At 39.7% G+C, this 144,179-nt stretch overlaps 5 protein-coding genes across 8 annotated transcripts in view; all 5 read left to right on the forward strand.

The window, feature by feature from the left end:
* Positions 1 to 2,265: 2,265 nt before the first annotated feature.
* LOC136708421 (A disintegrin and metalloproteinase with thrombospondin motifs 16) lies at positions 2,266 to 69,899 on the forward strand. 2 transcript variants are annotated; one of them, XM_066682965.1, is made up of 23 exons: positions 2,266 to 2,625; positions 2,755 to 2,848; positions 5,700 to 6,034; positions 18,803 to 19,139; positions 19,826 to 20,028; positions 22,049 to 22,132; positions 22,752 to 22,911; positions 26,238 to 26,343; positions 26,926 to 27,063; positions 30,312 to 30,465; positions 33,337 to 33,432; positions 34,907 to 35,055; positions 36,361 to 36,533; positions 37,463 to 37,593; positions 39,921 to 40,044; positions 40,257 to 40,501; positions 42,066 to 42,204; positions 43,167 to 43,293; positions 64,418 to 64,622; positions 66,009 to 66,197; positions 66,407 to 66,616; positions 67,662 to 67,809; positions 68,295 to 69,899. In XM_066682965.1, the coding sequence occupies exons 1-23, from the start codon at positions 2,536 to 2,538 to the stop codon at positions 68,408 to 68,410; spliced, it is 3,753 nt and encodes a 1,250-aa protein (XP_066539062.1). In that variant the 5' UTR covers positions 2,266 to 2,535; the 3' UTR covers positions 68,411 to 69,899. The 2 variants fall into 2 exon arrangements, with proteins under 2 accessions (XP_066539062.1, XP_066539063.1); XM_066682966.1 differs by lacking the exons at positions 2,266 to 2,625; positions 2,755 to 2,848 and having other exon boundaries at positions 5,880 to 6,034; positions 18,807 to 19,139.
* Positions 51,561 to 60,680, forward strand: LOC136708422 (sterile alpha motif domain-containing protein 3-like). The gene is made up of 9 exons (XM_066682967.1): positions 51,561 to 51,656; positions 53,508 to 53,694; positions 53,951 to 54,103; positions 54,210 to 54,297; positions 54,398 to 54,553; positions 55,178 to 55,384; positions 55,507 to 55,675; positions 55,774 to 55,853; positions 56,413 to 60,680. The coding sequence occupies exons 1-9, from the start codon at positions 51,563 to 51,565 to the stop codon at positions 56,710 to 56,712; spliced, it is 1,434 nt and encodes a 477-aa protein (XP_066539064.1). The 5' UTR covers positions 51,561 to 51,562; the 3' UTR covers positions 56,713 to 60,680.
* Positions 69,900 to 75,643: 5,744 nt separating the features above from the next.
* Positions 75,644 to 95,825, forward strand: rprd2b (regulation of nuclear pre-mRNA domain containing 2b). 2 transcript variants are annotated; one of them, XM_066682399.1, is made up of 10 exons: positions 75,644 to 75,898; positions 87,619 to 87,748; positions 89,601 to 89,731; positions 90,131 to 90,177; positions 90,273 to 90,399; positions 91,700 to 91,875; positions 92,331 to 92,610; positions 92,778 to 93,059; positions 93,273 to 93,476; positions 93,849 to 95,825. In XM_066682399.1, exons 1-10 carry the CDS (start codon positions 75,655 to 75,657, stop codon positions 95,810 to 95,812), a joined length of 3,585 nt encoding a protein of 1,194 aa, XP_066538496.1. In that variant the 5' UTR covers positions 75,644 to 75,654; the 3' UTR covers positions 95,813 to 95,825. The 2 variants fall into 2 exon arrangements, with proteins under 2 accessions (XP_066538496.1, XP_066538497.1); XM_066682400.1 differs by having other exon boundaries at positions 93,303 to 93,476.
* Positions 95,826 to 95,973: 148 nt separating this feature from the next.
* Positions 95,974 to 110,463, forward strand: tars2 (threonyl-tRNA synthetase 2, mitochondrial). 2 transcript variants are annotated; one of them, XM_066682402.1, is made up of 18 exons: positions 95,974 to 96,109; positions 102,279 to 102,457; positions 103,932 to 104,046; positions 104,141 to 104,262; positions 104,499 to 104,607; positions 105,249 to 105,310; positions 105,390 to 105,468; positions 105,570 to 105,716; positions 105,806 to 105,904; positions 106,037 to 106,203; positions 106,316 to 106,478; positions 107,410 to 107,547; positions 107,836 to 107,913; positions 108,585 to 108,685; positions 108,799 to 108,900; positions 109,125 to 109,197; positions 109,340 to 109,454; positions 109,652 to 110,463. In XM_066682402.1, the coding sequence occupies exons 1-18, from the start codon at positions 96,092 to 96,094 to the stop codon at positions 109,792 to 109,794; spliced, it is 2,010 nt and encodes a 669-aa protein (XP_066538499.1). In that variant the 5' UTR covers positions 95,974 to 96,091; the 3' UTR covers positions 109,795 to 110,463. The 2 variants fall into 2 exon arrangements, with proteins under 2 accessions (XP_066538499.1, XP_066538498.1); XM_066682401.1 differs by lacking the exon at positions 95,974 to 96,109 and adding an exon at positions 100,056 to 100,248 and having other exon boundaries at positions 109,652 to 110,462.
* Positions 110,464 to 130,395: 19,932 nt separating this feature from the next.
* The window catches only part of adamtsl4 (ADAMTS-like 4), a 43,379-nt gene continuing 29,595 nt past the window's right edge, over positions 130,396 to 144,179 (forward strand). Inside the window, exons 1-4 of the mRNA XM_066683486.1 lie at positions 130,396 to 130,618; positions 133,568 to 133,637; positions 138,961 to 139,577; positions 139,867 to 140,371. Of these exons, the coding sequence (XP_066539583.1) occupies positions 130,596 to 130,618; positions 133,568 to 133,637; positions 138,961 to 139,577; positions 139,867 to 140,371 (1,215 nt within the window). The 5' untranslated portion in view covers positions 130,396 to 130,595. The remainder of the gene's footprint in view (positions 130,619 to 133,567; positions 133,638 to 138,960; positions 139,578 to 139,866; positions 140,372 to 144,179) is intronic.

Raw genomic sequence — 144,179 nt, forward strand, 5'->3', positions numbered from 1 at the left:
TTACACTAACAGTGTTGATTTAACACTGGTCAATTTATTGTGTATCTTTACAGGAGAAGAATAAAGCCTTCTTATATATATATATATATATATATATATATATATATATATATATATATATATATATATATATATATATATATATATATATATATATGTGTGTGTGTGTTTATATTTGATACGTCTTATTTACAAGTAAATAATTGGATGGTTCTTGAAATATCAAATAAATCGACACATTGTGTTTATATTTCAATTATATCAGTCAAAAAAGAAACATTTTGTCCCGACTTTGTGTCAGTCAAGAGTGTCACTAAATGACCTGATTATGATTACGATGTCATTTGCCAAGTGTATGCTACAGAGGTGCTTTCCTACATTTCCACTAACCGTTGCATGTGATGGATTTGGTCTCAGTCTCACTATATTACAGGGCAGGATTAGACTAGAGGAGGCATTAATGCACTGCTTCCTCTCCAACAGTAAAAGTGTGAGTTTACGATGAAGCACTAAAACCTTCTGACTTCCGTAGAGATTGCATATCAGCCCAAAACCTGTCTCCTCACATTTGCCATGGCCAATGTGGAAAACCCCTTACAACACTGATGGAGATTTTTACAGTCCACAGAGTCAAACAGGGGCGGATTCACCACTGGCTACTTGTAGAAAGTCATATCTCATATGGAGTATAAACAGATTGTCATATGAAGTGACATAGGTCAGGGGGGAAGGTAAAACATTATTTACTCTGTGAAGTAATGAAGTTCCATATTGATTGCTATGTATTTGATTTAAATGGAAAGACTTCTGCTTCGGTTTATTAAGTTTATTTGTGATGAAGGGAATCAGGTTTTCCTTAGTACATTTTAGGCCACATGTTTATAGGTTAATAGGTTTCATCACATATTAGTTTTAATAGCATATATGCTTTGGTTTTGCTCACAACTCTCACTTTTGAGCTTGATTTTTTTTAATCAAACGGAGCCAAACAGAGAGTCTGTGTAATTATTGCTACAATAATATAACATGTATGGTTCAGCTACTGCACCATGTCCTTGTTTCTCATTATGAGTATAGTGGTGCTACACAGTGAATTTCCACACCAAATGTATTTTAATATGACAGCCAAAGCATCACGACCCTCAGCTACAAATTCACACATAGCACAATATTTCTTAATGCTGATAAAACCAAAAGAGAGGATCATTGACTTACAGTGGTAAATCCAGCACAGGACCATCAACATCAACTTCCATGGCAAAGTTTTCTTGTGGACACCTAACAATCTGATATTTCTTCTAAAATTAAAGACATTAAAAAGTATGTGTTTCCTTTGTGGTAACAGCTTCTATTCTTCTAGGAAGACACTCTGCTATTTTACAAATCTTGCGGCTCTGATGATATTTAAACACGAGAACATCCGGGTGACTGTCTGTGAGGAGTTGGTGTGTTCTCCCTGTGTCCGAGTGGGTTTCCTCCGGGTGCTCGGGTTTCTTCCCACAGTCCAAAAATGCACGTTGGGAGGTGGATTGGCGACTCAAAAGTAGGCGTGGCGTGAGTGTTTGTGTTGCCCTGTGAAGGACTGGCGCCCCCTCCAGGGTGTATTCCTGCCTTGAGCCCAATGATTCCAGGTAGGCTCTGGACCCACCGTGACCCTGAATTGGATAAGTGCTTACAGATAATGGATGGATGGACTGCAAACAACCTTAAAGTATCTGAATTCATAAATGATCAGGAATACTTACAAACTTTTGGACATATCTGTATTAGCACTTTCCTAAATGATGCAAACTCGCATGTGCTTTGAGGACTATGAATCTGTTATGTGTCTCTTTTCTCATTTTGCTTATGAAATTGGTGCTCACCATGACCTTCGTGCACCTCTGCAGCGACCTTTGGTGAGGGCTGTTACTTATGCAGACACCTATCCATGTCTATATTTCTGTCACCGAGCTATTGCCAATTAACCTAACACTTTACTAGTCTTTTAGTGTATTTTAGTTAAATGTAAGGTATACATATTTGCATATTGTTGCGTTCTCGTTTAATTTACATTTTGCAAAGCATCTCAGTTTTGGATAGTATATTTACATAAAATAATAGAGTATAGTGTAGTACAGTTTAGTATATTATACTGTTTTATATTTGCTTCACAGGTGTAGCTCGTGATTGGCTGAATGATGTGGAAGTGGGCGTGGCTGAAAAGCCGGGGACCAAAACTAGGCTTGAGCGCACGCGAACATGGCATTAGTGCGTGTAGGGCGGGAAGCGCGAGGCTGTGGAAACATGCGCTGGGAGTTCCAGCTGACTTTATCCACCTCCGCTGAACTGAAGACCCGTTGTCTGTGAGTTGGGGGATGGACTCAGGAGCGTGGAGCGAGGGGAACTCTGGACGCAGCGATGCGGGATTAAAAATGCCCTGAGAGCTCTTGCAGTTACGAAAATTCCACTCTTTGGCAAAAGAGCGTCTCGAGAGGACAACTTAAAAATCACCGTGCAGCCTGGACACGGTTTACTCGGGGCTCTGCTGGGGACATGGCTGACATGCACTTTGAGCCAAGCAGGAGGACGTCTACACCAGCCTTTCTACTACTGGCTTTTCTTTTTAGCCTGGGATGCCACAAGGTGAGAGACAGAAAGCTTTAGCTGAGCATTTACGACAGTATGCATTAATATTAGGACACACTGTGGTAAGCCTGAGCATTTACCACAGTCCGGTCCTTTAAATCTGCATCTTTTGTCTCACACTCATAGAGTATACAGTCCAGCTCTCCAGACCCCAAAACTCTTGGAGGTGACAGAGGTGCATCCCCATTGCTGGACTCCCTTAAATTACCTTATGACACAGGTAAGAGCACAACAAACCCCTCCACACCAGCTCCAGTTCTCCGGTCAGTACTTACAGAGCGTTACAGGCTGTCCAGCCAATATAATTCTATAGAAATGGGCCAATAGTCCTTCCTCATGTTTCAAAGCCATGTTTTGGATTGCTGTATACCTACCTGATGAGGATGAGAGCTCAGAGAATAGTGCATTGAGGGCGAGGCAGCAGGGGGCGCTATTAACACGGCTGAACTCCACAGTAAAAGCGTGAGAAAATGCTGACAAGACTGATACAGTATTTCCAGAGCTACACAGAGCAGCCTGAGCCCATCCTCCAGTTAAAATCCAACTGAAAAGAGTCGATCGAGTCATTGGGAATTTCAAAAGAGGCAAGACAATGCGTCCAAGATTTACAATGATACAAACAATAATAAAAATGTATGTAGCAAAACTTATTTACATTTATATTATAAACCATCTGCTTCAGTTCCCCGGTATGACAGTTTATAATATCTCATTTATTTTCACCTAATTATTGCTCCATTGAGAAGACACGTTTAAATTCAATATCCATGCTTGCTATAACGAAGAAATGGTAGTAGTAATAGAGCACGGTAGTAGCTTAGTCAGCAACATGATATTACACAACTAAGAGTACTTGGGCAAGACTCCTAAAGGTATCGTCTGCCATGATTTAAATGTGAATGTAAGGTCCAAAACCCCTTCAATCACTGAATTACTTAGAGCTGCAGAGGAACCCATTAGAATCAGTTAGTCCAAGAGCTAAAGTTTGGTGATAATCTGGTTTTGGGCTTCTTTTTGTGGTCTGTTAAATATTAAGGCTTCAAAATGAGAGTTTCATTATCATGATTTTACTGGAGCTGGGCACTGCTCATCTCTGACTGCTTTTTGTGATAAATTTAAATGAAACCACGGTCTCTTACTCCTAAAAGCACTCTTTATATTTAACTGAATACCATTAACGTGCTATCAGTGGTCAGAAAGGTCTTTAATCTGTCAAAAGGATATCCCTCTTGCCTTCTCTTTTTCTCACACATACAGAGAGAGAGAGAGAGAGAGAGAGAGAGAGAGAGAGAGAGCTTGTAGATTGGCATGCACTCAACTGCGTACAAAGGCAGACACTTCAAGAAGCTCTCCATCAAAGGCTCTAAATGGCTGTGTACTTACTGCTGACAGTATTGAGCTCGGGGGGGATGTATGGAACATGTATGCGGTTAGAACAGACAGAGACAGAGTCCTCAGGAATGATGGAAAACCTGAACATTTTTGATGTTCTGGGGACATGTGGCAGCTTTTCATAAGGAAAATAAATGTTTTCCCACAAAAGCTGATGTGTTTTTGAAGTTGTAATGTTTATGTTAGGGTTGGGTTGGTGCTGAACACAGCATTTACATATTCTCAGACAGAAAAACACAAACACCCAAAACGACAGGGATACAGACTGTTAGACTGAGTTGTAGCATAGAAATTAGAGATGAGAGTTTGCTGTTTCCAGAGAAGCTACCTTTTCTTATTTTCTTACATGCGTGGGTTGGGGGTAACATCGTGAAACATTGTGTTATTATCGGGTGAAGCTACACACTTGAAAATGCTGGTTCTACAAGGGTAAATGGTTCTATATAGAACTCTGAACAATTAAGGAACCTTCTGCATTAAAGGGTTCTTCAGATTGTTGGAGATGGTTCTATATTGCACCTTTTAGAAAAGGGTTCTATATAGCACCAAACCAACAGTTCCTCGGTTGCAAGCTTGAAACCTTAACAATAGAGGAGACAGTTTGGGTGCCAAAAAGGTGCGTTATAGAGCCATCTACAGCATATTCTCCATCAATCAAAAGAATCCTTTCATTACACAATAAACCCTTTAATCATGCTAACATTCTTCAAGTGTTTAGGGATCTATATAGAACAATGTAGCCATTTTTGATGTCTGAGGTGGGTAATTGTTTTTGTAGGTTGTGTTAAGTAGACATATTCTACCCCTTCCTCACAAGTAAACACAGTTCTGTCTTAACGAAACATGGTTTACATGCTTTGGTGAAAATACCCCAAGGACAAAACGACACCGCAGTGTTCACCCCCCCCCCCCCCATCTCTAAATAGCCCTGTTCAAAAGGACCAGTTTCAGCGCTTGTTGCTTTAAATGATTAGCCACACACCTCTCTCCCCAAAGCATGCAGCAGCATCAAGCAAACCCCCCAAGGACTCATATTTTAAGCTGATTTCCTTGGTTCTCCTCCTCCTTCGCCCTTGTTTTCACTATTTTAACTCTCTGCTCTTTGATCACTGTCATTTTGGCAGTTTAAGCTTGATTTTTTTTCCCCCTTCATTTCATGGCTCTTATTTTTGCTAGAGTCTTTGATTGCTCTGCTCTAGTTGTTTCTTTTACATGGTGTAACCCTGCCTTTGTGATCTCACATGAACAAGACAATGTTGTGATTGGAGATGCTCAGATTAGGGAAAGATACTATTGTAATATCTCTGCATTTTACATCAGAAGTAGAGCAAAATATCCCATTTCGTCATTTGTGGGTTGGTAGATCATTCAAGAGACTCACATTAATGTGCAACTGCACTGAAAAGGTGCATTTTACATATTACAAGGTTGTAAGGATGTAAATTTTAAAGATGAACTGGTGACTGACATCTGCTGATTCAGAAGTCTGAATTTAAGTGAGTTTCCAAACAAATGCCTTAAGCTTGTTGCACTTAAGGCATTTCTCTGCAGTAGTCAAGCTTGGTTTAGCAAATAATATTTATGCTTACTACCATCCAAATATGGTAAGGTATGGATTATCACTGCTAGCAATCGCTGAATGTATTGATGGTAAATGATCTACATTCACTTTTTTTTAGAGTATGAGATTGTGGCCCCATACGAGGTTGACCATAAGGGCCAGTATGTTTCCCATGCTGTTGCCCATCACCATCGAAAAAGACGCTCCGTGGAGGATCAGGGGATTGCCCTCACCGCTACGGCCCACTTTCTTCTTCACGGTATGGGGCAAGAGTTCCACCTGGAGCTGCATCCCTCCAGCAAGCTGATCGCACCTAGTTTTACCGTCCAAACTCTGGACAGGAACGGCACCAAGAGTCTGCAGCCATTCACACAGGATGATTTTTGCTTCTACCAAGGGTCACTGAGGTCAGTGGTGAACTCCTCTGTGGCCTTGTCAACATGTGCAGGGATGGTGAGTAAATTGTTTTTATAATTTCACAATGGTTCAAGGATCTGTCACTCATTGAGAAACTTGGTACTGTCCCAGTGACAGATTTGGCATGGTGTGGTAGTGGTATGGTATTGTGTGTGATTCTAGTATTATTGTGTATTGGGCACAGTTTTACACATGTCAATATCCAACATCAAAAAATATCCAGTCAGGAACAACTTTGTGATCAGAAACTGACCATCAATTAACGGCAAGAGGAAGAGTATAACATGGTTTGAATCAACAAAGGGGCTACATTCTACAGCAATGTCAACCTATAATATGAAATAGGCCATTAATGGATGAGTAAAAAATATACGTTGAATGGTTTTGCCAAAGTGAATGAGTAAATAGGATTGTAGTGGTGACTTTTCATGAACTCAAAGGCACCATCTTCAAGAATCAGCCATTAAAATTTAGGGCAGTGTCAAAGCTATAACCCTGCAGTCTTGTTTATTTTTAATAAATCAGCAGTTGCTGTTTAAAGGAAGCAAACATTTAGGCTTAGTCACAGCTCACATCTCTGCCAAGTAGGCGAACTGGGTTGTGATTATTAGAGAACACACAAAGCAAATCATGTTGTTTATTTAAGTGCAATCATTTCCTTGCTGAAATTAATTCCGTTCAGTGTCAGTCTGAGACAAAACAAGTCATTTAATTTGATAATTAAAATAGCTGTGGTTGTTTTATAATTCATTAAAATGCTTATTCAGCAGCCATTTTAAACTCGTCTGTGAGATCATGTGATCGTTATAGTGGTACATTGTGCTCTGATTCAGTGCTCTGCCAAATTTTCCATGCAGCTTTCATTCCTCATTCTCAGAGACTGTCCCATGCTGGATGCCCACTTAGACCCCTGGCAGGGTCTTCTTCCATTCAGAACCAAAATCTCCAGGGGATTTCCTCCTTTCTTGGGAGAGTGGGAATTCTCAGGCCAGGAAAGAAATGCTTGTCTACAGATCAGGGGGAAAAAATAAAACAAAACAAAAACTCTATTTACTGAAATCGCTGGGGGTGGCTGTGATGTGTGTGGGCACATATTAAAGAAAAACATTTAAAAAATCAAATTCACACAATTCTGCACTTAGGACAAATGTAATTCATCAGATATTTGGTGTCTGATGTTCACAGCACTAAAGATTCATTGTGGAGCTTCAAGGATAAGGTAGAAGGTGATTAGCTTATACCCAGCTAATTAGCATCATGAACACTGCTGGTGTAAGTAACCACACCAAACACATGTTGTATACACAAGAACAAAAATAAAAGCCATCGTGAAGCCAAACCCGTGTCTGTACTTTTATCCATCTTGGCTGTAATAAAATATTGTCAGTGTATCGTATGTCACAATATATCATCTAAATATGGGCTGTAACATCTCAGTATGAAATCATGTTGTTGGCACTGGCATCGTATTAAGTCAAATTCCAATAAGGCAGAGGCTGACTACACTGGGAATTAAAAGACTAAAATTCAAGAGAATGGGAGCAAAATGAATAACAAAAAATGAGAGCATGTTTCCAGAAAAACTTTCCCATTCCCTCTGTTCGGTGGCGGTCTGGTCCACTGGGTCCCGAGGTTCATAAGCCTCTCTACAGATGGTTCCCAGTCAGGGGCTGAGAGAGTGCAAGGACAAGAGCTTCAGTTCTCATGAATTTGCCCCACCAATGCTGATCTTTATTCTCCCCTGTAGATCAGAGGGGTCTGTTTGACTGCACAGAAAAATCCCTTTAAACCAGTGACTCACTAACCCACATAAATTCGGGTCAGGAAGGCCAGGGAATTTACAGGAAAACAGAGACTCCTCTTATGGTCTAAAAGACACTTCCATGTATCCTTCTTAGTCCTTGGGAAAAATGTTTATCATGTCTGCATAATTAACAGTTCATTAAATGATTTTGACAAAGATTGTGGCAGGGAAGGATGATTGAAAAAACGGCACGTGCTGGTTTAAATACTCATAGGATCACGTATAATTCACCTGTAATATATAATAACATGATCTTTCCTTCATGCTTCTGAAAAAAACAAATATGTCTATGCTTTTGTCCAAAGACCATGTTTTAATTACTGAATTTATTTAATCATAACATCACAAATCAGACCAAGTGCAGTTGAGTTATAGGTAGCTTTAACCTACGTCTCTTGGATCTTTGGAATAAGCACACCCTGGACATGGATCAGTTGGTTAGAGTTTATGGAATAATTTCAAATAGCTTTTTGTTGGCTTTTACTTGTATATTATTCGGAGAAGTCGCATGTATTGTGAGAATGAAAATACACCGTAATTGGTTATGAATTATATTCCACTCAGTGAATTTTAGCTTTGGGAATTCCTCTTGAAGAAACAAAGACTACATTTCAGTTTTCAGATGTGAAGAACCTTATTTTTAGGCCTCTAGCTCACTCATGCATGTTCCAAAAGCTGTATTCTTGTTTTCTTGTAAAGCCAGACATACACTGTGCAAATATTAAGGTTATGATTGGGCCACATTCCATGTCTATTGGCCATCATTTGACTTTGCCTTTGAGGGGAAGTTGTTTTCTTGATGTTTGTGCAGTCTCATTAACCTGTTTTGTTCTCGTGGCATATAAACCACATTCTCAGTCATAACGGCTGATCAGTTTGGACAAAATACAGTATCTCATATCTTTTTATGATGAATATTATGTCTTTAATATTGTGTTTAATCAAAAAATAAGTTTAATCAAAAGTTATTTGAGAAAATAAGATCCAAGACTTATGAAAAGAAAATGATAATTAAATCATTCTATGTGGGGTTTACAGGTGAAAGGGGTTTCTCTAACAAGAAGAGTTTCATCAGGAATTGTGGGGGTTTGTGAAAACTTTTATCAGAATTAAGCTTGAATGAAAACCTAGTGAAGTGGCTAAGCACAAATTCACTGTAGCCCATGAAGTTTTTTTCCCCCCTTCCCTGATATGGATCCTTCCTTAAAGTCATATGGCAGACAAATTAAGAGTGTTGATGGATATCACGCACAATTCCTCCAAGTCATCATCACTAGCTCTTCTTGTGTGTCTGACTAGGATGATTACTGGGTGCTGATTTTCAGTCAGAAATAAAAAGCTTTGGGATACAGATGAGCAGTGAGTAAGTGTCATGAATGACTGTCACTGTGTTGCTGGCTGTGTGATGGGTCTGGGATTAACTGAAATCTGGCAGCTACACGTTGTCACCATCCTCAGCTGGATTTGATTAGTAGCTCAGCTGCACACATTGGTTGATTAACTCTGTCTCTTCCAGGGCCAAGAGTCGAGTCGCACTGTGCCATGTTTTAAAGTCTGTGCATAAATTCTGAATGACTGGAGTGGCGCTTGGCAGGGTCTTGCTGAAGCTGGCGTGGGCTTGATGACAGTAGGGAGTATGCTGTAAAAAATAGTATCAAGCTGGAATCTGCAGAACAAAGAGTAGATGACTGACTTCACAAGTGGGTTACAAAAGGCTGCTTGTGGCTTCATTTGAGCCAGTAACATTGTGTATGCAACTGTGTCTGTATCCTTTTGAGGACACCGTTGTGGTCACATGCTTAATTTGTTAGTCCCCAACACAGTTGGGGAAAAGGGTGGCTTACATTTTATTCACCCGTGCTAAAAACAGAACAAGTGTATCTTAGAATGTAGCGTTGATTTAAAAAAAAGTGTGTGTGTGTATTAGAAGGTACAGTGCCCAAGTTTAGAGGTGGCTCATTGTGAATGTCAATTGGGAACATCATTGCAAATGCCAGTCTGAGCTCAAAAGGGCTCCATGGCATGAAAACACTAAAAACAAAATCCCCTCTGAAGTGTCTGCATAAGGCTTCATCCTCACTAACAATAGGCTAATTGTGAGTGATGTCACTTGTGAACTTTAGTGAAGGCTGGAAAATCCACCAATGAACCCCAATGAAAGGGAACTGAATCCCATTCTTCCCTGCACCATAATGGGAAATGAGAGAAAAGGATAAAGCAGTTAAAAATGTTATAGCCAATAAGTTAGTCTGGACAAGGTAGAGTTCTGAAGCAGTTTTAACATCATTAGTACATGAATGGCGTCCTGGACGTGACTGGAGAAAACTCTTGAGGGTTGTGAGGGAAATGCTTCATGACGGGAGAAAGACCAAGGCGCTGCTGCAGAGCACCGTTTTGTGGTTATAACAAGGACATGGCAAATCATGGCTGGCAAACTGCAGGAAGTGTTCAGTTATGATGTAATCTTATGTCGCATCCACTCAGGTTTCAGGCTGTGACTGTACTGGAGCCAATGAAGCACAGTGAGAAGCTTATATGCTTCAGACAGAACCTTGTTTAAAAGTGCTCTAGATTCAACACGGTGGGACTGGGAACTACAGTTATATTTATCAGTATTGTGATGACATTTTGTGATTAAATTTTAGCATCATATGTCACAGTAAGCTGTAAAATATCTAATTAACAAAGTCTAGTGCAAATGCAATACGCACTGTGAATCTTAATAGGGAAAAGCCACTGTTGTTAGCTACTTTAGCATTGTAGCTTCAGTGCAAAACAAATGCAGCAGACACCAAACATGAGCATAAGGAGATAATTATGAAAAGCTTGTTTTTCTTTAAAATATATTTATAGTGAATCCACTGCTTAAGGAAGCAATAACTCTTTCATTTTTATTTATTTTTTAAATGTGAGAAACGCTCGCTCTCACCATCAATATCTGAAGTCAATGGAGCAGTCTGGCTTCACCCCTTACTGGGTATTGCTCAGGACACGTTATATTGCATGATTTATTTATGTGACCGGGCTTTGAGAAACACACACATGGTCCCAACAGGTCTTTACACAACAAGAAGAAACAAGGCCTGTGTCCAAAAAACATACATTAATATCATTCACACAACAAAATGCAAGTTTTACCTTAAATCCCTGCTTATGACTGTAACAGGTCGACTGAGTTATGAGCTAACATCTATTTATGATAAACACAGGGGCCCAGCCCAGACTGATTTACGAAAGCAAAGCTGAAAGATCAGCCAGGTGATGACTAACTGCTGGCTGCAAGGCAACAAACTTTAAAGAATGTCACTGTAAAACAACTTAAACACAGCTTTTCACACTGGCAGCTAAGCATGAAGTGAGCACAATGTAGCGTGAATGTAGCATGAACGGACTAATAGTATCAGGAATCGGTGATAGATTGCATTTATCACTAAGGCTATCAAGATGGATGTAAAAATAAATGAGCTGTGGCCGTTAGACATCAGTGGACAAACCGAAAACTGGACAAACTGATATGGAAGCATGGCTCTGTTGTAGGAGTCAAGCTAGACTCTGGATGCTGTGGCAGAAAGACGGGTTATCAGAAAGTTGCTTGCCTTTATGGACAGTATATCATATCAGTGGAGATACAGAGAAGCACGTTCAGCAAATGACTGATACATCTGCGCTGTGCTAAAGAGAGCTGTGTGAGATCTTTCCTCTTCAGTAAGACTCTGCAGTGAGTCTCCTTACTGCATGGGTACTGCTGATCTCCCGATATCTGAAATGTGCTGTAGTGTTATGTTTAAAATGTACTTTGGTTACAACCACCTCTAATTTATTTAAGTTTGCAATGTATGCCATATGTTTACGATTGTGCCACTGCAATTTCAAGATCAATAAACCCCTCTTACAAAAGGAAAAATAATCTCCTAAACTATATTTTAAGGTATTTTGTAATGCATGTCAGCATGGACTAGATGAACTGTGCTTTGGATAAGTAGGACTGGCTTCTTTGGATTGATCAAGTCCTGTGGATTTGACTAATACAATGTACAGTACATAGTGACACGAAACAGCCTTTAGCCAGGACCAAGGTGAAAGAGCTCCAACCAACATCTGCCTCCTATAGGTGGCACCCCTAGAATATATCGATGGGTGGAAGCTAGGACCATGATTGGTCAATGCAGATTGCACACTACCTCACAAGCCCAGTAGAGTGGCAAAGGATCACCATATTTTTTTTAGAAATATTAATCCCTTAAGTCTGACCAACTTTACGGCTTGATGACATTCTCACTATATTTGTTTAATTATAAAAACAAAGCAGGCATTTGTGACTTAAGTGATGTAATGATATTAATAAAGTAACACCATCATCTCTCTCAAATAACCCATCTATTTTTATGACCTGACATTTTAGAAAAGTAAAAATAAAATATTTTCTGTTTTCATCTCCAGCTGAACTTAAACAACACTCTAACTCTAGTGATAGCAGTGTCTCAGAATGGTCGCCAGATTCAGTAGCGCTTGCATCTAACTGGCTTCATGACCCTTTTACTGTTTCATCATAGCAAGTGAAGTAGGTGTTGGCAGCTCAAGTGATGTAATGCTATTAAAAAAGTAACACTGTCATCTCTCTCAAATAGCTCAGCAAGCATATTATCTTTTTTATAGCCCGGATTGAATTACTCTGTTCTTGGCTGTACTTCAGTCCTGTAGATATTCGAGTTTACTTTAATTTGCATCATAACTCCACTATCTGGTGTGGTCCAAAGCAGATGGGTTTCACTCCTATAGTTTCTCTCACTGTTTCTTCCTCATGCTCTTGAGCTGTAATTCCCTCAGTCTGAGCATTAAGCATCTTGGCCTGCTTTCCTGGAAAGCTGCTTTGGTGAGATATCTGTTAATATTGCTAATGACTAAACATACATGACTTTATCTCTTCAGTTACCATTAGACCTACCATTAGAAGTTTTGTATAGTGGTCGTAAATTAGCATTAAACAGTGCTGCCTGCACTTGGGGCATCTTTTAAATGTCCCTGATATCAGTTTGACTCTTTTAACTGTGCTCAGTCGTGTCTGGATCTGCCCCATGCAGCTGGAGGGCAGCTAGGTTGATCGTTGCAGGTTTTTACGACTGCTCTTTACACCTTGTAGCTCTTGGCATGTAATTTGATGACGGGTATCTACAGACGCTGTTCAGACATTTGTATTTTGGCTGAAGCCGCTGTGGAACTGTAGAGAGGAAATGCTGATTTGTGGAGGGTAATTGCCAGTGGTGGAAAGAGTGCTGAAAAGCTGGGCTTTTGTAGAAGAACTCTTGCCTCAGAGGCAGTCTACTTGAGAAGTAAAAGCTTCCCTCAAAGAAACTGCTCTAGAGAATTTTTTGTGGAAATTTTGATGGTCTAGGCTCAGTGAGAACAAGCTTGTTTTAATTGACTGGTCATCTCTGAGTCCAGGGCATTCTGTAATTTTGAATCAAAGAAAGTATTGCCAGTCTGTGAATAACCTATATTACAAATACACTTTAATGTTTAGCTTGTTTATGTTGTGGGCAGCAGTGGCCAAAAACACATGTGGCCAGTTGGATTGGCAATGTGAAATTGTCCATAGAATCACACAATCACCCTGAAAAAAAAAAAAAAAAAAAGCATTTCACCACGAATGGATAACCAGTGGTGCTCTCAATACATCATGAAATTTTATCTACTGACAGCTGGTGTAAGAGGGCTAATGAAGCTATCACAACATTCACATACACAAAGACAGATGTATTGTGTGAATCTTTGTTTGTTTTACATGAGACAACATTAATTCTACTGATATGACTCTTAAACCCCTGAAGATTTTTAACAGCTTTCTATTCAAGAGAAATAGAACACCCAACCCCTGGAAAGGCCAGAAGATCAATGGCAGGGAATTCAAACATGTCTTTCGTAATTTGGGGTTTCCTTGTAAAAGAGTGCAAAGCTAGCACTGTATGGTAAACATCAGGTCTGTGTTTGGGAAAGCCATGTAAACTTGCTTACAGAAAAAAACATAGCACTTTTAGGTCATCACACATTCAGTCTCTTTCAAAAAAAAACTTGAAAAAGTGTCTTCAGAGTCCATCACCAGGTTAGAAGTCCTCATCTGGCTGATAGGACAACTACCACACAGAGGGCAAGTAAAAGCACTTTATTTTTCACATGTTTATGTGACTAAAGATGTAGTACAAAGTGTGTATGAAATTTAATTTAACAATTAGTTCAAACATTTGAAGCGTGTTGATCTCAAAAAGATATAACATTGTTCAAGTCTCCAGACAATGTGTAGTGAACATGTGGGCAATTATACATTCAGTCTTAAAGGATTAATGAGTGTGTATTTGTGTATCAGTGAAATCTGCAACCAAAGTACATGGGAAGAAATTCATGCCAGGTCACTTGGATAAAGACTTTGGATAAAGAGTCAAAGGCCAATTGGATGGAGTTCATGGACTTCGAGTCATTTTTGCTGGTTAATTTCATCCTGACCTTCCACTGACCTGCTGTATTATACTCTACATTACTTTATGCTGATGTGTGAATATAGAGTGTTTTTCATACTCTTGCAAAACTTTCAGAATGATTCCTTGAGCTCAGAATCCAATAGTGCTGACCTATGCATTGTCCCACACCCCAACATTGTCCCTGCCTGTTTTCTCACTGTCTGCCTACATTACACTCGTAGGTATTTCCCTACGCAAAGGTCTCGGTTGCAAGTCCATGGGTTGTTATTGACAAAACCTTGGACCAGATGTAATGCCTCTGATTGCTTGATACACAGAGAGGCATGCAATGGCTGTCACATAAAAGAAAAGCAGCGAGAAACTTGCTTTGAGAGGATTAGGTTTGACAGCAGCTCAGGGACCCACCCAAACTCAAGTCCAGGCCCCAGTCATGTGGAGCAGCCAGTGTTAGAGACGCAGCCTGCTTGAACAGCAGCCCAAAAGGCCCGGCACTCATCAGCACTGCTTCTGTAGAGTAGCCTGTGTAATCTGCCTAAGGAACGGAGCACGGTTCAAGGGCTTTGGCTTTTTGGGCCTGAGCAGTCAGGTAATTGGACGTCTTTGAAGTCCTGTCTATGCTGCATGTGATCAAACGTGTAGCTGCTTGACCCTCTCTCTTAAAAAAATATAATAATAATAATAAAATCTGTGTGTTAAGTGCACTCTGTGTGGCACTCTTCATTAATTTGCTTAAACATGTTAACCATATCAGAATTATCATGTGGCTAATCCACTGTGCTCCTGTCAGCCAGTGGCTCTTAATATTTGATTTTTTAATATTTAATATTTGAGTTATTTGCGGCTGCCTCCATAAATTTTAAAACTAATGTGGGTTCCTTTTTTCAGCACAATAAAATCGTCAAGTTCAGGTTTGAGTGACAAGAATTGTGCTTCCAAGGACTTATATGTGAGAATAATTGGTGTGATCTAATGTGGCATGCAATGGATTAATGATTTACACATGCCGACTGAGCCACCCATGCATGTCTATTTAAGCAGAGTGACTGGAATCATTTTTCAAACAGCAATATCCCTGCATGAAAAAATAACTTAATTAATGCCCAAAAAATTACTTAATAAACATAAAAAATGAACTGTTTCTTTGCATAGACATCTGCTTTATTTCAGATCGTACTAGACAGGCTTCGTTTAGGTAGGTGCCATTGTAATGATGTTGAAAATGTCCTGATTCTATGCTGCAGTCAGTGCCCTTTTGAGCAGTCTGTTTTACTTCATCTCCATGCACAACCAAGCTGGTGTCATTCCATCATCAGAGAAAAGTCCGCTTGTTTTATGTACTCATCTGTCATTTTATTTGTATGAATTCTATGACGGCATGGGTGCGACCCAGAAATGTCCAACAGTGAGGTGTGGTTTCGTCACTTTTTCCTCAAGTTAGAGTTTGGCTAAAGACTGCAGCCAATCAATTTTTCTCTGATCTGTCCCATAGTGAAATTGTGGTAAATAATTTTCAGTGCCTACAGAAGCTGGCCTGAGGGCTGAATGGCACTGGCAGTGGACATAAAAACAAATGGTTGTGACATTAAAATTACACTCAATACATGTTGTGCGGCTCGTTACATAAATCAGTGTCACGGCTAGTTTATATATATGTGAAGATGAAAATGTACTTCTGCATAAAAACCTATTTAGTGCAGATGCCATAGAAGGTTTATGGGTAATCATAACTACTAGAGAAGCTGACACACACTCTTTCAACATCTCAACAGTGTGTACAGGAAATCTACTGTACTGCAAATCATAAAATATTTGTTGATTGGTTAAGCAAGGGGCGGCACGGTGGCGTAGCAGGTAGTGTCGCAGTCACACAGCTCCAGGGACTTGGAGATTGTGGGTTCAAGTCCTGCTCTTGGTGTCTGTGACTGTTTTGGACTGTCCCACGGTCCAAAAACACATGTTGGCAGGTGGATTGGCTTCTCATGTGTGGACGTGTGTCAACCTGTGAAGGATTGGCGCCCCCTCCAAGGTGTGTTCCTGCCTTGTGCCCAGTGATTCAGGGTAGGCTCTGGACCCACCATGACCCTGATTTGGATAAGCGTTTGAATGAATGGAATGAATGGTTAAGCAAAGAAGTGTTGGTTTTGTGACCAAATGTGGAACCAGTATTTCCAAGTGGAGAGGCTTATATTTTAAGAAGCATGATCAGATCAGAATTAACAGTTTTTTTTATTCCAAATATGAAATTAATTTGACATTTAAGGGTGCTAAATGTATTTTGTCTTCACTTAGCTACAGTTACATCTTTTGCTTTTCAGGAATGGCTTAAGTCCAGATTGACATCAACTCGTGTTCAGTCTGGTGAAGATTTGGTGGCATTCTGCCACCTAAATATTAGTGAGCTCCCTATACTGATGTCAGACAATTAGTTATGGATCACAAAAGCTATTGAAACTCACCCATGCATTGGATGGTGCTCCATTCCTCCACAGAACACATTCTCCCACTTCATAGTCCAGCGTTGGGAGCTTTATATGCCTCAGGCTGTCCTTTGGCATTGGTACAGTTAAGGTAATGTGCTGCAGTCCCTGAATCTTCTGTAGCAATTCATGCTTTTCTGTGGAGATTACACAAGCGGTGTGGCATGTGGTTTTTGTCATGCTTACCAAACAAGTTAATCCCCACATGTTGGCTAGTAACCAATTACGTTCTTCCTCCGGGGCAGCGCTGCCTTCAGAACCATTTTGAGTAGTAATTTTGCACACTCACACCTATGGACACTTTTGCACAGCCAATCCACCTACCAACAGGTGTTTTTGGACTGTGGGAGGAAACCAGAGCACCCAGAGCAAACCCACACAGACAAAGGAAGAACACACCAAGCTCCTCACAAGATGGTGAGCTGAGCCGGGGATCAACCTGACAACCCCAGGGCCCTGGAGCAGTGTGGCAGTGACACTACCTGTACGTTCAGATATACTGTTAAAAGTGACAGGGCACCACTTTTATGTATTATGATGTGAATAATACATAATAAAACAATAATAATGTACTGTAATAGTAAATGCTCCCATTGTATATTTTGCCTGTGTAGACCCTTGTTTATTTTTGAACGCCTTGTGATTTTTTTTTTTTTTTTGATTAAATAAAACTGGCTGTTATTTCAGCTTCATTTTTTCCCATCTGCCTTAAGGAATTTAAAATTACAATGGGGAAATTTTAAGGACCATAAAAGATTATATGTAATATACAAATTACAGCTTTGGTGCAATGGAACTGTGGCCACAGTGATGGAAACCGCACCGACTGACTAAATCACTGCTCAGCCACAACGAGTGACAATAACTTTTAACCCACATGTACACAGAAATATGCACGCATACTGGACATAAACAACCGCATACACCATCTTCCTCTGTTGTGGCTAGAACGTAGACCTCACACACACACTGACGGCTTTGTGCCGCTTACGTGGCCTTGCTGGTTTTTCCAAACACACGCAGACACACACACATTTGTACAGTGCTCTCTGATCACCAGCTGCTGTAAAAGATTTTCTTAATCATCATGTGAATAAAGAGTGCTTAACACTGGCCTGATGTGACCCAGTCTTGGGTTTTGCTTCAACCCTGAAGGGAAACATGTTTTATAGCCCATTGTGCGTGTGATTGCCTTGTGGTAACTTGCAATTATGTTGCTGATATAAAATGATGATCAGACCCACATTAGACTGGTAAGAGGGAAAAAAACACTATCATGAGTCCAGTTTGTATTGACTACTGTGCAGAAAGAGAAGGCTAAGTAGAGGTATTCCTCTGACCTGGCCTGACCCTCAGTTGGTGGTGTGCAGAGATCTTGGGAACTGAAAGCCAACATTGAGCCAAATAGGACAGTTTCATCTTATTGTTTATACAGTTTATAAACAATGCAAAACATAAACAAACCGTTCCGAGCTTTTAAACTTGGCTCTTTATCCATTACTGCTGCTTTTTTGTGTTTGACCATTCGAGCTTTGACTATATGGAAGTTTTTCTCCAAATGTTATATTTATTTGTGTAATTGACACACACACGCACACACACACAGTGGTACATCCAGCATGTCTTATGATTTCAGAGTATTAATTTCCCTTGTGCAGCATAAGATTTCTTCTTTGAAGAATGCTTTGTTACGTGATGAAACATTTCTATATGAATTAGTTTAATTAATTAATCAGAATTGACATTCAGGAAGTTTCATCAGTGATGTAATCTTGCCTGTATCAATTAAATTCCTTTTTCTTATTTTTAATTGTTTATGGTAATGGTTTACACTGGTGAAACTATAAACGAGACTAATGTGTGTTAGTAAGTAAATAAATAAATAACCCTGGCACTCTGTGAGGTTTTCTCACCTTTGCCAAGCACACTGCTATACCACTATCATGACAGTATCCCTACTGTGCTAACAATGGTCTACATATACCCAAAGCAGGTGAACTTGGTGTTGCGTGTGGGGCAAGGCCTCTGACCAGTGTGTGTTTTCCTGTAGTCAGGTTTGATCCGGACGCAGGAGGCTGATTACTTTCTGAGGCCACTGCTTCAGCACCACTTGGTCATGGAGAACTACACAGCACCAGAGCACCACCAGCCTCACATCCTCTACAAGAGACACACAACACATAACACAACTGGAGGAACAGCAGATTCAGCAGAGCCTCAGAAAAACAGAGACGGGGACATTGCTGTACACAGTGGAGACAACAAAAGACCCAGACGATCAACACACAGGCGGATAGATCCAGAAAATCATAGACATCACCATCACCACAACGACTACCAACACAGCGCTCACCAGAGACAGCACTACTGTGGAAGACGGAAGAAATGTATGTAAGGGCATTCTATATTACACTGTGTTAAAACATTGTCCCTAATGATATATTTAAGTCTTAGGAACCCAAGACTTTTTAAATTCGGTGCAGGTCCTGGAAACCCACTTTAAGCATCAGATTAGAGCCTAATTACGTGTATTCTGCACTGCTTTGAGAAAAGAGCTTCTCTGCTCTGCTGTAATTGTAGTCGGGGTAAAGCTTAATCCTTGTCCAGGCATTTGACCCTAAATGTTTAAAGTGTTGGTTTTTCTGCAACACACTGCTGACATAGGGTCATTCACACGTATTAAATGTTGCCCTAATGTCATTAATGAAGAGTTTGATGAAGTCACAGCTGTTCAGTGCTACAACCCTGTCCTGATGACATCATCATCTCACACCTGTGCTGTGTTTTGTCAATGTCCTGTTGCTCTCACCTGCTCTGAGTTTGCTTTATGTCAACACACTGTATTTGAAATCTGAGCTTTCGTTCTGTGCCGACTGTCCACTCAGCTGTATTAAGGTCACATTCATCACATCAGTGCTTATTAAGGCTTAATTTCATGATGGAGGATGACCATGTGGGATTTATGACCTGTATGATATTATAGGAGAGTGTGCAAGGTCACATGGCTTATTTAGGATTTGCATGTACCTGTACCTTGTGTTTTGTTTACTACTTTTCTCATGTCTCCTCACAGATATGCCTAAGCCACCTGAAGACGACCTCTACATCTTTCCTGATGAGTACAAGATCCTGCCCAGAGGCAAGCGGGCTGTAATGTTCCAGACCCAACCAAAGCAGAAGCTGAACGTGGAGACGCTGGTGGTGGTGGACACGAAGATGATGGAGAATCATGGCCATGAGAACATAACCACTTACGTCCTGACTGTTCTAAACATGGTACAGCATAGTGTCAAGTATTTGGAAACACCTAATGTTTGCTGTTTTATAAGTAAATTAATATATCAAAACTATCAAAAAAACACAGTTATGCAGTGGCAGCAATATTAAATAAAAATATTTTTGGAAGCAGTACATGCATAGGCATCAAGTTCTCTGCCTATATTTGAAGCAAATTACAAGAATTAAAGTTTGTGTTCAGTCTAAATTCATACTCATTGAACTACACTGTATTTGTATTTTTTGAATAGTATACTACATCTGTCCCTCTGCAAACCCATCCATCCTGCCATTCATTCACCTGTACTCAATGTGTATACATTCCTCAGCATAATGCAACACACATTTGACTTGATTTAGGAGATATACTTGGTGTCAAGGTGAGGTCACCCAATGTGTTTCCACTTGTTTGAGTCTGAGTTCTACTTAATAGCCTGTGGGACCCAGGACCAGTTCTTTGTGTGGTAAATACGGTGAGAAAAATGCACTGGCACTGCTCAAAACCCCTGTCTCATGGGCCCCTGGAGGCTTAAGGCAAAGCTGAAAATATTATTGGATTTCACATAGTGTATGTAATCAATATTGTCAGGTTTTAGGTGTCTAGAGCACCCCGCATGGAGCTGTCACTGAAGAGACAAAACAAGCAAAGTGAAAAATCCTGTGCTCAGGTCCATTGACCAAGTTTATGATACCTGAGCTTCTTAACCTTCTTAAACCTAAGCCCCAAAAGTGGCCACCTGAGCATATCGTCTTTTTTCACTACCACGTCCACTAGTTTAAAGTGCACCATTTCTGATACAGGTATTCAACAGTTTGTACTGTCATCAGCAAGTTGGGTATGAATTCCACAGTACTGAGCAGTGGAACTCTTTTGCCTCAAGTGACAAAGCACTATCCAACAGCACTGGATCTTATACCATTCATTAATCATTTAACATATATACCTTACTAATGTTTTAGCAGATGAATGCTAGCTAAAATGTAATAAGAAACTCCCTAATGATGTCCTCCTTTTCAGATGTCTACAATATTTTGTTCCTATATCCTCTGATTCAGTACAAATTCTGTGTTTAGTTGAGTCAGAGCTGATGAACCCAAATATCCACTAGGAGTTATTACTGGTCGAACAGTTCAGAGTCTCTGCAGGTGGTGGACAGTATGTGCCAGGGTTTACACTGGGAATTCCACACAGTTTATCTTATGTGGTCAGAAAGAGTGGTTTCTCAGGTTTAACATGGTATTCGAAGTATGTATCAGCTGTGACATGCATTCTCTCAGACAGTTAAGAGGTCTTTAAAAGTCCTTTGAGTTCTAAGCTATGTGTAGGTGTATGAAAAGATGAGAAATCATTGGGGAAAGACCCGAACAGGAGATTCTCATTTTGATCAAAGTGAGCAGGCAATTGAACTCCAACCCCTCATGGGCTCCTCCTTGCCTATATTCCTTGCATTGCTTTAAGCTTTCTAACTCATAGGACACTGAAACCAACAGAATGTCTGTCCAAATACAGATTCTAAAACGAATAATAAATTTAGTTTTTGTGTAAGCAGGTAGAAGTGGAAAATATCTGATGATCTGAGTTATATTTATATAAAGATATTTCACAGTGATTAGTAAAGAATAGTAGATAACACCACTATCTACCACACAACAGACTGGGGTTCAGTTCCATGAGTGGGCAACACTCCAGTTAGAGTCCTTGGGCAAGATTCTTAATGTTATCTTTGCCCTATGCTTTAACATGATTAAACTGAAAGTTACCCTAGATAAAACTGCTTGATCAATGTTGTAGTTAAAAAAACAACCTTAAGACCCGTTTTAAAATCATTTAATATTTTAATAAGTGCAAAAAAACGATTGATAAAAATTGCAAACTGATTACAATGACTGTAGACTCAGCCCATGATCTAGTTTCTCCATTTCTGTTTTAAAGTTAAATCAGTTCAGTTCAGTTCATTCTTAAATACTTTTACAGTGGCAACAAACCCTTTTTGCAAGGACTGTGTCTCTCTCTGTGCAGGTCTCCACCCTTTTCAAGGATGGAACAATAGGAGGGGACATCAACATAGTGATTGTTGGCCTGATACTGCTGCATGAAGACCAGGTGAGGGGAGGACTTGTAGCTGCCCTGGGAAAGTAAACCAGTGCCTTCTTGGATTCTATTGTCTGTTTTTGTGTTTTAAACTCTCCTTAAGAGACTTGTCTTCTTGGCCTGTGTAGCTGGACAGATCTCATTTTACAATGACAGTTTAATTGGACAGGCAGCATACCTCAGCCAGATGAGCTTGGTGTCTGGGCCAGCAATCCCCTGTTACTGATACACCTGCAGTAATACAGACCAAGTAGAAGAATGCAGAAAATTACCATCATCTCCACTTTTGGCTGCAGAGTTAGAGCCAGTTGCCCTGAATGCCTCTGGCTCCTCCAGCAAGTTTAATTGTCTGTAGACTCATTAACTAAAGGAGGGATTAAAAGGGCAGCAGGTAACACAGTCCCTGAATAGTCCTTAAACTTTCTTCTCCTCTTTGTTTCTCTTCACCTCAGTTTTCTTTTTTCTTCCCTTCATTTCTCATTCCACTACTATCCACCTTCAAGAAGCGTTTAAAATACCGTGCCTTTCAGACTAGGAAAAGCAATCTTTAACTGCCATTGCCTCATTGCTTTGTTGTTTAATCCTATTTGTATTTTGCCCTGACATTTTCTTACTGTAATTCCTCTATCAGGATGGGCTGGTTATTAGCCACCATGCTGATCACACTCTGAACAGTTTCTGTCAGTGGCAGTCGGGTTTGGCCGGACGTGAAGGTCGTCGTCATGACCACGCCATCCTCCTCACAGGACTGGACATCTGCTCATGGAAGAATGAGCCGTGTGACACTCTGGGTAAGACCCAAACCTTAGAGAGGCCTGCTGATTTACTGAATCATGCAGCCACATTTACTGCAAGTGTGACTATCATGCATATCGGTTTTACTGGTCTATTACCTCTGTGAGCACATTCTGGCTATTAGACTCCCCGCTGGTGCACTTTGTAAGTGAAGAGTTAAGAGATTATTCTCTGTGTTTAACAGTGACAATAATGAGTTGTTCATAAGAGCAGCCGCAGTAGGTATACACTGTAAACTGGACACTTAGTGAATCTAGGGCTTGACAATAATTAAATAACAATATATATCACAATATTAAATGTTTCAATAATAATGATTTTATTTTTAAACACATTTTCAGTATTTCATAATACATTATTTACAGCATCTGTCACTGATGTTCATTACAGGCCACATCCCAGTTCACTGCCCTGAGTTTTAGTTAGTTTAAAAATATTAATATTGACAAAGCCAAGAGGTTTATGTTTGATGGTGATGTCATGTGGAATTATATCATATTGACTGAAAATTAGACATATATTGTGATATAAATTTTTTTGCCATGTCATCCAGCTCTAAGTGAATCTAACAATTTATTTAAGGTTGTGATGAGCAAGACTATGTGCAAGAACATCCTCCATTATACTGACTGACCAATAGTGATATTTCAACTAATGGGCATTTATGTTTGTCTCCATGTCTTTCCCTATGTAATGTTTATGTACAGGTTAAATCCATTGAGATTAACCTTTATCAGCAAATAAGAAGAATTTATTTAATTTATATTCCTGTGAGAACCATGGTCATCCACCCAGTTCTACTTCTTCCACATCAAAGCCCATGGTCTTTGCTAACCGCTAAGCTCCATTAGCCCAGTCGCCATGCCCTTTAACCACCAGGCCACAGTTCAAAGTTGCTGGGAACCTGGTGGTTGGGGCTGGAGCTGTGATTAACTCCTCCCCAAAGCATGTAGCTAGCAGCCCAAATCCTCAGAAGTGCAGGGGAGGAAGAACTAATGAGGATCTCACGCTATTCCGAGGTCAGAGGAAGATTAAAGACTAGCCTGATGGTTCTCTTAGTTCTCTTTATACAAAGCTGGGATACTAAATGTTGGAATACTCCAATATAAGTTTGTACAAGACAGAAAGGGTGTAGTACTGCTTTCCAAAATCGGGAACACTATAAAATTGGAGTACACAGCTTGAACTTTTGAATTTTTCCAAAGTACTTTATTGTTTTTCAATTTTTACAGCACTAGCATTCAGCCAGCCACAGTGTTTCTGTCTCAAAACCCACTACTTTCCATAACTATGAATAAATGTGTTGACCTATCAAATAGATGTGGTGGTGGATGGGGGTGGGGGAGTGAGGGGTAAACTGGAGTTTGAAATTTGGGGATATTTCCACCGTAAGCTATGCCTCTGTAAGGAAGAAATATGTTTGTACACTAGAAACATTTCATCACATATAGGAAATGCATTATTTTCCTAGTGTTAGCATGTTATAAACAGTGATAGAATTCATTCCAAGCTCTTTTATTGTTGCTTCCCATATTTTTTTCTGTGTGGACAGTATTTACTTGTTGGTTCAACTTGATTAATGAGCTCAATATTATTATCTCTCACACATGTTGTAAGACTTGAGAATTTCATAACTCTAATGAAAAGGAAAGAATGGAAAATGTGAAACAGTCTCTGCTTCCTCACACACCTGCCAGAGGCCTGCTGACCAGACTGTTGGGCAAGGTGTTCTTCATATTATCTGATGAATCAGTGGCTTTTGTAACATAGCTTTTTAGGATCTGGTTGGATGTTCTGCAGTCAATGGCCTGGAAAAGGGGATGTTTATCATTTGGTTGTTTTATAAAAATATTTTTTATCTAAGCATTCACCTCCGGCGGATGTAATATTACACTGATCCCAGTCTTTGCTGACATCTGATAGCCATATGATTTGGTGTTATTTCTCTGTAATTTAACACTGTTTATGACTTCAAATTTAGAAGGAAGTTCTGTGGGAAGGGCACTATACAGTCATCTGTAGTGATATCAGATACACCAGTTTGTTCATTCTTTCAGTAGTACATCAAGACTTTCTGATTCTGAATTACTTTGTGTTGCCATGGTCATGTGATCATTGGTGATACAATCTCAGTTAATGCATTACATCACCCAGTAGCACTTGGTCCATAAACAACAAAGAAACACTTTGTACTATAATGGGAAATACTGGTCTAATTAAATACACTTTCAATGAAGGCTTTTTAACAATTACATCATATTAGTTTATAGTTTCCCATAACAAGTCTCAAAATAGTCCATAGTTCCCAAAAACAAACCTGTACTTCCAGAATATGAGAATACAAGCGTATAAACACCTACAATTAGCACTTCTGAACATCAAATCAAATCACATTAATTGTCATTGTACAACGAACCACGAAATGTGTCTTCCGCGTTTAACCCATATGTAGCAGTGAACACACACACACACACACACACACTAGTGCACCAGGGACTGTGGACACACCCAGTTTGGTGGGCAGTCATCCCTGACACCCGGGGAGCAGTTGTGGGTTTGGTGCCTTGCTCAGGAGGACGGTGCTGTTCTTTCACTCTTATCATCTCATTTTGGGGATCGAACCAATGACCTTTCAGTCCTAAGCCCTCTTCTTTAATCATTAGAGCTGGCTTGAAAAATAGGAGATATTAGTTCATTATCCATCTACCCCATCCAAAATAGTCCAAACTGTCGAAAGTTGGAAAGGTCTCTGTATTTCTGCAAATTTACACAGTTGTTTGATAAAAGTGGAGAGGTCCTTGACCCTGCTATCATGAGATCACTGGTTTGATCACTGGTGATGCCTCAGCAGTCTGACTCCTGGACTCCAAAAGAGAATATTTTGTCTTGCTCTCTGAGTATGTAGGACAGCCCTCCTTCTCCAACCTTGAATCAGTGACATGCTAGCCAGTGTAAGAATCTGTTAGCTGACATAACAGTTGGCACTCTACTCCATGAACAGTTTGGCTGTCCAATGGTTTTGTTTGGCAGCATTTTGAAAAGAAGCTTCACATTGTCTCAGAGGAAGCATGTGCTTGTCTTATGCTCTAAGCTAGGTAGTGTGGTGTGATTAGAGGCAATGACTACATTTTGGAGGAGATTGGGTAAATAAAGGAGCAAAGTTCCACAATGAAACGCTGGGGCTGACTGTTAACCCTATATCTCTATTTCCACAGGACAATACAATCTAATAGGACTATTATAGATAGTGTTAGAGGGTTATTGTATATTTAAAATTATATAACAAACATTGTTGTGCATGCTTTGCCTTTTCTTCCCCCAGGCTTTGCTCCCATTAGTGGCATGTGCAGCAAGTACCGAAGCTGCACCATCAATGAAGACACAGGTCTGGGTCTGGCCTTCACCATCGCTCATGAGTCAGGACACAAGTAACCACTGTTTTTTTTTTTTCATCTTGAGCACAGCAAAGTCATTTGTGTTGCTGATTGGCTGAACTAATGTTGTGTTTCTTAGACCAAGCCTAGTAATTTGTTTCCCATTTACAGGATTAGGGTTTAATACAAACACTAGACATTTGCTGAATTTTATTAAATAAGTATGGAATTGAGGGCAGCACAGTGGTGCAACAGGTCGCTGTCGCACAGCTCCAGGGTCCTGAGGTTGTGGGTTTGAGTCCTGCTTCGGGTGACTATCTGTGAGGTGTTTGGGTTACCACATTGGTTAAACACACGTTGGTAGGTGGATTGGCTACTCAAAAGTGTCCATAGGTTTGGATGTGTGTCGTCCTGTGAAGGAATGGAGCGTTCCCTCCTTGTGCCCAGTGATTCCAGGTGGGATCCAGAACTGGATAAGCACTTACAGAAAATGAATGAATGATTTGTGCAATTCGTTTTTTAGTATAGTGCAAGATTATAAGTTTAAGTGTGATATTTGCTGCATATCTTACAGACTTATAGATAATTCAGTGCAGTAGGATCACATGACTGTGTTGTGTTTATTTTTGCTTCTAGTTTTGGCATGGTTCATGACGGCGAGGGGAATGTGTGTAAGAAGTCTGTTGGCAACATCATGTCCCCAACACTAGCTGGCCATAACGGTCTTTTCTCTTGGTCATCCTGCAGCCGCCAGTATCTCAGTCGCTTTCTCAGGTTGGTACACATTCAGTCTCTAACATACCCTGCTTAAACACCATTATTAATATTCAAACCCTTTTTATGTTTGCCCATTTGTCCATGAAACTCTTATTGCCTAGTCTTATAACCTGCATGAAAAGTTCACTTTCCACAAATGCCTACACACAAAAAAGCCCCTATGGCTGGCAGTTTTGCAATATGTGATCATCCAGCTATAGATCTAGCCAGACTCCTTTTCTCTCTAGTACAGTGAATAATCTTCAGATTAACAGAAAAGTAGACACCCTTTAGAAAAGCTACCCACTTGTCACATGTTATTGCTATTAGCAGCCCACAGCAGGAACAAACAAACTTGCACTCAAAAGACCCGACCGCCCCAAATTAACAACCCTGCCCTTTACAGAAAATCCTCTCAACCATCCATCATCCATTTGGACTCACACTCCAGGCTGCAGACTGCAAGCTGCGTCTAGACATAGTCCCATCCTTCACAAGCACTATTTGCAGAAATGTTGTGCAGAAATAGAGCCGAAATGGCCACTGCTCTGACAGGCAGCAGGCCAGTCTCGAGTTTCGCCCCACTGTCAGAGCGAGTTGTCTGTGTTGGTGTAACTCAACCAAGTCTGCCAGCCCTAAATTTACCTGCTGGTGAAATGAAATGCAAACTATCCACTCCCTCACAGATGGTACAGATTTAGTGAGGCTTTCATTACTTAATACAGACAACATGACCTCAGCCTTGTTAGAGCATGTCAGAAGTTGGGCCCATGAGCTGGGGTCAGTGGTGTCGGGACAAGCCAGCTGAGCTGAGGGTCACATGCTGGAAATGTTTGTCTGCTCTTCTACTGCCTGCAATGTTGAGGTGCATCAGTGGAAGTGGATTGGCGCTGACTGTCAGACACTTCTGAAATTAATTGTATTCTCTGTTCACTGTGTGTCAATTTTGAAAGGCACCTTGTCTGAGTGATTACTATCTATTTTAGGATGCATGCATTGCTGACACATGTTTAGTCACTGTAATGCAGGATAGAATAGAATATGAAGATTTGTGCATAGGCTAGAGGGATATTAACAGTCCCCAGCATTAGGCTGTGGAGCACTGTATCTATACTGTCTGGAGTGCTAGAGTGCCATCCAATTGGGGTGGCATTTGTGAACCATACCTAAACATCCAGTTCAGATAGTTTATGTGGCAAAATATAATCAGTTCCTCACAGCAGTGTTCCAGTATCTCATGAAAACTGCAAAGGATGAATCAAATGCTATTCATTTCAAATGAAATATTGGATAAGTATTTGTCCACAAACTTTGACCGTATGGTGTAGTTGCACACAGACTGATGTCATAAACGATTTCTCAGGCGTCCTTTTCCTCAGTGACCCAGCTTCCAGTGGGTTTTACCTCCAACCCAAATGAAACCTCGTTAGCTAATCAGGGATTTCAGAAACACAGGTCATTCTTGCATTACACGGGTCAGATGAGGTCAATTAGTGTTTGAGTTTAAGTCTGAGGAAAGGTATATTTCCAAGATGGTGACCCAGTTGGTGATTGATCCCATTGATTAGTGACAAGTTTCTGACCATAAAATGACTGATATATATATATATATATATATCTCATGCCAAGAGCAGCGCTATGGATAGTAACTGACCATTGATGAAGGGTTAAAGGTTGACTAACAATATTAAACAATACAAATGAGCCGCAGATTTAAAACATGAGGTAGGGGTCTGTGATGAAGTATGCAGTATCCTGGAGACAGCACAGAGAGTGTAAGAGCTTTTCATGCACTGCCCACCCAGCCAGGGGGGAAATGAAAAAGAAGGGAAGGAGAAACTCTTAGCACAGCTAACACAGAGCAGAGCACACAGAGTATGGTGGCATGTTCCGTCTCTGTAACTCTTCTCCTCGATGCAGTGCTCTGACTCTTTTCTCTCAGCTGCTTTCCCCTTTCATCTCTCCTTCCTTAAAGGAAAACAGAAATCCTAGAAGGAGAAGAGTGTCTCGGTTCGCTGTGGCCTGCGCTCCCGCTGTGTGATGCGCCAGCACTTTAGCGTGTCTTTTAATGTGGGAAGCAGCTGGATGGAGGTGACAGAGCAGAGCGAGGATGCTCAGTTCTGTCAGATCCAGCTCCAGATGTGGTTGAGCCTGAGGAGTTGAGGCTAATTGGAAGCAGAGAGGGAGTTATGCAGAGAAAAATGGATTCATAAATCATACAATACTTCCGCACAATGGAAGTGGAGTAGCCAGACCTGTATGTGTGTGTGTGTGTGTGTGTGTATGCAAGCAGAGTTTTCTCAGCCTCAGAACATGTACAGTATAGTGCTGTGTCCTTTTGTTGCCCAGATTGATATCAGGGGCTCTTGAGTGGCTCAATTGTTCCAGGAGATGACAGGGAGATTGTAAGTTCAGTCCCCATCCACCCCCCCCCCCCCCCCCCGTTAATTAAGCCATTGCCAGCATAATATAATAAGCAGTTATATAGTCATCCTCCTACAAGTTTGGTGAGCTTTCCAGTGGCATTATGGCAGTAGATGGCTTCAAATGTCTACAAGGGGAAGCAAGTGCTAGCTCCAGGCTTTGTATGATCCTAGCTGGACTGTGCATGGTGCAATGACTAAATTAGAAAGAAATGTAAATATAAGATTCATTTCTCAGTTACATTTTAATAATCTTCCATGTTCCATTCAAGCAGGACTGTACTGTGACGTATGTGGCCAAGAACCATGACCTTTGAAGGTCAGAGCCCAGTGAATGAGACACAGACTTTGTGTGTGGTTTATTTTTTTCCGCTGTGACTGTGGCTCCTTTTTTACACATTCACAGATACAGGCATGCACTGTAGCTGATTTTCCTACACTGTCCGGATATTTCTCTTTTGAAACAAGCTCAGGCTCACACTCATACCGTGGACATAAAGCCAACTTAACTCTGTTAAACTCATCAGACCTCCTACAGCACAATCCAGTATTTCTGATAATGCAATGCACACCATATTAAAAGCTGTGAAACATTTCATCATAATCCCTTGCTATCATGTGACACACGGGGCCTAACGGCCAGTCTCTCCCTGCAGCGTTTGGTGACATACATCATAATAAAGTGTCAGAAAAGGTTTTGGAGGAAAAGTGCTAACCCCATTGTGAAATACTGGCCAAAATGTTTTGTCTCCATGGCAACCACCCCCTGCTGTAGTGTGGGAAATGTAGTTGTTTTTATGATGTGACTGAGCCATGAGTTGTGTTTGTCCTTCCTCCGTCCAGCACGGCGCAGGCCACCTGCCTGTCGGACGAACCCAAAGCAGTGGAGGAGTACAAATACCCAGAGAAACTTCCAGGGGAGCTGTATGATACGGACACTCAGTGCAAGTGGCAGTTCGGAGAAAAGGCCAAACTTTGCACTCTGGACTTCAAGAAGGCAAGGACCACCTCTTTTTTTCTCTATACTCACTTTATGCTCGCTTTGTATTTGGGCTATCACGATTAATCTCATTTGTGTGAAAAAATGATCTATTGCCATGATTAATTTACTTACTATACAATAAAATTATATCCACCTCTGATTAACTACAGAGGAAGGGTCTCATTCAAACACATTACACTTGATTTTTTGCATGATTATATATTGGTGGGAGCGGGCTTTAAACATGCAAGAAAAGTTAATGCTTTATTATGATTAATACCACCATTATTCGTCCATTCGCTGTTATTCATTTTATATAATTCATAGAATTATAGCCAAAATTGGTATAAATATGTATATATGTTGCACTTCAAGAAGACATTCCTCAATTTCAACAAATGTACTGTTCTAAACCAAACAGTATTACAAGACCTTTCCAGAAAGGCAGGTTCGGACTGTTCATGGTCAAACTTAGTCATACAAGTGCAAGATTCAAAATAAGAATACTTCTCTTCCTTTGAACTGCGTCCGATAGTGGAGTTAGGGTACAAGCACTGAACTTATACAGAGGGAGGTCTGCCAGACAAAGCAGGGATCGCTGTTAGAAATCTGCCAAACCCTGTTTTTAAAAAAAAAAAAAAAAATAGTTAAACATATGCACATTTTACAGTCAAGATTCAGTGAGTCAGGCCCAGATCCTGAGCTGTAATCACCTGCGCTCTTGGTTGAGTTCAGACGTTGCTCAAGCCAAAGCACTTGGCCAAGTAATGCATGAGTTGTAAACCTACTGAGCTCAGCAAAAGGTTTGCCCCAAATCATCAACCTCTGTCAGTCTAAAATAAGAGCAGGCCATTTGAGAGATTTGATAAAGTGCAGTCAGTGTAGATTCATCTCACGGGTGGCCAGGCAGACGGATTCAGAACCAGCAGTGCAGAGGGGGAGCTAAATATATACTGAACTGGTGCCAATGAGAACTTCTGTTTTCTGCACTCTCATTGTTCTGAAATGCATAATAACTGTCACAAGCACTTTATTAATGCTCTTTCCTTGTATTTCAACTCACACTGTCCACATTGAAGTCCACCTACCTTCTAGGGCCACACTATAGTTGTTAATCTACAGATAGTATGCGTATATAAAGTGTATTGCTGCAGATTCACATGTAGATGAAAAAACACTTATGCATCTATCCCATTTAATTACTAAATGTAGGTTTGTCTAATCTGGAGCCACACTTGGTCCCAAAACAGTTTCTGTTTAGTGCAGCAGAGGAAAGGTTCAGATGGTGACATCAGATTAATTCAGCGAGAGCATCATAGGCGGATTGCACATCTGTTTTTCCTAGATTTTGTGGCTGTTGGACAGCAACCCAGACAATGTTTTGGCTCACCACTAGACAAATAGTTGTTTGTGTAATCTAAAATATTTCCATTGTCCAGATTGCGCACTCATTTTTAATACTATTTTGGATCTAACTTTGTCAGCCTCATACAGTAAGTGAACGACTTTTGCACTAGTGCAGTAGGAAGGACTTGTTAGGTGGCATCTGCCTGAAATGCATCAAAGTTTTTTGGGTCACCCCTTAAATTCAGAGGGGAGGGGGGAGAGCAAGGATCTCTGTCATTTTTTATTTTATTTATGTGATTTGACTGCTTTTATTTATTGTTTTTACCTGTAAATATCATTAACGATTCTTTTTTTTTTTTTTTGCACACTGTGCCATTTTGTTTTGCAAGGAATCATGAATAACAAAATACTTCACTGCTCAGTCACTTTATACTGTTACACTGTTTTAACTAAAGCAATATGTGCTTACTGATGCAAATTCTGTTCTGCATGTGTGCACAATTGCCCAGGAATCGTTGTGTATCCAACAGTAAAGGCAGTAGGGTGCTTCTTTTTTACCATGACAGAAAGCATGATGGCACAAATAAAGCTCTAATTCTTCATGCAGACATGCAGATAACATTTCAACAGGCCAAAGTATATAGAGAGGGGGAGAGATATTACTTTTTTCTCTTTGTGTTCTCTACCGGGGATGAAGCAAACCGGAGTTGCCTTTGCAACGGGTAAATAACATTTTGGAATCTCCCTTTTCTTTACTTTTCACTCTCTCTCTCTGACACACACTTTCTTTCTCTCTGCCTGGAGTTATATTAGTTGTTACTTTAACAGACAGCTGTGTAAACTCACTGTGGGATTTGGGCCATGATCAGTTTGGCACGCTGCTGCTATGCTCCTCATCTGCGCTCTGAATGTTGTAAAAATAGTGTCCAATAATACAGATATGACCAACGCAGGTGTCTAAAATGCCAGAGCCTAGTTCTCTATTGCTTCGCATAATGTGATTTTCTATTTTGGTTTATAGATTCTGATGTCTTAATTACTCATTATCACCCCACTATTAGTGTGAAAGTATATGATAAAATGTATAATAGGTCACATTATCAGTAGCTTTGGCTTTATGTCTTGAAATCTGTAGATTTCATTTGGGTTTTCATTTCATTGTCAAAAAAATGACAGAAACTTGACAAAATTAAATCAAATAATGAAAGTAAACCTCTTATACTCAAACACATGATAATCCTCAGATTTCCACTGCTTGTTTCTGTGAGAAATAATGAATACATAAATACATTGAGCCTTGGTTTGTGTAATTTTGTGTTTTTGGAGCAAACTGAAATGCGGAATTGAGAATGTTATCCATTATTCAATACGTGTAATAAATTGTGCAGTGACATATTAATAAATATTATTGCTTTTCTCCACTTAGCTTGCAACAAGTAGAGTTTATAAAGTCCTGTGTTTAAAAACGAAGTCTCTCTCTCTCTCTCTCTCTCTCTCTCTCTCTCTCTCTCTCTCTCTCTCTCTCTCTCTCTCGCTCAGGACATCTGTAAAGCCCTCTGGTGCCACCGGGTCGGCCGGAAATGCGAGACCAAGTTTATGCCAGCTGCCGAGGGCTCTGTTTGCGGGCCAGAGATGGTGAGGCACAGTCACAAGACCAATCATCTTCTCCTAAAAATACAGCCAAACACATCTTCTTTATTTCTTTATTTTTCTCTATATTCATTGCCTAAGCATCCAGATGCTTCATGTAGATTTTCTTTCATTACCATGCACGTCTTTGCATTTTTGCCTTCTATTTGCAACTACATTCTTGATTCAGCCACGTTCTGATTGGAGGCAGGATAGTGGCAGTGTGTTTTTAGAGAGCCAGTTCTGTTTCTTTCCTTGGTGAGCTAATGTGAGGGAGCTAACGCTATGTTCTACTGTGCTGCAGCCAGTCAGAATCTGAGTTTGAGTCTAGTCTCATCTGCAGAGATATGTTTCTACAGCTAAGTTCAATCTTAGAAGGTCTGCTTCTTACAGTCCAACAGTTTCCAAACACATGCATTAATGCTGATATCAGGACCTTTTTTGTCTATTTAATTTTCTCAGTAATGTCTTGTTGGCCGCTACACATCCGTTCAGAATCGTAGTGTTGTGGTGCCTTCTTACATTAGAAGGATAGACAGAAGCAACATCTCAAAGGATACTTTTTATCTGACTGTGGAATTTTTTTTTAATGTATTTTACTTTAACATTGTCTTTGCAACTTTGTTCATTAAATATTTTAAGTTAAGAAATTTAATCTGATTCTCTGAATGCCTTTCTTGTGACACACTAAATTGTGTGTGTGTGGGACCTCATGATAATGGGAAGTCATTTTTTAAAATATGTCAGTGACAGAGATATATTTAAGGATGTAAAGGTAATTAGTGTCCCATTCAAGAATGGATTTCTCCATTTCATCCATATTTTCTACCACCAGCTAAACAGGCTACAGTATATATTTTTTCAATATACAGTTAAACAGTGTGTGTGTGTGTGTGTGTGTCCATGTGTTCAAGCTTTTTGACAGCCCTTAGCTGAGGTTTTTTGAATATATTGGACATGAAGTTTTAATCTAGTCCACTCCCGGCGAGAGCAAATTACACAGCTCCAGGAATCCCTGCCGTCTTTGCAGTCTTAGGAAATTCCAGCTACAGAGCAACTTCTCTGATGGATACTTCCCAAAAGAGCTGTTATCCAGATTGAATATTATTACATATCTCGTGCTGCATGGGAATAGCCACTAACCATGTTAGAGACCATGTTCCTATGCTGTATCGTAAAAACATCTCTGTTACAGTGAAAGGTAGAGATTTAATTCAGCTCCCAGTTTTGCACTCAAAATGACTAAAGAGAGGAAACAGAAACATGCTACTCATGTCAATTTTACATACAGTATTCCTGAGATGTAAATGGATTTGATGTTAAAAGTATATTTTTAGGACATATATTTAAGCTTAATATATATATATATATAGTTTCCTACAGCACTTGTTTCTTGTTGCACATCAGGTATCATCATATGTTATGTGTTAGTGTTCAGAATACGTATATCCCATAAACATTTGTGTGCATGCTCCTTCAGTGGTGTCGTCGTGGGCAGTGTGTGAAGCAAGGTGAAGAAGGTCCACGGCCAGTGCATGGACTATGGTCCTCCTGGTCTAACTGGTCCAGTTGCTCCAGGTCATGTGAGAGTGGAGTGACCTATAGAGAGAGACATTGTAACAATCCCAGGTGTGTACTGATCCCAGACAAGAAATACACACTCACAGAAAAATTGTTGCTATTAATAAAATCTTGAAAAACTGAAAACTAGCACTAGTAGTAATAATATATATAATCATTAACTGTAATAAAAATAAATTATTTCATACCCAGAGTCAAGACTATAAAACCCCCTACTTGATTTCTGATTACTATATAAAAATCAGAAAAAAGAAAAAGTAGAGGAGGCAGGGGTGTTATGATTGTGTTGGGAACATAGCAAAGCTAATCATAACGATAAATGGCTGTGAGATAGACACTTCAACTTCAACCCCAATTCCAAGGAAGTTGGGATGTTGTGTAAAACATAAATAAAAATAGAATACGATGATTTGCAATTCCTTTTAACGTATATTCAATTGAATACACTACAAAGACAAAATATTTAATGTTTAAATGAATAAACTTGGAACATGCAACACGTTCCAAATTGGGACAGGGGCATGTTTACCACTGTGTTACATCACCTTTCCTATTAACAACACTAAAAGTTCGGGAACTGAGGACACTAATTGTTGAAGCATTGTAGGTTGAAATTCTTTCCCATTCTTGCTTGATGTACAACTTCAGTTGCTCAACAGTTCGGGGCCTCCATTGTTGTATTTTGCGCTTCATAATGCACCAAACATTTTCAATGTGAGACAGGTCTGGACTGCAGGCAGGCCAGTCTAGTACCCGTACTCTTTTACTACAAAGCCTTGCTGTTGTAACATGTGCAGAATGTGGCTCGGCATTGTCTTGTTGAAATAAGCAGGGACGTCCCTGAAAAAGATGTTGCTTGGATGGCAGCATATGTTTCCAGTTAACCTGTGGAATGTTCCGAACAGGTGTTTTTTGAGCATTCCTCAACTTTCCCATTCTTTGGTTGCCCCTGTCCTAACTCTTTTGGATTTTGCAGGCGTCAAATTCAAAATGAGTGAATATTTGCAAAAAAACAATAACGTTTATCCGTTTTATGAACATAAAATATTTTGTCTCTGTAGCGTATTGATTTGAATATAGGTTGAAAAGGATTTGCATGTTTTTATTTATGTTTTGCACAACATCCCAACTTCATTGGAATTGGGGTTGTACAATTTAAACTCTGAATACTCTGGTATTAATGCCTGGGGCCGTTCTGCTAACAGATACACATTGTTACATAATCTTCTCAATTACAGTCATCTTACATATACACACACACACACACACACACACACACACACACACATCTCTTTCTCTCTTTTCCTTTTTTGATTTCTTTCTTTTTTTGATTTATTTCTCTTACCCATCCAGGCCAGCGTATGGGGGCAGATTCTGTGAGGGTTCATCCCGCTATTATAAGCTGTGTAACACAGAGAACTGTCCACAGGGTAGTGTGGACTTCAGAGCTGCTCAGTGTGCTGAGTTTAACAGCAAACCCTTCCGTGGTTGGTACTACAACTGGAAACCCTACACACGAGTAGATGGTAGGTGGCTTTGGGTACTGCACACACACACACACACACACACACTAATATATACATACAGGGACCTGGAGGTTGTGGGTTCAAGTCCCGCTCTCTGGATGACTGTGAGGAGTTTGGTGTGTTCTCTTCGTGTCCATGTGGGTTTCCTCCCACGGTCCAAAAACACACGTTGGTAGGTGGATTGGCGACTCAGAAGTGTCCATATGTGTGAGTGACCGTGACCCTGAACTGGATAATGGCTACAGACAATGAATGAAAGAATCACAGGGCCAATCCTTCACAGGGCAACACACACACATTCACTAACACACTCACACCTACGAACACTTTTGAGTCACCAATTCATCTACCAACATACAACCAACCTACCATTTAAATATATTGCAAGACCTGGCCTACCATGAAGAGTGTCGAACCAGTAACTTTGAGGGGCAGGGCAAAATGAAGCCTTACTCTTGTTTCAGGTCTGTCAAAATCGTGTCCACTAACTGTACCCTCAATTTGACACACGTACCTCGTTAGTCCACCTTCATCAGTGGTCAATGGAAGCTGCCCACAGGACGCAGTTGGCTCGATAGTATGGTTGGGGGGCTATTCTCAGTCCAGACCCAGCAGGGTTTAAAAATGTCGGCAGCAGTGATGAGAATGATCCACTACCCAAATCATACTCGCTGTGGTGGTCCTTTGGGGTCCTGACCATTGAAGAAAGGGGGCGAACAAGTATGCAGTGCAACAGACTCTTGTCTGTTATTGTAGAACTACAAACTGCTCCTGTATGGTCAGATGTGTGTGTGTGTGTGTGTGTGTGTGTGTGTGTGTGTGTGTGTGTAACTAAGTAATTATGAATAACAGTTAGTGTTTGTATACATGTTCCTTTCCCAGGTCACGGCGTCTATAATTGTGTGTATATGTGTGTGCTCATTTCTCAGACCAGGATGTGTGTAAGCTTTACTGCATTGCTGAAGGCTATGATTTCTTCTTTGCACTCTCGAACAAAGTCCGAGATGGGACACCCTGTACACAGGACAGCTCCAATGTGTGTATCGATGGCATGTGTCAGGTATTGCTTCCATTTTTTTCATACAATAAGGGAGTTACATGTTATGGTGTTGATAATAAATTGGACAGTAATAAACAATGTTGTAATCAAACATTTTTCTTGTGTTCAGGTTTTATCTTCTGTGTATTTGGTGTCTATGTTTTTCTCTGTGTGTCAAGTGTTCTTCCCTGGAGTAGGTTTCTTGTCCAATATATGTAATGTGTACTATAAATCATGTGGGTCAAGCTATGCATTACATGTCCAGTGGAGTATTAGATGTCCTATAATGTGTTTTGTGATGAAGGACCCATTTGTTCTTTGGTGTGTTTGTGTCTGGTGATGTGTTCTAAACTTTTGTGTCCTTCACTTTGTTGTCTGATATCTAGTGTGTTATGGGTCCCGTGAACTGGCAACATGTGGTACTGTGAGGATGTTCTGGATGTGTTTTATTGCCATGTACCATTATTTTGTGGATTTAGTCTCTGGTTCTCTGGGATTTATATTTAAGTCATGTAGTGAATTTTAGTTGGGTTGTAAGTTTTGAGTTACATATGGTGTGTGTCATGTGCTGCAGTGTATTTTCTCTCTCTTGGGGTATGTGTTATGGGTGAGGTGGTGTGTATTATGTATTCTTAGTGTCTTCTGTACTTGGTGTTTATTAAATATCATATGTTATAAGATTTTGTGACTGTGGTGTAAATTATGGGTTGTCCGGCATTGTAGGTCATGCAGTGGGTGATAGATATAGTTTGGGTTGTGCGTCTTGTGCTTTGGGTTAGGTATGGGCTGTGTTACATGTCCTGTGGTGTATGTTATGGATGCTGTAGTATGTGTAATATGTGACCTATGATGTGTGTGTTATGAGTTCTATAATGCACTCTGTAGTGTGTTATGGGTCATGTAGTGTGTGTTATTCGCCCTGTAGGTCATAATTTATATGTGCTGGTTTGCACAGTGTGTCTTTTAGTGTGTTCTGTGTTAAAGGTGTTCTATTGTGTCACGTGTTCCCTAGGTTTCTTCCAGCTATGTTCAGTGTGTCTGAGTGTCTCAGAACAGCAGTGTACATGCTATAAAACGTTGTGTGTCTGTGCTGTACATTGTGACGCTGTGTCCTGTTGTTATTATGGAAAATCCCAAATGCTGGGACTTTGAAAAAGAGTAGAAAGCAAATATCTTTCATCTAAGCATTCAGTGACTGTGCCTCTGTATGCAACGCAATATGCCCCAGAGCTTTGGCCAATCACTAATCTGTCCTGAATCCAGAAACAAAAGCCCCCTTTGGAGGACTCTGGATGCAAATCAATTTCATGCCTCGTATGTTTGCCCAGAGACAGCCAGCTTCAGTTCCATCTAATTGAATTTTACTGTGAATGGTGTATTTCAGCAGAGAACTGTTTGACTTGACAGAATTACATGGCCTGTTTTTCTATAATAAAAAGAAAAAAAAATAGTTTGACATAAATTGACTGCGTATTGCAGTGAAAAGGAAAAATTTTGTTTTAGCTGATGTGATTTACACAAACGGCTGTTAAGGCTAACGGAAGCGTCTCGTCAGTACTGTACTGTGAATCCCAAAAAGCTGTTAGGAGATCATATGGGATTTGAACTGCTTTGATAATAATACCAAGATATTTTTCAGGTTAGGTAGGATGTCATCCCATCAGAGCCTGGAGTTGTATTACTCAGGAGGGAATATCTAACTCAAGTGTTTTTTCTTTGTATGTTTTATGATTGCCGATGTTTAAGTTCTCTGCTTACTCTGTTGGGTCAGGTCTGCAGAAAGGTCTTACTTTTCATTTCTGATGTGTCCACAGTCGCTCACTTTCCACTTCATTATAAACTCCTGACCTGTAGCTCCATCTTGCTGGGGTACAGTTAGAGACTGTTAGTAACAACCAGATGATTATAATGTGATCATTTACCATTTACTTGATTTTTCCCTCTGTGTTTTGTTAAATGATGGTTCATATTGAACTAAAAATAGAAAACAATTGATTTGCTGCATATCATGGGAGGTGAAATGCTTTTACGTGGCATGATGTCACCAATCCTTTATCCTTCCATTTCTGACTGCAGGTCTGTTTGCAAGGATATATTTGGCCAAATTTATTTGCTAAATTTAACGTAATGAAAAAAAAAGAATAAAAAAAACATTTGTTAGGAACATTTTATATTTCAACTATTTTTCCTGTATTATTTCTTTAGCATTACATCAACAAATCATTAAAACCTGTCATTTTACCAGGGATACTCATGCTTTTGCATACATCTATATATGTTTATTATATTAAATATGACTATTTTATGAGTATGTATGTGGGTAAGAAGTTGTGTGTTGTCCCTTTCAGAGAGTAGGCTGTGACCGGGTGCTGGGCTCTTCAGCGGTATTGGACCTGTGTGGAGTCTGCAATGGCAGCAATTCAACCTGCAAAATCTATAAAGGCCAATACACAAAACAGCATTACACCAACCGTAAGCACTTAATTTACCCTCTCAAACTAACCAGGGCAATGTGTTGGAAATGGCTCAAAGTCATGTGGTTTTTTCTTCCTAGTTTCGAAATGAGGATCAGTCCAGATTAGAAAATCATTTTCTATACATCATATCTGTTTCATTTCTGCTCCAAGAGTAAGCTTAAACTCAAACTGAACATTTTCTCTCTCCTTTTCATTCGTCTGTGTCAGAGTACTATGGAGTGGTCACTATCCCACCAGGGGCCCGCAGCATTCGTGTGGTAGAGTTGAACACGTCCAGCTCCTACTTGGCTCTGCGAAACAGCCACAGGAAATACTACTTAAATGGCCGATGGACTGTGGACTGGCCGGGCAGGCACTCCATTGCCGGCGCAGTGTTCGACTACAAGAGACCCTACAATCGTCCAGAGAGCCTGACCTCCACTGGGCCCACCAATGAGACCCTGGTGGTAGAGGTGAGAGCTATAGAAACTCTGATGGTCTCCACACTTCCCTCCTACAGCTGCTTTGTGTGTTTGCTTTAGAATAATGAAGTAGACTAGGAAGTCCTTTGATAATTCATACCAAAGTTTATGATGTAAAACTCCAGACCTCAAAATGTTTCAAAATTTTCCTCATTTTCATAATTTTTTAGGAAACCTAGGGTCTAATTCCAGTTTGTTTTAGTGTAGGTGGGCAACGTTTGGAGAGGCAAACACATGAGAATACATATGAATTTCTCCATGTGGGTGTTGTCTTTCTCCAACTGGCTCATAGCCTCTGCTGACCTAACAGCACAGCTGCATCTGTCTTGATACAAAATGATGTTCACATATTAAATTGAATAATAGCAATTAGCCACAATGTGTTGTCTTGGTTGCTTAGCTACAAAACTGAAAATTGAGTTCACTTCGGCTTGGTAAATCATACATATTTGGATCTACACACGTTATTTCAATGTGAAGAAAGAGAACATAGCATAGTTCAAATAAGGAATGCCTTGTTTCTCACACACAGAATGTTGGCATTTTCACACAGTAATGTTACATTAGCTTTTGCCTGACAGCCGTTGTTGTGCAAAACTGAGAACCACGCTGTTCAAGCTCTTAGAAGGATAAATGTCATGTACCTGTAAGGCATATAAAGCCAAAGCTGTGAGCCTGTCAGCAAAACCACACACATTTCTGCTGTCCTGTGAAAGCTATTTCTGTCTTATCTGAAGAGTTTATAAACTCTATATCCTTTGTGCTTACTGTAACTGATGGAGTAAATCCTAGAACAGGAGTTTGGGGTGTTGAAAGGAGTCCATGTAAAATATTATGCAGATCAGTTAGGTTTGCTGCTTCCCAAAATCAGGAATAGAAATAGAAATCAAATTACAGTCCAGACAAAGCCAAGATCAAACCCAAGCTGATTGACTGTGGGGATGAGAATTGTTCTGTGTACATTTGCATTAGTTGCTCTGTTCACTGTCAATGGCTTTCTGAGTTGAGATGCAGACTCCAGTACAAATACTGCCTTTTTTTTTTTGGCTCAAGCCTTTTCAAGCTGAAGAAAGCCAATGATAACTGACTTGCCTGTTAGCATGTGTGCTAAATCATATGTTCTATCTAAAATTATTGGGAAACTATTCAGCTTGCTATTAGTAATCCACTCTATTTTATTTTTGGTCAGTTTGGATGTTAATCACACAGTGCAGAATTTTGGTGGTGAACTAATTTTAATGATAGTGATACATACATTCATTTACCAGTGTTTACTGTACCCAGCTGTAAATGTACACCAGCAAGTTGGAGATGCTTTATTAATACGCTATAGCTATATTTTGTAGTCACCCCTCATAATTATAGTGGCATGTGCAGAAAAGGGATTCTAAAGAAGTGGAGAACACGTATCTGTCTTTTTTGATTCTCCCGTCCTCTCTTTTCACAGGAAGCGTATAAGCAATATGTAGATTTATATCCCAAAACAGTCTGGCAGAAATAGAGCCATTCTTTTGTGCTTGTGGGTTTAGTGCATTGTGTTACCTCCTGTGTGCAGATTTTGCTGCAGGGTGTTAACCCAGGTGTACGCTGGGAGTACACACTCGCCAAGGCCAACATGGAGAGGGAAACCGTGCCCAAACACAGCTACACCTGGGCTGTCGTCCGATCTCAGTGCTCTGCTACATGTGCTAGAGGTACAGCATTATGGACTTCAGCCTCCCTTTCAAAATCTGGGGATGAACTTGCTTAATGATTGATTTATTGTGGTAGTTCAGTTAATTTAAAAAATGGCAAGGGACTTTAGGTACGTTTTCATATTAAATTTCATATTTCATAATTTCACATTAAACATTTTTATGGGGCAAAGAGCAGATTTTTTTTAAAAGCATTAAACACTAAATTTAAATCTTATCTTCACCTTAAAATTAAATGACTTACATTTTGGGGATCAGCTTGTGACACACATACTCACACAGTCTTGTTAACCCAAATATGCTGCCTACTCTTATCACTGATTACACTGTCTCATACTAAAGTTTGAACTGAATGTGCCTCTATAGCCCCAAATAAAACTGAGACCTGCAGGAAACACTGTTATTACATCCACAATTTGAAGTCAAACTTTTAAAACAGAGAAAATCTTAAAAAGAACCAAAGTCTTTATGAATGAATACACTTTTATCAGCAGGTATCTGACCTGCACACTGCTCCACAGCTTGCTTTGTTCCCATCCTGTTTGGGGAAATGAGTGGGGTGGGGCATACTCCCCTCTTGCCTGACCCTGTAATTACTGCCCATAATGACCTGCAGTTAAATAGAAGAGGATGAGAGCTCAGATAGCTGACCCAAAACAAGGGTCAAATGGCCTTTGCCTGACCTCAAAAGACAAATTAGCTGGGCTAATAAAATACATTTAAAAAACAAAAAGAGGTTTTAGTGATAAAGGTTAGTGTTTTATTGGGGCCATTAGGAAGTGGTATTACTGTGAGTAGTAGACTGCAATAAAGTGTACATTTTTGTGTTGAAATGTACAGTGAAATGTACATTTATTTTTATAAATTCATTGTTACTGAAATGTTTGAGTTGGATCATTTAATTGTTAGAGAGTTAGACGCCGCTTTATGATGCTTGAATTGCTGTTCTGATTGTGATCCAGGTGAGATGAATGTGAAGGCTGCATGTTATAAGGATCTGAGGATGCAAGTGAACACATCCTATTGTAACCCTCGCACACGACCCAACACCGGAATGATACCCTGCAACACTCAGCCCTGCCCCCCAAGGTAAATCCACACCTTTAACCCCTTTGTTCACTATAGAGTGAAAATAGTTTAAATATAAATCGTATGTTCTGAAGAAGGCGCATATAAAGCTAGGGTTAAAGCTCATTGCCAAGCATCAGCTATAGATGTATAAACCCATACGGCAGTGGGCTGTGGAGTAGTGAAGCTGTGTTCTCTGGACTGATGGAGCCCTATCCAATACCTCAGGGATGAGTTTGAGTGGTGTTTGTTATCTAGCACTAATCCTCAAACATCAGTACCTGACTTCATTAATGATCCTCACAGAAGTGTAAAGCTTTCTCAGAAGATTAGAGGCTGTTGTGTTCACAGATAAGCAGATGTTTGCTAACCGTTAGACATGTAGTGTATATGTCTGTAATTGTGAATCAAACTGTATAATGTCCTGTGATTACAAACCTAACTTTCTGTTTATGCCAGTTATGCCACAAATATTCACTATATCAAGAGATGAACCTACTCTCTAACAAACAAAAACAAAAATCGCGACTGGCACTGTTGAAACGGGTATTAATCCAGAGGTCTCCAAAGATATTGTGGGATTTTTATGACCCGATCTTGTTCTTGTATTCTTGAAAGAGATGATATATATGTCTTCTCAAATTCATATGGTTTGCTGAAACAGTAAACAGAATGGTGTGTAAAGATATATTTGTAGCTGTATGAGGATTAGCAGTATTACATTTTTGGTCACAGTTGCACTGTGTCTCCATCTTAAGCAGCTTGGATCCCTTCTGCATTCTCTGCTTCCCTGTATCTCATAATAATATTTTACACAAGTCCTATTGGAACTTCCTCAGACAGCAGTGTTTTTTACTATTCGTTTCACATATCAGGCCTTGCTGAAGTTCACAGAAATATAATTCACTTTAAAGTCAGGAAGTGTAGAACATTTCAAGACATAGGTCTTCATGACACAGGAGATTGTGGCCAGAAAGTTTGTTCTGCCAGGTTTACCCTAAGATTATAACCTGTGGTCATTTCATACCAATTGTTCTCGCACATAGCATTAATGAGACTGCATTTTAACCTCCAGCAAGGACCCCTTGTAAAAGAGAGCTAATGACTCATCAGACTGGGGCATTTCTTTAAGCTAACTACAACAGCCATTAAAATACTTGTACCTTCCATAAAACCTTGCTGATAGGGTCACCACTGGATGGGGGCTTTTGTGTCTGGCTGTTGCTATATCCCTGTATCCTTCTAAAAGCTGCTTTGGTGGATTACAGGGCTGTAGCGTGTCTCTGTCTGTGCTGGATCTCTTTGGTTTGGTTTCCTCACAACCATTTAAAATGTCTTGAAACAGCTGTCTGTTAGCCAAGCACTTGTTGCTAATACACATACACTCACCATCAATTGGATGAGAACTTCGAACTTGTAGCCCCACCTTGGTGTTGGCATGCACAGTTTGTGTCAGTCATCATCTAACCCCTCATTGATGGTCAGATCCTGGCCACAGAGCTGGTCTTGGCGAGAAGTGGATAATGATAAATGAAAAAGTATTGTATGAAAACAGATGGGCTTCAGCCGCAGATACCAAAGTGAGTCATGGTAACTCATACCCTAGACATTTCTGTGCTTTATGTACATTGTAAAAAATGATGTACCTTACAGCAGGAACCATACAGTAATCTCTTGTATTCCTTAAATTTTTGTACAGATTGTTACCTTTCTCTTGCCTTTGTGCTCTCTCTCTCTCTCTCTCTCTCTCTCTCTCTCTCTCTCTCTCTCTCTCCCTCTCTCCCTCTCTCTTCTAGCAAATTCACCCCACCACTCCCTTTCTGTATTAAGCTTGTAGTAAAGTCAGTAGATTCCACTCTCTTTTATATATATCTGTTTAAGACAATAAATTACAAAGAAATTAAAATACACTACACTGCCAAAAATATTCACTTGTCTGCCTTCACACTCATATGAACTTGAGTGACATCCCATTCTAATCCATAGGGTTTAATATGATGTTGGCCCACTTTTTGCAGATATAACAGCTTCAACTCTTCTTGGAAGGCTTTTCACAAGGTTTAGGGAGTGTGTTTATGGGAATTTTTGACCATTTTCCAGAAGCACATTTGTGAGGTCAGACGTCGATTTTGGACCAGAAGGCTTGGCATTGCAGTCTCCGCTCTAATTCATCCCAAAAGTTGTTCTATAAGGTCAGGACTCTGTGCAGGCCAGTCAAGTTCTTCCACACCAAACTCACTCATCCATGTCTTTGTGGACCTGTCATGTTGGAACAGGATGGGGCCATCCTCAAACTGTTCCCAGAATGTTGGGAGCATGAAATTGTCCAAAATCTCTGGGTATGCTGAAGCATTAAGGGTTCCTTTCACTGGAACTAAGGGGCCAAGCCCAAATCCTGAAAAACAACTCCACACTATAATCCCCACTCCGCCAAACTTTACACTTGGCACAATGCAGTCAGACAAATACTGTTCTCCTGGCAACCGCCAAACCCAGACTTGTCCGTCAAATTGCCAGCAGGAGAAGCGTGATTTGTCACTCCAGAGAACGTCTCCAATGCTCTAGAGTCCAGTGGCAGCGTGCTTTACACCACTTTGCATTGCACTTGCACGTGATGTAAGGCTTGAAGCTCTCTACACACTGTTCTTGAGCTAATCTGAAGGCCACAAGAAGTTTGGAGGTCTGTAGCGACTGACTCTGTAGAATACTGTTGACCTCCTGCACTATGCCCCTCTGCGTGGCCTACCACATCATTGCTGAGTTGCTGTCGTTCCCAGACGCTTCCATTTTGGTATAATACCACTAACAGTTTACAGTAGAATATTTAGCAGTAAGGAAATTTCATAACTGCACAGATGGCATCCTATCACAGTACCATGATGGAATTCACTGAGATTCCAAGAGTGACGCATTCTTTCACAAATGTTTGTAAAAGCAGTCTGCATGCCTAGGTGCTTGTTTTTATAAACCTGTGGCTATGGAAATGATTGCAACCCCTAAATTCAATTATTTGGATGGATGAATGAAAAAAGTGAAGAGGGACAGTGAATATATACAGACCCAGGGTGGCAGGCATTGACATCTTTGCCCAGGGATCTGTGGGGGTTATGTGCATTGCTTGACGCCAGTTCAGCCATGTATATGATAGAGGAGGAAGCACAGTTCCTTTAACCCCACCCCAACCGAATTTCTCCTACTTGTACTGGAGAGTAAACATAAGACCTTTCAGTCCTAATCTCAATTCTCTTAGCTTGTGTTTGTACAGCTATATAGTAGCGGTATGTGAACAGGTTGCCTAATCTCACTACCTCTCTCAATACATATGACTTGAAAATGTGTAGCACACGCAGATTAGCTCTGAAGCCTTTCCAGACTCAGCTGCAGCTGTTACAGTCTTGTTATGTCCAAAGCAAAGTGTGAGAATATGCTTGGTCCTCTCTTCTCAAGCTTGATTCTCTGAAGGCGTAATTTATTCAAAAGTTTTTAATGATTTCATCATATATTGAAGTCTTGATTACATTTCCAGTTATTGCAGTCTTGGTGATGGGAGAGGTTAGTGCCCACTTGAACTGAAGTGCCCTGTCACTCTGGGCACTGCATATGCAGGGTGTGTTTGAGGGTTTTTACCCATGAGGCAACAAGTTCACTTTACTTGCAGATCTGGGAGTAATCCCCTCCATGACTCAGTCACTGGCACCATGAAAGCATCACCCATCATCTTTTCCTGGGTCAGTAACAGTGCTGAACTCATAGCAAAGATCCTCAGCAAAGATAAGATATGACAGCTGCAAGCAGATCCATCTGGACAGTCAGTGAGAGGCATGCAGGAATGGTGCAAATTTCAGTTTTCAGGTCGTATTTGCATTGTGTTTCCTACAACAGACCTTGTCCCAAAGAAGCTTTCCAGAAATACAGTTCTCTAATGGATTAAGTGAGGCTGTGTCTACATTGTTAAGACGCAGAGATAATACAGATGTAACAAGTCTAACCTCTCTAGCTGGCATTAGCTAGAACCAACAACAGAGGAAATATGTTGGCAATCACATGTTGGCACATGCACCACATTTCCACCAGTTAATTCCAGTTTTCAGGTATATTTATATATTGAGAGTAACAATGACAGTATGTTAGAATCCCCTAAGCTTTTTTTTCATCCTTAGTATTTAATCAGTTATCCAGTCGTTTAAGGAACACTAGGTGAAATTTGTTATTTTTGCTCCCAGACTCCTCCTACAATTGCAGAGCGTAATTGATTTTTACATCGCTGTACTGAAATCAGGGGGTGGTTTCCTAACCTCCTCCAAAAGTTACAGATAATCCCCTGAATATTTTGTTAATCAACCATGGGTTTGTGAAAGGCGCTAAACAGTATAGGTGTAACATTATTATTATTATTATTATTATTATTATTACATAGAGCAGTTTCTGCAGTGCTGACCCCAGAGTAGCAATGACAGAGGCTCTGTTCTTCCTGTTATGAGTTAGTTCTGTTTAATTTGTCTTCTCTTACTGTGGATTGCATTAGCAAATGTTGATGTGTGTCTGCACTCTGTAATAAGACAAATGTGTGATGTAGGAGGTGACCTAAGCGCAAGAACAGAATCATTACAAAACAGAGGTGTATTTCTTTGCTTGGGTAAGTCGTGCTATAAGGTAAATGGACTGATTTATTATGTAAGAGGATATTGAACAGAACGTGAGCTCATTGAGAGAGAGCTCATTGAGAGAGAGGAAGAGAATGATAAAATGAATGAGTCAGGTTAGTGTGAACATTAGCTCATGCAGAATCAGTGAATTGCTGACAGGTTGGATGCTTTGGAACGATGAGGGTATTGAGCAAGGAAAGGGTCAACAACTTGGCGGCTGAAGGCCTGGAGCATCTGCCATAAAGAAGTGGGAGCCAGACAAAGATGGAGAGGGGAGGACAGTAAGTTGATGACCAGAGAAGCAGGGATACCTACTTGATCCAGATGAGTGGATGTTCTGGACCCCCGCACTCTTTTCTCTCTCTCTTTCCATCGGCTATTCCTGAGCCTGGGTGGTATCCACATTTTTCATACTGTCACACCGGCTCAAAATATTAACACAGTATACGAAATTATCAGGTGTTGGTGGGGTGCACAATGTCAAGTGCAGGGTTTTTGCGCTGTGCAGTTCAGCACAGCACAGCACTACAGTGCACACAGAAACACGTATTAACGATACAAAACCGTTTCTGAGAGAACAAGTTTTAGCGACTATTGCTGGAGGAACAGAATCATTTTTAACCCAAACTCGGCACTAAACTTACAGCTGCGGTGGACCAATTGGCTTGTGATTTTCCCACCTGTTTTCAGACTGTGACATCACCAGTCTGTGAGCTCCCAGAGCACTCCCTCCATGTGGCTGTCTTAAATGCACATGAATGAACACTGGCCTTGTACTTAATTACAGAGAACAGAAATTTAACACACCACACATGCTTCATAATTTTGAAATACCACCCTCATTTTGAGACTCAGACCACATTTTTAAATATTGAGTTATACAGTATTAACGTTACACTGCCCAACCCTAATATTTATTTATTTTTATTTATTTATTTATTATTTATTTATTTATTTTGGTAGCCTTGCAAAAATGCCATGCCAAAGCTTTGTGATGAATAAAGTGGTTAGCCAGCTATAAGACCATAAACACAAAAGTGAATGTAATTACATCAGATAATTCTGTACATTACAGTGAATAGAGCTGCACAGTAATTTGTAACTAAATGTATTTAGATAATTGCTGTGGTTTGTGGACCTCGGATGATTTGTGTTGTACTGCAGTTAGATAAAGAGCTGGCAAAGCAGTTAGCATGCACCTAGAACACCTTGCTTAAATATAAACTGTATTTTGTTTTAATTATTTACACACCACAATTTTGCACACTAATCTGTAGCAAAATAGTATAACTGGTGTAGCTTCTGTTGTAGCATATTTATGGTAGCCAATGAGCTACTGATTTGAAGAAAAAGAGTTTTCCATGTGGAGAGCAGCCAAAAGATCATGGTTTCCATCAACCTTGGGACATCTAGTCATCAGAAGCATCAAACAAAACAGACACAATCGTGTTCATGACTTTAAAGTTAATACCCATTCCCTGCCAAATGCAGCTGAGATTTGTAGGTCGGGTGAGAGCTGCCGTCTGCTCTCCTAGACCTCTCGGAACATGACTCTGTTGGGACTGCCATAGTTATTTTTGTCTAAAGTAGCCTAAGGAGCCCCGAGGAGTTCTCATTGTGTCTGCTCAATGATGACTTGTCTTTTAAAGTGAATGAATTACAGCATGGGGTCGTCTAGAACCTGAGAGTTGAAATGACCATTGCTTTCCACCAGACATTGTGAGTCTGACTTAGTAAAGTTTGGTTTTGTTTTCCGGTTACTATGAGGAGATCTCAGTCACATTTAATTTAATACCCCAGTTTAATGACATTACCTGAATCTGATGTGTCATGTATTTGGCTGTGTGGTGTGTAATATAGTTGCCGGGGGCTTTTCTCTGTGTGCAGTCTGAGTACAGTATGTAAGTATAGTCATGTGCACTAATAGGCCCTCTCTGAGTGTGTCAGATAAGGGCCTGTTACATTACAAGTAGGCTATGTGTGAAATTGGGGTGTACTAGTTTAAGTGTGCCCTCCTAATCTAGGAGTGTAGTGCACTGTAGTCTGGGAGTGTAGTATGGTGTAGTCTTTGAGCGTGTAAGTATGTGGAAATGAATCTGAGTTTGTACAGGAAAAGAAATCTAAAAACTAAATAGAAAGTATAAAGAAAGGTGCTATGTAAGGGCAAGAGCAGGAGAAGAAATCTGAGTTGTGTCTTCATGTGCTCCTAGTTTAAGACTCCTCACTGTAAGCTGATCCAGGAGAGCACGTCTGAACCTGTCAGCTCTTTGTTCCCCCAGCAAAAGGGATGCTGCACAACCGCTGGACACACGTGTCCAGAAACTTCCAAATGGACGCTCAAATGACACTGAGAAACTCTGACTCAAAGAGGAAGGAAGGTTGCATGAAAAGACTGTTTCTAAACAGAAGGCTCTGAGACGTCAAATCAAAACGTCCATCAAGCTTCTCCAAACAACTTTATGGAAAATCAGTAGCACAGTTAATCGAAGAAGTGTGTGCTTCTGACTTTGTTTTACAAAACAACTCCCATATTAAATTTTTGCAGATACACACTTCAGCCGCTCAGAGCTCTCTCACTCTGAAAGTACATTGGGACTGAATTTAAGGACAGGAGATTTTGTAGATCTGAAGCTGGCCGACACTTGGCATTGGGCATGGTCACCTAAGCTCATAGATAGCTGCTCCTAAGCATTGCATTCCATTTTCAGTGCTTTTCTATGGAGATTATAACTTTATCTGCACAATTCAACAGCTGAGTCAGCTATGTTTTCTCCATACAAAATTGAATCAGTATTATTTTGACATATACACTCTCAGAAAAAAAGGTACTGTTCAGGTCCCTTTTTGTTCCTTAAGGTACAAACAATGTAACTGTACCCTCCCAAGTACAATGGTGGTCTTTAAGGTCTAATTGTGTATCTTTGAAAAATAAGAAAGGTACATTTATAAAAATTTCAAGTGCTAGTGCATAATTGTACCTTTCTATTGCAAATTTTCATCTTTAAACAAATAACTGCAATACATATTTTAAAATATTCATATACATAAAACTTTGAATATCACTCCAATATTATATTATTTAATATATTTTATTTATTTAATGAAGTTTGTTATTATTTATGTGCTTTTACATTACATTCAATATACATTCAGAGATAAATGTGAATACATACATATATATATACGTGTGTGTGTGTGTGTGTGTGTGTGTGTGTGTGTGTTGGCATTCATAACATCACAAAAACATTTAATTCAACAAGAATTGTTTTTCTGCTTAATTTTTCATTTATGGAGAGTATGTGAACAGTAGAGATGCTTACTTAGATTATGTTTCTATACTACATTCATCTTTAAGGTGTGAGGAAAATTCCCTTTATATGGGCACTTAATTCACATCATTTGAATTAGTTATTAATAAATAAATTAACATATGGTGAAATAGAAAAATCTCATTTTAAAAATATTCTAAACAAAAATCTATTAGCTAATCATTGACACAAATAACAGAATGGACCTATATAAAAATCAGCAGTTTTGGCGGATAGACATTCTAACCTATTCACTCCCGCTTTGCGGAGGGATATGAAATGTAATAGTGATTCGCCATATAGCACTGCGAGATCACTTTTTGGAATATTCTGGAAATGGAGCTCAGGACGCTGACAACTGGAGATCTTATTAAGGAGCTAATTCAGTTTGGCATCGATGTTACTGAAGAGGAGGCAAATAAATTCAAAGGTGAGTGTATTTTGTGCAATGTTCATGGTGCTAATGTAACCATATTATATTTTTAATATTACTTCAAAGTGTTCTAGAATTTGAGAATTAAGGTAGTAATAGTTAATTTAATTGGCGAATGAGCCAAACTTAGCGGTAAAAATGTGGGTAGCTTGTTTGGTTTTTGCCACGCGGTCTTTGGTTGGTTCTCTTACATTATCCACCCGAAGTGGAGCCATTCTATCACTAGCTAAGGTAGCGATAGATAGCGATAGCAAGTTAGCTTAGTGATAACAGATACCGTTCCCGTTCTATGTTAGCACACAACATTTCAGTTGATATAAGATTAAATAACAGTCAGTTTTATCAAAAATAAAGCTTTGTACTTTAAAATTATATTTAAAAATAACTTTGCTGTTTTCAGTGTTTAACTGAGCTTTGAAATATTTTTGGCGGCAACAAACGTTACTGAGGGGAGAGCGTTCAGGGGCGGGGGAGGGGGAGCTACATTTATTTAGACCAGTAAACTGAGGTACAAGAAGCAGCAAGAGGTTATACGCCAGATAACCTAGAAAATGTTATTGTAATTAAGGAATTAATAACTGAAAAGTTCTCACGAGTAAATGACGTCTACTCAAGATGTTTCTTGAGTTTTTATTAAAATGTTTTTCTTTTACAATATGTAACGGGCTACACATACGCCGTCTGCAAGGGAAGGTGGCGAAAGGGAGAAGGACTGGGGTTCCACCGCGGTGTTCAACCGACAGAGGGAATTCCATCTCCCAGTCTTTTGTGAAATCAATGTAATGAAAGCCTAGTTTCAGCTGCTTACTGGACGTAAGCAGTGGCTAGAGATAGACGCGAGCAATTTGGCTTTATTACAAAACGTGCAAAGCGGAAACGCGATAAAACAAGCCGAGACCAACCCCAAGAAATATAAATCGAGAAGCTTAAAGAGAGAAACAGCGAGAATTCCGGACACGGGAAGACGAAATGGAAGGAAAACATCATGGCCGTTCCTCACATCAGTAAAGTTATTAAAAAATACAGTTTAACACTGCGCTTTCCTGAAAGAAAACGCCGAGAGCTGCTGTAAGCACCTGCCCCCAGCGCTGCGCCTTTTCAAATACAGCCTATTAAAGCACACACCTAATATTGAACTGAGCATTTGACTCGCTTTTATTTTTTTAAAAACGTACTAGTAAAAAGATAATTGCAGATATCTCTAATTGGAGTTTTTACTAGTAAGAATGTAATTACGGATATGAGGGTGAAATTCAATGTAAGTGAATGGAGAATTATGACTAGACAGAATTACATTAAAGATATGTCCTCCTGTTAAGGTGACTAGTCAGAATTTAATTATGGATACATAGGTCGGTATTCTTACTAGTAAAAAATGTTGTAATTGATATCTGAAATGGGAGTTGTTACTAGTAAACTACATTAGAGGGATCTTGAACTAGAGTTCTTACTAGTAAAAATGGAGTTAGGACTTGTATCGCAGATGTCATTTTAGGCTAAATTGGCTTGCCATAGGTCTGTCAATAGCAAATAGGATAGCTAACTTAAATATACGATTGTGGCTAACCAAGGGCTAATTTACATAGAACTATGATTATATTAATTATTTACTCACTTAATAAATTGCACAATAGGCTTTGTTCTGTAGCTTGCTTAAGCTGCATTTTAGCCTAAACGCTATGTGTCAGTCAAATTTTGATTTTAGTTCTATAGATGTTAGCAGATACCCAGAAATATCATTTTGATCCGTCTGTTTGTGTTGTTTACCCATGGTGTCATAAATATCGTTTATGTTTAAACGTTTGAGGATTTCTGTTTGTTTAAGTTTTTTTTCTTTCCCCATGATAGACAATGACGTAGATGGAGAAGCAGTTGACTGTGGTCTCACGGAGTCGATGATTTCATATCTCTTCGAGGGCTCTTTCAAAAAACAAGCTAAATTTCACCGTTTTGTAAAAGAGTCAAAGGAAATTGTGACTTTAACCATTGAACCAGTGTCATTAGAGAGTCATTTGCAGTCCTCAGTTGGACCAAGGCATGTGTTTGTAAATCTATTTGTATTTATGAACCACAAATATTGGTTGATGGGGTGGGAAAAATGGTAAAAATACAACATCTATCAGCAAAATGTGGAAACAACAAAGTAGTGTTACTTAAAAAAAAAAAAAATGAATACACAAATTTCACATATCACAGCTTGCAGTTGGGATTTGTTTTTAAAGACTGACATACCTATTGTGTGTTTCCATGTACAGAGTGTGATTTATCTGTTATTTTCTTGTTTATTACAGGCCATCAGCCACTTTTCCTGCCATTTTTGTTGTTCCAACATTCCCTAGATTTGTTCAGACAAAACTGGACAAAAAAGAGGCTTGGAATATTGTGTCTTCGGATCGCCACAAAATTATAAGAACTCTGTATGAGAGCATGGCTCAATACAGCATGTAGGTATTTTAGCATACACTAAGTAGTCTAAGGTCTTATTGTTATTAGTTCACTACAGTTTATAAACTTGAATTCCTTTGTTTAGTTTTAAATTATGCTTCACAGGTATCCATCTACAAATGAGTATGTGCAAGTATGTAAAGCTCTGATTTTGAAGTACCCTTTTCTGAAGGACAAAGAGGGGAATGGATATGTGAGTTAAGTCTAGTAGTGGATTTAATCTTGTACTTGTATTTTTTTTATACTTGTTTTTGAGTAATTCAGTTTGGAAGCACATTTTTCTTTTCTTACAGCACACGTGGCACATGTCTCTGAAACGGAAGTTCAAATTTGAGCGGGTTCCACTGGTAGATGATGAAGAAGTTAAAAGAATTAAACAGAGGTTTGGCCATTCAAAGAAACCCCACCAACCTGAAGCAAGCAATTGCAAACGAACTGAGAGGCCCATGGTGAGAGACACATGTTCTCTAATTTCTTGAACAGAGACAATTAATTGTAGCGAAAGGTGGAGACAAGTAAAGTCAGTGTCTTGGATATGGGCTTTGTGTGGACTAATTTACAACTTGTCTATAAATGACTTGGATGATTGTCAAAAAATGAAATACTGCAAGCAGTAATAAGTGCTTGATGAAAAAATGAAAAACATCTTCAGGTTGTCAGATCTAGCTTTAGTTTTAGTATTTTATGGAACACACTTCTTTTGCAATTTATGTACGGTTTAATTGGGTTAGCTATTTTGATGTGCAACTGGCTTATGACCTTGATAAACTACCAACTAACCAACCATTACAAGTTGGTGTGTTCTGTTTCGTTTAAAACGCTGCTTTTACTTCATGCAGGGATACAGACTTAAGGGTATTTTATGGCTGGTTACCTACTAAAGACTCAAGGCTCCTCTCAGGCTTGCTCCCTAGTGACTCAAGTTTCAACTCAGACTCAGATGAACCAGTTGTTGAACTTGTTATTGATCTCAATGCAAGAGATGAAAATATGAAACTGAAAGGGCTTAGAAAATAGGTCAGTGACATTGCATTTTGTTGTCAGTTCACTTATTTCTGTCTGTGTAATACCAGGATATTAATGCTATTGGGGAGGATGAAACCTCAATAGACAGACATGTGAAAGTCCTGCAGGACCAATACAGAAGGACACAGCCAGATGCTCACATTGTAGAAGAGCGAATGAGAAGGACATTTGTCTGGAGAAGGAATGAGATTGCTGGTGGGATGACTGTGAAGGATGCCGTCAACAAATACCCATTTCTTAGAAGTCCACATGGAGTCAGTATAAACTTATTTAATGTTTATCTAAATGTTTAGTTGCTCATAAAGCACTTTGAAAATGTTTATTAAAATCTATGATTAACTTCTGATTTAGTTTTCTTTTGTTTGTCTAATTATAGTTGCATCAGGAAATGGGTCGCCTTCATAAAGCAATGAATGTGTGCCGCCGTTTTCAAGTTGGCTTTGACCCTATTGTGTCCAGTGTGCTTAGACTGGCTCAAGGAAAATCACCCTTAGCAAAACTGCACAAAGAAGCAAGAGAAGATGCACTCACTGAGGATCTTCCGGGTAAGGGCTCTTTAAATGTAGTCTTTATCTCAATTTTTTAAGATACCTAATTTATTTACTTTTATTATCATTTGTTTTAATTGATGCACTTTTTTTAGGGATTGATTTCCGAGCTGCCCTTCTGATGTTGCCGGCCTTGTTTAGGGAGAAACTTGACAGTTACATCATGCTTGGAGAGGTGAGGTGGTTTCTTTTCTTTTATGACATTGTATATGATGTTATGCTTTGTAAATTCAGGTAATGTTTTTACACTGTTTTACTGGTGGTTGATATGAATATCAAATTGTTAGAATTTCCAAGCTTTGTGTCAAGGATTTTTTATTTACCTCCAGTTTTGTCTGATGTATCATTCTATATCAGTAAAATAATAGCTTAATCTGTGCAATCACTAAGTTTTTCTTCAGGAAATGCATGTTCTTAAGTCAAATACAGATTGTGATCTCCATGCTTAAAAGTTTACAAAACCAAAATTAACTTTTAATAATTACAAAATTATAAAACACATTTATGTTCCCCCTTCCTCTTTACTTTTTATAAAGAAGTTAAAAGAATATAATTTTAATAATCTCTCATTTCATAGCTTTGTCTGTTGTTCCATGTTTTGGGAAGGTGTAAAAGCCTCCTAGGAGCATTTGTTGACCAAACATATAGTTGGTATTGTGAAAAATAGATTGCACAGTTATTTTTTTATGTATAATTTTGACTGAAAAACAATTACAGTGTTTGTACTCTTTTAGGGTGAGCCATCATCACCATATCCAACAGTTCAGGTACCAGACGTCACTGAGTGGACATCTGTCTTCACTAGAAGAGTCACTGCAGTGGTCAAAGTTGATGGTTTGGAGGTCTGCCGAGCTAGCGGTGTGGATGAAGGCGCTCTTTCAGCATTTTGTGCTTATTATGTGTTCAACATGGCATACCCTTCTCATTTGAAGAATACTCTGGTGTTCATTCAGAAGTATGTACTGAAAATATCTGAGAATGGGGACAAGCCTCTGCCTACAACAGTGACTAGACTAATCAACCTTTTAGAGTAATCCCTGCCAACCATTCCTCGTCCGTTTTGCTGTCCCAAATGCTCTCGGAGGGTGTTTACGCTTGTTAAATTAATTCAGCATATTGGTCTTATTCATGCGCATGAAGCAAATTTTACAATAACTTGTGGCATTAATGACTGTCCAAGAATATTTTCAAAATATGAGTCTTTTAGACGACATGTGTACCGCAACCATAAGCACACAGTATTACCATTAGATACTGAAGATGAGTCACAGGTTCCAGTTAATGAGGAGGAAATATCTAAAGGTGTTGCAAGTCCTTCTCCAGCTCCAAATATGAATGAACTGTTGTTGCAGTTTAGAGAGAACCTTATTTCATTCATTTTGAAATGCAGAGAGAAGAATCATTTTCCACAGTCCGTGCAGCAGGAATTACTTGAGGATGTTAATTTTTTGTTTACTTTTTTTAAGGAGAACTATGATGCGTTTCTCACATATCACCTTGAGAAAAATGGCTTTAATATTGCAGCATGTTCTGAACTCCAGGAAGTTCTACAGTCCCCTGACTTTTTTTCAGAGGCTTCGAAACATATTAGGTCACCATATATGTTTAAAGAGTATTGTAAATCAAAATTTGAGATGACTGAACCTGTAGAGTACATGCTAAGAGACTCAAGTGGTCATAAGGTTGGAAGTTATTCCTATGTTCCTATTTGTGATGTGCTGAGTAAATACTGCTCTCATGAAGATGTTTGGGACTGTCTGCAAACTGAGCTAAAAAGTAAAAAGGATGAATATGTTCTGACAGATTATCGGGATGGCATTTATTTTAGGGAACACAAATTCTTTGCAGACCACCCCCAAGCTCTTAGGTTACATTTTTATGAAGATGAATTTGAAGTGTGTAATCCCCTAGGCTCCAAACGCAATAAGCACAAACTTTGTGCAATTTATTATACTGTTGGGAATATGGGTCCAAAGTATTGCTCACAGGTTAAACATATTCATTTAGCTTTACTTGTTCGCTATTGCCATGTTAAACAGTTTGGGTTAGAAGATATTTTAAAACCGTTATTAAATGATCTTAAAAAGCTTGCAATTGAAGGGTTTAGTGTAAGTGTTAATGGGGTGGATAAAGCTGTTCAAGCAGCAGTGGCTGTTATATCTGCTGATAACCTTTCGTCACACATGATAGGTGGGTTTAGCATGTCCTTTAATGTGGGAAGAATATGTCGGTACTGTATGGCTACTCATTCTGACATTAAATGTAAATTCAGTGAATCTGAATTTGTTCTGAGAAACACTGATGTCCACAGATACCATTTAGAGTGCATAGAACAAAATCCAGAAGACAAAGCAACATATGGAGTTCAAGGTGCCTGTCCTTTTGACCAGTTGGACTACTTTGATGTTACAAGATCACTACCACCAGATGTTATGCATGATTTTTTAGAAGGTATAATACCATTGGTGTTACGGCTTGTTTTAAGTAAAGCTAACGAGGAAAAGCACATAACTATCAAAGAATTTAATGAAGAGCTGATGAAAATGTCGTTTGAACAAAATGATAGAACCAACAAACCTGTACCTCTCTCAGAAAAACTGCTTCAGGGTTCTGGTTTTGTAGGATCTGCTTCACAGAAATGGTGTTTATTCCGTTTGATTCCTTTCTTAGTAGCACACAGGATCCCTGAAGATAGTAGCTATTGGCGCATCTATTTGTTATGTCGTGAGATTGCTGACATTGTCATGGCCCCATCTGTTAAAAAAGAATGTCTTCTATTTCTTGACCAGTTAGTTTCGGAGTTTTTGTTAGGCATGAAAGAACAGTTTGGTAATGTTATAACGCCAAAATGTCATTATTTGATTCATTACTCTCGCCTGATGTTGTCATATGGGCCCTTGCGATCCTTGTGGTGTATGAGATTTGAAGGCAAGCATCAGTATTTTAAACAAGTAGCTAGTAATTGTAGGAATTTTGTCAACATTTCCTCCACTTTAAGTAATCGTCATCAGTATAAGCAGTGCTGGGAGTTTTCTTCTGTTAATATGTTAGGAGAGTATGAGAAAGTTACTGGAAATAGTGTGAGCATACCGTTTAGAGCTCTGCCTTCAGCTGTACAGGAGTCCCTCAGTATGTGTGAGAAGTATAGTGATGTAAATTTTGAAGATATAACACTCCAGCGTGTAACAGAAGTTGTGATTAACAATGTAAAGTACTGTGTAAAAGATGTGTTTGCTGTTGGCCATATGCACTCAGAAGAAATTCCGTTGTTTTTTCAAATTAAGTATATTGTTAACATTGACACAGACTGGGCATTGTGTGGAAAGTTGTTAATTCCAGTTTCCTTCTGTTATCACTATTATTCATACTGGGTGAAATGTGATGCTGACTGGACTGTCCTTTCCCCAGGTGATGAGGTTGACTACCAGGCACTTGATACATACACTGTTGAGGACAGATTATATGTGAACCCTAGATACTCCTGCTGAAAAAAAAAAATGTTCAAACCTTGTGAACTGATAAAACAATATTGCTGTCCACTCCTTTTTAGGATTAGAGTTTGCTGTGTTGTGTTGCAATATTTTACTGTTTCTGAGCTATGTTTAAAGGACACTTTAATGAATGATATATGAATAAAAATGATGGTCCTATGTTTCTTTAGTAAAGAAAATAGTTATTTTATAGAACCCTGAACATTGAAGAACATTTAGTGTGATTCAAGTGTTCTTTCTATCTATCACACATTCTCCATCTGTCTGAAGAACCCTCTCATGATGCAAAGAAACCTTGAATCATGCTAAAGGTTCTTCAAATGTTCAGGGTTCTATATAGAACCATTTGCTTCACTAAAGGGCCTATTAGAACTGCTATTTTAGTGTTAATTTAAAACAAAGTGTTATATTGGTGTTTCAACAAATGTATTTATCATAGCTCCTGTTTAATGGCAACTTTTACTGCAGTGACTGGTTTTATCTGATTTACTAAAACCAATACAACGTTTGTGTAGTTGGTTTTATTAGTTTTTTGTCTTTACTGCATACAAATGAAATGATTCTCTTGGCCATATGGCCAATAATGTGTGATTTTTAAAAAATTATTATTAATATTGTATTCTGTAATGAAACAAAAAAAATAGATAAGTATGGAATAAGTTATTAAAATGTATTGTTGAATCAATAAAAATTGCAAGTTTATCTTCTGTAATTTTAATGCCTAAAAGAAAATGGTGTATTGTGAAAGTACAGATTTGACCCCTAAAGGAACAAAATGGCTTTGTCACTGGGGTTGTACCCTAACGAGTCAAATTTGTAACTTTTCTTGGGGGTACATTTTTGTACCATTACTGTAGGGTACATGTTTGTTCTTTAAGGTACATTTTTGCCTCTTAAAAGGTACAATATTATATGGTACAATTAAGTTCCTCTACTCAAGGTACAGAAGATGTCCACTTGAGGGTACCACCCCAGTGACAAGTGTTTGTACCCTGAAAGGTACAATTTGGTATCTTTTTTTCTGAGAGTGTAGACAGATCTGTGTAATGCAGTGGTGTGTTGGCTTCTCGATCATTGAAGAACAGTGTGAAAGAGAGAGAAGGGTGAAAGTGAAACAGATGGGATACAGTCTGTAAGTATGTGACTACAGAGTTTTCCTGTACTATCAGAAAAACTGCCAATGGAGTGGTACCTGTTGCTGTCACTGCAGTGGTACCCTCAAGGGCACATATTCAGTCCCTAAGGTTAGGGAACATAGCTGTACCATATTGTATAATAACTGTAGATATTTGTGCTGATTTCATAGGCCCCATTTTATCTCCATGTTATGTTTTTATGCTAACATGTTCTTTTATTTAACACTGTACTATAATGAAGGCTTATACATATTTATCTCTCTATCTGTAGAAGAGTATGTAATGTATCTTTAGGGAACACAACTGGACTTTAACACCAATGATGCACCTTTTAAAATAACTTTTGCACTGCTTGTACTTTTAGTGATGATACTTGTACAGTACCTTTTTGTCTGAGAGTGTATATGGTCAGCGAAGCTAATAGAATGGACAGGGATCAGTACAATGTACGTTTGACGTCACATTTGCGTCCTTTTGTTGGCACCTTTTGGTTTGTTCTGAAATCAAAATAACAAACTCATGGACAAAATGTTTTTTTTTTCTGCAAAAACAATATTTTACAAACAGCAATAACCTTTCACCAAAACTCGTCATAAACAAAATTAAAACATGCTGGTTACTGCCTGCAGTTACTTTGATGCCTAATGAATTAAGTTGATGGTGTGTAAGGGGTGACCCCATGTCAAGGTTCGGTCAGTCTCCGTGGACTCAGAAGACCTCAGCAGCACAGAGCGAGCGCCACCGTTTACACAGATTAAACTGGAATAAACAGAATTATGTGTTTTGCAACATTTCAGTACACAGGGTGGAATGAAGAGAGGCATGCCTTGTTTATGCTCAGAGGCAGTGAAGATCCAGGGGGCCAGATGGACGAGTATGATTCACCCAAAATGTTTAGTTCTTTTGCCACAGGCCAAACATTTGTTTCTGTCTGTTCTGGGGTATCGTTTGGTGCATGTGTGCAGACGACATGGACAAACCACGTCATAAAAAGTTTCATGAAGGCTGTGGTCAGGGAATGAACAATGAGTAATGGCACTGCAAGGCTTTTTTATTGTGCTGCAGTCAGCTTTTCGGACTGTTTGTTGTTGTGACGCTAGAGTGAAAAGCATCATGTTCTCTCAGTTTAATTCAGCAAGCTTTAGTGACATGAACATATGTACGTGCGGTGTTGTCAGTGCTTCAGCAAGCAACATTTAGAGGTTACAAAGAGTTGGTTTGCTTCCATTAAAAATAAGTAAAACAGCAATTTATTGGAAAACAAATGAAGTGAGATCATCAATCTGTCTTTCTCTCTCTGTGTCTCACTCTCTCTCAATTAGTTCTTGCTTTTGTAAACAGCTGCTAATGGTGCTAGGGGAGTGCAGTGTTATGTCTTTATGTCGTAACCTCAAGGGTTTATGGGGGGTTGAGGTCAAAAGTCATCTAAACTTGGCAGTGGAGACACACAAAACCACACATACACACACAGGCCCCAGCCCTGGGGCTGAGGGGTCTTTGAGTCTTTAACAGCGCTGACACATGGATAATGCCCCTCTGTAAACTCAGCACTTGCTGTGTTACTAACTGACTCTCTCTTATTTTTGCCTCTCCGTTTCCATCAGGATTTCATTTCTCATGAGACATTCTGTCATCATATCATGTATCATTGGATATCTGTCATATTCCTAGCAGGTATTTGAACTATGTATAGACTGGTCACTTTCCTGATTGTGTCAGAGTTGCTCTTATTGTGCACAGGGGGAACATACACTAAAAATGGTAAATAAAGCAATGGATTTTGCTGAAAACAAAAGTTAAAGCTGTAGTTCAGTAAAAGGTCTAGCTTGTTCATGTTCGTGAGTTTGATTCCTGATGATGCCTCAGTTATCAAATGGTCTTGCTCTCTCTGGAGGGGTAAGATGGTCCTCGTAGTTTGTTTGTTTGTTTGTTTGTTTGTAAACAACCCCTAAGAAAAGACACAAAGATTATGAACTTTCACAGTAGAAAGAAGTATAACCAGTGTGGAATAGATTTATTCACTGACAAAGACAGAAGCACACAAACACATGTACAAATCAGCCCTGGCTTCAGCAGGGACCAGTATTTTTGGGTGGTGCGTTATTTCATCAAGTTGCGTTGCAGGGGGCATTGCCAGGGAAGACATGGAGGAGCCATTACATCATGGAAATAGGTGCATGGATACATTTATAACTGACATCAGACAGAGTTGAGGTTACAGAGTGATGCTAATAACCTCTCAACCCTGTAAACACATACACACAAACACTCAGCATGTCTGTATCAGGTCCTCTGGGAGATCCAGGTCACATGAAATATTATTTCATTTCTTTGCTGTGATGTGTATGATATAACCAGAAAACTAGACTAAAGTTTGCCAGACACAAGTCATTTTAATGAGGTTGATCTGCTGTAAAATACACTGCATGTCTAAAAATTTGTAGAAACTCTTTATAATTTGTAAAATCAAGTACTTTAATGTGCCTTTATCATAGACACAGATGTTGAGCCATGCACGCAGCAGTTATAATCTCAAAAGAAAGTTATAAAATTAAATGGTATGCTCTCAAATTTGTATATGAAATTAAAGTTACCCTGCACAATGAAAGTGTCAGCTAGAGGCCCTCCAGTGTTGGAGAATTTAAACTGTTCTCTAAAGTGATGGAGCTCCATTCAATAACTGTAGGATGCTCTCATGGCTGAATATCATCAAATACCCATAGAAATGTTCCAACATGTAGCCAAGAGAATACCTGGAGAAATGCTGAGGAGTGATGGAGGAACTGGTGTCCACAAAATGTTGGGCATGTTCAGTGTATTTCTAAGTGCATTACGTGCATGAGGAGAATTTAAGCAGTTAGGTTTCTCTGTTAGATTCATGAGCATTTCACGATGAGGTATTTCAGGATAAACACCACTCACAAAAAGGCACCATGGAACATAACGTCCTAATCATCTGTCAGAGTGATTAAATATGGTCTTGATTAATTTCTTAGTTGTGTTTCCACTGGAATATATGTTTTTAATTTAATTTATGGGCTTTAATAATGGGAAAACTGTGCAAAGCGTAAGATGTGTGATCGGTTTCATTTATACTATCATTTATTGTAAAGTACACTGGAATTAGTATACTGCCATTAGTAATAAAAGCTTAAATTTACATCCTGCCATGATAGAAATGTTAAAAATAAGAAGGGTACGGGTGACTCACTATAGCTTTTGAAGTGGGGTCCATTTCCGGATCCAGCTCATGCTCTAAGTTGTGAAGGAGATCGAGTGTCCAGTTCCTCTGTATAAATATCAGCTCTTTTCTAAAGCTGAGAGGAGATGGATGTTCTCCAGGATTTTTTTTCCCCAAACCACTACAGCAGACACAGCTGATATCCAGCTGAGTGATACACACGAACGCTGCAAATAAAGAGTAGAGCTGTGCATGACGGAAGGGCATATCAGGGTACAGAAGAGGAGTAATATGAGTTAGGTGTTGGGGTAAATAAAAGAGCAATAAGAGATGTAAAAAATGTAGTAGGGTTGTCTAGAGCTGAGATGGAAACTTGAATATCATAATCTTGATTTAAACCACACAAATCTCTAATGTTACTGAATCTCTACTCAACTTCAGATCATACTACTTTTGTATGCAGTCAAGTCCAAGTCTAATGTCTGTAGATTAGGTACTAGAAGAGTCTCTGGTTTTGACTCAACTTGAGCTGTTTCTTAGTAGCTAAAATGCAAGGTTTGAGTTCTATGGAAGAATGCTATAAAGAAAAATGATCCTGAGATGTTACCTTTAAAGAACATATACAATATGTCTCTGTGAATTATGAAAATTTCAGATCATTTTTATTGGCAGGTCAAAAACCACACATCCTTGTTATTTGGGGCAGATCAAGGACAACCTCCAGATTCCTTAACTTATAAAACTCCAGTAGACTTCTGGTGCTCAGGCGATGATATTTTTTTCTCCATAGTTTAATTGGAAAGCAATTAAAATTTGTGTGAAAAATTGTGCCTAAAACTTTATGGAAACACATTGTATCTTACTTTACAGTGACTGTTTATAGCATTCATTGTGTGTGTGTGTGTGTTTGTGTTTATATATATTGACACAGCTGGAGCCTTAAAGACTGGAGTGTGTGTAGTCGCACCTGTGGGTCAGGGGAGCAGAGCCGGCAGGTGCAGTGTGTCCAGCAAACTGGCCCCACTCAGGTGGATGTACTGACAGATTCCCAATGTACGCAGCCTCCTCCAGCCCGCAGACAGCCTTGTAACACACACACCTGCCCACCCACATGGAGCACGGGCCCGTGGTCTCAGGTGAGTGGCAGCTAAAAATCACTTTACATTTTGAGACCTGAGGCTACACATGACTACACAATCATGTCTGATTATACTAATCTGTTGTTTCTGATTTAACACACACTCCGCATTTAAATTAGGGCAGTTATTGCATTTGTTTTGGGCACCATCAAGAAAAGAAGTCACATGTCTTACTGGTGAGAATTGAATAATTAGGTAACCACAGGAGACATGATAATATAATCAGTTAATTCAATAATTGGACATAGATTGATTTAAAATGTATTTTAAAATAATGGTTTAGTGTGTTTAGTCTAGTGCTAAAAACCCCAAATTACCATTCACTGTGATCTAGTGATGACAAAATAATGCAAACACTCTAAATGAGACAAGATTTTGAATCTGGTTTCGTAACTAATCAATCCAATCAGAAGACTTCACAGAGCAACTTCCTACAGCATTTTAATTAAGTCACTGCTCAGTCTTTTCACTTGAATATAGTATTTGTCACGAGTCAGAAGTCTGAAATCACACTGCGGGACTTAATTCTCTACTCTGCACAAAGAGTGCCTACATCACTTCCTCTGAGGCCACTAGAGGGTTTGTAATAGTTTTCAGAGCAGTAGAGTGTATAAAGCTATCTCCGGGTCTGGAAGGGTGTTAGTTTGCTCACTGCCAAGCCCAGCTGCTGCCTGGTGTAAAACACATAAAGCAAACCTCTGTACATTTCCATATTCACTCAACTGCCCATACCAAGGGGGAAAAAATGGCACTGGGCTTGCTACATATTCTGTTCGTTTTTATGACTAGAATTTGGTCAGATGAGACCAGTGTAAAACATAGGTTTATAGAATTATACCCATGTAGCTGTTTCAGAGACAGCCAAAAGTGTGTAACACTAAATCAAGACAAAAGGCTACTTTAAAAATGTATCTTTAAAAATATTGGTTTAATATAAGCATGGATTTATAAAAACCATGTGTGATTTTGTAACTAAATGTGGCCCAACAGTTGGTACCGAATATTACTTGATGTTACAAAACTGCTTAAATTGTATGAGACTTTGTTCTAACTGCAGGGCAAATCAAATTTGTTTAGACTCCGTGTCTATTTACAAGTGACCACTTGTTTTTATGGTCAGACTGTGGTCGCATTTGTAAGCATAGACACAATGGTTTTCATAGTATCAAAGCAAGTGTGAGTCTGCTGAGGGCTGAAAGGGAAGTGCCACTTGCAGGACGTCCAAAACAGTCACATATTCAAAAATAATATGATCTGCATCTGAAAATGTCATAATTCATGTGATTTTTACAGATTCAGAAAATCTGTGCTGTTCAGTGCCAATGTGCTGAAAAAACAGAGCTTAACTTAATTAAAGCTTAACCTTTGTTCATTTGCTTTCAGTGTTCACGCAAGTGTGGTAAGGGTGTGAGGAAGAGGATGGTGGCGTGTGTGAGCAGTGCTACAGGATCCCGTGTGCTGCCGGACAGCTCCTGTATACTCCTGCCCAAACCTCTCTTCCAGGAGAGCTGCATGCTCAAACGCTGTCAAAAACAGCACAAAGGCCAGTGGATCCTCTCCAGCTGGCAGCAGGTAAGCACACTGCCACAGCATTCCGGCATCCTGACCCAGCTGTAAGGTTTTTCTTTACATTTCCTTTCAAGTATATTGTATCTGTAGATATTCTCATTAACTTGTTCAGTTCTGCATTTTCTAGCTGCTTTTGTTTAAAAAAAAAAAAAAGGTTTTTTGTTTCCAAACCAGAACAGATTTATGAAATGTAACTCTCTCCCACTGTGCAGTGTTCTGTAACTTGTGGTAAAGGAGTCCAGATACGGTTTGTAAAGTGTGTGGAGAAAGATGCAGTGGGAAAGCAGAGGGATCTGACACTTAAGAAGTGCCAGCACATGGCCAAACCTTCTGTGGAGCTGCAGAGGGTGTGTGTCCAACCGGACTGCCCCAACATCCCTCGACTTCACATGCCAGAGTGGTACACCTCACCATGGTCACAGGCAAGTCCACCATCAGACATGCTCTTACCCACAAGGACATTTCCCTAAACAAAATGAGTGGACTCTACCTCTATGTGTTGGATTTAGAATCATGTTACTATTACATTCAAAAACAAGATGTAAAGTTGTTTCTGTAGTGTGTGTCTGTAGTAGTGTTATTCTGCTCTGTGACCTATACATTGACCCACCAGTGGACGATCAATTAACTACCTTGTATCTACATTAATTGCCCATTTTATCAGCTCCACTATCCATATAGAAGTTCTACAATGGCAGGTTTTAGTCCATTATTCCTCTGCATACTTTGTTAGCCAGTTTTCGCCCTGTACTTCAATGGTCAGGACTCTTACAGGACCACCATAGAGCAGGCATGGTTTGGGTGGTGGTGACCCTGACACGTTGGTTGTGTGTTGCGCTGGTATGAGTGGATCAGACACAGCAGTGCCCCTAGAGTTTTTAAACACTGTGTCTACTCACTGCCCACTCTGTTAGACACACAGACTTTGTTGGTCATCCTTGAAAAGGTAAAGTCAGAGACAGTACCACACCTGTTGGTCATCCTCTAATACTTCATCAGTGGTGGAATTATGCTGCCCACAGGACACTGTGGGCTGTACATTTTTGTTAATGGACTATTCTCAGTTCAGCAGTGACAATAAGGGTTTAAGAACCTGAACAGCACTGCTGGGTCTGATCCAGTCGTACCAGAGAAACACACAATAATATACCACCACCACATCAGTGTAACTGCAGTGCTGAGAAGGATCCTGACCATTGGAAAACCAGTGTGAAAAGGGGTTATCAAAGTACGCAGAGGAACAAATGTACTAAATTTGTAATTGTAGTACAACAAAGTGCTCCTGTGTGGTCAGTGGAGCTGATAAAATGGAAAATGAGTGTAAACAAAAGGTAGATGTTCCTAATCCAGTGAATGTAACAATTACACATAGAAAAACAAAACCTAAAATCAGAAGTCAATGATAGTGAATGTCTGTACATATCTCAGAACTTAAAATTGTTTGTGTGTGTGTCTGTGCATACACAGTGCACAGTGTCATGTGGTGGAGGAATCCAGGTGCGCTCTGTTCAGTGCCTCGTCAAGGGCCGTCCCTCACCCGACTGTTCCCCTCAGCAGAAACCACCCAGTTCTCGGGCCTGCAGCATGGCTTTCTGTCCACAGCAGGAGCACCAAGGTAAAACTCCAAACATACAATACCATATACGTCCATGAATTCCTGGGCAAATTCTTTATCACTTTGGTACATGTTCCATACCTATATACACAGAAGACATACCCTTGACGATATTATCCCAGTTATGTGATGGTGTACCAACCCAAAGACTAGTATAAATAATATACATTTGTCTAAAGGTAGTGGTCTATTCTCTTCCTGGTAAGGTACTTCCAGCCCCAGGCTAAACTGAATACGCTTCATTCAGCTAATCAAGGCAGAGATTAAATGGTGTATGTGGAATCAATTAGGTTTGGAGTTAAAGCTGCAGTAAGTTAGAGCTACTGTGTAATTGTGTAACTTACCTATTTAAATATGGTACTATTATGTTCATTTGATTAGGTTTTTAAGTCATACATTTTATGTGAGGTATATCACCACAGTGGCATTTTAGTACACATTTGTTTACTGAGCTTACCTTATGCTTTCTACCTGTTCCTTCACAGATGCCGTGTGTAAAGATTTTTTCAACTGGTGTTACTTGGTGCCCCAGCATGGAGTGTGCGGTCACAAGTTTTATGGGAAGCAGTGCTGTAGATCCTGTTCACATACAAACTTATGATGGACGTCTGCATACTGCTAGAAACTGTGCAGTCAAAGCAGTGGCTTTATCATGTGAGACTGCAGGGAGACAAGGACAGTAGCAGTCAGTGTTTTTAGTGTCTGGAAGGCATCAGCGTGGTGTGTGAGCTGCTCTGGACTGAGACACACCAGCCGTTCAATGCTTTCACCTTCTGTTGAAAGACAGCAGTGAAGATGTTTACTGTAACTCAGAGGAAAGGGAGAGGTCTCTGTTCTCTCTGACGGATAAAGGAATTATTTCCGAGCATCCCATGGACTTTCAGACGCGCTGATGTCAGCGTGGATCATCTCGTCTTTCAGGCGCACTTGCACCGGGATTAGTTCTGGTTCCCATTGGCTCAGTGAAGTCACATGAGCTCTGTGAGGATCAAATGATAAAGCACAAGTTACAGTCTGAGTTTTTCAGGAACATATTTCTTTGTCTTTGTAAACCACATCTCTCCTTTTCTCCCCTAATCGCTCATATTTCTCTCTTGTCTGGTTTCCCTGTACTCTACTTCTCTTTTTTCTTTTCCTTCTGTGTTGCTCTTTCTTTTCTCCTTTACTTTCTTCACATCTTTCTCTTGCCTGTGTCTATTTCTCAGTACCCTTTTGGTCCCTCTCCCGCTTTCCTGTTTCTTCACTGACAATGCAGTGCGGATTGTATTGATCTGAGGGCTGCTGTGCATGTAACTGCTCTCACACCTACAGTATTTTTATGGTGCTACACATTTTCTCTGACACTAAACAAAAGGCTCTGGAGCCTCTGCAGTGTTTTGAATGAATACAGTAATGAACTGACTGAATCGCTGTGTAAGACTTTTAAACTGATTCACTTATTTATTAACAGCATTCTCCTGTTGCTCTGCGCTTACCGTCTGAATTTTAATATGCTTTTATTTTGGCATCTATCTGTCAAGCTGAATTCAGGTTTATCCAGTTATTAAGATCATTGTTTTATTATTTTTGTATGTATTGTATAGTATTAAACCTTGATGCGTTTGCATTAAAGGGTAAGGTGTGTAGTATTTAACACATTGCCTGTGGGTCTTTTTACTCGTCTGCATGTCACATAGCTACAGAGTGTAAATCAGTGAAATCTGTGTAAATCTGTGCACAAAATGTCTGTATAGTCACTATTGTAAAGAATGAATCAGTAGCATGTGGTGCTCTGAAAAACCTGCACATGATGAAACTATGGTCACTATGCCCACAGTGCCAAGTGTATCCTGGATGGATGTAAATCCTCACTCCATGCAGTGGAGAACTGCATTTCTTGTGGTCGTAGAGCACCACTGAGTACCATGGAGATGACAATGAATGTTTGTGCTGAAGAAGTTGGTATTCTCACTCATTTTCACAGGGCTGAATGCTCTCAAATCCTCACGACACCAAGTGTAAAACCTTTCGTGTTGAGTTATTACTGCAGAAAAAAATTGATACACTTTGATTTCAGAGAAAACACTGGGTGAGAGGGGTGTCTATAAACATTTGGCCATGTAATATAATCATTATATGAATTGTTACACAATTATCTGTATTCAGAACTTTGCTTTAGGTCATTTAATTTAAAGGTGAGATATTAAAACTTCCTAGACTTCCCACTGATGATTGAGCACTGTGCATTTTCAAAGTCAATCACAGTTCAGTCACCTATGGGATGAAGAAGATGGATTGACTGAAACATGGTGTAAACGTGTTTAACTATTCATACAGTTTATAGTGAATCACTAATGAATATAATTGCTTTTTCTAAACCAAATCCTATAGCAGTAATGAAGGCTGTAACTGGAATGGTCATATTAAACAGTACTGATATTGTATCACATCTCACTTGGTCCTACCACCATAAAGAGAGGTACAGAATGCTTACAGCTGCACAGTGTTAATGCTGACTCTACATTTCTCTTATTGTTTGCAGATTATGGGCTAGGGTTAGAGCTGGGAGTCGAGAGTGCATACATTTGATTGGAGTATTTACACTGCATATGATAGGCAACAAAATAATATGAAACTTTGTGCATTTTTGCTAAAGCTAAACTCATACATTTTTAGACCTATGCAATATTTTTGTAGATTTCCTTTGAAAATAAGTTAACACACAACTAATCTCAGTTTTAAATTTAAAAAATAACTAATAACATTTTTTATGTATTGTTATTATGTACAAGAAATTTGTAAAAATGACAATCCTTGACTGTATCACTTTTGTAATCTGTTCCATCATAAATGTGTCCATTTTAAAGGCTGCACATTATTTTTAGATTTTATGTTCCACCTTAAATGAGTGATTTTAGAAGGCTGAGACTTGTGTTTTAACGTTTGCCTTGTGTCTTTAACAGATCCAACAAGTTTTCACTAACTTTTTTACACACTAAGTTTTAATTTGTTTAATTTTTACATTTTTAAACACAGTTTTTTGTCCTGCATTTCTAATTTGGTGACTTTAATATATTGGTAAAAATGACAATACAGGACAGTTAGCACTGAATTGAAATCCACATGAAAACAAGACAGTGAGAAAGAGAGGGATTGAGAGGAGGGGATGAGTAAGGTTGATTTATTGCTGGTCAGCTGGGGCAGTAGGTGTTTATGCACCCCCTGTGAGGTGCCTGCCTGGGCTTGACCAGGCTGAGGCTGATGTCAGCTATTCCAGACAGCGCTCATATCTGAAACATTCTCTCACTCTTCCTACTGCAGTGAGTTAGTGTAGCCTGAGTGTTCTAAATGACATTACAGCCAAAGCAACATGTTAAAAGTGCAAAGGGCTTAATATTAATTAACAAGAATGATCATGAGCATATTTCAAAGAATTCAGAACATTTCCTTATGACCTTGATTGTGTGATTGTGTGGCAGAGAGAGAAAATAAGAGGGAGATTTTGGTTTATTGCCATGGAGGCAACACAAATCTGCACACAGTCCAGGTTCAGTCTGGCTGAAAGCAGGTGTTAGTTGTTATAAAAGCTACAGACAGTAAATGCAAGCATCATACAACCCTCAAACATTCTTAAATGTCATAATAACAATATCATACAGTACCCATATAGCCCCCATAGTGTTTCAGACAACCTCTGAAACTGTATATAATGTCACATAGTCTAAGGTCTCATAGCCCTTATTCAGTTCCATAAAACCTCTAAGTCTCATATTATCTTACATAATTTGTAAGGATTTTATAGTCTCAAACAGGCTTATATAGTCTCACACCATCTAATACATTTATACAGAATCTCATACCACTTTCATCTGGTCATATCCGGACCTTAGTACCCAAACCTCCTTCGGTTTCCTACATCTTACAAACTCACATTGTCTCTCAGTCTCATAAAGCCTTATGTTCACTTCAAGTCACAATGGAGTTTCATACAGCCCTGGTTTCATTCTATCTTTATACAGTTTATTCAGTGTCAGACAATATAGTTCAGACTTATGCAGTTTTATACAATCCTATGCTGTCATATGTATTTATTCATCTACAGTCTGACAGCTGTCACCATCAGCAGACACAGCTTTTCAGCCTGAAGAACAAATGCCAGACACTGATAAGAAAAAGCATGCACTGGCCTTGGAAAAGTCCCACTGAAAGCCTGAAAACCTAAACTGTAATTTTGTCCATCATCATCATGGCCCCCCACCCTTCTCTCTGGGCTCATTCACTTAGCTGGACTGCTACAAGTGTTTGTTCTCCAAACTGCCATGTGCAGTTAATCTTTCAGTCAGTCTCAAACAGAGGAACTTTGTAATGAGGAAAAGCGCTGACCCGAAGAAGCACATGAAGACTAGAAAGCATGTCTTCAGACAGGTAAAAAAAAGATCATTCTGTGGATTGAAGGTTGTAACAGCAGGCTCCTTCCCCTCCAGCTTTTTTTTTTTTGTACAACAAAAGCTTCCTCTTATCTCTTGACTCTTATCTCATAGATCAATACGTCTGACCCCTTCCTAACTCCTACCTGACACTCACAATGCTCAGCTTCCTCCCATACACAGTTCCTTGTGCACAAATCTAATTCAGTCATGACAGCCCTTTAGTTTGGGAGGCAAACTTGGAGCCCTACGCAGAAAAGCACTCATGACTGACAAGAGATTAAACATATCATCCACTGCTCCAGGGTGTTAGCCATTTACACAGTCTACAAATCACATAGTTGTGTGTGTAAAATAAAACATGCCTTTTTTGGCAGACAAAGTCAGAAATATAGGCACAAGAGGGCCGTTTTAAATCAATGTGACCATGGTTCAAGTGGTGACCAAAAAGCAAGCTGAGTAATGACATTCTTTGATGAAGAAATTCAGTACACAGTTTCTGATAGAACTGCACAGACGCTCAAAGTCTCTATCAGCAAAACATAGCAAACTGGGCTGGGATCCAAAAGAATCTTAGAATAAAGATTCTTACATGGTTTAGTGAGCATCACACTGAACACTCTCTCTCCCTCTTAAGATGATATTAACATTAAACATTCATTCATTCATTCATCCATTATCTGTAAGAGCTTGTCCAGTTCAGGGACACGGTTGGACCCTGGAATCATTGGGTGCAAGGCAGGAATACACACTGGAGGGGGCGCCAGTCCTTCACAGGGCAACACACACACTCACTCACACCTACACACACTTCTGAGTCGCCAATCCACCTACCAACGTGTGTTTTTGGACTGTGGGAGGAAACCCGAGCACCTGGAGGAAACCCACGCGGACACAGGGAGAACACACCACACTCCTCACAGACAGTCACCTGGAGCGGGAATCGAACCCACAACCTCCAGGTCCCTGGAGCTGTGTGACTGCGACACATACCTGCTGCACCACCGTGCCGCCCCAAACATTAAAATGCTTTTGGGAAATTGGGCCCTGAAGCATGTTAGGGGTTATTCTTCACTTCTGCTGATCCTTTTGGTTTAAAATGTAATAAAAGCATTCCAAAATGAGAAATATAAACATCAGCAAAGAATGGAACCACCAGAATACAGGTAAATTCAACCCAAAAGGACGTAAAAAGATTAAAAGAGAGCTAAGGTTTCCTCAGCAGTGCACTAGCGCAATGGTACGTTTATTATTATATTATCTATGACACGAGAAAATTCTAATTGTTTTTAAATGCATGGAACTGTAAATCATTGTAGTCTTCTCTGGGTTCACTGTCAACTCCAGTGGTGGACAGTAACAAAGTAGATGCAGTTAGTTACCGTGACTAAATAGATTTTTTTTTTATGTATTTGTACTTTACGTAAGTATTTCCATTTTGTGTATCTTTTAACCCTAGCTCCATTACATATCAAAGCCATATCTTACTTTTCACTCCATCATTCAAAATGTCTCCGCTAATTTCCACTAATGCATGCATATAAACATAACAAAAAGAGCAAAGCAAGCGCACCGATGAAGGCACAGTGAATACTCATTTGTGAACAGGGTAGTCTTTTCACCAACAATTTGTGATTTAAACATGAGTCTTGCAACGAAAATAACAACAGGACACTGGAGTCATAATAAATCATGATACCTTTATATTTATGTCTTAAAATATTTAAAAACAAGTACTTTTTTACTTCAACTCAAGTGAGTCTAAATCAGGGAAATTTATTGCAGTAATATTTTACCTTGTGTATCACTACATTTTAACTGGAGTACATGTTTTTTGTTCTTTGTCCACCACTGGTCTCCACGCAGTATTCTTTATTAATGCCCCTGATAGCAAGGAGACGGCGGACCACTGTTGGTCCACTGAGGGCAACGTTGGAGGTCCACTAGTGTTTTACACAGCGTTTTCTGGGCGGACCGCTGATGATTAAACAGAATTTTAGACATAATGCCACATTTTAGCACTTTTCCATTCACAGTCCAATTGACCATTTTTTCCTTCATTAGGTTTTTTTTTGTTATAATAAATAAGATTAGTAAATAAATTAATCCAGCATAGTGTCAATATTTTTAGCATTTAATCATTTTATATCAGGCGTATACTCATTATTATATCTCTCATAGTTGTTGGTAATATTTGTATTGGTTTGTTTTCCAGAATAAAAGTCTCTGTGAATGTAAAATCTGTTTGAGGAGATTATAAATGAGTTATATCCTGTACAGGACAGTAATCTGAGTGGTCCGATGGTGGACCAGCAGTGGACTACAGTCAGTGGTGTGCCAGCCTTTTTATTCCATTGGACCGATATATGCTCGCTGTCTGGGAGCAAATACAGCTCATAAAAGGCTGTCAAATATATCAAATATTTAAGGTGAGATAAGCAATAAACTGCAAGGTGCCCTTCAATCTGCAATTCCACTGGTGTCTTCGCTTCACTGTACACAGTCTAACAGCGCACTCTGCTGGAAAAATGCTCTTAATGCTGCTGTTTACATTTGCGTTCATGCCGGGTTTATTTTATTTATTTATTTATTTATTTATTTATTTATTTATTTATTATTATTGTCCTGAAATTGACGACTGTAACAAATATATTAAACCCAGACACTCTCGGGGTGTTAGGTTTTCATCGTGACAAAGCCTATGTCTTTTATATCAGAAATGAAGATTTTATTTATTTATTTATTTTTGACAAAATTCATTCGAAGTTTGGCTGAATCTCAAATTGCTCCCTGCTCCCTACACAGGACACTACAGTCGTCCCTCGGGGGATGCGTTCCAAGACCAACCGCGAAAAACGAATTTCCGCGAAGTAGAGGAAAGATATTTTTTATGTATTTAACGGGTATTTGGACTTTTAAAACCCTCCCTGTACTGTTAACTACCCACCCTTTGCATTAGACAGTCATTGTATAATTTTTTTCAGCTGGAACTACATGTGATATCCTACCAGTTTTTTTAAACCTAAAGTCCTAGTCTAATAATATTATTTTTTTAATAATAAAAAAGACCCCTTGAAAAAACCTGCGAAGTAGCGAATCCGCGAAAGGTGAACCGCGGCGTACCGAGGGATTACTGTACACTGAAATTAAATAACGGCTGCCGATTCCCCACATGCATAATGAAAATAAAAGGCAGCCATTTCGTATATAGACATTTAGTTCATCTACACATTTAAGACAAAGTGCATAAGGCAGAATGTCATATGCACTACTTAGTATGTGGTGATATTTGAGACTGAGCTCTTGTTCCTGTTGTATTGCCCCGGGTGCTCTGCTTAGTGTCGCCCTCCAGTGGCAGGTTTGAGTGTGTAAATGCTCTGTGGGCCGAGCCTCCCTCTCTCTCTCTCTATCTATCTGTTAGTGGAAGAGTGAAGTGAAGATGGCGGCGGGCTCAGAAGCGGCTCGTGTCCGCGGCAGTACCAGTAGTAGTGCTAGTGGTAATGTTAGCGGTGTTAGTAGTTCGTCCGCGGCGGCGGCGGGGGGCCTGGAGTCGTCTCTGGACCGGCGGTTTCAGACGGTGTCCAACACCATGGAGTCCATACAGAGCCTTAGCGCCTGGTGCATCGAAAACAAGAAACACCACGGCCTCGTAGTGCGACACTGGCTCAAGTGGCTCAAGAAATGTGAGTGTGTTATAGTTTTCGTCACTTCTGATCCACTCCGGCTCGCCTTTTTAGCTCTTTGTGCATATATTTATCCTTGCAGTAATGGGGAGTTTATACTCGGTAGTAGCGCGGAGCTGTGTGCTATTTCCCCCGTGTTCTGCAGCGAGGAACCAGACTCAGACGGTAATAACGGGGTCTCTGTTGTGGCGTTGGTGGCGAACGCGCTGCAGTTGGTCTGGGCCTTTTGCGTTTCAGTGTGTCAGGGAAGCATGGCTAACAAACACCGCTCGGAAACAAAAGTTATTTCAACAGTCTAACCTCACCTGAGTGCATATATGTCATAACGAGCTTATGCTAATTAGGTTTGGGTTTGGTTGTCTGCTTTCGGGCTTAGTCTTCATAGTGAGTTTTAGTAACGAGAGAAACTGTAGCTTAAAATGAATGGTAGAAGAGCCGTATATTCACTGTCAGTTTATTTGGAAGCTACAGCCTCACATTCAGTGGGATTTCATTGCGAGCTGCAGGAATGCGCACTGTAAGTTAGTGGATTCCTTAAAGGGACATTATACCTTGTTTACCAGTATTTCTATTGTGGGCAAAGTCATTCAGAGAGGCTTGATCGGAAACAGAATTGTTGTATTTATTTTACAGTGGTGTTAGGAACTGGAATCATGGTGTTTATAACTCAAATATAGAGAAAATGTTTATTTTGGGTTTGTTTTGCCTTACAGCACTCTCCGTGTACTCTTCCTCCATGAATGCGTGTGTATATTTAGACCAAGGTAACATTTTAAAACGCTTAAAACCGTGTCTCAGGAAAACCATTTTGTCTTTCTGGTCTGTCAAACTGCGGCGAGGAGCAAAGCACGCTTAAGACATCTGGTTCCTGTCACCTCCACTGTGAACCTACTCTCTAGAAAATGGTGCATTTTCCTATCAAAGCATTCTGAATGACTTTAGGTACAGTTTGATCATTTAATTAAAATAAATGGTGGCAAGCCAATTTTTTTAAAGGTTAAGCACCAGTTATATGAAAGTGTCAAACAAATAAATACAGTGGAATTTGAGTTCCTAACTAATTCTAGGAATAAGGTTTAAACGGTGCCCCCTCCCCCAAACGGTGTTGGGAAACTCTAAGAGGCGTCTTGCCTGTGACGTAGATGGTGGACAACAACTCTAGAAGCTGCACTTAATTTAATGCAAAAGATCCCAAAATATCCAGAAAATGGACTAAATTTGACAATTTTAAACGGGCACTTTGGAAAGGACCATCCGCTCACTCCGTTATCTGTAGCTCATTTCACTGGCGCTTTTCCAACAATATGGGCATGTAAGGACACCAACGAAAGGTGTTCAAGAGCCTCTGTAACATGGAGGTAAACAGGGTGAGGACACTCACTTCGCCTGTTTTAGTTGGTGTTAGTTAGCGTTAGCTTGACTCGCTAAACTCGGTGCTCAGATTATACTCGGCTACGTAGCTGCATTACGGAGGTTTATAGTGTCGGATGAATTCGAGTTCGACCTCGATCACATTTAACAGGAATAACGGTACCTCTAAATTTGAATTTAGCTTATTACTAGGCTATGGTCATGAGTAATGTTTATTTAGCTAGATACCGTCATAACAGTCAGTCATAACGGTGTTTTACTGCGGCGTTGGCCAGTGACGTCACGGTTGCGTTCAAGAATTTCCGTAGCGAGCTCGGGATTTTCCGTCAATTTAATAAAATTGTCAGTTTTAAAGCAAATTAAGCTGCTATTTTCATTTGAATTCATACTTATATATGTCAGTAACTAAAATAATGTGAAATATTCATGGAGGTCCATTAAGTGGTGCTTAGCCTTTAAACCAGTTCTGTTTGACATTTTAAACTATTTTTCATTGTTTTGTCAAAAGGAAGAGTTTGTGTCCACAGTACTTTGAAAACATGGAGAGGCTCCACAATTTATTGTAATATAGAACTTTAAAATATTTATTTTAAATTTAATTAATTTTATTTTCAGATATTTACACTCTTCATATCAATAAATGTCAGTGTTATATCAGTATTAAAAGTAGGCAACTTCAAATGAATCTAGATTCTAAGGTGGTGATAATACTATGCAGCTGGTAGATTTTAAACAATTTATGAAAACAATTAAGCGTTAATTTCTCATAATGCCCAAGATTGTAGAGCATTGAGAGCAGTGGTTAACGAGGAGCTTGATAAAATAACAATGGGTTAATGAAATAATGGATGAATTATTTAAATATATAAATAAAAAAGAGCAGGAAGATCTTACTTCAATACTGCACAGTCAATGCAATGCATCTGCATGCTGTCATACATTTGTGGGTCCTTGTGTGTGTGTGTGTGTGTGTATATATTATGACCCGTCTAAAATGTGTTAAAATTGTTTGTGAAAATGATTTCTAGAGTTAAAATGGCAGCTCTTGCAATATGAGATTTGAATATAAAAATGATTAATACTTCTTTTGACTGTTTTACTAAAGCTGAAATAGCCCAAGGACCCAATGCACCACCACAAGCTTTTATAAACTTTACTACAAAGACACACCCCTAACATTGCAGCTGTGCCACTCAACCTGCATTTTGTTTTGCAGAATAAGAGAATTAAAAAAAAGAAGGTATTGTTGATATTGTATCTAATGAAGTACTGTATATTTTGCACCAAAATGCGCACCGGATCATTAGGCGCACTATAAATAGCTGTGTCTATTTTTATAAATAAGGCGCACCAATTAAGCGGGGGAAAAATGGCCAGATAAGTCAAACATTACTCAATTTATTTATTATAAACTGAACTCTCAATTCATTTATTATAATTCTTAACACTCTTCACGTGTAATTCATGAAATACAAAGCAAACTCAATTTCAATAACTCAACATTTTTAAGTTGTAACTCATGAAATAAAAAATACACTGACTTGTCAGTTCATTCCTCTTCCACAAATCCTTCAAATTCTTCATCTGTGTCTGATTTAAACATTTGCACAATTTCGGCTGTGAGACGGCAGTTCTTGTACGTATGGAGAAAATACACCTTTTCATAAAGCGAAAGCACCAAGAAGGGCCTCCTCAAAAGCCTTTCCCCATGGAAACTTTTTTTTGTCTTCTTGACTTGGCGCAGGTCATCAGCTTGCTTCCTCCATTTACGTACCATTGATTCGTTAATATTAAATTCTCTTGCAGCTGTTCTATTTCCATGTTGATCGGCATGACTGATAGCCTTTAGCTTGAATTCCGCATTGTAAGCATGTCTCTTCACAGAAGCCATTTTGGGGTCATTTAAATACTCACAACAATGTTACGGTACCTATATGTCAAAGCATAATATGTATTACTCCATGAGGCGGATAAATACTCCGTTCAGCTGATACATTTTTTTCTTGCAATAGTGCATTCTTAAAATTAAAGTATTTTTCATTGTTTCATCTTATCACCAAAGATATTGTTATCGTGAAAATAACCTAAAATATCGTGATTATAATATTAGAGCCATATTGCCCACCCCTAATCGCAAATAAGTATTCATTCACTAACTAGAATTGCAACATTTTCATTCAATATTTAGCCAAAACAAAAAAAAAATGTGTTCATTAACATTGTGATACCTAATATTAAGGCTTATTACTGATGAAGACTGAACCTTGTCAAATATACAGCAGTCTGGCTTTTGATTCCACTTTTATCAGTTCCTGTCAGTTTGTTTTTGGCATGCTTGCAACAACCTTTGCTAGAAACAGTACACAGATTCAGTTTGTCTCTCGTCTCATGTTCCTGAGGGCATATATGGTTTTTGGTTCTGTGTCAGTTGAACAGTACTTTTAGCCTACAGATATGTATAGCCCTCCCAGAAATACAGTCACCCTTTTGGTACCTTTCACTATCACAGTAGTGGCTTTGGATTAAATATTTTTAATTACAGTCATTAACTTAACAAATTTAATAAATATTCACCTCTCCTTCTGCAAAAGTAGTATGCACCTGCCTTACATTTAAATAGATTTTGTTTCTTTTGTTTTTGTTTTCCAATGACAGGCTTGATTTACTGATTTACTTGATTTATTCTGGGTTACAGTAGTTGATAGTTGACCTACAGAGAAAACTGTTTACCGAAGAACTCGTGTAGGACAGTGTGCTGATTATACCATTGTCTGTTTTGCTGAAGCTTTGGTGACATTTACCTTTGAATTATTTAATTTATTAATCCTTGAGAGTTACTCACTTCTGTTTTTGATTGGTAATCCTTTTAAAAAAATGACTTTACAGTGATTATATGTTGGCACAGAAATGCTTCATTAGGTACAAACACATTCAGTTAAGATGAGCATTGTCTTGCAGCAGTAGAATGTAATGCATCATTTTTTTTCCCAAATTCATATGTTTGGGTACCAAACCTTGTATCTTAAAAAAAAAAAGTTGAAGTGACTGGTTTGGGTGTTTCTGAAAAAGGGGAACATTTAAATAATCCTGCTTCAATATGCCAAACTGTAGCAGTTAAAAATAATAATAAGAATATATATTTATTTAAAGGATAATGAAAATCATGAGAATGATATTTTCCCCTTGCAAACCTGCACACAACACACACACACAAAATAGTCTGTTGCATTTAAGAGTAATGTTCTGGAAAGATAAATTATCGACAAATGTTTTACCAAAATATCTTTTGGTATTACTTAGCAAATTGTTCACAGTCAAAATAAACAAATGTTTTTAGTTCTATTCTGATCCGAACTGCTCGCTTTTGATTTGTTCTTCTTCAGACATCATGTGTGTGCTATAAACAAAGCACCCATGTGTGAACAACACATTATGGAAAGTTTATCCAGATTAAATAACTTGAGAACCACTGTTTAACGATTAAAGTCCCTATTCATGGTCGACGAGTGATCCATCTTCAGATATATGTTGTCATAACTCTCTAACTAACTGTTGGTGGTGTTATGGTGATGGTATTATGTTTCAGTCTAGCAGTTTAGAAAGGTGTGTGCCTTCAGTCTTACTTCACTTTTGAATACACATTGGACTGGTCCATCTATGAAATTGCTTTGAAATAATATCCTAATAACACTTCTGATCACTTTGTTCAACTTCCCAACCTGTTAAGCATCTTTGCTTATATAGTCATTGCAATATGTATATTTAGATAGCTCTAATACATTTCTGTGTAGATATGTGTAGTAAAGTAAAATTCATATTTTCAGTTGCATTATTTTGTCATTTGTTTTTTATTTTTAGTCGGCTCACAATAAGATAGAAATTGCCACAGCTCAGATGTTCTGCCTTCATTGTTGATGTCCTGTGCTGAAAGGAAAAGCAGAAATTTTAAAAATAATAGTGAAGTTTTATGTAACTACAATCTGGTTTCCAAGCTACACAGATTAAATATTGAAATAAACAGTCACACTGAAAGGTCTTACCATATAGTGAGCTAAATGTCTTTATCTTTTACATAAAATGAGCCAACTTTACTTTTAGTGCAGTAATTCTTCCCAGAAATTCCCATCATAATTGGTGTTAAGTTCGCATGATGTTTTAGACCCTTAATGGATTTTGAATCCCCTACCACTGGAAATTTCCAAAAGACATAAGATCTCAGACACAAGATGAATCTCTGTTATTGTATAGATGGCACTATTGGGCCATAGAAACCATTGTTTCATTATTGAACGTTTGTGAGTGGCTCTGGATAAGAGCTAAGATATTTTTAATACACTAGTAGGTGTGTCATGACCAAAATAGGCAGTCACATGTACAGGTGCTGGTCATAAAATTTGAATATCCTGAACAAGTTTAGTTTTCAGTTATAATCATCAAATTAAAAGAAATAAACACTTGAAATATCAGTCTGTGTGTAATGAATGAGTATAATATCCGACCCGAGGAGGATGTGTTCCCCGTATGAGTCTTGGTTCCTTCCAAGGTTTCTTCCTCGTGTGCTGAGGGAGTTTTTCCTTGCCACTGTTGCCCCTGGCTTGCTCATAGGAGGCTTGGACCCGGATCTCTGTAAAGCTGCTTTGTGACGACTTTTTGTTGTGAAAAGCGCTATATAAATAAAATTTGATTGATTGATTGATAATATACAAGATTCACTTTCTGAATGGAATTACTGAAATAAATAAACTTTTTCATGATATTCTAATTTTATGACCAGCACCAGTATAGCTGTGCCATTCCGCATTGAATCTGCAGTTTCTTAGACAGTCACAAAATACAGACAGCAAGGAGCTCTGGTGTGGTGGGTGGAGAGAGACGGGGGCAATATTCCTATTCATTTATCTACATTTATTGAATGAAAAATGTTATATTTAAGTCACTTTTAAAGCGTTTGGGGATTTTTTTTTTTTTTTTTCTTGGCAATGACTTTTAAATGTGTAATATTGATGAACAGTTGCATTTTTATGGGTTTAACTATAAAATGATAGATGGGGACTAAGTATAAATCTGAAATTAATAAAGCAGAGTTGTTAATGCTAAATGAGATTTGGAAAAAGCATTGGGATAAAACTTGGCTCAATTTTGTAAACAAAATACTTAAAATAAGGTTAATTAACGAATGGGGGGTTTACTCGGTGACTAACAGAGTGATATAGCACTGCTTTGGGTCACTTGATAGTAGGCTAGGATGATAATTTAAATGATCACAGTGGATTAATATCTACAGAAATATTGTGATAATCCATGTTATACAGATTAAAATATAAGGTTAGTCCCAAAGTACTCCTAGTGAGCTTTACAGAATAGATGATCATGGACTACACCCCAAACCCCACATTGCATTTGTTATGGTGGGCCACTATTTTCTTACGCCTTGTTTAGTGAGGGAGTATGTTGGGCACAGTCATAGAGATGGGGAATAATTAGGTTTGCCTGACAAATTGGAGCTAAAAACAAACACAATTAGTACATGGTTGTTATTGCTGTTTTCATTTCTGAATACTTTTAGTCAAATATGTATAAAGTTTACCCTCACTCGCTTTTCAACCCAAAATACTACCCCCAGCATTCCTGAAGCCTGCTTAGCTGGTGGCTTTCAAATGTTTACTTATCCCTAATGTTCCAAAAAGTGTACAGTTTTGGAAAAATCTTATATAACTGCAAATATAATTACGTTTAAAAATTGCATTACTTTTTGTTTTATACTGTCATAAGCATGAGCCCCAGAGAGGATGCTGTAAGCCTGTTTGTTGTTATACATGATGAGGCTTTGTGTGTTAAACTGTTTTTACTGGACTTACTAGTTAATTATTTCTTTAGGTGAGAACCACAGACTGCTTTCATATTGCTCCAGGCCTATTTGGTTGATACACTATATGGACATAAATTTTGGGACAGACCTCTTCAGGTGTTTAATTCAGTCCCCTTGCCACAGTGCACACAGCATAAAAGTCGTCAGCACACATCGCATAGGTTTCTGAGGCCAAGCAGCTGCATACAAGCATTATATCAACAAGTATAATACAAAACATCTAATAGAGGGCTTAAATATGCTGCCTCTGGACTAGGGCTGTGCCTTATCATATCTTGTGCAGTAATATTGCAAAAAATATTTAAATGATTTATTAAAAAAAATCTATTTCGTGATATTCTGACTTGTTTACGTAATGCATTATTGCAGTTACACGTAACATGGCGTATATTCATTGAGTCATTTAGACACAGCAACAGGTATGGTGGAAATTTGCTCTGCACTCAAATTTGCTCCAATAGAGGAGCGGCATCAATCGAGCGGAGGTGGTTTGGATATAAAATATCATTACAGGATGTCGTTGGGTTACGTCAGTCCCGAGTTACGATGTTTCGTGGTTACGACACATCTCCCATTTACTGTATAAAGCCTTGTTTTGTCTTAAGTGGTTTTGCATCGTAAACGTCATAACGCAAACTTGTTTGGTGTGCGCAGCGGAAGAATACCCGGTTACGCAGCTCGGGACCAAGGAGGATAGGTGTTAGGATAGGATAAGTGTTTACAGTATGTTATTTACGTATAGAATGTAAGTATGTTTCGTCTTACACCGAAAATCGTTTTACAGCGCCAAGTAGGAACGGATCAACGTCGTAAGTCAAGGACCCCCCCTGTATTCTAAATATTTTTTATACGATGTCAGAAATGTTCACATTTGTTGTTTCTTCTGAATGTTTGAAATTGTTTGATTTGTATGAAAATAAAATGTAATATAATTTAAATAAGAAATTAAATATAGTATTAAATTAATATTAATGTAACATTTATTTTGTTGCAATAGTGTGTTCTTGAATTTAATAAAATTAGCTTTCAGTGTTTTTTTTCATATCGCCAAAAGTGTCACTATTGCCAAAAAACCCTGAAATATCGTGCTATTATTTTAGGGCCATGTCACCCACCCCTAATTTGGACTCTGGAGCCGTGGAAATATGATCTGTGAAGTAACAAATCACTCTTCTGTATCTGGTAGTCTGATGGACTAGTCTGGGTTTGGCAAGGCTCAGGAGAAGGTTACATTAGCACGGTGCATTGTGCCAGTTGTAAAGTATGGCGGAGGCATAGTGGAGTTGGTTTATCAGGGATTGGCCTGGGCCCATTAGTTCCATGGAAGGGAATCCAGCCCCAGATTAATGCTATGGAATTCGAATAAGATGTCATGGTAGCTCATGTAGGTGTCTGAATACTTTTGCTATAAAATAGAGTTGGGTACGGAAGCCTGTACGTTTTAATGGCATCAGCCAAATCATGTGGGTACTACAAAGTACAATTTCACATCAGAACAGTCAGTTCCAAATATAGTTTCAAGCGTAACACATTAATGGCAGTGCTGAGACGCAAACTGTATCAATTGTACATATATTTTTCAAAAAGATGCAGACAGTGCTCTCTGTAATACAGACGAGTTGCTTTTTAATGTACCCCTTGTTTTGTGAAACAGGACATTGACAGAAATGAACATTTACAAGGAATTACTATATTCACTCATTAGCAAGTTATATTAAGAATTATATTTAGTAAATAAGTTGCTAAGAGTTACAAGTGCTTTATTTGTAACAAAAATATGGATTAAATCACAATATGAAAACATTTAATTCTGTACTGTAACATTAAACATCATGTAGTGCAATACCATTTCATTGTTGGCAATGCTACCTTCCTCTCTGACACATTCAGCAGGCTCATAAGGATCCCAGACACTCTGCATGACTGACTACATGTCCCAAGTAATCCAAGATAGCAATGACAACTCTTCTAAGTAAAGCAAAAAACCATGGTTTCTCACAAAATGTACATAAAAGCTATAGAGTACCTAAAAGCCAATCGCCCACTTATATTTAAAAAAAGTTTGAGAACTTCATCGACATCTTCATGTAAATATCTCCAAATAAATCAGTTTGGAAAAACATCTAAAAATATGCATGTTTTATTTTGCCGTTATATCTCTTTTCACCTCTTAGTACATAAACCACTGTTAACTTTCAGCATGGGCTTTGTTTCGTGTCTCTGAGCAAATCACATGGTATCATCACTTTGTTATTAAAGTTATTAAAGCAGCAATACAGTTTTACAGCATTTTATTTTTATGACCAATATGTTCTATTATGTGTGATTGTCAGTGACGTAACTGAATGTGTGGTTCAAGCCTCATTTAGAGAAAACAGATGTTTTCAAATGCTGTTTGGTTCAGCCGACTGCTGAGATGTGATGCTTATTGATGACAGGCAAATAAAAGGCTGTAGAATGTTAATTTATATAGTGTATGGATTGCATGTATGTAATTCATGTTTTTTTTCCCACAATTTTAAGTTAGCAGACAGTTTATTGTGAATTTTTCTCCAGTTCTCCTTGAACAACTTTTAACTTCATGTTAAAATATGTGTGCATAGGAGCATGGACATGTTGTATTCCACAGGTCAAGCTTTCATGCTTAATTTACATGACGACTTCTGAAATCCTGTTTTGTGTGAATTTATTCATTGCTAAAACTTCTGATCGATGTGATTATCCCTCTTTACCGTATCCTTTAGTGTGTGTGCTTATGACACTCACAAGACATCCATGCAACAAGTGTATAATTCTCTACTTTTTCAATATTTGTGATTTTAAAAGTCATGTATTGTTCACGTAGTTCTAAACAAAAATGGTGAGTTGTTAGTTACTTTAAAAAGTAGTGATGCACGATATATCTGTGGCCGATATATTATTTTGCGTATATGTGGATTTTTTTCGGTCCGATATTGGAATTTTAGCTGATATTACAACAGATAACTTGGTACCTTTTTTGCGTTTGTGCCTATGCACTGATGCCTGTAGATACACAACTATGTCTGTCGTTTGTCTGTAGGTTTTTTACAGTTTCTGGGATTAAATTTCTCCGTCGTGAAAAATGAGCAATGCCCAGTAAGCGCACACAGATAGAGGTGTAAACACACCGCACTCTCAACAACCACAGTGCAGGAACCCTTACATAAAAGATATAAAAATAGAGTCATTCAGCATCTGAATTTATTACTGAAAAAGATTACCAACACACTCTCCCTCACATGCTCTCTGAGCTGCTTTATTCTGCTCTCACTCGCTCTCCAAAACAAACCCGGTGCTGCACTAATTATTGCCCCTCTAAAAACCATTCATACGCATCCAACAGTAAATCTTTGATTAAAATATAAATTAACTACAACTTAAAGATAAAAAAAAAAACTAAAAAATAAAATTAAAAAGTATAGAAATGTACAAATACTGAAGAAAAGGCTTGTTCTTTGACAACCTATGATAAAAATAATTTGTCTTGCTTTAATCCAATGTGAATCTGCTTTAAATATAAAAAGATAAAATGAATGGTTATTAATTACGGTATCGACTACTCCGAGATGCTAATTATCAGTTATCGAATCAGCCCAAAAAATTCAAATTCTGTGCATCCCTGTTAGAGTTATTTTTACTTATCAAAGAATATTTTAGTATTTCACTGTAAGATTCTCTGATGGATTACAACATTATAATCTATGATTAAATTGTATGAAGGATCAAAATCGTACAAATTGCTCATAATGAATTGTGGGGGTGAGGGGTGGACGACGTTGTCAAGATGGCCGCTCTTCAATGTCAGAGAAGCCACCCTAACTGTAAAGAAAACTATATAAAACTCTAACATGTTTAGTTTATTCTTATAAGTTTTATGGTGATTAGTGGCGTGCAATATAATATTGTTCTCAATAATACCGATATGTTTTTAAATTAAATAAGGTGCGTGAACATGAAACTACAGCTGGGGGACATATTGCAAATATATATATTGATATATATACGATTCAAAATGACCATATTTGTTTGACTCGTCTGTCTCTGACATTACATGACAAGGTATTGATGAATTTGAATATGTTTTGATTATGAAATATTCATTTATATAAATATTATTAGCACTGAAGGGTAATACTCCTACTTTGGTGCCTTGCTTTAAAATTGTTTGTCTTTATGATCTATGTTAATGTCTTAATGTTTCTCTTTCATACATTCAGTTTTGTTCAATACTGCAATTGTCATCTGTGCTTAATTCCTAACATTTTGGTTACGTGTTTATAGAACTTTATGTACAGCTCTTGTTTTTGCTTTAATTTTTCATCAATTCAATCATTTTAAATATTAAGCATAGCAAATTGTAAAGATAGTCACCTGTGCTTTTAACAGGATCTCATACAATATCATTCATGTTCATCATTTCACAACTTGTCCTCTTCCTACTCTCTTGTTCTCTGTACAGCGGATCCTAGTCATAGGCTGAACCTCTTCTACCTCGCTAATGATGTCATTCAGAACTGCAAGAGGAAGAATGCCATCGCTTACCGCAGTGCTTTCGCAGATGTACTACCAGACGCCGCCCTGCTGGTCAGGTCAGAATCTTCCCCAGTGATTTTTGTGTGCAGACCCAAAATTAAAAATAAATTGTAATGTTTTATTGCCTGCTATGAGCAGATCGTCTTTGAAATTGTGTGTTAAACTGAAATCTTTTGCATTGTCCAGTAATTAAATTTAGTTCCAGATATCACAAGCACAGATATCACAGGGTTAAATAAACTTCGGATAGTTACTACAAAATAAAGGTGTTGCAGTTAGTAAATACATATGCAAATTACACACGAACGGGAATGTAAAATTAATTTAGAGGACATTAAAATTTGTATTATTTCATCAAGTACTGTAGTTTGATTAGTTGTATTTACTGTAAAGTTGACCTGTCGTGATTATTACATAATCACATGATCGCGATTATTTGAGCTAACCGCGATGATTTGCGCTGACCGCGATCATATTATATTTTATAACAATCCCCACAAACAGAATATCAATTACCTGTATTTCTAATCAAATTGTGCTGTTAAACGGTGGCTGTAAAATGTGCCAATAAAACAAACCGGAGAAATCCACCACCGCAGTTCGCTGAACTTGGGAAGACAACGGCATCAATAGATTCTTCCCGGCAGTTAGCCGTTACGGAGGCGCTCGTGCGACTATCTTAGGCCTGGTCATTTCCATCTCCTAAACACATCAAATTAAAGTGAAGAAAAAAAATGCTTTAGATCATAGTCCAGAGATTATTCTCAGCAGCCGGAGTGACGTAAAAGTCACATGAATTCTGACCTGGCCTTTCAGACAGAGTCGAATTTCCACAGATGGACATGGATCATATGAAAGTGGCCCAAATCTGATGTGAAACTCAGGTTCAATGCGATTTGTGCTGTTCACACAGCCACATGAATGACACATCTGTGTCACGTATGACTGGTCCTCTTTACCTGCTGTGTGAACGTAGCCTTAGTATTCCTTGCCCAGAATATACCAAGCCAGTAAATAACATGTTTAAGCCATTGTACATTTGATTACTTTGAGAATTTGCAAATATCGTTTTCAAACATACAATTTTAATTAAAACCAGGACAAGGGGCAATTATCTTTACATATATTTATGAATAAACTGTTCAATAAACTGACATTCTTTACCATAATAGTGTGTGTACATTATTAGGTTATCATTATGCATAAAGGCCTATTAAAATACTGGGGGTGTAAAAAAAAAAAAAAAACACAATTAATCCATTTCTTCTTCCTCTTCTCGATATCAGAGTGTTTAAATAAAAATGCATTGTGGTGTGAATTGTCCTTAATTCACACTGTCACACTAAGGAGAAAGAAATCACAGCACTGGGTTGAATCACTGACGAATTATGTTTTGTGTATTCCTTGATCATGACTGAAACAGACACTGAGACCAAATTTTTGGCAAAAATCATTTGTGAAACTTGCTTAGATCTGTGAGGTTATACTTTGGTGGCGGCATGGTGGCTTAGTAGTTAGCACGTTTGCCTCCCAGCGCTGGGATCTTGGGTTCAAGTCCCATCTGGGTGGAGTTTCCATGTTCTCCCTGTGTCTGCGTGGGTTTCCTCCGGGGGCTCCGGTTTCCTCCCACAGTCCAAAAACTCAGAGGGTAGGTGATTTGGCTTCTCTAATAACTGTCCTGGTGTATCTGGCCATTCAGATATGGATTGGCACACTCTCCTGGATTAAAGCTTAGTGCCCGATGCAGTCCTCCAGGTGGACAGTCGTTCCTGTTCGAGAGTACGCTGTGCTGTAAAGCGTCCTTGGGTGTCTAGAAAGGCGCTATATAAGTGTAAAGATACATACATACATACTTAACTAAAATTTTTATTGTTGCATTTGCAATGTTGCATTTTTATGTTTGTGTAGGGATGCTAAAGTGCGCAAATCTGTGGAGAGAATATTCAACATTTGGCAGGAGAGGAGCGTTTATCCAGAAGAACTAATCACACAGATGAAAGTTGCTCTACAGAAAAAAGAACAGCCCCCTGCACCTTCTGGTAACTGCACAATACAAGCCACACAAGCAAAGAGGGCTAACCCAGTTCAGCGCACTGTTCTAGAATCAGATGCTGAACAAATAAATGATCACCAGGCAGATATTTCTAGTGGAGATTTTCATTGTGCTTGTATTCTTGGTAGAAGCCTTTTATATTAAGCTTGTATTCAGCTGAGAGACAAGTAAGTTTTTGCAATTTTTATAGTAATATTAAAAATGGCAAAAAGTAATATTTTAAATAGTACTTTAACTACTTCAGAAACATCAGCATAAAACATCTTTTGTTTAACTGATTATAATTCTACAATACAATTACATGCAGTCAGCTATAAATTGTTAATGTAAGTTCCAGCAATAAAGAATAAATCTCTTGTTGTTTCCTTTCTTTTCACATCTGTAGTTAACACCAAAACTGCCCTCAAGTCAAAGATTGTGGCAGAATTCACAGTAAGTTCCCTTAATGTCTCACCTGTAGAGTTAATGTTACATCTGTCCACTTTGTAGCAGTCATTGCTCATTGCCTTTTTGTATTTCCCTTATAGCCACATTCCTTGATCGAACTTTTAGGGGCATATAAACGTTCTCTGGATGAAAGTGAGTTGCGAGAGAAGCAGCTCACTGCTCTCAGAGTGGATGTCTGCAGCACAGAGGCCCTCAAGCGGCTCAAGGGTAAATGGAGACCTTTCTGCTTTAAGTCTGAACTGTGTTGTCTCTTCACTCAACATATAAGGCTGAAGTGCAATAACCCCCCAACTGCTCCTCAAACGCTCTGGCAGGCAGGATCTTTAGTGCCAAAACTTTACAAATGAACAGAACAGAGTATGATATTTACAGAATATTTTCAGACAAACACTATACAGTCACAAATACAAAACATGTATTAGAGTACCAAAATAAAATATTATAATCCACAGAAACATATGATCTGTTTTACAAATGCCATTTGTATTTTTTGGCACAGGTTGGTCAGGTGTACACACATCAAGATTGGCAGCCAAACAAAAAGCTGACTCTTACAAATGCAATGTCTGTGAAGTTGGTGGTGTGGGTGTATTTTACAAGTTGTTGTGCCAAATTCAGACTCCCAGCCGTATGAGCACACCACATTACACTTGTGATTCCTGTTGTTTCTGTTTATAAAGTGTAAAGCTTAATTTTTTTTTTCTTCATGTCTAAAACAAGAATATGGCCTAAAGCATAAATTCTGTTGCATTTAACAAGCTGAAGACTTAACTAAATTCTTATTTACTTTAGAGTGTTTTTAAAACAAGAGACATAACTCAGCCTTGACCCTGTCAGAAGAAGCTCTCGCTCTAGCTCTCTGACATCTGTAGTATTTTTAAACAAGAAAGAGAACTCCAAATGTTGAAAAGCATGTAAAGACCTTAGGGTATTATTCTATTCCTGCACCATAGGTGGGTAATGACTTATTTTTGCAGTTTCTGGTCAATGGCTAACTTCGTTACTGAATATGCTACAATGCTAAACATCTTGAGTTACTAATGTGTTTCTGTGGTAATTAAAATTCAAAAAACCACATACAAAAACAGTCGTTTTTTTTCCCTCCCTCAAAAACACTCAAACACACAAATCTTTTCACTTTAAAAGATGCTTCGCTTCTGAACATAAACAACGAGAGAAGTGTTTACCCACAATCGTTGGCATTCCCTTTAAATGATAAGTGGTAATATGACTTATTGAAAATCAAATGTATACAACAGTGGTGTGTTGTATTTTTTTTTTTTTTTTTTTTAGCACACTGTTAGTCCTCATTTGTATTTTTACACTTTGCTGTTTGTTTGCATGTATGGTATTTACAGAAAATCATTTTGCGAGTTTTGGCACTAAATATGCTACGATGCTCATTTGTGTGGCCGTATTCACTCCCACCAATAGGTTAAATGCAGAGGTTAAATTTTTCCAAGGGGATTGATAAAATTACATGCCTTCATCTTTTACTTCTTTATAGATAAAGCAGGAGGGAATAAGTTTTCTAAAGACTTTGAAGAAGGCAGCTTGAAGTTGCAGGAATTTGTAAAATTTCTGGAGGGACAAATGCAAGCAGGACCCTGTCTACTTGAAGCCCTGGGGAATGCAGATGTCTTCTATGAAATGCAGTACAAAGAGGTCAAAATTGTTGCCAATGTAAGTCGACGTGTATATGTGTAATGTTATTTTTATAAACAAGTTGCAGTTTATGCTCCTACTTTCCAGACTTTCAGCTTTTATTTTGGTTTGGAGCGACCTGGCTTCTACTCCACCTACTAAAAATATTTAAAAGTCTAGTAGCTTACTGATTTAGAAAGAGCTTATTTAGGACAGTTCAGCTGGATCACAAAGCACTTTTGTGGGTTGCTTAAGATAAGCTCACCCCCTAAATGCCATAAGTATAAATGTTTAGTACTTTGATCTCTCTCAAATGACACAGTAATGAAATGTGAAAAGTATAGAATGCAGTTCATTTTAGTGTCCAAATTAACAACCTGAATTTTAAAACTCATTTCCTGGAGAGGTAGATGTATTGTGTGAAAAAGATGGCAAGATGTGGACATTCAGTTCTGTGCTAACAGTTTTATGGCTTTTTTTTCTGACTTTTTCAGGCTTATAACACTTTTGCTAATCGGGTGTCCAGTCTGAAGCGCAAACTGGACGCCCTGAAGGCCACGCTGCCAGACATGGAAGAGTCCCCTGTCCCTTCTCCCTCTGAGGATGCTCCCTCACCTACAGGTTCTGAATCACCTTTTCGTGGGCTACCAAATAGAATGACCCAGGGAAACACAGACAAAGAGGGAACGAAAGCTGGAGAGCAGAAGGACAACAGAGATGTGGAAGACATGGACTTGTCTGAGGAAGAGGATACCACGAATACCAACATAATTGGTGAGGAAAAATGGAATAGAGTCTTATGTACCTAGGTTCCTATATTGTACCTAAGCTAGGCTTAGTTGTAACCTGTTGTGGCTATTGATAGTATGAAATAATTTTATCTGTTTCTCTTTCTAAAATTATTCACTTTAAAGTATTATTTTACCCTGTTCTCTTTTCAGTTGAAGAAAAAAAAGAAAAGGCATCCTCAGTGGCTGTTTCCAAGTTAGCCAACACAGCAACAGCAAAGTCTTCTCACATTACGCCTTCCTCTACATTAGCCCCTCCCACAAAAGCTGCATCTGAATCTGCAGCCAATCAGACACCACCATCATCCACTGTTCCCACTCCCACCACACCTGTTTCTGCAAGCCCTGCCCCTTTACAGGTGAATTTGGCAAATGTGGATCTAGGAAAGATTAGTTCCATCCTCAGCAGTATCACTAATGTGATGAAGAACACAGGTGAGCCTCCTTCCTCATTTACTGCATGCAGTACACTAATTTCTCACCACTAAATATAATAATGAACACCAAAAAATACAGTATTACATAGATAAATATTTACTTTCTTTGTTATGGTGCCCAAATATGTATGTATTTGTTTACTAGTTTCACATTTTATTGCATTGGGCCACTCAATGTTTTTATGGTTTGTTTTTGTTTTTATAAATAAAGGTGTGAGCCCTGTTTCCCGCCCTTCTCCAGGAACACCAACCACGCCATCTAGCCATACACCTTCATCAAAAACACCTCAAGCCCCTCCTGCCGGAACTCCTGCATCCAATCCACTGGCCAGTATTCTGTCCAGAGTGGACATTTCCCCAGAGGGAATTCTCAGTGCCCTTACCAAGACACAGACAAACACTCCACGGCTACAGGGTGCGATACACATAAGAAAGAGGAACTCTGTGTATTCATTGTTTGAAATTTATTGACGTAATTTGTACAGCAGTAGTTATTGCATTTAAAGGGGATGTCTATAATTGTAAAAATCTCTCTCTGCTCAAAACCCAGCTTCTGCCATATATATATATTTCTCCTCAAACCTACCATTCTCCCTTAATAGACATGGGGCTTCTGAATGTAAACAAACTTGGAGAATGCAGTTCCCCACAATCCTAGACATTCCCTTTTAATGATAATTATTTTGCATGCTTGCAATTAGTCTACTACTTTTTACATTTGTCTCTCTCATATGCTTTTTTTTTTATTATTTCAATTTATTTTTCTTTCTTGCTTTCTCTCTCCCAGGTTTGTCCTCCCTACTCTCTTCTGCTCGTGCTGGATCTCTCACTTCTTCAAATCCTGCCCCTTCCACCTCTACTCCTACATCCTCAACAGTCACTACAGCCACAGTGACTACAACACCCACCACCCCAACCACCCCAAAGGCTCCGAAACCTCCTTCCAACCATCTTAAGCAACAAGCAGAACGTGAGTTGAAGGAGAGGGAGAGGGAGAGGGACAGGGACAAGGAAAAGGAGAGACGGGAGAGGGAGAGAGAAAGGGAGGAAGATGCTATGCCCAGCCTTGAGTCAAAGATCAACAGTTTCCTGCAAGGAAACCCAGGGTTTAGTGCTCTTGGCCTTGGCTTGGATGACGGGGTCAGTAACAGCCCACTGCTGGTTGGTGGAGACAATGCAGATAGCACTCCAGTTCGAGATGAAAGTGGCAGCACACCAACCCAGGATGAGATCATGGATACCCCCTGTGTCCTCAGCGACCAAAAACTGGGCTCTTCTGCAGCTGTTTCACCCACGTCATACCGTAGTGACCCTTGGGATGCTGTGATCACACCTAGAGAAGATGAGAGGAAGGACAGGGATTACCGCACCCCGTCCTCATCTTCATCTCGTTCTCAGGCCTTCAGCCCTAGTGGTAAAAACACAGGCAGGAATGCTGCTAAACCCAAAGAGCAGGACGGTATGAAGAGAAAGACTGTGGCATCCACAAGTACTCCAGCTTCAGCAAAGGATGCAGGTACAAAGGTTGCTAAGATGGAGGTATCAGGAGGCAAGAGTGTGGTTCTGCGTCGGCCTAGTGGCGGGTCTCAGAATGGAGGTGAGGAGAAAGGTAAAAAAGGAGGAAAGAAGGAGGAAGACAGAGAACACTACCACTGCATTGAGACTGTTGTAACCTCAGCAACCAGCAGCAACGAAGGCACACCCATTGAAACGCTAGGCTACACCAACCGCATCCAGACTGTGGAGAGCATCCGTGTGATTGGCCGAGGCCCAAGGAGGTCAAGTGGAGCTTCAGGTAGAGCATGGTACGAAGAGGAGGAATTTATGGAAGCCCCACCTCCACCTCACCCTGGTGACCACACCCCTGAGAGCCCTGAGGAACTGGGATTGGTTCCTCCTCCTCCACCTACACACCTGCTGTCACAGGGGCAGTACCCACCACCTCATTACGCCAGTGAGGACTCAAACCATTCTGGGCACACTCACATTATCCCCCAGCACCACCCACCTCCCTCTCCTTTCTTCCCTGGGCCTCTGGGTCCACCAATCCTCCAGCCCCCACCCCCTTCCATGGCCTTGCCTGTAGTAGCCCCACCCATACCACAGCCTCCACCTCCACAAACCCATTCCAGAGACTTTCCACTGTCTCCCACATCGGCTGTAATGGTGGGTGGGGTCCTGGTGCCCATTGACCGTGTCTTGCCACATCCCCCTGCCAACCTGCGCCCTGAGGGGGCTGGGGCTAGCAGCTCTACCCTTACTAGGGGAAAATCTGTTCCCCTCCGCCCAGGCACCCTCAAAGAGCAGTTTGCTCCTCGCCATGTTCACACTCCCCCTCTTCACCGCCCTGGAGCCCCAGGTGTGCCCCCACCACTTTTGGGCAGAGGAAGAGAAGGGCCGCCATCACCTTCAACCCCGACCACCCCCACCACACCCTCTCCTTCTGGAGACCCCCGACCATTGCTGCCATCTCCAAACTGCCTGCCCCCAAGTGCTGGAGCTCAGCGAAACCGCCACCAACCCTCCCCACATGGCCTCATCCGCCCACCCTTCCACACACCACATACAACCAACACATCCCCCCTATCCCAGAGGCCCATGCCCAGAGAGGGCCTGCAACTCCCCCTACCCCTGCCACCTCCTGCCCTGTCCAGAGAGCCACTGCTGCCTGGGGTTAAGCGACATGGTCATGCCTTTCGAGGCGGACCAGTACACCCTTCTAAGCGACCCTTCCTGCCCCCACGATATTAAGGTTTGACAGAGTAAGGGTCAACCTCAATTCAAAATGAATAGGAATCCCAGTGGAAGCTGTGATTTGGTGTGTTGTTAGACTCAAGGCTATAATAAAAAATATATATATAGTCTATACACACACACTCACTGATGCCTGCCCCCCCTCCCACCCACCTACCCTTCAGCCAGCAATGTTCACTTATGTTTAGATAAAGTGAAGCCTTCCAAAGACCAGGGGGATGAAGAACATAGAAGAGAGAGGAAGAGTGAAGATGGCGCAAAATAAAGCTAAATAGGATGAGAGAAAGGCAAAAGGTGGTTATTCACTTCAGTTTCACTTTCATTTTGTGTAGGATGAATAGCGTGAATGAAAGGGTGTGTGCGAGTGTGACTGCTTGGGGTTGGGTGTGGTTACTTAGAGGTGTAATTATAAATGTAAATATGAACACTTTGCTTCTTGTAACTACCACTGTATATGGCTCCTGCTTTCTTACAGCTCTAAATGGGGGGGAAACAAACTTCATCCCTCTAATCTATTAGAAGAGAACAGACCAGTTAAAGCCTGCTTCAACTCAAAACCAATTTAAATCATAACCTTACATTTAGTATCTACACTCACTCTGCATCACACTGTCATTTTTAGCTCAGATGTGAGTGCTCTTTCTCCTTTGAACAAAAGTAGAGCTGAGTGAAGGCTGGGGTGCAGACAAATAAGAAAAAAACAAGCAGAACAGCTTTCCTGGCTGATTTATAGTACTTTCTTCTTTCAGGTTTCTGTTGTTCAGTTTGAACTAAGCTTTCACTTGTATTGTTGCTAATAAAAGCCCTGCGCTTACAAACATGAATGGTGGGGGCTAGCAGTTCTTTACTGTCATATTGACAGCCGTGTTTGTCACCATTTTGGTTTTGTTGTGGTTTATTACAGAAAGAAATGTGAATATTGAATATGACAACATGCGTTGTTTTCATTGTTTTTTTCTGATCATGACCCTTTGTGCTTTTGTTTATCTAACATTTCCTTGGTTTGTACAGTAAGGCATGAACAATGGAGTTTATTTTGGTCTGAAGGAGCTACGTGTAAGATTAAATACAGTTTCCAAATGGCATGATCACTTTCAGTTTGAGTGGCAGAAATTCTTCTCTCAAGAAGAGAATGTTCAGAAATATACTCTACATTTCTGACAATAGTAACATTTTAATAAGAAAAAAATCATACAAGTAGCTTCATTAAGGCCATGTTTGGTGACTAACTACTCTAGAAAACTCCTTGAGATATGGTGACTAATGACTTTTATTTACAGGCATTAATGACTTATTTATGCTTTGCATTTTCTGTAACTTCTGTTCCTTAATTTTTCTGTTTTCTTTAGTTTGTTTAGATCTTTCTATTTAATTTCAAAGGTCATACTTTTCATGAAGGTATTTCTTCAGTTGCCAGAATTTGTCAGAAAATGTAATGAGTCCACAGAATTTTCTAAATGTACAAATGGGTATATTAATATTTTCATTTTTCCAGCAACATTGTCGCACATCACCCTTCTTGAGTTACAATGGGTAGAATTTGAGTGTAGACAAGCCAAGTGAAATGCTGAAATAAGATGCTATGTGTATATAGGAATTGTGTTCATATTTGACAGGAAGGATTATTTGGTGATGGGTGGGGGGTGGGGCTGTGTATATGTATATGTTTGCTTTAATTGTGTGAATGTAGTACAAGAAAACTTGCTCTCAGCAAAAATGAATACCTAAGTTTAGACCCTGTTATTAGTTTCAACAGAGTGAACTGGGTCAGAATGTTAACATTAACATCGACTCTCATTGTAGTAGTCTTGCATGTACCAGTATTGAAACTAGCTGATGTGACTTTATTTCTCCCCTTCGAGTGCTGAAATGTTGAATCTTTTGAGGAACACAATTATGGTGTCTTCTTTTGTCCTATACACATTCACATTCAAAAAATGGGCTTCCCTAAAAAACCCATAAGGTTCATATGAAAATCTGTCGTCTTTGTTTTCTCAGAAACACAAACACCACTGTGCAGTTACATGTGTGTAAAGGGGAAATTTTAATGTTATTCACAGTGTTTACACACAGTCCCACAGTACATATGTCTGTAAACTTTAATTTGAATGAATTGATCAGCAGGTGGTCCTCAGGGTCCTTAAGGGTCACTGGGTCATAAGCTGAGGTGCTAAAATACTTAATTTTATATACAAATTAGAGTTTAAAACTACTATATTGGAAATTTATTTTAATTGGCATGGATTCTGTTCAAATGATTTTCAAAGTACTCATGATTTCTATTTGTCTAAATTCATTCTAGGCCCTACTGTTTTTCATTTTTGTTTTTTGATTTACACCTTCTGCATTATCTAATTACAAAGTACTGCATGATTCCTCCCCTACCCCCCTTTATCTAGATTATTCACACTTAAATACTGCCACACAAATTTAGGATTTAAAAAAATATAGGGTTTCTGCAGAGACACTGATTGGAAAATATATATAACGTGCTGTAGTCCAAATGATATGCTGACTTGTTCTAATTGGACATAATTGAGCACCAACTTACAAACCAGTGCAGTACAGGTAGCCAGAAGCAGTGGAGCTGAAATTGTGGTATAGACCTGTGGTTTCCTGCCATGCTCTAAGACCACCACTTGCTCTATTCCTGTTTCAGCATTCCTGATCTAACAACACCAAGCTCTATGCGCAGAGACCCGCACTAAAGTCACTTTTATGTAGGTCTTATTCTCCAAAAACTTCATGGGCCTTAGTGTGATCTGACTGTCACTTTAAATCCAATGGCACATTGTCACTATATTTCTTTAGCTACTGTCTCTCTCAAGGCATGCTTTCATAGCAGCCACTTCAAACGGCAAAAAAAAAAAAAAAAAACACCAAGGTCATGTGTTTCCAGCTCTCCCTGTAGGCTTTATTATTAACTGGATTTTTATTTAATGTGGAAGTCCCAGCTGGTTTCATTCATGAACCTTCTCATTTAATTTGCACATTAATTATGTGGGGATTGATTTGATATATAAAGCCATTTTAAAGGGCATGTTAAAATGTGTGTCTGATACTAAACTGCCCTACATGCAGTGAGGTAGGCCTTATTGTTGAATGTTTCAATCACACTTGACACTGATGAGATGCACAGAAATCAGAGAATAAGGTGCTTGAATTGTCCTAAATCACTTATTTAGACAAAATTGTGGAGCATACATTTATCTACTAGAGAAAAGGTGACAATTAGATTAAGTAGAAGGTTTAGGCAATTGGAATAAGTCCACAAACAAATTTTGGTCGAGTAATTGTTGCAGGGTTAGTTTTAAAGGAAAATTCATTACAGTTTGCATATTTAATTTGTCATTCTTGTTTTTATATCAACTGGTTAATTGTAGACATAACTATCAACTCTAGTATTTCTTTTGCACTGTTAGGGATAGAAACCAGAGGTCAAAATGTTTATAGCACATATTTAGACATTTTATTTAGGCTACTGTCTAAAACAGCCATTTAACTTAACACCAGTTGGTGTATGTGTGTATATATACACACACTGTTTATAATGTTGGGTTAACATGAAAGGGATGTTTTTCTCTGTCTGGTTACTTTTTTTTTAGTCACTATGTGCCTGTCCGTCAAGAATGTATTTCTAAAATTTGAGTGTGTTTAGCTTTCTGACAGTGCACTTTGAGAGAGTTTACATTTTTCAGGTTTCACTTTCCAAACACAACTACTCTGACAGATTTGACATTTTAGATTATTTAATTATGCAGAGGGTTTAAATTGTTGAGGGACTTCCCCTGAAATGTATAAAAGAGTTCTTATTTAGCCAGGTACCTTCATCCCAGTTTTTTTTCCTATTAAACTAGCTTGAATCTTAAGCCCAATGTCAAGTCTGTCTAACAGGAAAAGAACGTAGTAAAAATCCCATTGAACAATCCTCAAGTTTGGGCCTGAATCTGGCTTATCTTGCTTTGTGGGATTCTCCTTGTAGATAGCTGCCGGCCTAACTGTATATCTAGATTTGGGAAATAATATATTTTGTGATTTTTCTATGGCAGTTTACCAATTTTTTTATTTTTTTGGGTTGTTATTTTTTCAGCCGTGTTCGTGTTATGCATGCAGCGGTCGATCCAGACCTTTTTTAAATCAGCTATTATTTTCCTTAAACGCCCCGCCTTCGCTTTCCCTTCTTGCTTTCTGATTGGCTTGTTTTGCGACCGTTTTCTACCAACCAGGTTTCGCCTTGGTGCTGGCTGTTTTCCTGTGTCATGGCGGCGCGCTGGTTGTGAGGTTGATGTGTTCGGGGTTAAATAAACTCGACGAGCTCTGGGTGTTTATGTGGGTCTAAGGTGGTGTGTAGCGGTGTGATGGTGTGGGCTCTGCGTGCGCGGGGGCTCCTCAGGCCGGGGCCGCTCTCCACAGCGCGGCGGAGCTGCAGAGAGGTGCGCTGGAGCTCATCACAGAGAACACACACACACATGGGCTGGGCTTAACGTACATCACACACTGACTTTCACCCAGACAGCCACTGAAGACAAACTACTGCTACGCTTTGGGTTTTTAAAACTTTCTGATATGACAAATGTTATGACCTTGGCATTGATTAGAGTCGTGGTACAAGAGCGCTCATATACTGGAACTGTACTGGAAATGGAAAGAAGCTGCAAACTGCAGTTAGGATAGTTTAAGGGTGCTTGAAGATAAACATCACTTGCTGCATAGGAAGTGGGAGTCATTCGTGATTTACATGGGATGACCACATAGCTGTTGTAGGGCACTGGTTTACTATAAACAAGTGAAACTTGAGGCAACATTTCAGTTATGTCTTAATCTATTATGCTATGAGTTCTATAACGTTTAGGGTCTGATATACTTTACATGACAATGCACATAATTGTTATTTCACTAAGGAGTAGGATCTATAATGCAGAGTCCTAAGGAACCATCAGCCAATTCACTATATACAGATGCAGAAAGAGGGAACTGTGTGGGGGTTCTTTAGGGTCAGTTTGGGATGTATATGGTAATGCACACTTACAAATTTCCACTAAGCTATAAAGATACAGAACAAAAAGCAGTCTGTACAGTGGATGATCGTTCAATTTAGCCCTGTTTTCTTTTGTCTAGATTGCAAGCTGTTGAGGTGCTGTTTGAAATATATTCATTTTCCCCTAAGTAGAAAGCTGCTGGACGACCTTTAATGCTGTGTTCCTCAAACCAACCCTCATGCATCCACAGACAAGCTACATTTTAATTAGTCTTTACTTCCAAAACATAATGATAGAAATAATGTGGGAACCTTTTTTGAGAAGCAATGTAATCATGCGCTTGGGATAATCTCACAATGTTGTCAGTTTTTGGCAGTTTGCATGATTTATTATTATTTTCTATATTTTTTTTTTTTGTAGTTTTGACTGTATAGGGTCATGCATATTCACAAAGGTAGAAATCTGTTGGAGGATGCAGACTGTAGGGATCTAAAGGGCACATGGGAGGGTGTTTTTTCATTTTCTTCTACCTAAATTGAAAGCTACTGAGGGGATGTATATGCATCGATATTCCACAAAGTCAAGAGATGGTGAAGCCTATAGTGCAGTGGTCCTTAAACCAGTCCTCAGGGATTCACAGAGTATCTACTTTTTTTATTTATTTTATTTATTTATTTTCCCCCCTTCATGGCAAATCCAAACATCTAAGGGCACAAAATGAGTATGGATTGTTTGAGGGTCCCTGAGAACCAGTTTGAGGTCCACTGACATATATTACACCACCTCCGTTACTTTTACCTAGATATGAAATATTCTAAGCTGATATGTAATATATTAGACATATGACACATGACTAGGCAATTTTGTCTTAACTAATGTCTTTAATTTATGTCCAGAACTACTAGACCCTTAGGTACCTCATCTCTGATGTAGGCTGCATGATGGAAAACTTTACTCTCTTCTCCTTTGGCCAAATCTGCTTTTACACAGAGACAGAGAACGTCCCTCACTTACACTTGAGTTTCATTTTTGGGGTTGGGGATGGAGAGTTGTTTCACAACATAGGATTATTTATTATCCTGTCCTTGAAGATTAGAAGTCATATTGCTTCTGTGACTTAGGCCTAAATTATTCAGTTCATGGGGGAAATCCTGCTTTTGTGAAATATTACTCCCTTTCAAACTTTTGTCCGGTTTGGTAGCACAAGCATGTCTGTTTTTGTAATTGTTTGTGTTCATATGTGATAAATGTTCCTGGGTGAATATTTGCAGAGTGGCAGTAATACTGCTGAAACCATTCAGAACATTATTAAAATATAATATCCTTATCTTACATGGTGTACATCTTAAAAGGTGTAAAATTTAATCCAAAATTTAACCTTGAATCGTATGTAACATCTTTTGGTTTCGTTGTTGATGTGCAAGTTGCAGATCATTCGTTCCTGCACATTGATGTGTGTGTGTGTGTGTGTGTGTGTGTTGCAGCTACATCCCTCTGCTGGTCAGTTGGAGCGCCTGCAACTCTTCGAGTCTCTGAGGGAGAGGCGCTCCCGACTGATGAAAACAGAGACTGGACAAGATCTAAAAGTCCAACTGACTGATGGGAAAATGGTGAAAGCGCTAGCAGGAGTCACAACCCCGCTCCAGATTGCTCATAATATGCGGTGAGTGAATGGGCTCACTTTACATCACTTTAACTACAGTAACTGAACAAACGGTCAGGTGTAGTTTATCGGACTGATTTTAGCATCCCTGCTGGTTTATTGTACAGATTGTCCTCTTTTTTTAAATATAGCTCTGCATTTCGATGCATGTTCCTGCCATTGTCAGTCACAGCTAGGCCACCTACACTGACCTCCCATCTTTCTATAATTGTATGTCCTTATTAGACTTTATGGGGTGGGAGAAATAAGACTACTTAAATATTTTCCACCTGGCATATTTTTACCCAGGATGTTTCTGGATCCTCAAAATTCAGAGGATTCAGAAACACTGAATTTTGTTTCATGTAAAGTTGCCAGGCTTAAGATATCATCAGTACACATTAGGGGTGGGTGATATGGCCCTAAAATAATATCATGATATTGCAGGGTGATATTTGGCGATGACGATATTCTTGGCGATATGAAAAAAAAAACCTTTCAAGAACACACTATTGAAACAAGATAAATGTTTAATTAACATTATATAACAGTTAATATAATTTAAATAAGCAGTTTAATATATTATCTAATTATCTTTTTATTTTAGTACAAATAACGACAAATAAATGTGTAAACATTTGCTTATTTTGTAAACAACCGAAATATATATATATATATATATATATATATATATATATATATATATATATGTATGTATGTATGTATGTGTGTGTGTATATATATATATATATATATATATATATATATATATATATATATATATATATATACACATATATATACATATATATATATATATACACATATATACATACATATATATATATATATATATATATATATATCTCCCCAAACCACCTCCACATGACTGAAGACACCCCTTTTTGCGAGCAAATTTCTGAACACAGAGCAAATTTGCACAGTACCTGCCACTGTGCCTAAATTTACATTTACAGCATTAAGCAGATGCTCTAATCCACAGCAACTTACAAGTGCTTAGTGTTCAGACAGAATGTGTATCCTAGCTCGTACAAATAGGTTAGGGTCCAAACTCCCTCTGAGCGCCGACATTTATTAGAAAAAGGGCCAGAGCTGATACCTTGAAAGAACAAAATATAGTAAGTACAATACACAGTCTAGTCAGTGCTCAAACCTAGAAAGAAGTAAATAACACGTACTCCATATTATGTGTGACTGCAATGATACATTAAGTAAACAAGTCAGAAAATCACGATATTTATTTATATATATATATTTTGTGTTATTATTGCACACGATGCGATATGGCACAGTCCTAGGGCACAGCAGTGTTACTTACATGTAGTGAACCCTAACTCTGTGATGCAATACCTGCTACTTTATTCTTCTACCAACGGACCACACTACACTGGACCAAACTTTACCACACTGCACCAAACCAGTAAGCTTGGTCCAGAGTGGTAGGTGATTAACTGTTTTCCATGTATTTTTGCAGTGTTAAAGGTGCAGTAGTGGGGAGAGTGAATGGTGAGCTGTGGGAGTTAGCTCGTCCCCTGGAGGCTGACTGTGAACTGCAGCTGCTGAGCTTTGACTCTTTGGATGGCAGACAGGTATGGCATTTGTGTGAGTGTGTTTGTGTGATGGCTGATAAGCAGTTCTGAGATCTTATCACTCTTAATTATAATCGTTCTGTGTATTACGTAGGTGGTGTGGCGGACAGGAGCATGTGTGTTAGGGGGCGTGATGGAGACACACTTTGGTGCTCAGGTGTGTCGAGAGGGAGTGTCTGATACAGGACTTTATGCTGATTATCAACTGAATGACAGGTACACACACACACTAACTCTTTGTTTTGTTTTGTATTTTTTTATTCTATTTTATTTATTTTTTGTCTAAATGCATTTCATTGTTTAAGTGTCTTCTACATAAGAAATTAGAGATGAAAGTTTTAACACTTCTGCCTCTCATCTCTTTTACATTCACACTCTTTATTTTGTTTCTACCTTTTCACTTTCCTTCACTTCTCTATCTCGCTCTCTCTCCCTCTCCCACTCCCACTCAGTGCTTTGTCTCTGGTGGAGGTAGAGGAAAGGTGTATGGAGATTGCAGGTCTGAAGCTCCCCATCACCAGGCTAGATCTGAGTCTGCAGGAGCTCAGTGAGCTCTTCCAGGTCGGTCAGCCAGCCAGATTTTACATTTCTGAAACACCACTGAATCTGACTGTTTGGTGCTCATTGAGAGTGACATCTAAAATGATGTGATATAATGTAAATTAGAGCTATATTGTACTGAAAAGTTCAGATTAATATGGTGTTATCATCCTACCCTGTCTTCCCTTATTGTCACCTGTTAATGTGCTTGATTATTTATTTTTGTTATTGATGTTATTGAAATTGTAAGGTGATTGGTGACTCAAAAGTGTCCATAGGTGTGAGAGTGAATGTGTGAGAACGTGTCGCCCTGTGAAGGACCGACGCCCCCTCCAGGGTGTGTTCCTGCCTTTCGCCCAGTGATTCCGGGGGTGCTCCAGACCCAACATTACCCTGAATTGGATAAGCAATGAATGAATGAATGAATGTTTAACTTGTTGGTGCTTTCCTGTATATGTACCCATTTGCTTATTTTATCTTTGACATGCGTTGTTTATGCTTTTTTGTAGCATATTTCAGTTTGTAGATAATGTTTCATCGAGGAAAAGAATATGGTGCTCTTGTATAGTGATGTTTTGGTGCATTGTTTTATAATGTAGTGTTGGAGAAGAATGTTGTAGTAGTGTAGTAGCTCTTCATTATGTTGTTGTGGCGTATTACAGGATGTTCTGAGGCTGCAGTTGGCTGTGGAGCAAATGCAGGGAGAAACAGTCAGTGTCTACAGGTCAGTTTTTTAAACAAGCATTCCATTACAAACTGTTTAGTGTGTAGCATATTCTACAGCCTCTCTCTGTGTCTCTCAGGTGTGGGCAGAGTGTAGGGGTGTGTTCTGGTCCACTCCTGCCACATACAGGCTTTCTCCGTTCCTTTAAGATGCTACAGGTTAGCTTCTTTCTAACACAACTACTTTCTCCCTTTTCTCAACCTTATGGGACAGATTGATTCACTCACACTCACTCTCCCCTCTTTAATTTTCTCGATAGGCTTCCCCTGTGACACTCTCAGGAAGCCCTGAGACATCAGGTGTGGTAAGGATGATGGGCATTTCATTTCCAGGAGAGAAAGAGCGAGAGCAATGGGAAAAGGAGCAGGAAGAGGCTAGAAAGAGGGACCACAGACGCATTGGCAAGGTTAGCATTTGACCATTGTTTGAGTGATTGTGTTTTCTCCTAATGAACCTAATTAGTGTTCATGTCGTCACTACATTTCTCTCATTCAGGACCAAGAGCTGTTCTTCTTTAATGATGTGAGCCCAGGCAGCTGCTTTTTCTTACCAAAAGGAGCTCACATTTACAACACACTCACAGATTTTATAAAGGTACCAGTCCTTGGCCCAAGACTGTTGTTTTTTGTTTTTTTTTGTTTTTTTTTTTGAATGTATGTTGTTTTTGATATTTTCATTTTAAAAAATGCATGATGTCAAAGCATGTTTTTAAACATATTTTTACAGAGCGAGTACCGGAGGCGGGGCTTCAGTGAGGTTGTCACCCCAACTCTGTACAGCACTTCACTGTGGGAACGCTCTGGTCACTGGGAACACTACAATGAGAACATGTTCACTGTCACCTGTGAACCACACACTTTTGCCCTTAAACCCATGAACTGCCCCGCCCACTGGTGAGAAGGACACAGAAGTTCTGGTGTCATATTTTAGTAGCAACACTTCAGTCATTTGCTCTTTTGATGATAGACTGATGACTCATAGTTTATAGTCTGTTATCTCCTGCAGTGTCATGTATGAGCAGAGGGTCCGGTCATGGAGGGAGCTTCCATTGCGTTGGGCTGATTTTGGAGCATTGCACCGCAATGAACACTCAGGGGCTTTAGGGGGTCTGACCAGGGTCCGGCGATTCTGCCAAGATGATGCACATATTTTTTGCACACCTGAACAGGTATGGAAAAACACAGCCTGCATGAATTTCTGGCTGACGTCTGTGCCTATGAGAAGCAGTTACTGAACATTTTTAATTATTTTTTAATTATTTAGGTTTTGGACAATAGTGCTTTTATTTTTTATATATATCTCATTCATTCATTATCTGTAAGCGCTTATCCAGTTCAGGGTTGCGGTGGGTCCAGAGCCTACCTGGAATCATTGGGCGCAAGGCGGGAATATACCCTGGAGGGGGCGCCAGTCCTTCACAGGGCATCACACTCACACCTACGGACACTTTTGAGTCGCCAATCCACCTACCAACATGTGTTTTTAGTCCAAAAACTAGTGGGAGGAAACCAGAGCATGCGGACACCAACTCCTCACAGACAGTCACCCGGAGCGGGAATCGAACCCACAACCTCCTCCTGGAGCTGTGTGACTGCGACACTACCTACTGCGCCACCGTGCTGCCCCTGTAACCATTTTCAGCTACTAATAAGCACTATGCTGACTTGGAAACTGTTACTGAAGGAACTTTATACCTAAATCCATACATACATCCAAATCATAGCTGTGCAGACAGTCATTCTCCATTTTTTTTTTGTTGATTTTTACTTTACTACATGACTTGAACACAGCAGCTTTTTCATATTGCGAATGTTTTATGATGATGAACCAATAGAAAAGCTTCTAAAATCGCTTAGAACAAAATCTTTTCACATCGCCATCCACTGAAAGTTAGAAAGGATTTTTCCTTCTCCTATACTGTTTTTATAAAATATTTATTAAAGTGTATATCATTCTCCTGTGTTTAGCAATTAGTTATGCTATACATTCCTTTGGCAACTGCTTGTAACACTTGTAACTTCTAAAATCAGCTACAACGTCTACTGTCCAAGTTTCTGAGGCCTGAATGGCATCGCTAATGTGTCATTGTCTCTCTCTAGTTGGAGGAGGAGATCACAGCGTGTTTGGACTTTGTAAGAAGTGTGTATCGTGTATTTGGTTTTACGTTTCACTGTCTGCTCTCTACTCGTCCTTCTTCCTATCTGGGAGAGGCTGCGCTCTGGGACAGTGCAGAGCAGGTAAATCTCCTCACACACATCACACTTTCAGATATTTTAGAGACACACACACAGTGTTTAAATACGATATTTATTGATATATATTCGCTGTTCATGTTTAGAACCCATTAAGCTCCACATACCCTATACGCACGATATATATTTACAAACTGTAGTCTGTGATAAAGCACAGTTTATAGTGCACCATTAGTATATAATAGCGGTATCACAGTTTAAATAAATTATTATTGTGTTGTCAAGTCTGTTTTAATTTCTGTTGTTTTTATTTTTCTCTCTCTGTCTGAGCAGCAGCTGGAGAGGAGTCTGCGACAGTTTGGAGAGCGCTGGGAGTTGAATCCTGGTGATGGTGCATTTTATGGCCCAAAGGTAAGAAATGCAGCAACTCCATTCCTATGTTTGTCTTTCTCACTCTCTTGGGGACAGCCATGGCCTTAAAGGCACACACATGGCCTTAAGGATTGAGATCAGAATGTTGCCAATAAGATCCCCAGGACCCACAGGATAATGCAGAAGTGGGGAGGGAAAGATCTGTCTTTAAGCACAGTGCAAATAACTAATCTTAAACAGCTATCTGAATGATATGGCTGGCAGCCTGCTGCTCAGGCTGTGTGCTAAATTACACACACACCTGTGTGCTCACTGTAATGAATGTGTAAAGTTCAGTGTGTCATTTTCCTGAAGAGGATAAATAAAGTAACACATGAAAACGTTTGAGGTCAAGTGTACACACCTTGAGGGTGAGATTTCTCCCAGTAATTTCCTCCTTCTGCCTGCCAGAGTCTGACCCTTACCACTACTCATTCATGTTCTGCCGCATTCACGGGAAGGTTTGTATAATTATAATAATGCAGACAACCAAAGGGCCATAAACCACCATCTGAAACAGATCTACTTATATAGATGATTAACAGTTTCATTATTCATTATTATTCCATGTTTCCTGAGCAGGATGAATTGCCTGTTCAATTTATTTGCAGAAAAAATAAATAGATAAATTGCTGATCTCGTGATTTGCTGGTTCATATCCATCTGTGTAGATTGATATCCAGATCCGTGACGCTATTGGCCGACAGCATCAGTGTGCCACCATCCAGCTGGATTTCCAACTGCCTATCAGATTTAATCTGCAGTATGTAGGGTAAGGCTAAGTCTAGATGCGCTGAATCCGTGTTCACACAGTGGGGCATTGCCTCTGTTATTTAAACTAGATCTCTCTTATTTATTTTATTTATTTATTTATTTTTCCTGCAGGTCAGATGGAGGCATGTACAGACCTGTGATGGTACACAGAGCAGTGTTAGGCTCACTAGAGAGAATGATTGCCATTTTGGCTGAGAACTTTGGCGGGAAGTGGTGAGCAGAGTGATTTGTTTGTATGTTTATATCTGTAGATGGTGGATTTGTGGATGTGGGGTGGAATGAATAGGTATAAAGTTCTTTCGTTATTAAAAATCACAATGGTTAGTGCTTCAAATATCATAGACCCAGAATTTTTCTTTTATTTAAAAATTATATATTACTGTATTTTAGTCCATTTTAAATTATTCATTCATTTATTAATTTATTGTGTTCTTTAGGCCTCTGTGGCTTTCCCCAGTGCAGGTCATGGTTCTTCCTGTAGGAGGAGAAAGTGAGCTGTATGGACGGGAGGTGAGTGGTCAATCCAGAAATATGTTGCAATGCGAAGCTCCCCATGTAAAAGTAGATCATATTTGATTACTCATACTAACTGGTTTTCTGTATCAGTTAATGTGTTTTTTTAATTATTATTATTTCCTTGTGATAAATTAAGGTTGTTAACAGATTAAAAAAGGCAGGCTTCATGGCTGACATTAATGATGACCAGGGTGCCACTTTAAACAAGAAGGTTCGCTCAGCACAGCTTGCCCAGTACAATTACATATTCGGTAAGAGGCTGTTTAATGTGGAATTTAAAACGTGTTTATGTCCAATAGTGGAAAAGTGTTTCATTGATATGTGGTTTAGCTGATTATATGTGAACTCTGTGGACCTCTTATTGAAAGTGCATACTTTAACTTGATGCAAATGGTTTACCTAATTAGATCTTTTCATGTGTCTCTTATAATCTCCGTCTGTCTCTCAGTGGTAGGAGAGAAGGAGCGGGGCAGTGACACAGTCAGTGTACGGACACGAGGAGGAAAGCAGCTGGGTCTGAGATCTTTAGAGGACGTCATTGCTTCTCTGACGAATCTCTGCGAGAGCCGCAGTAATCGAGACGAGTTCTGAGCAGCCCACACACTCAGGAACCTGGACATGCTCAGTCATAACAAACCAGTCAAGCCCCAAAACATCTGAAACCTGTACACACACACATGAGGTGACGCCCATTGGGCAGTTCATAATTCCGTGTGTACATGTATACCTTTGCACCTATAAACTTTATTGAATCTCGTTCTGGCACAGACACACAGAGTCGTGTATAAATCTCCTGCACTTACATACTCCCACCGACCCACACCATGTATAAACACACTCCTCATCAGTTTAATGTCTGAACTCTCTGTAAACTAAACAAGCTCATTGTGTTTCTGCTCACAACCGGCATGAACCAGATTGACCTGGACAGATCGGAGGAATAAAAGGCCAAAACAGCGTACAAGAAAGTACGTGACGTAGGAGTGTTTATAATAAAATAACCTCATTTGTAAGTAGCGCCTTGTGCTCTGTTTGGAGATGGTCCCTAAAACCAACAAAGTGTGTAAGGCCACTGGTGTCCAGCTCTGGAGGCTGTTAACTCTGACTTCACCCCTAAACCAGATTAGCACATGCCTGTTTTAGAAGTATTAATTTCTCATTGGCTATTTAAGTATTTGTTGTTTTGTTTAAACCATGCACCCACTCACTGTTATATAAGGAGGAGAGTAATGGTTATGAGAATAGATTAGACCATATCTTTTGGAGAACAGGGACGGAAATAAGAGAGAGAGAGGGAGGGAGGATAAGATAGGAGGGAAAAAAAAGAGGTGGGGATTTTTTACTAAAATGGGAAGGAAAGGGGGTGTGTTAGTGAAAACAGGAAAAATGGAGGCTGTGGATCAGCGACAGGAGTGACCGCCAGGAGTTTTACCGCTCTAATTGGGAGAATGCAGTGGAATGGAAAAGATACGTGTCGCTCTGAGTGACCATAGAGGGACAGGGTCAGAGCAGACACACACACACACACACACACACACACACACGTCCCAGACAGAGTCTGAGGTTAGCAGACCATTCTCAAATAGACTTAAAAAGGCTTGGTGGGACACTGGTATGTGTGAGTGTATGCAGAGAGTTGTGGGGATTTCAGCCACCAGTCTGCTGGAAATCTCTGATGGAGAGGGAGACACTCAGGGAGTGATAGAGAGAAGGGAAACTGAGATGGGTTCAAAGGCATGGCTGTTCTGCTCGAGGAGTTGGGCACAGAGGGGGAATTCAGTGTTCATTTGTGTGTGTGTGTATGCACTTTTGGCTGACGTAATTTCTCTTGCTACAACAACATTCTGGACATTCTGGCTTCAGTTTTTCTGGAGCAGCACTGACCCATTCACCCGAGAAGAAAGATCCAGACAAAACTCAAACATCAAGATGACTTCCACTGATGTCAGCTATTTATAACAGATTTTCACCCATTAATAATATTATACATATAAACAATTATAAGCGAAGAAAAACACCTTATCTTTCAGTGTAATTCAATGAAAACAGTTTTGCCGAGTATTGGAGCATTTCTATTGGTTCATTCACCATGAACTTTTCAGACAATGTGAAGGGCTTTTGCTGTGTTCAGATGATGTAGAAACCTAAAAATCAGCAAAAATGGAGATGCATCATTTTCAATGGAGAGTGACTGTTAAATACAAAATTCAACAATAATTACTAATGCTTTAAAAAGAGCACAAATGTGTTCTAGAGAATGTACTGGTTTTCACTTCAACAAAGCATGCTGTATGACGAGGCCTAAAAGATTTATATTCCACACTGCAAATATTACATGCACCTGAGAAAATAACTACTTTTTATACAGTAATACTTTTAGATGCTTTTTATACATTTAGAATTATCTGAGAAAATAATTATTTATAATTAAAATTAATATTGCGGCTCGGTGATGCAGCAGGTAGTGTCGCAGTCACACAGCTCAGGGGACCTGGAGGTTGTGGGTTCGATTCCTGCTCCGGGTGAGTTCTCCCTGTGTCCGTGTGGATTTCCTCTGGGTGCTCCGGTTTCCTCCCACTGTCTAAAAACACACATTGGTAGGTGGATTGGCGACTTAAGTGTGTGTGTGTGTGTGTGTGTGTGTGTGTGTGTGTGTTGCTCTGTGAAGGACTGGCGCCCCCTCCAGGGTGTATTCCTGCCTTGCGCCCAATGATTCCAGGTAGGCTCTGGACCCACCGCGACCCTGAACTGGATAAGCTGTTACAGATAATGAATGAATAAAATTAATATTTATGTAGTGAGTATACATAATATGGTAAATACTGTTTTTACCTTTTAAAGTGTGTTAGTTTAAACATTTCCAACCTCTTCTCTTGGAATCCCAGTATTCGTATCATCCAGTCCCTGCTTTGGCTACATTGTTTTTCATTCTGGTGCTGGATTTGATCTGATATCGTTGATGGTATCTAGAAAAATAATCTGGAATCAACATTTCTATCTTAAAATCACATTAAGATCATTTCCTTCCTTCGAGTCTTCCACATCATCCATTAAGTCTGCTGCAGGCTGTCTGTTGTAACTTGAAACAGGGAAATACATTCCATTTTATTGTAGCAATGTTCAGCACCTGTTCACTTCTATACAAAACGCTAGATATTTTGTGTTGTCATAAGCCCTTAACAGCTCTGTGTGGATTGCAGCAATTTGTAATGTTTAAGGTAAGCGTTGTTTTATAATGCTAAGTGAAGTATAGCCTGCAATTACTAATTTGCAGTGTTAGTCATGTTGCTCCTGTGCAGAACCAAAGCCAACCTTAGACCCATAACATGCTCTGGCTGATGAACTAAACCTCTTCCTTAAGCTATTAATTACTCTGATGTCATTAATTCTTATTCCGCCTGATGATACCTGGTCCTGGTATGCAGTGGTTACTGGCCCATGGAGGAATGGAAGATGGGGGCTTAGAATGATGAATTCTGAAGTGTTGATATTCTTCAGATTTGAGGCTGACAGAAACCAAGAAAATACTGAAACCAAGTAATGACTAATGCCTTCCAAAACTCTTCCAAAATTTTTGTAATTAAAGCAACTCTCAAAAATGTACCATACTCTACCTACTGAGGCACTAAAGGTGTTTGATGTAGTGTAGAGGGTTAACAGCATTGATCTCGTAGCAGACCAGGGTTCAATTCCCAGTCCAGGTAAGCTTACCACACTTCTCCAGTTCTCCAAGTCCTTGAGCTATACACCTAACACCACAGTTGCCACAGTTGTCTCTGTAATGGGGAAAGATTTGACAGTTGCTTTGGATAAGGGTGTTTACTGAATGCAGTGCCTTAATGTAAAATGATCAAATGTTTATCAAATAAAAGCAGCTAATTTTCAGGGGGATGCCCAGGAGCAAATTGCCTGTTCATTATTTTGTAGTACATATTTTTCAAGTTGTTTTTTTTTTTTTGTACATTCCTTATTGTTTCCTACTTTTATGGTCTGTTGCTTGCATGCAAGTGCACCCAGCCAAAAGCGTGATTCTGATTCCGGTCACTTGGAGAAGACAGCTCTCCAGTGTGTGGCCCTTTGGTTTAGTTTGGAGCTTAGAAGCCTCAGTGGGGAAGGTTGTTTTTCTAGCCTGGAGCCCTGTTTATTTGCTCATGCCATTCGGGCAAGTACCTCTGTGGTGCTTTAGGAGAAGAGGCAGAAGATTCCCAAACTTCAGCATGAGTTTTCCCTCCCCAGTCTCAGAAAGAGCATGTGTTCTACACTCCTGCCTCTAAGAGACTTCATGGAAGAGATAACCATCACAGGCTTGCTCTCACACACATTTGTTCTCTCTCTCTCTCTCTCTCTCTCTCGCTGTCCCCTTCTCTCTCTGTCTCTCTCCATACAAACACTCTTACACAGAAAGCTATTCTTCATGCAGTGGACCAAGTCATGTAAAGTTCATCGGAAATTATTTTTAGCTTGCGGCAGAGAGAAAGGCACCGTGAGCTTAGACTACTGCTTTGTGCACATTTGTCTAAACCAAGGATTCAAACCTTATACATTACTTTAACTTCACACCATTCTTCTGTACATTACTATACAAAAGTCTTTGGCCAGCTTAGAAATAAAGCGACCCTTGTTCCAGAGGCAGTGAGCATGCTGTTAGGTGCATGGACATAAAAAGGCCAGGCCTATATTTCATAGTGCTCAGCAGTAATGGGTCCTATGTGGATATTTTGACTTTGATATGATCCGGGACATGGACAAATCAAGCTCATTACATCAGCACTGAGTCCTTTTGACCATTCACTGAGTGGCATTTGCATCACTGCAACAGTGGGTGGGGGAAATACTGTTGAGCAATGACATGATTTATCTTCTCCCACCAATCTCACCTAGCCTTGAGAGGGGGAAAAAACAAGATTGATGTTGTTTTTCACTCAGATATTCCATGATGCTAAACGAAAGGTGCTCTGTAAGCAGTGGGGAAATTGTGTTGAAACTCTACCCATATTGTATTCCAGCATTTCCTAGCTTTTTTTTTTTTTTTCATGGCAAACCTGTAAATACATGTCAAATTTGTCACCCCAATCAAAAAAAAAAAGAAAGAAATCTGCATTCTGTTCTATTCCCAAAGACAGAGACACACACAGGGGCAATGTCAGTTTATTCTTGGAAGCTTCTGACTCAGGGTTGTGGCCGTAAATCCAACAGGTCCAAACAGGACCGATACCCACCCAGTCAGACACTGTGCATTAAGGTTACAGTAAATTTACTGAGGTGTTGGTAAATTCAGAGGTGTTGCGACACAAATGCGAGTCACATGAGATTAGAATTAGTTGGCCACTTTTTTGGCCACTGTGCTTGCCCTTAACCCAATCCGTGCAGTGAAACACACCTTTACAGTCAGTTGGGGGTTAGGTGCCTTGCTCAAGGGCTCAGTCCTGACCTGCCAGCTCTAGGGATCAAACCGGCAACCTTCCGGTTACAAGCCCAGTTCCCTAACGACCAGGCCACGGCTGCCCGACCCCGAGGTACTACCACAATTTGATATTTGAGAAGTGCGTCAGCCCCAGTCCAAAAAGTTTGTTGTCAACAAACTGAAGTAGAAACCCACTTTTACCAACGCCCCTGTTTGTAAATACAGTGGAGATGAACTTATTCAGGCCCAGCTGCAGTTTTATTTCACCGCACCTTGAGAGACTGTGAGGAGTTTGGTGTGTTCTCACTGTGTCTCCAGGGGTTTGTCCCGGTTTCTTCCCACACTCCAAAAAGTTAGTAGATGGGTTGGGTATTCTAAAAGTGACCATGTGTGTCTTCCTGGCACAGTTTCCCTCTGTTTGGTCGTTAGGGATCTGATCTTGTGTTGTACACATAACTGCAGAAGTAAACTCAAACAGAGGTTAGTGATTTGTCAAGGTGGCAGTGACACAAAACAAAACAATAAAAAAAATCACTTCCTTGTTATTCAGATCAGTGTGCTGTACTCTCTGTGAGAAACTGTCAAAGAAGATAGAGGACCAAAAATAGCCCCCCATTACCCCCACTCTGTCCTTCCTATTTAACTTGGTAAAAATAATCCCAGGCAGTCCACTGTTAAAGTTGTCCTTGGATGTAAGCTCCCCAAACAATAACCGGAGCCCTGTGGGATTCCACACCAAACTGCCACACTGACCAGACTTTTCTATCTCCATCCAACTGCATTTTTTTTTAAACAAAGGGATATGACGCAAACTAGAAACAGTTTGTGTGTGTTTAAAGTAGGCTTGACGCACTTGGAATAAACAGCAGTGCTGCCGGGGTATTTAAACACTGTGCCCACTCACTTACCACTCTATTAAATACACTTACTCTGCTGATCCATATTGTAAATACCAGCTGTTCCTGCATCATCCTTTATCATTGGTCACAGGAGAATGCTGGTTGAATGTTTTCAGGTGGGGGACTGTTCACTGTTTAAAAGCTCCCATCAGCACTGCTGTGCCTTGATCCACTCCGTACCAACACACACTGAAAACAACCCCCACATCAGTGCCACATCAGGGCTAAAAATGATAGACCAACCATATGACACCAGCTCTGTGGTTTTATTCTGGCATCTATTGAAGAACAGGGTGAAATGCTGCTAAAATTATGCAGTGACAAATGGAATACACTCTCCAGTTGTGGACCTACAAAGTGCAACTATATGGACAGTGGAGCTGATAAAATTGACAAGGATTATAATAAAAACGTGGCTTTAATGGCACAAGTGCTTTGCATTATATTGAGGTGCACTAAATGCTGACCCAGGTGTTTAACCATGCATACACAACTTGTATGATCTTCGTAGAAAGTCATTGACCAGCAGAATGGGACACTTCAGTAGCTACATAATGCTAAGTATTGATTGATTGAAGATTTGGACTGTGGAAAAGTGATGGAGCTTGAATTTAGTTGAATCCTCCCAGCACTGTTCCAGTATCAAGTGTAAAGCCCACCTGGAAGAGGAGAAGAACTCCTTGTTTATTTTCGAATTCACATTTTGACCATGAAATATATGATGATGCTTATGCTGCTTAACGATTCTTGATATTTTGCTTTAGATACAGATACATACATACAGTCAGTGACAACACTGACTCTGTCTTAGAGACCAATTTTACTTAAGCATAAGCCTGTAGATCAAAATTCTTTATAGCTTATGAAAACACAATCTGTCAGGTGAGTTTTGACTGGCGCTGCACATTCCTGTTTGTTTTCATGTATTTATGTTTGGATTGCTAAGTAAAAGTGCAAGGCTAGATGTTTGCACAGTGTTAGTATGAGAGAAAAAAAAGAGCAAGGGAGAATTCATGTTGGACTCGTTTCTGTCGCTTGGCCCATTAAGGCTCTGCTGCCTATCGCCCTCTTTGCCCAGAGTGTTTCAGTTTTCACTTCTGAAGCTGATTCAGAGGGGTTGTGTTTAGTCTGGCGCCTGGCTCGGAGCAGCCCACTACAGCTTGATTCAAGAGTTTATGATCAATTTGTGCCTTCGGTGTCTTGCTTGTGTTTTGCCCCATCCTGGATTAGGAGCATAAAAGATGTATGCTCATGCTTGGTGAAGTAGTACATGTCAACTTTGAGAGACAGTCATTTTTCAACACAGTTTATGCCCAACCCTCAGCAAGGGACAGTTATATTCTGTTCTCCTTTGGTTCACCAGCCTTAAGTAATTTTGTAGCATCTTATTTACATGTTAGGAGCTGTTTCCCAGGTTCAGGCCTGTTTTAGGAACTACTTATCAGGCTCAGGTGTGTGTTACAACTGGATTGAACCTCACTATAATAGAGCACTCCATTGGTACAGTGTGCCACGTCTGGCTATTGTCCACTGAGCTCGGGCCTTCTCTCCAGCTCAATTTCAGCTGACCTGAATTCACATCCTGTCCTCCTCCTGTGACATGGAGCAGGGAGCTGAGATTCTGAGGCTAAAGAACAGATGGTGAGCCGCCACTACTCAGTGTCTGAGTGAGCAGGTACAGAGGAAGAGGCTGATAAAGCAGGTTTTGAAGCGCAGGGATGTTTGTGTTTGCTAAATATTTATAAAAGCTAGCTGCATGCTTAGCAGCCAAATGCTGATAGAAAGACAAATTTCCCAGAAATATAGGGGGAGACAGCCCAACGGCCGTGAATTTGTCCTGGTGCCACCCCTCCCCTTTTTTTTGGTGGAAGGCTAAGCGTGCGTGTCACCCGATCTGATTCCCCCACTCTCTAAAATCCTTCGTTCAGGAAGGAAAAATTTATGCTCTTGTTCCTGTGCTTAGAATAGAGAAAGCACCTGAATGTAGAGCCAGGCCTTATAACTGTGAAGGTATGTGTGTTTAAGTGAGCGAGTGAATAACTGCAAAAGCTTTGAGTACACAATTAGAGAAATATACTGGCAGGATTTAACATTATTTAGAATACTCACACTGTACTATATACAATACCATATTTATAAATACATTTCCATTTGTGCTCTAGTGTGCCTCCATAGCTGTCTGAGGATTGCATTTTTAAGCTATGTGTTACAAGTAGGGTTTAGATAAACACCAAGTCTAGTTGGCTTAAATTTAATGGATGCTGTTATATAGTAACAGCAAAACAGACAGTCGATGAAACCCTGAGGACAGAGCTGAGAACCACAGAGTTGATGGTAAGGCCCATGTGTTGAAGGTGTTTGTGTATCAAACAATTTTTTAATGCATTACCAACAACTTACACTAATTATTACAGGTTATAATTAGTGTAATTATACCCCCAGCCCTCCAACACTCTCCACATTAAACCTCTTCTACCCATACCCTCAGTGATTCTCAAATAACCCACTGGCTTTGGTACTTTCTGCACATTTTCTACTTAAGCAGGAATTAATAATGCACAGCCAAACCTCATTTCAATGTGGACTAAGAAATGAAAGAGCAATGTAACTATTACATGAAGTTGTTTATTGTTAGTGATTATATTTATATTAATTTGTGGAATCCTAACCGTTATTCAGCCCTGCTTTAGTAAATCTTTGTTGTGGGTAGGTGACTGGAGAAGAAATGGATCCTAACCTGGGTTCTAACTAGATGTTCTTGTTACCTTTAACTGTATTCATATCTATTTATTCAAATTACAATGTCATATATATTGTTGTCTACAGGCAAGAACACATGTACTGTTCAAATGAATGTTTTTAATCTTTTACATGGCACTGAATTTGTAAGTATGTGTGTGAAGCTGAGTTAATATGAGTGTGTGTGTGTGTGTTAGGGAGCAAGATCGAGCGAGTAAAGAAGCCAAAGCCACAGTTAATAGGGAAGTTGTGTGTGTGTGGGCTGGAATACTCTTTAACTGCAGCTCACACTGCTGGAGTCTTTCCTCTGCTGATTGCCTGTGGTTGCTGGATGGCTCTTCTAATCTCCAGCACTTTGAAGCAGTGATCGTTGGTCCATGCTGGATGCTGAAGTGAGCAGTGAACCTCCTGAACCGCTTAACATTCTGTGTTTACACACCGCTCCAGACCTCGGACCAGAGAAGTGAAGCCAACTTCCCTTAAAGCCTGTGTTTATAAACACTGTATAAGAGATTATTGCTGCTGCGTGCATGCCATAGCAGAGGAGGTGTGTGGTACAAATGAGAAACACCATTCAGTGTCCCTGCTGATACTCATGAAGGAGCACAGTGTGAAGACACTTCCCACAACACAAGCTCTGGGTTTAGAGAGTTAAATCAGTGTTAGAGCAGTTACTTATTGCAGAGTAATATTTTACAGATTGCTAATAACTTCTGTCAAATCACTTCATTTATTACTTCCTGGAGAAAACCACTACTGATCACCAAGTTAACCTTTACAAACCCAATCAGCACTACCTTGATAACATACAGTGGAAACCAGTTGTCACTTTTAACATCTCCACTGACTATACGGGTGCATTTTGTAGTTCTACTATTCAGCATTATGTAATGGTTGGTGTGTTTCACTGGTACAAGTGGATCAGACACGGCAGTGCTGCTAGAGTTTTTAAACCCCTCCATTTCATCGCTGAACTGAGAATAGTCCACAGTTAAAATGTGGTCAGCATTTTGTGAACACTGAAAAGACTAGAGGATGGCCAACACAAATTGCAGCGACAGATGAGCTATTGTCAACAAAAGTTGGACCAACTAGGTGGGTGTGTCTAATGCAGTGGCTAATGCGTGGACCTGCTGTTTATAAATTTCAGCACTGCTGTGTCTGATCCTCTTTTATCAGCAAAGCACACAACACACCACCATCACCCCATCAGTGTCACTGCGGTGCTGAGAATGATCTATTAGCAAATGTGGTTGCCCTGAGGGGGTCATGACCATTGAAGAACAGGGTGAAAAGGGTAACAAAGTATGTAGTGAGCAACAGATGGACTGCAGTCTGTAATTGTAAAACTACAAAGTGCACTTGTGTGGCCAATGGAGCTGATAAATTGAACAATGTGTGTAGTAAAAGGCTGATTGGTGTATATGTCCAAACCTGACATAACCTTCCTATAATGCCTTCTGGTGCTATTACTTCCCAAGGGTAAACATTGCACGCATATCACCATCTACATGATGTATTGGTCCACCTTCCGGTGGTACAATAAAAGGATCCAGTTCTGACATGCACAGGCCCAATGGAAGCCCATCACTGTTGACAGGTACTCACTACAGCTAATCAGGAGCTATCTATGGGTCAGATCGTGTACTCTCCATGGTCTGGCCTATGCTAAGGTCACACAGGTTTCCACCCCTGCCCACTTCCCACTCATTTAACACATTTGCTTCCATCTGCTTCATTAGAATTCATATTACTCAGTTGTTCTGTGATGGACACAGAATTTCAGGTTATGTAGAACACGGACTGCTGATTACAGACAACACGTGTGTTGCCACTGCACAGTCATCATGTCAGAGATAAAGTTGGCTCCATCGTCGTCATCGCTTTGGCTTGTTTTGAACTCCAATGTTGGAGAAACCACTAATATTATTTGTTTAAAAGTGCATTGTGTGTTTTCAGGGAGCAAAGGTCAACAAAGTCACACAGCATGTTTGAAAGAGATTTTCTGGGGTTTGACATTCAGTTCATTCCTCAGCCTGAGCGAAGGGGCTCAGGTTTCAGCTCCTACAACGACGACGTGCTCTGAGAACCCCCAGGGACCACAGGAACCACACAAAGGAATTTGTTTTCTATTCACTTTACCACAGGTTTCGAAAGCGTGAATTATTGTGACTCAATGACCCAGAGAATGCTCTTGTTTACAATGCTTTGGAGAGAAGCCAGTTTTGCCAGAGGTGGGCAGTAAAGTCAAGCCCATCACATCGAATCCTGTTAGTAATGCCTCCTGAAAATGTTGACTCATGCTAGATCAGCTCATGTTACTCAAGTCTTTATCACAACAACTCCTCCACCGGGGTGGTCCAGAGGACAGTTTATTCATTTTTCAGTTACAAACTTTCATTACCTCGCCAAAGAAAGTCACAATGTTTATTGTCCATTTTATGTGCTTCACTGACCATAGAGGTGCATTTTGTAGTCATTCCATTACAACTTCCATCACAAGTTGGCGCAAGTTTTTGAGACCTTTTCACCCTGCTCTTTGATGGCACAGAACTGGTATAGTTTTTGTGGTGGATTCTACTGCTGGTAGAGGTGATGTGTTGTCCATCACACAACCCACTGTATTAGACACATCTCCCTTGTTGGTCTACCTTGTAGATTTAATCTGTGGAACACGCCACAGCCAGTGAATGTAAAAGGAATCTTTTGTACTAAAGCCCCAACGTACACAGCAACATACATAACATCACAGAGTGTCAGGGTTATTTTTTTCCATCTGAAATCTGATTCTGTGTGTTCTCCTCATAATGATTACATGATATGTGCTCTTTTTATTACCAGCAAAGACTGTAAACTCTGAACACACACAGACAATAGCATCAACCTACAATTCAGAGCTTTGTGGATTCTATTCTCTTAGTTTAATTGCACTTAAATAAAAGTGTAATTCACCTCAGCCTCCCAGGTTAGAGATTTCGTACAGGTGTGGCTGTGTGTGCTGAGCACACAGTGATCTCACTAAAGTGCTATACCAATATAAATGAGCTGAAGTGAATAGAACTGACAGAGATGTTCTTCTATAAAGGCTACACTTTAAAAAAAAAAAAAAAAACATGGGCCATATGAAAGGGATAGTTGTTGAGGTAAGATGTGTTCATAACCATCTGATATCAAAGCCATGATACTCTGGTGTGTACTTCATAGCCAGGTTCTTATAAAGCTGGACAGCCTACAGAAAATCTCTCACAAATACGTAGTGCTTTGTGGATTTGTGGTCAGCTTGAGAGAGCGGCTCCAGCTGTTGGGTGGCGGTGGACTCGCACCGATCTGAGAGCCGTCTCTGTGATTCCTCCGATGGTGATTCTGGTTGAAGAGATCTGCTCCTAGACCAGCGTGACTCTGTCTAGTTGGTGTGTATTGTGAGGAGATCAGAAAGGGGGGGAAAATGAGGAGCAGCTGCTGGATTAGACAGATGTTTGATACTCTGCCCATCCGCCTGCGAACTGTCCATCACCATGGAGACAAAGACTCTTATAGACGCCACTGGGAACTTTTTATATTGTCTGTGGAATTACATTAATCACATTACTTGGATTCTTCGCTGCTGGTTAATTTGGCGGGAAGCCTTTAAATTGATGGATGAAAGGTTTGCGGTTTGAAACACAGCTGTGCCATCAGAGACATAGACTCTCCAGACACTTTATTAGAAACCCCAAACTTGTAGCGCCTCCATTTTAGTGCACAGTTAAGAGACTGTAGCCCATTTGTCAGCAAGTTCTCTGTGGTTAAGTGGACAAGGATTTTATTCTCCCAAGCAGTATCCTTCTGACCTCTTCTTCCAAGTGTGACCATGCAGTCGATTTACAGTGTACACAGATTACACACAGACTTAACCTTTACACTGACACACAAATTTCAAGTGACCATCAGAATTTCAGTATTACTGGCAGCCGTGCTAAGATACGTACTTTAAAATGTGCTAATGTCAAACTGATAAAGAATAAAGAGATTTTTTTTTCATGCTATACTTAACTCATCTTTGCCAAGGGTCCCAAGCAGAATATTTTCCAGGGAATCTGCTCCATGGAATTTCCTCAGGTCTGATTCACACCACAACTGCACGGATTTTTAGAAAAAAAAAAGGCAGCTTCAGCTTGCCTGAGCATGCTATTTGAATAAACCTTCTTTAAACCTACCTTGGTCACAGCAGAATGCTATCAGGCAAAAGTCTGGGTACATTTACACCGTTTTCCACATTGTAGAACAACAATGAAATAGTGATAACCACCTGTTCTACTTCTAAGTAGAACTGACTTCCTCAAACACAAAAAGGACAGTGATTCGTTTTAAAGAGGCACTGTATGTGTATAGTAGTATGTATATAACATTAGTATTTATTAAGGATGGTTTCCTTTAAAGTGCATGCACTGTGGACTGTGACTGTGAAACGAAACACTTACTTTGGAGCAGCTGCATGCTAACACAAGATCACCATAGCCAAAGCCAAGTGTGAGATAAAGTGGTCTAGAGCCCCCAGGATTTGACCAGTATCTGTAGAAATACTCTTGAGAGAAAAGGAGCTCTATTACACACCTTGGAATAGTCTGAAGTGGTTTTTGGATCCAGAACGACGAGCACCGTTGGAGCAGTGTTCGTGATTTAGATCTAATCATCGAACATCGGTATCTGATATCTCTAATTTTTAAGCTGCCTGGTTAATATATTAATGTAGTATAATATAATTTAGCAAGTAGAGACAAACTCTCTAGTAATATTATGGATTTCTGAGGAAATATTGGATGGCCGTGGGGTTTATTTGCCACAGTGAAAACAGAATAGTAAAAGAAGAAGGGGGAAAAAAGCCTGTATTTTAGCCTAAAGTTAAAACGACTTGAACATTAGGAAGAACATAATTCAGGCTTGTGAACTAACCTTTGACTGATACTGTGAAAAATGTGCAGTTGTGGAGGATGTTGACAATGCTGATGCTTTGTGTGAGTTCAGACTCATGGCACACTTGTCTTGGCAGGCTGAGAGGCCTGCAGATGGGCTACTTTGCGTCGACAGGCCAAATGCCTCATGCTCGTGTCAACTCTCCCTGACGGGTCATCAGACTTGACTCATCTTGCTCTTGGCGAGCCTTTGTCATTTTTAAGGTGCAAAGAAGGGTGGATCAAATCCTCATTCTGCAAACACTTCTTTTATCTTCAGTCTTGAGTCGTTTAAATACAGAAGTATACTCATAATTGTAAAAGCATGTTTATATGTTTGTGTGGAGCAGTTATTCTGTTTAGAGTGTGTGTGTGTGTGTGTGTGTGTGTTTGCGTATATATACACTTTATTTATTTATTTATTTATTTATTTATTTATTTATTTATGGGTGATTGCTTTGGCTCTGTGGTGATGGGCAAATTCCTCTTTGTGTTTGTAACTGGAATAAACTCATCAAGCAGCACTCAGTCAGTGCAGCAAACTGACCCTGTCCTAGACGGCCCCTCTGAGGGCCCCCAACTTCCCTGCACCAATGTTTGAGTCCTCTCTCTCTCTCTCACACACACACACACACACACACTCAGTCTGCTCTTTCTTTTTACACAAAAATAAGAGCACACAGTGCCCTCTTTCATCTAGGCCACTATACTATCAGTGGAATGAGACAAATATTGACTTCCATTGACCCTGACCAATCACTCCACCTCTCTCTCTCTCTCTCTCTCTCTCTCTCTCACCACAGCTTTGCCCTGTGACTTTAAACTGGTTATGTCCCACTCTTCTCTTCCTGCTTTTGCTCTACATGGTGAATAGTCCTCCCTCTTATTCTTTTACTTTCTGCATCATTCTTCCTCACTCTCTCTCTCCCTTCTGCTTTCTTTTTTCTTTCTTCCTCTTGTTCTCTCACTCAATCTCCTCCACCCTTGTGTCAAGTTTACATAATTGTCTCTGTGAGGCCTTTTTGCACCTCCACCCTAAAGCATGATCTCTCTTTCCTCCATTCCTCTCTCTCTTTCTCATCTCTTTCTGTTTCCCTCCCTCCAGCCCCTCCCCCTCTCTCTCTGTCCTCCACTGAACTGCCACCCAGTAAATGCCTTTAATGTTTGTTCTGTTCTGTTTTCCCCTTCTGCAAAACACAGCATGCTCCTGAACACAAATTACACTTTCTCCTCCAACACGCTCTCCCTTGATCTCTCTTTTCCTCCCTTCTTTTTCATCAGAATGTGCTGCCAGTGATCAGAAGAAAACCAGAGAGGGAGAGAGAGAATATCAGGCCATGAAATTATTTTGCTTGGCTATGGTACTGTAAGATCATTCCCTGAAATGGCACTTTGGCAGATGTTGTGCTAATATCGGTTCATTTTTCTGTGTATCAGCTTGTGTTTAAGTGTTTATGAACGCTACTGAAATCACTGGCTAAAGTGTCAGCATCAGTTCAACAGTCTCCTCCTCCCTTTGTAACTAAGGCTGGACATAAAAGGTCAGCTACATTAAAGGAATGACTTGGCTTTACACCGTTTTCAGCTTAATCCAGATGTAGTCCATTAGCCAATACATGTTTGGTGTCCAAATATTGCTGCTGTAGCACTAGACCTACACGACTAGGTCTTTAGTAAAGCTGCTGACTTATAAAAATTTCAACAGTATCTTATTCTCTTACATCCTCTGAAGACATTTCCTTCATCACGTTTTGACTGAGCGCTCTGAATACTCCATTCTGACTACTCTTCAAATTCATCTGCTCTGAAAGCAGACTGCACCACAAGACACAATATAAAAGTATGCTTTCACATGCTCTGTGTGATTCCACATTCTGACCAAAGTGTTCTGTAAATCCCCAAATCCCCATAAACTTAAGGGTTGTTGTTTTAAAATGTGACTTTACTGAGATCTCGACTGAAACTCGAGAGGACATACATTTGAGATTACTCTGGTCTTAGGTTAAACAGGTTCAAGTATAGTCTCCTCTCTCGTTCTGTCTGATCTCAGAGCAGTTTAAGAGGACAAAAGAAATGGTTCCAGATTGTGCTTTATGTATTAGCTTCTTAACTCCAGTATAAAACTTGAGAAACCAAAAGTGGGCATTCTTGATATTCTTGGCTGAGCAAGTACATATGAGGTAAAAAGATATTTCAGATATGTGGAGGAAAAAAACGTTTCTGAGGTAAGATAAGGAAATAAAGAAAAATAAAACAATGTAAGTGATGTGAGAAAGCATGTAAAATGGGAGACGCTCTCCCTCTCTGTGTGTGTGTGTGTGGGGGGGGTCATCTGTAATCTGTCTGTCCAGAAGAATTCTTTCTGCACCTATTTTTGTCTGAAGTGAGCTTATTTAATACAGAACAGTTTTGTAAATGGTTTTTAGCTGGTTTGAAACATTCGCAGCGATGACAAGGTTAACACTCTAGATAAATCAGAGGTGTATTCTTTAGGGGGAAACCCACTAGCCTCTACAGAACTGAAAACTGAACATCTGGCATAAAGATCATCAGGGTCTGAATCAAAAGTGATTGTAATGAACCGGTCAGTACGGGCGAGTCACTATATGGTCCAACGCCTCTCATCTGATGGGAGGAGGGCATAATGGGGCAGTTGCAATGTGAGATAATACCCCCAGAGGCTGGGGTGGGGGCATTCTGAGCCAGTTTTAGGGGGTGGAAAAGCCCTGGGGCTGAAATAGCCTTGCCTGTAAATCTGATTAGTTGCAGTAGTGATGTGAGACAAATAACAGACTCTAAGGCATGTCATGATAGCTTCTCACTTACACTCACACAAGAAGCCACCCAGGGCTAATTAGCCACCATGGATAAGCTATATCAGGATTAAGGAAATACAAATGGCCATCAGGGCAGATTATCGATCACTGATGTAAGCTAATTGTTGAAGCCCCAGGGGACCTAAGCCTACCTCCAAATTCTAAACAGGTGTGATCTTGTTGGCACCAATGTATAGTGAACGATCACGTGATTAGGAGCACCTACCTTGTTACTCCACTCACTATCCATTTTATCAGCTCCACTGACCAGACAGGAGCCTGTTTCTCTGTATACATTTTTGTCCTCATTTCACCATGTTCTTCAATGGTCAGGACCCCCAAAAACCACCACAATGCAGGTTTCCACTGATACACTCATACCAGTGCAACACACACTAACACACCACCACCACCTGAGTGTTACTGCAGCTCTGAGGAAAATCAACCACTCAATTCATACATGTGGTGGTCTTCTGGTGGGGTCTTGACCAGCAGGCTATAAGTTTATGTAATATAAGTATGTAACTTATGTATATAAGTATGTCCTCTGATTAATTTTAGAGTGTCCACATGATACCTAGTGTATATTTCCAAAACATTCCTCTTTCATTATTAAAGGAATACTATGTAAGAAGTGACTTTGTCTCACGAGCTCCCCCTAACTGTTGTTGAGTGTAATTAACGTTTACAGTACTGTACTTGAATAAAATGATGTTGAATACATGCTAAAACCCATATATCACTCATTATATACACTGGATCCTGTTATTAGAACCATGAAGTGTAACTTTGTTATTAATTGAGCTGTTATAACCACACAGCAACCAACAGAATAGCATTCTATTACTACAATCGATATCCAACGCTAATAAGTGTGCTAATCTGGCTAGACTTAGCAGGTGCTAGCAATGGCCCTCATTCACCAGTAATTCTCAAAAACCTGATTATAACACTGTCGTCAACAAAGTTTGCTCCACCGACACAAAATGTAACTTGTTATAACCACACAACAACTAGAGAACAGCACTTATTACCAGAATCAATGTCTAACGCTAAACATCCGGCTAAAGTTAGCAGGTGCAAACCCTGGCTCTGGTCCTTGCACTCTCTGCTATAATGTCCATACCGGGAAAACTGAGCTAGATTCTCCTTCTAGTGAGATAAACACACATGAGCTATGTGCTGTAAAATGTTATGCATTTCTCACGAGAGATCTCCACCCCATGGCTTTGAAGTGAATTGCCAGGTTTTTTTTTTTTTTTTTTTTTTTTTTATAGGAGAAGCCGCAGGAGCAGTGAGAGAGGCACTATACTTCCTATTACAGGTCAGAGGAGCGTCACAATCTTTTTGAAGCTGCCATTTCTAGGTAAAAATACAACATAGTATTTCTTTAAATGGGTGGTGTTAATTTTGAGCCATGTACATTGGTAAAAATGACCAAGAACACACAGGAAAGCCAACAAAAGAAAATTTGGAACGGAACAAGATTAAGATCAGATCTCAAAACACTACTTCAATCTGTATTTCAATGCCTTCAAGACATTGTAAGTTCAGAAACATGAAGAGGTGGAGCCGTCTGTGGGACAAAACATATCAGCTATTGAACCATATTGTTGACTACAGGGTGTGACAGCAGCAGTTCAACTCAGTTTTTCCCATTCAGAAACTGAACTAAATGTTTCCAGCTTTCCCCCTCCTTCAATGCCAGCATGGGTCATAGTTTGGCAGATTCAGATCTGTTGTACATAACACTTCTTTGGGTGCTGGTACCCCAGATCTGTTCAGTGGCCTGCTTAAGCTGTGACACACTCCATTTTAATATCCAAACTGCTATCACAGGTCAACCGTTGTTGCAGATGTGCTGAGTTTATCCAACAGAGTGGCAGCAGAGCACATCTGGCCACACTTCACTTCTCTTAGCGTCACATTCATTGCACTCTGAAGCTTTACTTCATATCAGCCAGCGTCATTATGGGATGTAAGCATGACTAGTAGCTTTGAAAATGCTCCTGCTCTGGAATCTCACTGACTTCCTGACTCTGAGAGGTACAAGTGGCCCTAAGTGCCCTGTAAAGTGCTTGGAGTTTGAACTCTTCATCTTCTTTATTAGTTACCCTTGATTTGTATTTCCACTAACTGACCACTTTATGAGCTCCATCTACCACTATATGTTCCACCATATAGGCGTACAATTACAGACTGTAGCACATCTGTTAATGCACTGTTTGTGTTTGCCAGCCTCTTTACTATTGCATATTGGTCTTTGCTGACCACAGGAATGTGGCTAACCAGATATTATTTGAGTGGTGGACCAGTAGTGACACTGACATCTCGTGTATCGTGCTAATACAGGTATATGTGGCACAGTGGTGTTGCTGGGATGACTCAGCACCCTAGTGCACCCAGACCAGAGCAACCCTGTGGTCAGGGACGTTGAGGACCTGAGGAGAGTTAGCACAAATTGCTCATCTAGAGTTCATAAATCCAGCTATAATTTTAGAGGCTGGATCCAAACCAAGCTCCTTTAGGACACTGGACAAAACGCATTCCAGCTAGCCCTCTATGTAGCATTTTGGGAAAGTACTGGATGGCTTATCAGTCCCCTGACAGAATGGGCTATCGCTTCCTCACTACACTGTTTGGTCTTGGAGTCTCAGGGCAATTTTAGTAGCTTTATCTTCACCAGCCAGTACAATCACATCTGCCCCAGCGTGACTAAATGCAGTGGAAAAATCACACTCTCATTCTGCATTTATCACCAAAAAGTACTCCTACACCATATGGTACAGAGACACAGCACAAATTCATATTCAAATATGTCCATGCCAATACGTTTTTATTATACATCGGTTTAAACGTTTATGTATTTCTACACTGCCTTAAGTATATTACAAGTTAATTATGTGATTATTACTGTATTCTTCCAGTTAAGATATCCTCAGATCTGCATCATAATTTTAACCATGTTAAAAACAGATTGTATACATTTATAAACCTATACTTGCATTTCCTTAACATTAAAATCCTTAAACAGCATTTTATGTGGTTTATCCATTATTACTGCAGGGGCTCACAGGTTTACCACTGGCCATGACCTGAGCTGCACAGACTGACGCATGGCTACAACCAAATGACTATTATCACTCAGTTTTGGCCCCGAGAGAGAGAGATTGACAGATTTGTGTTTTGTTTGATGTTTAGTTGAAGCCTGGTTTATTTTGATGATGTTTTGTATTAGTAAGTGGCCAGCTGACCAAATAACTCCTATCGGTGTCCTTCTTCAGAGGCAAACGGCTTGCAACACTACCTTTGTAGTGCGTAACCCTTATCTACAGCGCTACACTTCAACATCAGCATTAAAACTGTGTGGTAAGGGTGTTCAGTGTTTTCGCTGTTAAAGTTAAAACAGCTGAATACAAACACAATACAAAAGGTTAATGACCCTATATATATAGTGCCATACATATTTTTAACAATACTACACTCAACGACACACAAACACCATTCAAAGACTTTTCAGTCTAAAAATCAAAAATAATGCATTAATAATAATAAACAGCAATATTTTTTATGAGTAACTACTAGTTTAAGATATGCTTTTCAGAACTTTTGAAATTGAACTCGTTGCAGTTTGCCATGCTGTGGCACACTGAAATCAATCTGTGCAGTGTAATGGAGAGAAATGTGTGTGTGTGTGTGCGTGTGTATGTGTGTGGGTTTCTGTTTGGTCAAGGGGTCAAGCGAAATAAAAACAAAGCTGAACTCCAGCAGTATGGAGATACACAGTAGTAAAATAACTGTATAGGATTTTTAGTGAGTGTGTGTGTGTGTGTGTGTCAGGTTTCACTTATTAAGTTCTGGGAAACAAAATAGATTTAAACTCTCATGTTGTAAAGACTTGTTTTCCTCGTACCGTAACACAGGGATCTAACAGGGGGTTTAAATGAATGTAATTCAGTGTAATACCCCACATGCAGTGAATAAAGCGTGTGTGTTGAGCTCTTTCTGGGAGCAAAGTGTCTGTAGCCTGATTTCCACTGGGGAACCTTTTACCCCCAAAAGCTGCAGTTGTTTAGGACAATAGGACAAAGCTGATGCCGTTGATTTGCTGAGATTCAGGTTAGGGTTGAGCTAGCTGTAGAGCAGAAATGGCTACATACATGTCCGCGCGCGTGCTGTTGTGTAATCCACACACATACTCGCGAGCCCCTTTAGGCCCCCAGCTGTCCAACGTCACACCACTTTTCCACAAGGACAAAAAGGAAAAGTTGGTTGAACGACAGAAAGGAAAAAAAAAACTTGCCTACCCCTCCCCTGCCCCGGAGGAGGAGGAGGGTGTGTGTGTGTGTGTGTGTGTGTGTGTGTAGTGAGCCAGCCAGAGGAGAGGCAGAGTGACAGAGGAAGGCGACAGAGGGAGAGAGAGGGAGAGAGAGAGAGAGAGAGTGGTTGAACACTTTTTCATTTCGTCTTTGAATCCAGAGCAACAAGTAGCAACACAGTTAACCCGCGCTCGGATCAGCTCGAGCAGCTTTGTGGAGTATAGCCCGAGAAAGAAGGAGAAGTTAAGAAAGGAAAACAGTGAGAAACGAGAGAGAGGGGGAGAATGTGGTCTGGGTCCGCGTGCAGGTAAGCTCCGAGTGTTTAACCCTTTGTTGCTCTGTCTTTCCGCCTCCAGTTCACTGTAAACTCCATCCACATGTTGCTTTTCCAAAGTCAGTTCACTTTGCACTGCACCAGCTTGAACCACGTGTTTCTTTCCCCACTTTATGGATGGCTTTAGTGGCATGCTGTTTCATCTCTGTGTTAAAAGCCTGGTATTTGTGGCAAAAAAAATGCCATTTATCTTCTTGCAAGTGCAATTTTTTCTCCCTTTTTCAACTCTTCCAAGAACTACCGCATGGAAAAGCATGGAAAACATGTGCTGAGGATGGAGGGGAGGGATGCTGGGCTGGTGAGGGGGTGACAGTGCCCTTTTGCCCTCCAGATACCCCCCATGTGGAGCTTATTGTGCCCCTGTCCAGGGCTGTTTTCGTTGGGGTTTCCTTGGAGGCGCACAGTAATTATGGTTTTGTGCAACGTTGCATTGCGGCTGCACACAAAATGCACTGCGCTGCTTTTGAGGAAAGGACGAAGCCACAGATGTAGTGGACACACAGAGAGTCGATCACAACTTACAAAAACATGAAAAACCTCACTGTCTGTAAGGATTAGCTCATGGTTTGGTGGGAAAATGAGCAGTGGATGTTGGGGGAATCTGGGGATTCCGTTCACTGAGCTGAGTTTACATACAATTCAGTGGTTGACTGAATTCTAAAGAGATCAGCAGCTCTGTTCAAGGCTGTGTTTCCTTACACCCGAGTCTCATTATTTCTAAAGACCTTTAAAGTCTTTGTGGAACGGTAGCAGGTGTGTTACAGCAAGAAATCAGTGCAGGTGAACTACAGCAGTGGGAGTATTTGGGAAGAATCAGCAGGTGTGTGATGGTGTGTGTGTGTGATTGTTGATGTGTCTGAAATTGTTCTCTGTGTTGCTGTATTAAATGTAGGTTTGTTTACTGGTTATGTATGCGTTAGTGTGTAAAGTGGTGTGTGTTGGTGTGCATTGGTGTATACTTTGTGTGTGTGTGTTTGTTGTTGTATATATTGGTGTGTGCATGTTATGCTCATTTGTGTATATTGCTGTTAATACGTGTGTATGTTGGTGTGTGTGTGTTTCTGTTTATGTAAATGTGTACTTTTGGTTAGATGCATTGGTGTGTGCATGTTGTTAATGTAAGTGTGTGTGCTTCTGTGTGTACTACGATGTGCACTGGTGTGTGTATGTTGTTCTTCATTAAATAATGTGTGCTTGTGAGTATAGTGGTATGTGCATTGGTGTGTTTATGTCTTTGTGTATACTCATGTGCACTGGGGTGTGTATGTTGTTTTTCAGGAAAGTGTGTTTGTTGATGTGCACTGGTGTGTGAATGTTGTTCATGAAAGTGTGCATGTGTGACCTGCTTTGAAAGAAAAGCTGAAAGAAAAATTAATAAACGTATTTACACAAACTGCACTTCTGAATGCTGTGAAGGTGTTGTGTAGTTTATTTGTATCATGTTCAGTTTCTCAGTCCAGCGGTTCACAAGAACTGGTGCTTTGTTGTATTACACATTGATTAGAGTCAGACATATACTTGTGTTTGCTTTTGGCACTATGTTTGGCACTGTGTTGGGTTCCTTGTTGACAACACAGCCATCAGTAACCAGTATAGCCCTGCCTCAGCATTATTAGTGGGAAGCTTGGCAAAGCATTAGTTAGTTATCAGTTAGATGATCAGTTAGCTGCAGCATTACCACGGGTTAGGGTTCTTCTTCAAGCATATTATTAAATATAAACATTGTATTTCTACGTTTTCAACCACTGAGAGTGTAAAATGTAAAAGCTGTGCTAACAGTAAACATTCACTGGTTTGTGGTACAGGTTTTTTTTTTATTAAAATTGCAACAGTCTTACTAATGACAGATCAGGGGCTTCACAAAACTGGAACTGGAAAACACTTGATGAAAGCAGTGGTCATCCCTCTGTTATTCTCAAACCTCAATCATCCAAACCTGACCGAGATTATCACGTCTTCTAAAGGCCTGGGTCAGCTTTGTTATGTTTGTGTTGGAGATGAAACTTGTTGGACAGTAGATCTCGAGGCTCAAGGTTTCTGACCATTACTCTCTTCCAAATCAAGCAAAGACATCTGGATTCCAAGCAGATACATTTTTCAGCTATTTATATTTGAGTGCTCATTTATTACCAGTGCACATAGAGGTCCACATTAGGAAAATTAATCGCAATCTCTAAACCTTATTTTTGACCTTTTGAGTGACTGAGGAAATTTCCCAGAAAGGTTGTACGCAGTACGTAGGAGTGTAATGTCTGTGTAAAGTCTGTTTAAAGAAATTATATCAGACTTGCCCAAATATGCACAATTTTCCCCTTTACCTCAAATTCACTGCAACAACCAAAACAATCTGAAATTTCCTTCTTGAGTTGTTTTACGTAAATTGTGTACGTGGGTGATACCCTACCAGTTAACCTCATACAGACTGTATGCTTCAGTCCTCACACACACTTCAAACCTGGTCAAGTTACTAAGCAGCTTGGCTATTTGGCTATTAGACTTGGGTATGTGGATTTTGAAACTGTTTGAATTTTGTTCTCTGCTTCTCGAGATTATTTATCAGCCTGACGCAATTTAAGGGGAAAGTTGTGATTTAGGCATGAGGCTAATTGTTGGAGGTAAGCCTCCATATTTCGCTAACTACATAATCTCCAGTGATTTTGTTTATAAAGCCAAAGAAGAAAACATCAGATATGAAACATCTTGACAAATTGTTACTGTGATCTGGATGTACCATGTAGACACTGATTAAATTAGACAGTGGGGCTTCAGTCACTGTGTCTAAAACATAGCAGAGCAATTAGGTCATGACAGGAGCTATGAATTCAGGTCACAGAGTGTATTTAAAAAGGGGAAAAGTCCGTATCTGTGTGTAATTTAATGATCATGCCCATATATATATCTCAATTTCTCTTCTGTCTACAGGTTTTGTTTGTTATGGAGTGCAGTGTTGACCACTGTGTGTGTCACTGGGGAGGACAAGGCTGAAAAAACAGTAAGTAATGATGATTATGATGATCATTTTTGGTGTGGGAAAGGCATGGTTGTTTAAACGTATAGACAGCTCAATCATTTGAATAAGGGGAGTGAAATAATTTTTTTTTTCATGTTATTGAAAAGCACATAGTCAAGATCAGAATCCACAGAATCATTTTCAGTTATTGTCGTATAAAAGCAACAAGGGTGAGGTGTTACGCCTGTAAATCAGTGCGGATGTGAGATTTTTGAACACACCCCTTGTTCATACATATGACAGTGTTAGTTGTGTATTGTGACTTGTTTGCCTCAGTCATCCAATACCAGAATTAGAAGAGAGCACACCAGTACTCGCTGATGGCACTCCCTCTCTCCCATCACTTTTTATGACGTTAGTCAGCACAGGCATCTGATAGTTAACATTTCATAATTGACTGGCTAGTATTGTCCTTCAGTTGTGTTGAGCTATCCAGTGAAAACGCATTAGCAGCACATTTAAAAGTAATGATAGCTTGCCTCACATACAATAGAACTGTGATGAAAAACTTGCAGAAATATCTGTGATAAAAAAAATTACTTTAAGTGTTTGAAATTGTTTGTGTGAATGTGTTTTTGTTACTTATTATTATTATTATTATTGTTATTATTATTATTATTATTATTATTATTATTATTTACTGGGAGAAATACTGTTACATTCTTGATTTTTAAGATCCACTTATTTTTTTCTAGCAGGGCAGTTACAGCTTCTCTCTTGAGGTCTGTAAGCACAGTAAAAACATTCTTTTCCTAGGCGGTATCAAGAAAGAGCCAAAACAAAAACCACTAAAAAAAAGAGTTTATAGAATGAGTGAATAAATGTGAGGGAACTGGTCATCCATCATTTTTTTACTGCCACAGGGTTTTAAAGGCGACTTTCAAATTTGAATCAAAAAACACTTTATTAAATTCAGAGAATATTTCCTCACCATTTGCTGACCTCCACTCTGTCTGCGTGCTCGAAACCTAATCTAATGTGTTCACGATGCCCCAGCGTCTGTAAAGGTAAACAGGACCTCAGTGTCTCAGTCCGGTATGTTCGGCTCTCTCTCTGCTCAAGGCAGAAAATCAGCATTTTGGAGAATTTGAGACCATGAAGTGAACTTCTAAAAGCATGAACTGAGACGAGGATATTGCTCTTTCTATTGCTCCATTTTATTTGCTGTGTGTGGAACTGACTCTAAATTTGGGCGAGTGCTAAATGCATGAAAGTAATCACAAACCTAAAGTGCTACTAAACTGAATTACTCGAGTAACAAATGAGTTTCTGTGGTAATTCAAACAGTGAATAAAAACTTACAGACAAGTTAAACCTCAGCCACGTACAAACAACAGTCATTTTTCCCCCTCAAACATACCGTTCCACCTTAAATGATGCAGAGCTTCTGAATGTAAACAAAACAGAGAACAGTGTTTCTTCACCATTGTAGATGTTCCCTTCAAGTCAGAGGGGTTAGAATAGTAATTTATTTAAAGGCTGCTTATACAAAGTCATCATAACGCAGGCTTAAGCTTTGAATAACATTTTATAAAATAATACATGAAAATGTATGAGCTGTTTTCTAAGGTTAATGATGTGCATTTGGTAATAACATTATTATGAATGATCATTGCCAGGTTAAGGAATTTATAAAGCAGAGGCCTACTTTTCTCCATAAAAAACCCTACTTGATTAAAAGTAGAAATACCCCTGGGCAAAACATTACATTGGGGAAAGCTCCTGAGTTTAGTTCAAAAGCAGAATATTGCTTGTTTTTAAGTATCTAATGATGGAATAAGGACTGTGTTTTTACGAGTATTTTTTTGTTATTGTAATTTTTCTGCATAGTTTTACTTTAAGGTTAAATATATAGAACAAATAATTGCTGTTATTTTAATGGGAACAACTGGACTACACCTCAACACTAAGGTTGCTGTGGCCATTTATGATCCGATCAGCAACCAGCTCTCCTTAACATCTACGGTTTGTCATTGAGCCCAGTCCATGAGTACCCAAACCAGCCACTGTATCACTAGCTCTACATCAGGGGTCATCAGGTAAGGACCTCCTCTCATTGGTGTTTTGCTGAATTAAGCCCACAGTACCTCCATAAGGCTCAACAGTGAAGTCTGGCATCCCATACCCACCCCCCTTCAAGTCAGCTTTACAGTCCCAACTCACCCTTTACCATCAACAACCGTAAATCCACACTGGCCTCCCTGGTGACTAAGGCTGTACCTAGCCCCATTGGCACCGTTAATGCTTGCTCAGTGCCACCAGTTCCATGTGAACTTTACATGCTACGTCACCAACAATCCTAATAGCACCTCTACAGTGCATTTCCCCAAGTAATCTGTGCTCTCCTTATCCACTAAAAATGGAGGAACTCTGGAGGAATGGAGCCTCAGAAAAGCCTGAGTATAACATACTGAGTGTGAAGAGTTGGATAGACGAGCATAAAGCCTTCATGTTCTCTACAGTGAAAAAACAAAGAGAAAAGTAAATGAGTGAAATATATATATATATATATATATATATATATATATATATATACTGACAGAGAAATAACAAAAGAAAAAGATGAGAGATGGATAAAGAGGAAAGAGTGAGAGATGTGTGTGTTAGTGTATTTTCCCCAATCCAGTCGAGCATGTGCATGCGTGTTTATTTGTACAGACAGGCTGAAATGGTGTGTGTGTGTGTGTGTGCATGTGTGTGCCTCTTCCATGTCATCCATTATGACTCAGCCATTTCCTCACATTAATTATAGCCGTGTTCTCAGATGCTATTACACACACGCACACGCACACACATGCACACACATGCCAACTGCCTCATACCATCCCAGGGTCTCTCACTGTTTGTGTCTCAGGTTCTCTCTCTCTCTCTCTCTCTCTCTCTCTCTCTCTCTTTCTCTCTTTCTCTCTCTTTCTCTCTCTCATTTTCTGTACAACACATCCACACAAACAAATACTGGCTCAATGGTGTGTGACCCTGGCTGAGATTTGGACAGATCAGAGGTGACCTTTGACCATTCTGCTTTGGAGAGTTTTCTCCTGAATGGAAACTTTTGTTCAGCAGAACCTCTCTTTCCTGCCCCAGCACTGCACATCACCCAGAAATCACTGTTATAAAATTAAACATAATTTTTGTACAACCCAGGATCATTGGGTATAAGAAAGGAACACACCCTGGACAGGGTGCCAGTGCATCACAAGGCATCACATTCTTACTGTGTCACACATTCATTTACACCTATGTAAAAAAGAAACTTTATTCAAAATAAATAGCCATAGTATGTTAACATTGAACGGGCCCTGGACATTAAATGAGCATAGGCCATTCGTCTTTTGTAACTGTTTCATCCTGATTAGGGTCACAGTTGGTCCATGTGCTACAAGGGATTATTGGGCACAACGCAGGAACACACCCTGGAAAGAGTGCCAGTTCATCACAAGGCACCACACACTCACCCAGTCACACACACAAACACCTGTGAATAATTTCACACAGCAAAACCCAAGGGCCCCAGAGAAGTAACCTGAACCCTGTCATACCACTGTGCCATCCTGATTCAACATTATTTAGAAATACATTTCTTTACATTAACTTACATTTAACATTAATGGTGGTGTCACAGTCACACAGCTCCAGGGACCTGGAGGTTGTGGGTTCGATTCCCGCTCCGGGTGACTGTCTGTGAGGTGTTTAGTGTGTTCTCCCTGTGTCCGTGTGGGTTTCCTTCGGGTTCCCCCTGTTTCTTCCCACAGTCCAAAAACACACATTGGTAGGTGGATTGGCGACTCAAAAGTGTCCGTAGGAGTGAGTGAATGTGTGAGTGTGTGTTGCCCTGTGAAGGATTGGCGCCCCCTCCAGGGTGTATTCCTGCCTTGCACCCGATGATTCCAAGTAGGCTCTGGACCCACCGCGACCCTGAACTGGATAAGCGGTTACAGATAATGAATGAATGAATGAATGAATATTAATATATTTAAAAATGAACAATACTAATAATATACAAACATATTTTTTGGTGCTGCAGGTAGTGTCGCTGTCACACAGCTCCAGGGTCCTAGGGTTGTGGGTTCGAGCCCAGCTCCAGGTGACTGTCTGTGAGGAGTTTTCTGTGTTCTCCCCAGGTACTCCAGTTTCCTCCCAAGGTCCAAAAACCCACGTTGGTAGGTGGATAGGTGACTCAAGACAGTCACTCTGTAGGTGTGAGTGTGTGAGTGAATACGTGAGTGTGTGCCACCCTGCAAAGGACTGGCGCCCCCTCCAGGTCGTTTTACCGCCTTGCACCCAGTGATCCTGGTTAGGCCCTGGACCCACCGCGACCCTGAATTGGATAAGCGGCTACAGACAATGAATGAATGAATTAATATTTTTTGTAAAATTCAGTCTTTATTTTTAGCCTTGACTGCAAACAGGAAACAATCAAAATTGCTCGGACAGAGAAAAACAACACAAAATGGAGCTACCGAAGGAACACTGAATGCCCCCTGCTGCCAAGTTCAGTCATCGCAATCATTCTTCAGGATTGTATACAGCACCTTTAAATATTTACTGTAATAATAACTTCTAAATTACACAAGTGAGTGATCAGTTCTCTGTGGTGTTTGGGCCAGGGGGTTGTTTAAACATGCCCACTCTTAGGTGGTACATTTTTTCTTGTCTGCCTTTCATTATTGTGCCACTGAGCTTGGAATTGCTTGGATGTATTTTCTATTTGAACCTTAAAAACATGTTCGCATCTGTCTGGAAAGTGTTGTACAAATGAATGTATTGAAAACATCACCCTTGTATATGTATTAAATATATTGCTGCATAGTTATAAACTGTAGCCTCTCAGGCAATGGTTTATCAGTTTAAATCTACCCCATTCATTGGTTTCTGACCACAGGATTAGTGTTGGCCAGATATTATTTGGGTGGTGGACCACTGATACTGACAATGATGTGGAATGGTGATATGTGGTTATAGTATGAATATATCAGTCTCTGTGGTGTGACTGGGATTTCTACATGTTGTTCAGTATGAGAAGTTGAGAATGGTCCTCCACCCAACAATACTGAGCCAAGAGCAGCTCTGTGGTCAGAATAGTAAAGATATTCTGTATTTCTTTGCCAAAGTCACTTAATCCAAATCATAAAGTGCTTTTTAGTTGTCTGATGAGTTGGATGAGAATAGTTTAGTTTACTACCCAGTGATTTCAAAATGGGACACTGGACACAAACTGTTTCTCAACACATACTGCAGAGTGGAGCGAGGAGAGACTGTATTTAAATGAAAGGTTCTAATTTGGTCTTCTGTATCTCTGTCCCAGGTGTCCAGTCGACGCTCTCGACAGGTGGAGGAGGAGGGGCTTGAAGGTGTGTGGGGTCCATGGAGTGAGTGGGCAGAATGCTCTCAAAGCTGTGGAGTGGGAGTATCAGAAAGGCGGAGACGATGCATGCCACCACCCCAACCCTCGAGGCAGCATTGGAGTGGGCCGGCCTTCCTGCCATCAGGTGCCTCAAGACACACCCCTGTGATCTCTGCAGTTAGACCATATTACCCCTCCCTTTATCCTGGAAATGAGCCCCCTCTTTACGGCAGCAGTGGAGCTGAGAGACCACCGTTTTATTCACCTTCACTTTCAGCCAACCAGAGTCCTGGATTACCCCTGTATCGGGACACAGGTGAAGGCGCAAGTCCAGAACAGCCTAATCACGTGCCTCCTTTCTACCGGCCAGAGTTTACTCCGTCCAGTCAACAGCCAGTTTCAATTTACCGTTCGCCTTCTTTTCCTGCCTCCTCTTCTTCCTCTTCTTCATCATCTCCTCCATATGGATCATCAGCAAGGACTTCCAGACGGCCGCCCCATCAAGGGCAAGCAAGAGGTGGAGGGGGTGGTAGTAGGAGGTCTGTCTCCCCAAATAGGGATCCATCATCTGCGAGAAGGTCAGTTTGACTGATTGAAATATTAGTTCTGTGTCAGAGATAACCAGTAACCTGTTTATTTGTTCATACCGACCATATGTATATAAAGACCATAATATATTACAATTCATTTGCCAGTGATCAGAACAAAATATTAAATACTGACAAGTATATTTTCAAGTATATTCTGACATTCAATGAAATGTAGTTTGTGGAATAATGTATAATTTTTGCAGTTTTAATATATATCTTATTGACTAATATCTTTTGTATAATTTCTTTACTCCTTGCCATTTTCTGTTTCACTCAGGCCCAGTTCCTCTATCCGTCCAGGGCAGTTTGGTTATGGCAGGGTCCCAGAAACGCTCCCCCTTCTTCGGCCAAACCGCCAGTCGCGCCATGCTCGTCACCACAATAACATGACCATGGAGCCCCTGGAGCTCAAAGGTCAAAACACTTCAACTGAGGCTGAATTGGAGAGTGATGCAGGAAAGAGGAGTATGGACGCAAGCAATGGAGAAACAGTGAAAGAGGAAAAAGAAAGGGGAGAGGACCAGAGAGATCCACAAAAAGACTTAGCTAGACCAGAGAAAACAAAGACAAGAGTGAGATCCATCACCCGTCGTGCCCCACCTCCATTCTCCTCACCGCTCCATCGTCCACACAATCCTCAGGACCTGCCTATTTTTAGCCAGCACACACACGACCCCAATGTCTGGAACGAGGCTGGTCCAGGCTGGACACCCCCTTCTCTCCCCCTGCAGAATTACAAGTGCTCTGGACAGGACAGAGAGATCCGCAGGTGCACAGTACAGGTAAGACGTCTGAATATCCTTCATTTTACTTCTGAAGCTGGAGTCTGGATTAGTTACTGATCTAAATTTTCATGTGATTTATTTTGCTTATCTTATTTACACACTGTATGCTTTTTCTTAGTGTATATACTTTTTCTCAACTATAAGGCACACCCCATTGTTAATTGTTCACTCATGATGTAGCAGCCACACATGAGCCTAAGGTCACCATGCTCAGTACAACTTGAGGGCTACAGGGGTCAAAGCCCCCAATCATTGAGTTGTGGAGCAATGCAGCTGCATTCTCTGCAGTGACAGAGCACCATCCATTACCTTTGGAATGTGTTGTAATGATGTCTGTGAACTAGAACTAATCCTCCAACATGAACCTGACTTTACTATTACTGTTTTTGCTGATTGTAAACAAATAATTACAGAAATGTTTAAGATTTCCGAAAATAGTAGAACTATTTCTACTGGAAATATAATGGAAGAGTTATACAAGTCCATATTAATGCACTTAAGTTCAGAGGGAATGTACATACATTCATATATAAGTGTATATTCTTATATATAGTATATACAGTATGGGTATATGCATACACAGGATACTATATTACAGTACATATTTCTCATTTAAACAGAGCCTCTAATCTTGTAGGCGCACTTTGCTATTCATACTTTTTCTCTGCATAAACCTTTAGCTTTTCTTTAGCAGATTAACTGAAATATCTGCATAACTCTGTGTAACCGCAAGGCTGAAAGACTAGATTAAAGGTCATCTAATCTACATAATTTAAGTGTGGCTGTAGGTTACATTTCAGAAAACCAGGACAAAAATCATATAACTAATCAATTGAAGATTGAGAGCAGTTGATTAAATCAGTGAAATCAATAGTGTTATGTGTCAAGTGTGTGCTACATTGGAAAAAAAAATCCAGCGCTACTTCTAATAGATAAGATTGGAGGATTGAATCAAACAGAACAAATATCTAATTAGTATTAAACTGTAATTAGTAACAAGAAACTTGTTAAACGGACTTGTTAAAGCTGGTCTTTCTCATTCACACACCATCTCTCTCTCTCTCTCTCTCTCTCTCTCTCTCTCTCTTTCTCTCTCTCTGTATGTGTGTGTGTGTGTTTGTGTGCGTGCATGTATCAGTGTAAAAGTTACAGCCTCTTTTGCTCTTCCATTTGTGATGTTCAGCAGATGGTCTTATGCAGACATACTGTTCATTCTCATCATGTTTCTGAGGAGCCTAAATGTAGTTTTGCCTTAGTACTCTTACTGGCATAGAGTGATATATTTGCCTTCTGCATAGAAGGCAGCTGTATTACCCATTACACATTATTCATTCTTCAATGGTAGGAAGATAATGAACTCCTTTTCTTTCTCTGCAACTGTTTTTCTGGTTGTGAACTGAGTTTTCTGTGATGTTCTGAGTGTATATTATAGTGTACATATCTTATGTCTAGGAGATTTGAAGCTGGTCATGATGTATCACATCATTTCAGCTCTTGAATACAGCTACTTAGCAGGGAAAGTGGAAGGCAGTATAGTTGTATCAGATGTCTCATGAGCACTGGGTTCCAAGTAGGTTTTATTTTTCCATTATAATGAGAGTGATTTACACAGAAGAATAAAGAGCTGATCCTAGATCAGTCAGTAACTGGGCCAGGACACATGACTTTGAGTTTGTGAAGTCCAGCACACTGTTACTGACTGTGGTAGTGAAGACTTGAGTTAGACTGAATAAGAGAGAGCTTGGTGAAGCTGTGACCTGGTGAAATATTGGATAAGTAGATTAAAAGCTATTGAGATTTCTCGCATGCCTGAATCTGCTTGGCTACATTTTTTTGTACTCTGAAAAGTGTGAAATAGTTTCGTTCGCTATAACAACATTCGGTTCTTTCCCTAAACCTCTCCAAAGTCATCTGCTTTCTCAAATGCGCTGTGGTTTGGAGGAGAGCACCACCTATTCTGGAAAACAGTCTGGGTGGATTGCAGTTGAAGGTCTGAAAAATAACACAAGTGCATTCCACCCACGGTCCTTGGCCTAATTATCATATTATTATTATTATAATTATTGTCTACTTGTCTACACCTACAACTTTGTTAGGAACTTCTACATTCTGTTACCACTCGGTGGCCACTTTAAGGAGTCTGCTTGCCTTATGGCTCCATTCTGCTGGTGTGCAAAAACAGACAAACCCATCTGTTGCCAATTTGTCATCCACCCTCTAGCCCATATATTATTAATCAGTTCCTGACCACAGGAACGTTGTTGACTACATATCATTTTGATGGTTGACCGTTCTCATTAGCACTGACACTGACATTGTATTTTGTGTGATGTTGGTAAAATGATGCTGCGGGAGTGTCACTGTTAGGTTGAGAATGGACCACCACACAAAAACCCAAGCAAGAATATTTATTTGTGTAGAAACTGACCACTGATGTAAGGTTAGATGGGCCACGGTATGTATCATGTTATGAGTTACTAACATATGGGCTTTCTCAAGTCAAGTAAAATGACAGGTCTTCCTGAATATTTGGAGAAACTTTGCTCTATCCGAAGGTTTGTTTTGCTATGGAGATTTTAGAGGGAAAATTGTGGTCTGACTGCCAGCTCCTCTCCTTCAAAGTCATTACAGCAGAGCAGAAGGTGCTGCTCCTGTCGGTTTTCCTTCCAAAGCTGCATGCTCCAATTCCACTTGGACTCTCTACTGCTCCCTGGCCTCATGCTCCCTTCCTCTGCCGCTTGTATAAATGCAGCAGTGCAATCGGAGACATCAATATAAAGGTAGTGATTTAAGTGCAATAATGATGGAAAGTTATTCATTGTAATCAGTGATGGTAATATTTAACCAGGGGCAGATGATATTATCTGCTTGTATAAGAACAGGAACTGAATATATATGAACAACAAGTGTTTATAAAACTGTAAAAAATACATTCAAATATATCGAGACAATGGGGCTCCTAACATCCACGCAAGCCTTAATCAATCATTAAAACTCTACTCATCATGTACAAAGCACTTAAAGGTTTTTGTGTTTGGGAGAGGGAGTATAATTGAGATTCATACCCGTATCAGATCTGAACAAATCCACAGGGATTTTTGTACTGCCTTCCAATGTGAGGAGATAACTCAACACTGTGGCTCTGAAAGTTTAAATGGTATTAAGAAAAGGAAAGAGACAAAAAAGGAGGAAGTCTCGGCGTGATTGAATGTACTTGAGATTATTTGGATTGTCGTCCTCCTTGACTGAACTTTAGAGGTGTGGGAAATCATGTTATTTCTAGTTGTTGAGACTTATGTGGAATTTTCTTTTAAATATATATTTTCCTGATTATTTTCCTGACATTGAAAATCAACATAAATAAAAATTTGAAACTGGAAATTCACTCAATGAATTCAAGTCAAAGTCAAAGAATTTATTGTCATTTGCACAGTAAGGAAAACATGTACAATGAAATTCTTTCTTTGCTCCTCACCAAGAATGCCAAATAGACAAAGACAATGAAGTAAAATGAAGCAAGAAATAATAACTAAATAACTAGTATAAAGTGCAATAGTTCAATTGTTCATATATACATAAGTGAACATGTGCTACAGTACAGTGACAGTAACGTAAACATGTAGATAGTAAAGTGCACATATGCATCGATCACAAGCAGCAATAACTTGAAACAATAATTTTGTATGACAGCAATGAAGCATGGCATCTGATGTTTACATTGCTTCACTTTCACATTTTTTTCTTGAAAAGTTTACGAATATTATTTTTATTCCATGTTCTACTCTGGTGACTTCTGTATTTTGTT

The sequence above is a fragment of the Hoplias malabaricus genome, chromosome 10 (assembly GCF_029633855.1).
Source record: "Hoplias malabaricus isolate fHopMal1 chromosome 10, fHopMal1.hap1, whole genome shotgun sequence".
NCBI classification, from domain to species: Eukaryota; Metazoa; Chordata; class Actinopteri; order Characiformes; family Erythrinidae; genus Hoplias; species Hoplias malabaricus.

Bases quoted from the DNA above. Each gene is read 5' to 3' on its own strand.
- LOC136708421 (XM_066682965.1), top strand. From the start codon at position 2,536: ATGGCTGACATGCACTTTGAGCCAAGCAGGAGGACGTCTACACCAGCC. The intron at 22,912-26,237 runs GTAAGACCCAAA...TTCTTCCCCCAG, and splicing joins TGAGCCGTGTGACACTCTGG to GCTTTGCTCCCATTAGTGGC. The intron at 35,056-36,360 runs GTGTGTACTGAT...TTACCCATCCAG, and splicing joins AGACATTGTAACAATCCCAG to GCCAGCGTATGGGGGCAGAT.
- LOC136708422 (XM_066682967.1), top strand. From the start codon at position 51,563: ATGGAGCTCAGGACGCTGACAACTGGAGATCTTATTAAGGAGCTAATT. The intron at 53,695-53,950 runs GCATGTGTTTGT...TGTTTATTACAG, and splicing joins CAGTCCTCAGTTGGACCAAG to GCCATCAGCCACTTTTCCTG. The intron at 55,854-56,412 runs GTGAGGTGGTTT...GTACTCTTTTAG, and splicing joins GTTACATCATGCTTGGAGAG to GGTGAGCCATCATCACCATA.
- rprd2b (XM_066682399.1), top strand. From the start codon at position 75,655: ATGGCGGCGGGCTCAGAAGCGGCTCGTGTCCGCGGCAGTACCAGTAGT. The intron at 90,178-90,272 runs GTAAGTTCCCTT...TTTCCCTTATAG, and splicing joins AGATTGTGGCAGAATTCACA to CCACATTCCTTGATCGAACT. The intron at 92,611-92,777 runs GTGAGGAAAAAT...TTCTCTTTTCAG, and splicing joins CACGAATACCAACATAATTG to TTGAAGAAAAAAAAGAAAAG.
- tars2 (XM_066682401.1), top strand. From the start codon at position 100,174: ATGGTGTGGGCTCTGCGTGCGCGGGGGCTCCTCAGGCCGGGGCCGCTC. The intron at 106,204-106,315 runs GTGAGAAGGACA...TATCTCCTGCAG, and splicing joins ATGAACTGCCCCGCCCACTG to TGTCATGTATGAGCAGAGGG. The intron at 108,686-108,798 runs GTAAGGCTAAGT...TTTTTCCTGCAG, and splicing joins TTTAATCTGCAGTATGTAGG to GTCAGATGGAGGCATGTACA.